This window comes from Typopeltis vanoorti, chromosome 5 (genome assembly GCF_054136105.1).
Source record: "Typopeltis vanoorti isolate ZY-2024b chromosome 5, IOZ_Tvanoo_1.0, whole genome shotgun sequence".
Classification (NCBI taxonomy): domain Eukaryota; kingdom Metazoa; phylum Arthropoda; class Arachnida; order Uropygi; family Thelyphonidae; genus Typopeltis; species Typopeltis vanoorti.
In genome coordinates, this window is record NC_143553.1 from 58,741,650 (window position 1) to 58,885,828 (window position 144,179).

The 144,179-nt window shown below is 36.0% G+C and overlaps 2 protein-coding genes across 2 annotated transcripts in view; one reads left to right on the forward strand and one right to left on the reverse strand.

The window, feature by feature from the left end:
• Positions 1–3,253, reverse strand: part of LOC150106450 (NFX1-type zinc finger-containing protein 1-like) — a 3,786-nt gene extending 533 nt beyond the window's left edge. Inside the window, exon 1 of the mRNA XM_090393004.1 lies at positions 1–3,253. This exon is cut by the window's left edge and continues 533 nt beyond it. Coding sequence (XP_090249130.1) covers positions 1–3,253 — 3,253 coding nt within the window.
• A 24,069-nt stretch (positions 3,254–27,322) lies between these two features.
• LOC150106451 (fibroblast growth factor receptor-like 1) lies at positions 27,323–91,390 on the forward strand. Its single transcript, XM_090393005.1, has 7 exons — positions 27,323–27,467; positions 59,355–59,636; positions 60,802–60,879; positions 62,641–62,928; positions 75,986–76,104; positions 79,178–79,406; positions 90,912–91,390. The coding sequence occupies exons 1-7, from the start codon at positions 27,323–27,325 to the stop codon at positions 91,388–91,390; spliced, it is 1,620 nt and encodes a 539-aa protein (XP_090249131.1).
• Positions 91,391–144,179: the final 52,789 nt, after the last annotated feature.

Below are 144,179 nucleotides of genomic sequence, written 5' to 3' on the forward strand. Positions count from 1 at the left end.
GTCCTGGTCTTCGGACAAATGAGATCAACACAATATCAGCCTCATTACCTTGGAAACCAATTACATTTGATACTTTTATGTCTTTGATATGCTTCTTTCGTAGAATATCTCTTATAATTAACTTTTCATCGGAATGAGTAGTCAAAATGATGATCTGATTGGGTTTATATCCTTGGCGTAAAAGATGACGACACAGAGACACTAGAAAGCTTGCTTCGTGGCTATCACAAGTAGTGTTTGGCCTTTCATGACAAATGAAAAAGATGTTTGTTTTTATTCCTTTCACACTTGGATAATTGAGCACTGAGAAATGATTGGTGGAAATGGGAGGCAAACTGCATACTCCAAAAAGATTTGCAATGGCTGGCCGCATTCTGCGTTGTGTGTATAAAATACTGAATGGAGCTCCATTTTTCAGCAACTTAGTAAATAAGTTGCTTTCTACATTAAGTTCCCGTAACATATCGTCTACTGCATGCTTTGGTGTGAACTGTTTGTGGTCTCCGATTAATATCAAATGGCAAATAGATGAAGGAAGGGCTGCAACAAGATAGCTTTCAGGAACGTCACTTGCTTCTTCTACCACTGCAATCAAAGGTTTTAGTTTCTCTATAAGAAAACGGTTATTGGCTGATGCTCCCATAGTTAAGCCTACTATTTTACAGGATTTCGCTATCTTTACTTGAAATTCAAATCTCCACTTGGTGAGATTTTCTTTCTGAGTAATGTATTCGCCTTTCACTTTTGCAATATGAGATTTGATTTCTTCATCCAGTTTTGACGACCACCACAGAAAATGATTCCATCGTGAAACGAGATCCATTTGCCATAAACTGCTGTGAGAAATTTTAAGATCCGATTCAAACTGTATCTGGTTATATTTAACTGTAAAGAAACTCGCTAAATCCGAATTTAGGGATCTAAGTTCATCACTAAAATTTGTGGAAATACAGTTGTCAGTTGAGCTACTTGCTTGATGTTCTGCGTGGTTCGACTTTATATCCTCCTCTTCTTCAGTTTCTTTCCCATTGACATCGACTGTTTGATTATTCTTTGTGGCTTCACTTTCATTCCTTTGAAAAATTTGGCATACTTCCTCTGAAACTTTATCTTTAACTTTTTTGAATCTTCTTTCAAAAAGATACTTCACGTCAGGAATGTCTTCATAGCGATGTAACAACTGGGGAGTTAGACATAACCATGCTTCTAAAGTCTTTCGACAAAAATATTCGGATGGTAAACCAAGCCCAAGGAGAATATCATTCTTGAAACTACAATCTATTTCTGCGATTACTTCAGCAAAGCTGAGAGGGTCAGATACTATGAGCTCCGTGGAAGATGTCAATTTGTTAAGTTTTTCTAGAAGAGATTTGTCAATAGTCGGAATATCACCAACCTTTCCTTTCATTATTTTGGAGACAACCTGCAAGACAGGCTGGACGGGCCAGTAGTCACGAACTTCTAGAAATGGAATATTTTCTATGGAGGAAACCATATTATTTAAGTCATAAGGATTCATTACTTCGCTTCTACACCTGCCACCAATTCTCACCATCTGTTGAGTACAACCTAGCAGTCCTTCTAAGAAGTGATCCAAAACGTGATTGCTCCTGCAAATAACAAGAATAGGAAAAGAAGTCCTTGATGAAAACATTCTCATTGCCATTGGTATTATTTGGTTTGTATTTGTTACTAAAAGTTTGACAATCAACTGACCCAGAAAGGTTTTTCCTGTACCTGGAAGACCAGAGATTAATGCAACACTTTTTGTTAGCGCAGTTCGTAGAGCTTTTAACTGCCATTCATCTACATTGAGTGTAGTTGCCAATGGCCATGATGTTTCATCCAATATACGACATCTTCTTACCCTGCTCACTTCCAGTGATGAAGCTTCAGTAGAATGCATGAGACTTCTAAAATTCCGACTCGCTTGTGCAAAAGCATCAGGCGACGTCATGTACGTAGCTCTCAAAAATCTCGACACAATACAACAGCCAATCTCGAAGGAATACGTCGTAGATCTTGAAAGGTATGGAGGATAACGATCCAGACTGTTGAAAAAAACAATCATATCCGCTAAAGTATAATTACGGCTATCTGTTGTTTTCAGCACAAGCAAAGAATGCGGAGTAAGTGGGAAGCGCAATTCTGTCTCCATTACAGTGAAATTATAGCCCAAGAAAGTCCATTCATCTTTAGAATCTGTTACCGTCTTCACTTGAATATTACAACATCTACCAATCTGTTTGGAAGGAACTCGATCGACAATAAAACCTACTAGGAAGGTGCAAAACTCATCGAAGGTCACCAGAACAATACGCCCTTTTCGAAGGTTTTTACTGATTTCCCAATTCACATCATTAGCTAATGTAACTCGGAGAAGATACAAAATATCTTGACCTGAGTATTCACGAGATACAAGAGCAACATCACTGTAAAAGCGAGATGATCTCACCTTCTGTGTTTCACGATCTCGGGCCTTTAATCTCCTAAATTCCAGGACAGCGTCTCTTATCGGACGCATCATCTCTTCCCTTAAAATATGGCATTGTACATCTAAGTATTGGTGGGAAGTCTTGAAATATGGTATTCTCAGTTTTGGAGATGAACCCCTCAGTAAGGTCATATCTTGACCTGTTGGATACACAGAAATTTCAGCTCTTGGCTTCATTCGTGGGAATGCAGGTCGAATACTGGATTGATGACAATTGTCTATCATTTCCCGGACGAGTTTGTTCAGTGTTCTTGCTTCTGCCAAATGATTCATGGGTTTCATGATTTTCTTTATCACATTTAACAGCTCTAAGGATAAAAGAGGAAGTGAAGCGTGCTCGTGGATTATAATCAGGCATTTTATTAACTCAAGGGCCTTACAACAGTACTTCTGACAAAGTTTCATATATTGAGGAATAGTTTCATTGAGGAAAATGAAAGACGAACTCAATATCTCTATTATGCTATTCAATTCTCTTTTTTTATTCGTCTCACAGGCTAAAGCGAGTAAAACTACGAGTGTATGGACGTCATCTTCTGGAAGGGTTGCACGATTTAAGAATCTCATAAAACTTATTTGTCTGATCGTTAACTCCTGGACTATTTTGTCAGCGCTTTCATCAGTTAGACCAGAAAGGAACTCACTCGTTAACTCAGTATCTTTCTCTATGTATTGAGAATCGCTGTAGAAAGAACTACAACTTGCACTTGCATCGCAAATAGCCCTAAAGGATTTATCTTCTTTCTGCCCTTCACCCATTGAAACGAGGTAGTTTGACCTGCACAAAAGAAAAATAAACTTTTATGAAATATACACAAACTGTATAGATAAAATTTAACCTCAAACGTAGAAGATAATTAGAAATTAGCTCTAAATCGCATAAAGTTCGAAATTCATGATGATTGATGGCAACAACATTAAAATGCGACTGGGCCACAATGCTTGAAAAAAAACAACTTTGGAAACTAACAAGATCCCAAACTAACTCTAGGTGGTTATATTCTCAATTTTTTTCACAATTTGAATCATCTTTATACATAGTGTATCGAGTAACCTTAAGACTTTCTTTCTCTTAGACATGCATCTACTGAACCTTGAGAAATTTTCAAATTTATTTCACTTTAACAATCAAGATTGACCCTCCTGAATCTACTCTAGGTTTCTTAAAGAACATAGAGGTATTAATATTTGGAATCTACGATGAACGCACATGTTTATAAGTGTAATCAGATTCATAAAATTAAGCCCTCTAAAGCCTTATGTAAAAATTACAAAGCACTCAGTCTCCGCCCTTCAGTTAAAGTTTGAGCGAACTTCAGTATTAATGAATCAAAGCTTTCAGGAGAGGGGGATTATGGCAGACAAGTGCCACCATCTTTGTACTCCTAAATCCTAACCGGTATACGTCTGGAAGTTCTACAGTCGATTTGTTTAGTTGATTGGTTAAAAACCCAAAATGTTTAGGAGGAAAACTATCACTATCAAAGATAGACTATTTCAAACCAGAACGTTCTGGTTAGCTACAAGAGAATCGAAACAGAATCTTTCTTATGGCGGCCGAGAGAAAGCAAACGTTAATTTCGCAGGTTTATACAGACAGATTAATTTATGTAAATAGATATTACTATTGGATTCATAACCATATAATTAGAAAGTTCGAAAAGAAAGAATAGTGTGACGAATCTCAGTTTATCACAAAGTAAATTTCTCTATGATGAGGCGTGTGAATGACTCAGGTACACCTATGACTAAAAGCAATGAGAGAGGGTGTTTCAAGTTTTACTTAAATTACTATAACACTTAGTGCTGAACAATTCAAAAATATAATTCGACTGGTTTTAAATTAACTCGTACCAAGTTTTCATTAAAATCTATTTGGTCAAAGAAAAACAGGATACATACACGAAAGAACAAAATGAATGCATTTCGCAAAACGAACCTACACACAGCATTAAACGAACATCTCCTGTAGAATCACGTGAATGGATTAAATATAAGCCTATCGTCTTTTTCATAGTCAGATGGGAAACCACGTAAAAGGTAGTAATGGAAACACTTTCAGGAACAATGCGACACGGACCCTTGGGTTGGAAAAGATGGTTCAAATCTTACCAGGAAGCGAGGATTAAAAAACCTGAAGCAAGATATTCTCATACGTAGCCAGAAATATGCCGTTGGGAAGTCATAATGCATTACGTAGCAGGCTATTCAACCTAACGTACGGAAGATTTTTTTTGTTATCGATTTATATAACAATTAAAGAGCTGTTTCACTACTAAAAAATCCATCTAGTTGATTTGATTTCAAATGGTTCCAACTTCCAAGCTGTCGCACTTTCTCCGCCAATAATTGAGGGTTTGAGTTATTTCCATACATATTTCCTTTCACCTTCCTGTCAGTAGAAACACCAAGATCATCCACAGTATTCGCATCCATAAGGTAAAATAATTTTCTTTAAAGAACATTTGAGATTCGTTTTTGTCGTTTCAGCCAAACGTTCAGTTGAGTTGCCAACTCAACAATTTTTTCCCGACAAACTTGCATAAAACATGCAAAGTTTTTACATCGAACTTGAAGCATTTTGAAACTTCTAATTCGATGTGGCAACCTTTCCATAATTGCCTCTCTTGAAGGCTTGCCGGTTTCCACCCAGGAATTAAAAAAAAGTAATATCCCGACGTACAACCCCCCGTTTCTAATAATCAGACAAGACAGTGATTCTCTCATATGCCAAGAATGCCAGGGGAGAAAAACGGATCAATGGAGCACATGGAGGGAGCTTTCAGCACCCACCACTTGTCGACAAAAGGTTTCAGAAGTAGTCATAACAACCCCCCCCCCCCTCAACTCCTCTTCTGACAGACGGAATTCGTAATGAGAGTCTGTTTCACCCGGCTTCTCCGAACCAAGTAAAGTGTCTTCCCTCCCTCACCTCCACTCTTCACAACCAACAGCTTTTGTTGTAGGGAAAGCGCGCGCTGGAGAATACCACGCGTTACACGCAGTCTCACGAGATTTCTAAACAGCTCGGATTCCGAATGCCTCAAAAGCCGGAAATCCTCTTAAGGGGAATAAGCTGCTTTAAAGACATAATTAAATCTCAAACTGTCTCTGACAGCTGACACTTTCCTAGCGAAAAGCAGAGATGGCGCCACATATACAAAGAACTCGCTAAGATTTGCAGGTTTCTTAACTACATATTTTTCTTTGATTAAAAAGTAATATCACCTTTGTTTCGCTCTGTTCCTCCCTCCCACCATCATCCTCCCCTAGTAGCATGTTGAAATGAATTTGTGTTTAATGAATGCCTGTCCTACGGGAAGCACTTGACATTGCCAATTACAGTATTTTTTTTTATGTATATAACGGTACATAGTCTTAAAGGGTACTCACTGAAATTCCTCGTGGCTAATGAGATAAAGCTGTCTGGAATGAAACCAGTTTATCTTCATTTTCTACGGTAGCTATCCTAACAGTGTGGTATCACATCTAAGAAACAATCAACTACCCAAGACATTTTAATTTATTTCAAGTGAAATTTGGTCCCAAAGTACCAGTTGAAGGAGCAAAATAAAAAAACTAAGCATTTTTCCAGGTGTTATTAAAGACAAATCCCTTCTCAACACAGCTAGACTACAAATTCTTATAGCGAAGAAAATATTAAAATGCATAAAAATGTAATTTTTGTGAATTGCTAAAGGCGAAGAAAGGCTATTTTTCTTGGCCACGTGGAAGGTTGCATCATAAGAAAAACAAATGGAACAACAATACCAACCGAAGAAAAGACGTCATCTTGGAATATCAAAATAGATTATCGTTAAAATTTAGCTAAGATAGTCAAGAGAATGATTTATTACCGATATTTTTACACTTAAACCAAATACGGCAGGGATTCTACAAAATGATATTTCCATATCAGTAAACTTCGATATTGATAATTAAAATTTCAGAAACATCCAATGACTAAAAATTTAATTATCTCCTAAATGCTACAAGTTTGCGCATTGTTGTGAGTGGATTATTTATTATTTTTTAAAATTTTACATAATTCTGTGTAAAAGCCACTCAAGCATCCGATAAGTGATCTCCCACCTAAAGATAACAATCATCCAAGTCCACAGCGGGAGTCGAACCTAGACCTACTGGTTGAAGAGAAAAGGTGCTACCGATCTGCCAACCAAACTGGCATCTGTTCTGGTATGAAGTAGTTCCGTTTGCTTCATTCTGATTTTAATTATTTATCAAGTTCGGAAGATAAAATAAAGGAATTCATATAAGAATGGTGTCGGGAAAAATAACAAGTACTTTGTTCTTACATCTATAGCGTCTCCGGTTACTTTTTTCCTTACTGTCTGGTATATTCCTAAATTCTAACTTGTACGAGATTGACATGTGCCTTGGACAGCAGATAAAGATACTCTTAAATACATTTAATATATTAAACCCCTTAAGTTGGACAAATGTTTACCCTTATTGGGTTAGTTGTACTGTACAGGTATACTACATTTATCATTGAAATTATTCATTTCTATCGTAGAATTAATAAACATTCTAATTAACGCAATTATTTTTAAGCATTGAATAAACCTTTCAATTATTTTAATATCATGAGAAATTAGTCTTCGGACTATATCGAGAAAAGTATTACAAATATCACAATTTTTCGAAGAGAAAAAAACAGTGTATGCTGCACATTTTTAAATACACACGTTTGAAGTGAAGATATCCATTTAAGTGATAAATCTTACGATTTGGGGAAGTTTCTCTTTATGATACAGGATTGTTCAACACTTTCATGATCTATTAAAAAAGTTATATTCGTACGCAACATAACTGAAATAAATTAAGTATACTTTTAAATCTGGGCTTTAAAAAAATCTAACATTTTTAGCTCCAAAAGAAGAAAGATAATGTTCAATCCGGATTTCAAACTTTTCTAAGTATGGTGCATTCTTAATTTTGCTTAAATCTGAAAGAATCCCTTAGCCCAACCACGGTACTGATGTACTACAGGTTTATAATCTTTCGTGGGTGGGAGTTGCATAAAATATTTCAAGATAACTTAATGTTTAATTAAATATCTATCTTACACCTACACTACTTATCACGGGATATCACTCATTAAGAAATGAGTGATATCCCGTGTGTACAACTTCAGATTTAAGACTGCATCTTTTTCTCCTCTACACAAAAAAGATTTATTTCCTTATTTTTGCACATTCATATTGATGAAGAGATTCGTCAACGCTAAGTTTTATATCAGTTTTTCTTTTAAAAGAACTCCTTCCTTGTCAGTCAAGAAAACTTGAAAACATCTTCTCGAAATTTGTATTTATGAGTCGCACAACACCTGGAGGAGGTTCGTATACAGATTTTTCCACCCATCATCTCACTGAAGCGAGCAAAAGAGACGAGTATCTGTATCCATCTCTATGAAAATGACCGTGCCGTCAGAGACGTACATTTCTTTTCGACATCTGTAGATGTATTTTTTTCTCCCTCTTTCGTGCTATTCAAATAAATTAAACTCCAAACCCGTTCTCGCCTCTAACAAAGCGTCAACACGCGCTTATAAAGTTATCCTCCTGAGGAAATAGGGGAAAAAAAGAATTTTTTTCTTAGCTTTCACGTCTCAAGAGACTGCACATGTCTTGTCCAAATGGTTCCCACTTCCTCTTGATGTTGAAAAACCCGCTCCCGGGGGTGGTGTTTTCATGCAGTGATGACTTGCAAGAAAGCGGCCTGTTTAGTAACTGGAAAATAGAAGAATCGTCTTCTCCCTATAATGCGTATGCCATGTTTGCGTTTTTCATCAGCATATGGAAATAGAATTCCGACTCAATTTTCATAAGACCATCTCGGACTGACGGATGAGAAAAAGGGGAAAAGAGGGGAAAAAAGCAACGGTTTTTAACAGCACACGAGTTAGTTCCTCTCTCAGAAATAGGGTTGAGAAACATAGAAAAGTAGGTAAGGAAGTGATGGAAAAAAGAAGGATTTACTTCTTTGTTGAGTTCCGATTTATCGGCTTTTTTTTTCAAAGCTTAAGGCGGTTTTGCCGGGTGCATTAGGTCTTTCCACCATCCCCATCTCCCCTCTCCTGATCAGCCTGCGGAAAATAAGGCGCATAATGCTGGTGTCGTGTTTTGGTTCCATTCGACATCTCTCAGCAGCTCAGCCTCTCAGTAGTTCGTATTGTTAGCATCACGTACACCACTTCTCCCTCCCTTATAATGAGGGACGGGAAGGCAAGGAAATGTGTAGGGGAGAAAGACGCTACTGCTGCTGTATTAGTGATGTTGAAGATGTCCTTTCTGTGCTCATTACAAAAGTCACTGAAGTTCAGACACGTAATTAAATTTCTCCCTTGCTTTTAAGTAGATTATCCAATAGTTAAACTTCCTCAAGAGGTATCCTGAAGCTAAGGGGGAAGAACAAATGGGCAACATTGATCGACCGCAGACCGACAATACAAGAAATTATGTAATGATGAATAGAAGAGCATCAAGAAGCGAATGCGTGCATAAGGGAATCAAAGTTTATTTGAAACGTTCAAAAAATTGAATTCTCATGTTTGATAAAATAAATTTCTTATCGTATTTAATAAATTTAAAACAAAACTTAAATCTAAAATTTAACACTGGTATGTCTTAGATGTTTTTATGGTCTTCAATTAAGTTACTGCAACAGTATACTATTATAACAGACTCGGTAATTTGTTGTGCCCAATTGTAGAACATTCGCTGTTGTAATCAATATTAGAAAATATTTACGATTTATATTTCAGCATGTTTAGATCATACCAATATCTAGCAAGACGAAACAAAAAACTATTCAAACTAGCATTACTAACTGGAGAGAAGTAACATTAAGAATCTTCAAGTGCATTTTAAAAATAAAATTTACAGACATTTTAATAATTAAGTTGCCAGAAATATAAGATATTTCTCTTCATTAATTATAATGGAAAAAACTTACTATTATTTGATGTGCAAGACTTGAAGATTATAAGAAATATCGCATCTTCAGTCTTTTCCCTGTGGTATTCAGATTAAAAAAAATAATCTATGTGAGACATTCTCATTTTGGCTACAATAGAAAAATTGAATTTTTAAACCTTAAGACAAATTCTTTTTTATTGAAGATTAAAAAAACTATTTTCGAAGTACTCTGTCTATATACATGTGTGATAAACCATTTAATATGTCAAGATATTCACAAAGTAAGCAAATATGAATTCATTTAATGAACAAGCATTATTTGAGTACTGGGAATTAGATAAAATTTGCTAATGCCGTTTAAATAAATACCCCCCCCCCCCACACACACACACAGAGACTGCAAATGCATGGACTACCTCTTTCTACCAAAATAAATGAATATTTGTGGTACGTTGGAAATCGAAAGCAGACATTTTGGAAGCATAGCACGTATCTTACTGCTGATGCTATCGAATCCTCTTGTATTTCTTTTGGTAACAAAACAGACAAGCTACTGCTGTCATATAAGCTGAATCTGTTTTTGCAATGAAAACGTGTGGTTATTTCGTATTACTCAAATGAAACCATTTTATACGATATCAATTACATGTGATTTGTGAGGGTAGAAAAGTTGTACTTTAAATTTTAAAAATAGAATAACTGTTACAAAAACTTCAGTAACAACAGTGTTTTTTTTTACCGACACCATTTTCGTAAGCAATTTTTATTCTGTAGCAACTTTATTTGCTTATTCAGGAAGTAAATTATATTTAATTATATTGTTTTAATTCTTTATCCCAGCAACAGGAAATTAAGTTTGTGGGCGAAGTATCTTCATTCATGTTACTTCTATATAGCCAACTTCAGAGAGATGAAGTATTTTAATACTATGGAGATACACTTTCTTTTTCCTAATACTATCAAATCCCTTTCCTGCATTCTTATACTACTCTAGGCCTAGAATGCCTATCTTCTTCTCTTCTATTGAGGTCGAAACTGGTCTGAGTAGTGATCCTTTCCATCTGAGGTTAATGACGTGAAGTTAACAGCATTTATGTACAAGTAGCCTAGTTGTGAATATACTTCACGCGTAAACTTTTCTGAAGTATTAAACAAGAATAATTTGTCTGGCATAGTTTAATTGTATTTTTATGTCTGTGCATTGGGCTCAGTACGTCCACCGTTGTACCCGTTTGCTTGCTTTGTGAAAGCAAAGTGAAAAAACTAACTTCACCTTTGATTAAGAAAAAGATAAAAAACATTTCTCTTTTAAAGATTGAGATTCTTGGTTTGGATCTCTTCCCAAGCAAGTGACGCAGTTGATCGTTGATATATGTAAGCTAACCTCTGACTGTCTGCTCTTTTGCAATACCACGACTGATTAAATATCTTCAATGTTGCGATTAGCATTATTTACTTTAACAAAACTTTCTACCTTAAAAAGCACCTGCGAATCATATAAAGAAAACGTCTGTCCTTCCAAGCATTTCAAATAAGTAAGCTTTTATCTTTCAACCTCCATGTCTGCTTCCTCGATGAGAATCTCAACCAAGAATTATTTTAACACAAACTGCGATATTAACATGGTTAATGTACTTTTCCACAAGTCTGAGCATGTCAAGTGCTTCCTCTTTTTGCATCCTTCTAAAAGAGCACTCCAGGGAAGCGACTTAAAAAAAAAAGTTGTTCAGCCTCAGCTACATAAAAGTAATGAAAAAAAAAGGGGGGGTTAACTTGTTCTTTATGTTCCTTCCTTCCTTTGCGCACACCACACTAAGATTTTCCGCAAGGATTTCTCGTGGAAGACAAAATCTTGTCACGAGCCACAGGACGTCAAGCGTTTTTCAAAGAGAGACGAGCCTTTGCACGCCTGCTTCCTGTGCCCACTTGTTGTTTTGGTATTAAAAAAAAAGGTCGTATAGTCGCTCCGCTGCCAAAGTGAAAAGCCCGTCTTGACATCCTCCTTTATTAATTCGCCAAGAGGAACGCTAATCTTATAATGTAAATGTCAGAGGACAAGCAAAACAATCGTCTTCGTTTAATTTTTCGCCAAATCGGAAGTTAGCCAGTGATTCGCAGGGCTTTGTTTGGCCACGTGAAGGAACGCTGAAAAATTTAATTATCGGAGCAGAGAGAGAGAGACGCTGCTTGCGTAGATAACCCTTAATTGTGCGTGGGATTGTGAACGTTTGTCTGTCAAACGGGAGTCAACAGCAACCGTACAAAGATGTTCCGTGCATTTTAAAACTGGTACGACAGTGGCGTATTAGAAATAATTAAAACAAATGCTAATGAGATACAAATTGAAAGCATCCTATGTTGAGAATGCGGACGTCATTGTTAAAATGTGACGTCATCGAATGCTAAATGCAACATACTAGTCAAATTTAACTACTATCGTTCTACTTTGTTGAGTGAACGTTTGTCTTCGAACATTAGTTATCATATTTAACAGTAAGTTACATTCTAAAGGATGAATCTCAGGCGAAGAACTATTTGTAATAACAGTCCTAAAGATTTCAGGCATCTCCCCCCCCCTCTGACGTGTTAAGCTCAATGGGCTATCACAACCAAGTAATTTGACTTAGTAGAGAATTAATATTCTGATAGGGAGTATATTCTCCTGCCAGTTTCTCCAGTTAATAAAACAAAAATATTATTTTGCCTCCATTTGAGACTGGATAACTCGCAGTTGTAAAAGCTGTTATAGAATTGATTCAATCCAGGATCATTATTGCAGATTATATCGTCTGCAATAATGATTTACTATAGTAGAGTAATTTACATTTAGATACTTATATACTTTATATGAAATAAATATTTGGTTATAATACACTCAACTTGCAGTTCCTAAAATTTAAATTGACGGAAATCTCAACTTAATGGTCAATAGGCCAAAGTTATGCTTGGGCACGCGCGTCTGAATCACGTGGTGTGGAATTAGGATGATGTTCGAACAATACAAAAAGATAATTTAAAAACTAGCATAAAACCAAGTTGTTACTTATCTCGATGAAAAAAAAATCAAGTTGATGGAGATCAATAACTCAAAAACTCCTGAAAAAAAAAAACAAAAACAATTTGTTTTTTTCTTTTAAAAAGGTTAGCGAAAGCCAAGTTATCTGTGAAATATCTGCAGAATACTTTTGATTCATTTAGTCAAGTTCCTGTTTTTTTTATTTCCAGTTCCATCAGATCAATAACTCAGAAACGGATGTGTTCTCCTAAAGACAAAGAACATATAAAGCATGTCGTGACCGAACTGAAGTTGGAAGATATCCACGCTTGCTGAGACAGGTCTAATAAAATGGACCTCACAAGACAAAGTTGAGAAATTTACACCTACGGCAGCTAAAATTATGGTTCCAATAGAGAGTGAATCACAAAAACTGTGGATGAAAAAACTAGTTGAATTACTACGATTCCTAATATTCCTGATTCACGGAGGACTGGTGCTTTGATATATTTAAGAAAACGCAAGTACGGGAGAGTTTTTCTGGCATAATTACAAAACAAAACATCTAATAATTCAAACTATCACAAAACCGAAAGTTAAATACATACCGACTTAAATAGTAATCTTTCGGTTTCTTCCCTTTAAGTATATTCTTTAGTGAAGGCAACCGCTCAAGATTAAGTTAGCGTTCAGGTTCAAATTACCTCGCCATCCTCTAGAACTGGTCAAAGGAAAAGTATAAAATAAGTGGAAGCTTACAGTTCCATACTTAAGAGTTCGCGGAGGTGTTTTGCAATATTATGGGGGGGGGGATTACTATTTTCTAATGTTTTCTAACGTGTTATGGGTATTGATATGTTGTGTATAATCTCCAAAATGTCTTCTGTTCTATATAAAAGGTCGCTGAAAGAGCACAGAGTTCGGATGCCATATCCCATCTTTTATATATTGGGTCCATTGTGTGGAGTGAATGCTACATTCAGCTCAAAAGCTTTAGGAATCATTTATCTTTTATTTTTTTTAGATGTGTTATAGGTTTTATTGAGAGAATTAACAGAAGAGAGAGAGAAAAATGAAAAAGACCGTTTCTAACCAGGAGTTCATATCTCGATTTACAAAAAAGTAATACAGGGTAGCCCATAAGTCACGAAGGCGTTCAAAATATGAATAACTCAAAAAAAAAAACTTTTTTCCCTTATATTGTATTTCATTATAAGGGGGAAAAATTAAAATATAAAAAGACCAAATAAGAATGGTCCAGAATACCTGGTCCAAGCCAGAGTATTTTTTCAAGATCAGTAGATCCAGATTTAATTTTTCCCATCAGCTAAAGGACAATGGAAATGCAGTAAAGATCAAAATATGGAAATATCGCACGATGGATTATTTGAAATGACCGATAAATCGATTAAAAACTATAAGAACAGTGCAGTGTATTTCATATTTCAACTTCAATAATTCGAAGTTGAAAATTAAATCATCGAGAATGTTCCTTATTTTCGTTGCGCTATAAAAAGCTTAAATACCCAATTATGGAAATTGTATTTGATAATTATATCGCATTTTATTTCGCTCGATCGTTGTCTTAAAGTTAAAAATCTCTTCCTTAACGTTAAACGTGGATCAAATTAAAACGCCACTAGTATATAAATCCGAGTTTTATGAACCTACTAAATCATTTCGTGAAATCTCAAGGACATTATTTTATCATGACACGTAATGATTAATTAATGACCAGTAATAAATTATAGCACGGTCTATTTTAACAAGTTAATTTTTTGGTAAACTAATTTTTAGAGAGAACTTGGAACAAAGGAATATCAAAATTACCATCAATTAACATTAAGGCATTAAACATTTTCAGTTTTAAATATCGATAATTAGAAATGGTGTATAAAGAAAAGTTATTTTCTTTAAATTTCTTAAAGAAAATAATATTACAATTTTAATTTATACATATATAAAAAAGGAAATAAAGTAATTTAATAAGTTCGTAAATGCACTATATGAATTTTCATGTTATTTTAAGACTTAGTAGAAACTTTATTATAGCCAAATCGTAAGAGATACTCATAACAAGGATTAATTATTGAAGAGTGAAAATAGGGATTTAAGAGATTACTTTTTCTCACAATTTATTTTTATAAAAATTATTTCTGTGGATAACAGAGATAAATTATGTTCTCATGCAGCTAGGAAGGTCTGATAATAATCTGATAATAACTAGGAAAATTACAACCCCAACACTTTACTCCAGAGGTGTGATGCCTGGCCACATTGCCATCCATCTCCAATTGTCATCCATCCAAGACGGGTTGAGTCTCCTTATTGGGGGATGTTAGGCAATTAAAGCAACCAACTTCCCATATTTGTGCCTGTAGATCTGCATTTTCACAGATCACGTTTGCCTGTTTTGAGGGACGAAAAAACCCGAGTTTCCGGGAGGGGGGGGCCCTCTAAATCTGTATCAAACCAGCTCACTTACAATTTGATTGAAAGCACCTGAAGCTTTCTCAGGTCAGGCGAGATTCGAACCTGCGTCTTTGAACTAATGGTCTCCTCCATACCAACTGAGCTGCGGAGGCTCGGACACATTACAAAAAAGGGAACATATTCGTATCTGTAGATGGGATTAGTTGGCCGAATGGATAGCATTTCAGCTCTCCTTCCAATAACCCGCATGTTCGAATCACACGCTGATGGCAATGGATGATTGTGAATGTCTTTAGGTGATCGATGAATTTCATTTTTCGGTATGAAACCACCGTCAGAAGAAAAAAAAAACGGTATCCAGTGTCTGAAGAGGAATTTGCAAATTTTCTGGTCTGAGTTAAAAATCGCAGAAGATCCTTTCCCCCACCGCCTACTACGACGAAGATTAGTGGATTTGTTACAACGGGAGAAGTCTTCAACCAACATCGCTAATATAAATAGGGAGGTAAACGGATGCTTCCGAGTAAGATCAAGAAAGAAAAAGTACCCTAGATTAAAAATAAATAAGAAGGAATATCCTTCTGTGCCTACATACTTAGAAGTTAAGACCCGCATAATCCAATAAGAAGAGAAATTCAAGGGAATTTTCGCAGATTTTCAAAGTATCATCCAGTCATAAGGGAATGGGTAGTTGATCACAGAATCATCTACTTGTTCCTTAGTCAAAGATAGTCAGGAGAATGAAAGAAACAAAAGCCATCGTCTTGGATTCTCGTGGATATGAAAAAATTCCAAATTAGCTGGAAAGATATGAAGCTCCTTCGAAATCATCACGCTTTGATCCAGCCTCCGGATTTTGGAGAGATTAGAAGAATGTTTGCTGACTCTTAGAGGAGAAGCTCATCGTTGCCTAATAACGAAAGAATTAGGAAATGAATGTAGCCATTCTATGGCATTTGTTATGCCATTGTTTCATGCGATTATGTATAACAGTCAAATGTTCGAATTTATAACACTTTAATCGCTGTTTAATCTGCTGAATTATGAATTTTTTTTAAAATTCCCACTAATCGTGGTGTAGGGAAAGATAGACGGATTGGGGAAGACGGATGGCTCAGGTGAGATAAGTTTGTAACATTTTGCTAAGATCTTATAGAATAGTGGGCCAAGCATGGAAAAGACTTGACCAAGTTGATGCCCCATCTCACGCAGAGCTGGTACTTAATTCCATAATCGCATTTTTAATGAGGAGAAACTTATCACAATTTGTTTCATTTCTTAGAAATATACATGCGGGGGGGCTGGAAAGTTCTGATGAATAAATAGAACAAAAATGATATTAAAGCGACTGATAACCCCAAGAAAGAACATACTAGTAGCAGAGTTATGAAGGTAACTTATATTATATTCTTTCTTGCATATCATTCAATATTTTTGTTCTAGTTTACCAGAACTTTCCAGACTCCCCTCGGCGGTATGTTATTTACTGTAGGTTGATTTTTCAAAAATCGAATAAAAATCTATTTTTTTTTGTCTTTCGATAAGAACAAAAGACAACTTAATTCCTCGAATGTTATTTCATTCCTTGATGGGAGTAAGTAGATGGCACCACTTTCCTTCACTTATTGTAAATCAGTAGGCAGCTAATCTGCTTGGGAAAGGAGTGTCCTGGGTTCGATTCCCATCGCCGACGTGAGGCGCTTAAGGATCTTTCTCAGACATAGCCAAGTTAGCCGGTCTTCGGCGTGGACAGTTGGGTTTTTTTTTATCCCGCAAACAGGCCCCGTGAACGCACATAGATTTCAGTCAGGAATACGACCCAGCCAGATGCCGGTCCAGAGCCTAGATAAATGTGGGGGGAGGAAATGGTGAACTACTCCGTAAAAATCTCACCAAGAGCACTTTGTGGGCAATGCCTACAAGGTCACCAGGGCCGGAATAACGACTAAGAATTTGGGAGCAGGCAACTAATCAATACTTTTCATTAGCGATCAGACAGCCTCAGCCTTTACACGCAATGCTAGACAAGGAAATGTTCCAAATCACAACTAGTATTATTTAATATCAATTTTGCGGAGTCGCAGGGCTAAAACCTCTCGTTTCTTGAGGATCCCGTACTAGCAAAGATCGACTGACTGAAATCGGCAAAAAAAAGACAAATCGCGTTTATAAGTCTTCCCCTGGAAACAGACGACATTACGGAAGTTTCGGGACAAAACAGACCTTGACTAATCGAAATCTGTCCTATTTTTTTTTACCTTTGCAGAATTCCAAAAGATGTTAGTTGCATGCAAGTATTTGCCGTAAATACACACTTCCGTAAACCACCTTCCTTTAAGGGATTTCACTATTGTCCTTTATTATTTAATATCAATATAAAATTCCTTCCAGTTTTTTTTTTTTTTTTTTTTTTTTGTTTCTTTTGGGTTTTTCTACATCGTCATTCTTCCGAATGCACTTGCATTTTACAAGATTGTCTTTTCTTTATTCTGTCATTTATGAAGAAAATGTTCATTTATCTTTGCTTTTAGTTTGTCATGTGTCTTGCATATTTTAAGTGCCATCAAGTTTTTATGGATTCCTTGAATGAAGGAAGCTCAAATTCCTTAAATTATTTCAAATTTCTTAAAATTTGAAATAATTTAAGGAATTTGAGCTTCCTTCATTGAAGGAATCCATAAATATTTGAAATTCTTAAATTTCTTAAAAGAACTGGGCGATGGACTGAGTCCTTGACTCTTTATCCCGTCATCTGAATGAAGAAAATCTGTGTAGATGGAGTGTTATTGAACTAAAAAGCTCTAGTCATGGTTGGGTAACGGCAATAGCCGAGCCTCAGTTAAAACTTCATTGGCTTCAGCATTGCCATTTGTTTCCCTGGAAGTCCTAAAAAGGACTTTTTTCACGAAGTTGCATCTAAATATTTGAAATGAATCGTCACAAATCAGTTAAAAAGATCACATTCAAAAAACTAGATGGTATTAAACAGATTTTAAGTTATTATTGTAATTATAAAAAAAATAGTATTTTTAATTTTCTTAAGTGATGTGATATTTTAAGGTTCGTTCGTTATGTATATTTAGTTTTATTTTTAGAGTTAAGATTTTTGTTATTCTGCTGCAGCTTGTTTCTAAAAGCATGTCCGCTAAGCGATGCGTGATGATGTGGATCGACTGTCCTAATTTTCCAAACTGCACTGAAATAAGTTATTACCTACAGTTGCTCGAAAGAAAAATATTTTTACTGAGTTTTGACAAAGTAAATTGTTGTAGCGATGCTAGAACTTCTAGCCGCCAACAAATAAGATTAAAAAAAAATCTGGATGTAACACTTACGATCTCGAAGCAAAGCCCATCTTCAGAATTGCTCTATTAAAAGAGCATTTGCGTAAAGGGACAAATCAACTATGAACACGATTTTAACGGTGACGGTTTGCAAGAGCGATAGTTTTAAGGATGCAGCTGTTGTGGATAAGAGACAGTCGGAAATAAAACGTAAAAAGGGAATTTAAGTGCAGTAGCGTGTAGTTTTTTTAGTGTCCCAAAAAACGAGCATTTCCTAAATCATCAGTACTATTGAGGATGCATTAAACACGCCAGACTTAAACATTTCGAAACAGACTTCGATCTGAATTCTCATTATTTTGAGACATTCGTGGTTCAAACTGACTAATATTTTGTTTTCGTACTTTTGTAATGTTCTTAAATGAACGTTTCAGTTTTAGCGAAATGCTTGTTCTTTCGACAATGTCGATAAATGAAAAGAAGACTTCCCTATTCATTGTCAAGCTGCATGACAACAGCAACAATAGTGCTAATGAGATTTTAAAATCAAAGTTCTTTGGTTGTTTGGAATTACCAATGAAGTAGATGTTTCTACACTTAGATGTGTTCTTTAGAAGGCTTTTTCTTGAAGAATGCAAAAACCTAAGGATCGTGGACTTACTTCGCCTAATTTTCCCTTTAAAAAAAACTGCTCTATTATCCGATGCAGACCATCGACAACAGTTTTTTGTTATTGTAAGTAATTGATAAGCGATGATGGTGACTGAAGGATAAGGGGGAGAAGATTCTCCTTCAACACAATTAAGAAGTGCATAAATAGCAGATGGGGATAAGTGTTTTTAGTGTCCGAGCATTTCCTAAATCATCAGTACTATTGAGGATGCATTAAAACGTCAGACTTAAACATTTCGAAACAGACTTCGATCTGAATCCTCATTATTTTGAGACATTCGTGATTCAAACTGACTAATATTTTGTCAGTTTAAATGAACATTAATATTTCTTGCCGGTTGGTGTATGATACAATGTCATGTCGGAACACCAATTCCTGCTGAGGTTCTTTTGTGCCTTCATTAACAGCAAGTCGAATTGCACGGTACCTAAACAGCAACCGAGTTACACCACCGTAAAACTATTCACAATTGCGTAAATGGAACATCGATTCAGAATCCAGCACTTTAATTATTCGAATAACCGCATTTTCGGTCGGCTGTCCTGAGTGACAAACTGATGACAGGACTAACGAAGCCTCACGACTTCTCATCTCGTTTCCCCCGCTATCTCCGGAACCGCATTCCTTCGTTAGCCCCGCTCTCTTTGCGTGAAAGCTATTGGCCATTTGACCCTCCCCAGTTACCCGTCACCAACGCACTACAATAATCGTCGCACTATTGGTTTGATCGAATCCACAAGAATCGGCGAATTCATCCCGAATTGATTTTAATCTCCTCATCCGTCCGTGGGAGTGAGAGATTCCAGAGGTGGAGAGGGGGGATGGAATGACTCCCTCCCTGCATTCCCTTCAGCCCTTTCTACCACAAGGACAGAGCGCGAGACAATTTTATCAGTTACCAAATCTCGTCCGGAGGAGGAAGAAGATGCGCGCGTTCAATGTCCTCCTCGTGCCAATCACGTTCTTATAAAACGTCGCTAGCCGAGCGTGTAATAGAACCCAGCATTACGCCTTCCCCGTTTCTCCGGCCCGTGGCACTGTCATTCCGTCACTAAACACGCTCTTGAAGGAGATCCCCCCCCCCACCTCTCAAGCGCGCTTCTGCTTCGACTCCCTCCCTCGCTACACCGGCCATCCTTTTATCAATTAATCGGAGCCGTCACCACGTGTCTCGGCTCGGTACAGATGTTTGTTTTACCATGACGGGCGACGTCCCTAACGTCGGGTCTGGCGGAGTTTCATCGACGTGAGGTGTTTAATCTCCCCGTTCCTCTGTGACCATGGAGACGACCACGGTCTCAGAGGTAAGACAGTTGTGGTCATGTTTCTGATTAGTTCGTTTTTTTCTGGAGTCTGTTTCCGTTTCGTGTGCCTTCCCTAGTGGGGATTAGGGGGGGACGAGTGGACATCACGGAATGGAAACTAGTCCAACAAACTTTACAGGAAATGTGTCTAGTGTGGGTGACCTTCCGACGGTCAAGTCGCGTTTTATCTTCCCATTTAGATCCTGCCATTAGTATAAGTGAATTTAATCAGGCGTCAAGTCCCCTTTTATGGGAGGAACCGAAATGGGGAGTGGGAGGGAATCCACGAATAGAACGTGATCGCACACATTTTCAGTGGATGTTTTGCAGACAAAGGCCTTTCTTGTGCTCTTAGCGAAAATGCATTTCAAATACCCTCTTCTTCCCCCCCCCCCGCTGCCTCAAAATCAACAGCATCTGTTTCGGAATCGCGTACAAAAGATTAAGTTGTGAAAAGAAAGGTGACGTTAGGATGAGCGCGCTCGCTAATAAAACAAGCCTACTTTTATCTTGACGAGATTAAAAACAGGAGGAAGACATTTGCCGGGCACAAACAGTTGTCAACATTAGGACAGTGGGGCGCATTCAGAGAACGGTCTTAGGCGGTTAATCCACACAAAAAGAATTAAAGTCCACCTCATCTCTACCCTGGGGAAGTTCGTTGTTTGAAGAGTTTGCAGTAACACGATCCCTTTAGTGTGTTACGCTTTGCCAGTTCTATTTGGCTTAAGGGGAAATGGTCGGATTAGATTTTCACTCGAGCGCATTTTAGACCATTTGCTAAGTGGCAATGCGAGGCCAACAACTAACAAATGTTTAGTTATCGTCCGACTGGAGTTGTCTCCAAATGTTAGGAATGATTTTACGATCAGGGGAAGTTTCTCCCAGTGGAAAGTTGCAAAGATGAAACTTAACAAGATACACATTAGCCATTGTGAAATCAGTCCTAATTTCCCAAGTAATTTATCTGAATGATAATGGAACTATGCTGCTTGTGCAGGATCGATACATGTAATAAATACTATAAAAGGGAACACACGAAAACAGATTATGCATAGTGATTACGTCTTATTAACTTTTGTCCACACAGACACAAAGAAAAAAAAATTGAGATAGGCCATAGTTATTTTAACGAAGTAATAAATACTCCAAGTCCTACTAAACAAACATACATTATTAAATAGAAAATCGATGTTGGTCACATGCATCTGACGTAATTCAGCTTAAAATGAAGATAGAACAGTCATGGCCGGAAGTGCATTATTAACAATATAAAGGTTCGTGTAAATTCTGCCTAATCGGCGTTGTCTAATAAATTTAGCAATCCAAACTGATAAAAGACTTGAGAAAATCTTCGGTTTTGAATATGCGAAAAAAAAAAAGTGAAAATGCGTCTGAAGGGAGGTGTCTGAAGTCATTCATAAGAATGACTGTCACTGAATGATGCGATGTAATATTCACTGAGTGAGAGCATTTCAACAGTTTGAGGTTTGGATAATGCACGAGAGGCGATAATAAAAGGATGATAATTACCTACTTTAAATGTACTCGGTTTGATGAAAACTTAAAATAGTTACACAGGTAAAAAAACAAAAGTCAGTTCCCCAAAATTCAACTTTCGAAGTGTAACCAAAGGATTATAAATACATTAGTTTGATTATTCCTCTAACTGCATTGTTAATCTCCATGATGAAAGAGATGAATATTGATAGTTCAGTCGATTGTAGCAACAGTAGGATATCGATAATCTTTATGGTTTATCTTAAAAGCGATTATCAAAACGTATTTCTCTGTTTATCAGATATCATTTGACTCTCAGAAATACTGCGATTGATTGTTAAATTGAAAAAAAAAAATCGATAAACGTTGCTCAAAATAGTTACGTAAAATCATGTTATCCAAAACGTATGGAATATAGGGTGGAGGATAAATAAACCTGAAGAGCCAGACCGCTAATTAGGATAAGTATAGACTTTTTCCCTTGATGAAAGTTAAACGATGTGGAAAATATGGAAGAGATAGAGGCAAAAAGAAAATAAGCATCGATTACGTTTTCATAAATAAACATATCTAAAAATTACCATAAGATCGAGAATATATCTTTACTAGGTCACAAAACTAAAAGTGGTTAAGACCATTAACGATACTTAGATTTATATTCGCTTCAAGTTAATGAGAAAGAAAAATACTTTCAGTAAAAGTTAAAACACTAAAAAAATAAGCAAAAATGAAACATTTCATTTAAAAACAGTTAATTTTTCCAGGTCTGATTTTTGAGCTCAATAAAAAGCTTTAGTAATTTAAATTCCAAATTGAGCTATAGTCTGCTGGTTTCATAAGTCCATGGGGACGTCTTGCAAGCCGGTGATGACAACTTCTAGACTAATGAGAATCGATACTGGCTTCAGGACCTTGCTAAAATTTTTCCAACTCAATTTCAACATGTTTACGCAAAATTTGTGGTTCTCTAGAAATGAGCACAAACCAATTGTTCAACCTGGTTCCTGAGTAACATTTGTTTGGTTGGAGGTTTCACGTCTTACCAAATACGTCACAAAAGAGACAGAAGCTTTAGATAAATCAAGAACTACACATATTGTGAGGAAATCCGCAGAATCCTGCAAGATATTAACGACTCGCATCGTCCGTTTCATAATTTACTCAGTAGATTTTAGGGAAGGATAAACAAACCATAAATCCTAGAAATTACTAAAATTAAAGCATCTGTGCACTGTAGGTAGAAAAATAACAATAAACCCCTTCATACACTCCAGATATGGAGCAACAACGTGCAATACTCAGTTCTTTAGCATTTGTAAATTGGTCTGCAAATTTTATAGTAATGGTTTGGACCATACTGCTCAAATTAGTGCTGATGTATCTCGCTTGCATCCAATCACAAAACACGTGATTTATAAAAGAACATTCCTACGGATTATACAGCAACCATTCGAAATCAAAACAACCTCCTGTTTCTATGGAAACATGGAAAAACATCAGAATGAAAGTGTAAAGATAACTAGAAAGTTATTTTTCATTTCAGATACGTTTAAATGCGGTCTTAGTTTTATGCATAAGTGATTAAGTTCATATAAAAAGAAAAAAAACACCATTATATATTTTCAACTTAAACATTTAAGCCATAGAACAAATGCTAGATTCTACATATTCTAACCCGGCAATGTCGCTTCTTTCTGTTCAAATATAAAGTAAAAATTCAAACATCTGCAAACAGCACCCGTCTAACAGTATCGTTAGATCTGTCACTTCAAATTATGTTTCTAGAAACGCTATTAAGAATTAGTTTCTTTGAACTGCTTTGAAGTTAAATTGCAAAAGTCATGCACATTAAAAGTCCATTTGGTCAATAACTGGAATTAAAGAACGCATCACGACTTTGCAGATGAAAGCAGTAAAGAAATTGTTTACAAAACATGAAGAAAACAGAACTAGCAAAGATTCCTCTTTTTCTAAATCATTCCGCTCTTAAAACAGTATGTTTGCATTGCGCCTGAATACATAAAGATCTCATAGGAAGTATCAAATGTTTGATCTATACTTATCAAGTCGAAAAAGATTCTGAAAAGGTTTTTCCACTTAATGAGACCAGGAAAACTTCAAATCACTCAAAGATTGGATAATGATCTTTATTTTGTGTGCGTGATACGTCAACCTAACGAATGCTTAGAAATAACTTTAAAATCAATATTTAAGTAAAGTCCATAAGATAGAATAGTTTAGTTTTTATTTACGAAGAATTTTACTGATTTGCTTGAACTCTGTTGCTTTGATGTCGGATGTTTATCGGGAAAAATATTACATACATTTATTCCAGTCCGATAATTAGCAAACTTGGTATCACATTTCAAAAGGTATCACATTTCAAAGACTAATTTATTGCCTCCAGATTTTCGTAATAAATCAAACACTTAAATTATCACTATTCAACGCGAATTCTTCAAAGGAAGAGGTTCAGAAACAGTATCTACTAAATGCTGTTTCTTTGAAACGTAAACAGTGGGGAAAAGTATATAAAAGGGAGAGAAATATCTTTCGTGCGTGCGTGCATACGCGCAAATATCTTTAGAAGTCAACTTCAAGTCGATTTTGGATTGGCTAATCAAAACTTAAATCATTCTCAGACATATTTCAACCAAAATGATGCTCTACAGTATTCTCCAGTGTTCGACAGTTAGAAGTGCTTTTCCTTAAGATAATATACACCGTTCTAAAAGAGAAAGCCTTTGGTGAGATTTCTTTACGACTTTATTTCATTCTAGTTCTCTCTTTGATAGTTCGTGTATGATTGTCTTTAGAATAAAAATACTTTGTAATAATCTCTTCGTTTTCACACTCGGCTGCAAAGATTATTATTTGACACCTCCAGGGAGTCAAAAGACTCGTCAAAGGCGAGCACCTACACTCCAATTGTCTCCACCACTAACTACAACGAACCCGCAACTACCATCATCATCTACACCAACGCCATCTACTGCTCACTATCACCACTAGTATTTTCACATGCAATCACAAACATCGATGCCCACGGCGGGACTGGAATCCTCAGCCTTCTGGTTGGAGAGCGGATACGCTAACCACTCGGCCGGCTAAAAAAATAAATAAAAATATATTCTTCAATATGGTGTCCGAACCGTTCCATAGCAGAGACATCTAGAGGCAAAGAATAGCATTAATTTTCAACTGACTTCAGTTAAATATTTTAAAAGTTAATCGAATTCTATTTTTCTCAAAACATTCTTAATACATGTAGAAAATCGAGTAATTCATTCCTGTTTGTGTCGCATTTTTCCCTCAGATTCACTTTTCAATGAATCTTGATTTAGTCCATCCTTAGGTAGACTTTCATTAGGTGTATGTTCAAGGATTTTTTCACATAATCGCAGAATAGATTCAAAATAAAGATTTTTTTTTCATCTGCAATTGGAAAAAAAAGTCTTTAATATCTAAGAAAATTTCAAGTAATCGAAAACAGCAGTACAAATGTATTTGCGATACCATTTGATTGCATTTCAAAAGAAATTTATATGGATTTTTACTTTCGTTTGTTTTTCTTTAAGAAATCGTCGAGTCTTCAGTCAGAATGTCTTTTTAGCGCACTTAAAAAAAAACTTCGTACTCGACATCCTAATCCAGCAATGACATGAAAATCCATCCCGGCCAGGAAATAGGATTTAACAGAAATCTGGGACTTTTCTTCCATTAAGGAAGCTATACTGTTGGCGTAACCAGTGGAAATGAAAACTGAGAACTCCCGGATGTAAGGTTCGAGTGATAATTGTTAACGCTGTGAATAGGAACTCATGACGTCATTAAGCAACTTTTTTGCCGTTAACAAAGTATTAACGTAACAAATGGCGATTTTTTTTTCAAGGATTGGTATGAGGGGAGAGGAGTGATCTAGCACTAGACCCAACATTCAGAACTATTTTTTTTTTAATTTTCTATAGAGGATGTATTAGTGATATTTCAGATGTTCGGCAGTTATATCACAAGGTTGCTTTATAGAGAGAGATGCTGTCTTTTCAGAGACTAGATTTGTCATCTTCGGAACGATAGGAAGATTTCTTTTAAAGAAGGCAGGAAATAAGAAAAGAGTAGAGATACCACATCGAGAACCTCTGTCGGTTTCTGTAAACTCCACTTCGGAATGAAACGCACATTTATACTTGAAATAAGTTTTGTTTCAGTATCAAGAACCCATTCGAATATTGAACCAGGAAAGACGGCTGCGCCATCTATTAACAGAAACGGAAAATATAAACAAAAAAGCTTTGAGTACACAAATTAAGAATTTTATTGCACCTTGGTTAAATTAAAGGGCAAATTATAGATGTGTTTAAAGGATGCTGGAACATCGTAAATAGTTAATTGGAACTAACAATAAAGCACGTAATTGTTATCACAGAAAAATGGATGGCCGAATATAAGGGGTTTCTTCCTTTAACGGAAGATCCTCTATAGGATTAGATTAGATCATGTAAAAAAAAGCAACTCAAGCTATGATAAAGTACTGTATGTCTATAAGTTGCATATATTCTCAGACAGGCTACTTTATCTCATGGGAGGGGACCTTGCTGCATGAAACCAGCTAGATCACTTTCAACTGAAAAGTCTTTAGAGGTTCTTCTCGCTCAAGAGGAATTCAAATCGCAGATCTTTTCGACTACGTTACTAAGGTACTAATGCATAGAGAAGTCACTGGTTTAATTTAAAAGTTGTAATAATGAAATATGTATTCCAAAATGATCACAAATAAGGTAACAGAGTAAGAATGATAACAGATAGAAAATTGCACAACCATTTAACCTCGTGAAATATATTTCAATCTGAAAGTGCCGATAAAGTTGAAGTCGTGTTCTTTTCCCTGATCTAGCTACTTGCAATTGCACAAATATTTCCATCTGATATTTTAAATTACAGTATACAGCTAATTTAATATCTGAAGGAAAGAGAAAATGCGGGCATTTAGATCTGTAAATACTAAAACGTAACAAACTATGGAATTATCACAAAATGAATGGGTTTGTGTATGTGAATAATTAATTTTTTTGGGTAATGGTGATCCATTGTTTCACAGAAATGTAGATCCATATAACTTAACTGCTGAGAGAAAAATGCATCTAAAATTTTATTATTAACCTAAAATTTAGAATTGTCAATTTTGGGATAAGATCATTCGCTGAAAGAGGGTAGCAACTATTATTTTAATATTCTTTTCGAGCTGCGATGAATTTCAAATATCCCCTAGTATTGCAATAAGCCTAAAACCGTCTCCTGGAAAGATCACTTTGCTGCAGTACATCTATGTATGCCAAAAAACTACATTCAAAGGAGTGCAAGACGTCCAATCTTTGGGATCTTGATTTATTTATCAGCTTTTAACTATTCAAATCTAAGATGTGGAACGTCGCTTCATGTTACTAAAAAGAGAGTAAGTCGCACGGAGACAGTCCCCACGAGCCTATCCGTCTGCTCTCCCTAATATCGTTCTCACAAGTTACGTAACGACAAAGGAGCAGCAGCAGTAACCAAGCAGTCACCCTCGGTCCGATCACGAGCGCGGCAGGTCTGCTTTTCTTCATCTCCGTATCAGAAGTTCTCGTTCGCCTTCCTTCCATCACCGCAGACGTCCGCTTACGATCTCCTTTGAAGAAAGAAAGACTTTCTAAGAAATCAGATGACTGCCTTCGAAGTGGTGCAACCAACGCCATCTGGTGCCTTCTCATTTACTACCGAATCATGTGATCACCTGAGTCAGAAGGTATCGGTGATACCAGTGGAGTCGACGGTGAAACGAAGGTTTCCTACGGACCTGTCAAGAGGTGAAAACATGTTGCGGACAGGGATGATGACCAAGCACGTACGGGGTGTCATACAGACTTAAGAAAGCTGTGTTAAGAAGACAGTGTGGGACCGGTCGATGTATTGAAAGGCCAGGAAAAACTTGCGCGATGCGAGCTACGGATGATATCAGCTGAAACGGTAAGTTGTTTGCCTTGAGAAACGCGGGAATGTTGATCACGTGTTTCGGTAATCTTTGCTCACGTGCCAGTTAACCTATTCGGCAGGTAATAGCACTTACCGAACAGAAAGATATTTGGCAGACGACTTAATTATTTTTTTATTAATTCTTATGTCAGATTAAACAGAAATCTGCATATAGCCTTACGATTTTCCCTATAAAGTAGATTTTATGAACAAATTGAATTAATACGCATGTCATAACATTTTTATATACGCTGCTATTATTCTACACTAATAAATGCAACTGGCTTACTCTTAATTTAGAGAAAATATTTAGCAATTATAAGTTATTCATTGAGTACATAACTCATTTCTAATCCAATGGGAAACGAGCAACAGTTCGTGGTTTCATCACGTGTGTGTCGCGAGCTCACGCAGCCATTGTTGTTCAGCTCGATGTTTGGAATTCAACAATTGGCAATGTTTGTTGGCTTAGTTTCGATGAGTTAGCCATTAAGCTAGATGAATATGGAAATTCTCACGTATCTCCATTAATATTAACTAGCTGATTCGCCAAAGTACATAAATTAGAATGTACGTATAAAAGAACGTTCTTTATTCTAGCTTAATAAGAAGTTTACTTAGAAATGCGTCGCATGTACTGCATTACACACACGCAAATAAATTTATTTGTTCAATCTTCCATCAAAACACAACAAATATTTCTATCACGTTCGTGGTAAGATAGACAAAAGATCCTAACATATTTACTGGTAATCATTAAAAATGAAGAAATGCCGCATTTATTTTGGAGAAAAACATCATAGTTTAGTTTATATAATTGCAGAAATCGGAGTAATATATTTAAGAAGAAAGACCATTTGACAATGCCTTGCATATACTGAATTCCGAACTATTCCAGTGAAAATTACTTCGATACTCGCGCCGTCTGGTGTATGTTCGTAATATCCTATATACTAGAAGATTTTTTTTTTCTTTTTATTAAACCTTGATACTATTCTTTCCGGCTTTTTCTCCCCCATTTTCTCATAGTCAGAAATTACAAAGCTGCACATTACTAATATTTTCATTCGTACCATAAAATGTGTAAACCACTGTTCTACTCCTACACGGTTAAAGTATTGGTTGTTCTAAACTATTGAAGATATTTCTACTCCTCTGACATTTGTCTCATGAATATCGCCTAACCTGTGATGCTGTCGGCATTTGAAAATATAAATCTCGTTCCCAATGTATTATTTATAGTTTAGTTTGGACCTAGCCATCCACGTTTTTAAAAAGATATAAAAGAAAAAGTTAGCACTTTTCACTTTTACTGCTACCCGGATATTAAAGAATAAAAAAGAGCAAGTCTGGAGAGCCAGACATGTAAAAGTTCGAAACGTTACACAAGACTGCTGAAAATCTGAAATAAAAAGTTAAAACCAATATCAGCTATAGTGACAATTCTATTGATAATGCTATGAATGATCACTTATTTTTCTGCAACATTTCTTTTTCTTGGTCGAAGTTTTGAATGTGCAAAATGCGAAATCCAATAAACGTTGGTTATCAATAATATGGTTTTACAAACTTCCCCTAAACATTGTATTATATAACTTTAGCAATGTACTATACTTCTCTACTCATTTCAGACACTAAGACCAAGTTTTCCAAATTAAATACGCACTTCCAAACTCCAATCCCAATTTTTTTTTCTTTGATTTCCTGATCTTACTTGTTCCTCTCGCGACTTGAGAAATCTTTAGTTGGCATCCTCAATGAAAAATTGATAACTCTCCTGAGAGTTTTCATTGACATCGAAGGCGGAGTTAATAACTGAGAGGTCAGTAATATCTCTAGCGGCACATTCGTTCAACTTTTTTTTTTTTTTTTTTACAAATTTCTCTCATTATTTCCTTTGGTCACTCACTTTAAAAAAAGTAAATGTGGAAAGCAATTTCGATGACCGTCATCTAACTCAGATTGCAAAAAAGAGACAAAAGGACCTTCGAAGTTGGTCATGAATCATCCCGTAGATTTCTATAGACGTTCCGATTGATATCAAAGTGCATGTAATGGAAAACGAAAACTTCAACTAGCTGCATCTAAAAGAAAAACCAGTGAATTGATACAAGCATGAGGTACGAACAACAAGGCTAAGACACTATCGCAGATTTCTGATTTTAACACAAAATCAGATAGTCTTGATCATTTGTTATGGTTGGACTGAGCTGTTTTAGCCATAGCAAGAGTGAACATTGGACTGATAAGTTAACGTGCTAGACCAGTTGTGATCGTATTTCATCTAAACTGTCATACGATGATAATGTTTTTCTATGATAGTTGCAATGTAAGCACGATATTATGACCCTTCATTTCTCCACTTAAGGTTGATTTTAAATTTAAATCTAGTTGATTCTAGTGACTTAACAGTCAAAAGAAATGAAAACTAATAAATTCAGTGAATAAGTCCGCAGATTCTTTTCCCTTTTGAATAAAACACTTATATAGCATTCCTGGATATTTCGCAACTTATGTCCTAAATGAAATTTATATTTCGTTCACTAGATGGCAGGCATGCGACTTGTAGAATAAAATCTTCTATAATTTCCAGCAATTAAAGCAAACTAAATCGTTTGAATGATTGAAAAGGGTGATCATAAGTTGCAATCCTTTAAAAGTCACTTAATATTGCAACAGTTTATGTACACCAAGAAAGGTTATCTTGGAGTGAATTAGCCACTCGGGAACTTTCATGATCCCCCTCTAAGCGGATCTCATTTCTTCAACCGAGCACGTGCAACGACAGGGTTGGAGCCCATTCAAAAAGCAATGAAGATCAAACCCCTTTCAGATATGCAGAAAAAGAAATTTTTTAAAGATAGAACGACCTTTTATCGCAGCTAATCTCATTCAGTATAGAACACCAACGTCCCAAAAAAGTTATTAGCGACTTCCTCTTTACCCACTCATCACCATTTTTGTCGTTCTATTCGTCCTTTACGGATTTGTGGCCGTCATTTGCTTCTTAAGTAAATGAAGGAGGGAAGTGTAACCTAATATCCGTCAGTTTCTTGGCGTCCTATCTAGCTTGCTAGCGTCGCTTTCCTTAAGATTATGTGTAACCAGAGCAGGGTCTTCTCTTGAATGTGTCATTTATTCGGATAATATTCATTGATTAAAGTTATTGGAGCTAACTTGATGGTGTCGACTCCTAGAATGTGTTATGGCTCCATATTTTATAGATGAAATTTTCCCCTAAATCGACTAGATCTTATTTCTTGATCTTTACTTCAAGGAGAGGAATTTTTTCTGCTATCTAATCGTCTCTCGCTTCAGGTAAAAGGGTTGTCTGCATTCTTGTTACTACCTGTGCCTGAAAGCGACGCGAAGTTTTTTTTTTTTTTTTTTTTTTTTTTTTTTTTTTTTTTTTTTTAACTGCAGGTAAGAGTTGAATAGGAAGCCAGAGAACTGTCACTCAACGTAGCCTAAATAACCAATGAATAGTGTAATTAACTCAAAAAAAAGAAATTATCTGAGAAGTCATCTCGATCTTACCCTCATCGCCAACAAATAAGGGTTCTTGGAAACTGAGATTTGTTTGGTTTCACACAAACACGAAATTCTGCGAGTCTCCTATTCTGCTGATTACATTTCAGCAAACGTCGAGTTCAAATAATGGAATGATGCTGGTAGCTCCGTAAAAAAGGATAATCTTTCTCATTTCATCCCCTATAGAAAAATTTCAAAGTTCAAGTGAATGGATAAACAACTGAGATTGTACTCGAGGGGACTTAAGTTCCCCCCCCCTTTATTGTGTACGATTTTTTAATTGAATTTGACATCCACTCCCATTTACTTCAGTTTGAATGGTTATGCAATCCCTTATTACCTTAATATATTAGATATTCAAATCATTTTTCAGGAGTGAGTGGTAAAATTAAAACCTTGTCAAAGTAGTCGCCGATGAACAAAAGATATTCGGTATTTTCAATTACTTGAGTTAATGTATCCTTTATTTAAAAGGACTCGTTGATATGATACACTACGAACTTCTGCGGAAGTTATGCATTCACTAGATAATTAGGTCAAATAATATTTTAAACAATTATGGACTTGCGAAAGAAATTGAATTAACTATATTTTCAGGGGGAATTCTCACCATGGACCCTACTTTGACGTTAAATTATCTTCTCCAGTTACTCATATTGCTCTTCAGGATAGCTACCTTGAACAGCTTAGGTAAGTATCTCAAGAAAGATCTCAGTAAAAGAATTTGAGTTAAGAACCATTTAATATTAGCCCTCCTGTTATTTATAAATATAATTGTAGAAATAGAATATATGGAAAAGATATTAACTTATCGTATGTGATGCACAGAAAAATAACTAGATTTTTGATTTAAACTTTTCAGTTGTTTGAATAAAAATCTCTGGAAAAAATATTCGAAGTATTAAAAACAAGATATCTTATAAGTGAAATTCAAATGAAACTATGAAAATATGTTATTTAATTTGATCGAAAAAAGTTAGATTAGTACTGAATCGGAATTTCAAATAATTACTGAATTTATATGATACTCCACACTAAATTCAGTTTCTCTTATGAATACTCTAGAGACAGAATGTCCTAGATAAAGTTTCCATTGAATTTAGTGAAATAAAACATTCAGTGTAACAATTAGTTTTGAAATAAACGAGAACATCGCGGTCTCTTGCAACAATGCAGTAACATTCTTAGTACGCTATTGTTGCATAGCTATGTTTATTTCACTAGAATGATCCAATTGTTAACTTGTTAGATAACAATGAACTTTTGGAATAAAAATTTGTTTAAAAAAAAGTATATGGACGCGAAACCTGCAAGGTCAAAAATGACTAAATTATGACTATCTTTATATTGGCAGATTTTACAAACACACTTCTACCAAACCAAGTTTATATAACATCGTAAAGTACTAACTTCTCCCACTGAGAAAGTTTTAAAGAAATCAACGATGCCATGTAATACTCAAGTAAGGATGATCTAAAGTAAAATAAAACAGTTAAAATCTGTTCCCTATTTAAGCCCATTTTCTGCAGCTGGGCCCAGATCACCTTCTGCGGATGAGACCGCTTTTATAGTCGCAATTACAACCCCAAGTTTCTGGTGCTATTCATTAAAAAAGCGGCAGCATCGACGAACTCGCACAGGAAGGGAGAGTGTGTGACGTGCCAATGCTGCACAAATTCCTTCACCAGTTCACAGTGAAGTTAACGAACAGGGATAAAACTTGGTTTTTCACTCTCTCGCCTTCACTTCATCCCCTCCCTGTTAGTTAAGCAGAGAGGCAAGAAGGTGTTTAGAAGTGGAAAACAGCTTTGGCGAAAGTCCAGGTTCTTGAAATTATGTCAAGAAGAGTTTCGATAAATTTTATTTTTGCTTTTTTTTTGACAAGAGAACCGAACGAATATCGCCTTTGCACGAGGAATGTAGCTACTACGCGAGTAAAAAAAAAAAAGAAAGAAACTTATTCATAAATGCATGCAGCAACGAACTTCTGTGTAGTCGTAGTCATGGCAACAAGCTCGCAAAATTTAAGTCCATTGTTATAATTATGAAATTTAGTCGCTACTGTACTATGAATCAGACTCCGAGTTGACTTTTCTTGCTAAAATATTGAATTCATAATGTCTAAATCTTGACCGAATCTTGCAAATTAATTAATTGAAGTTTATTTTGTACTTCCCTTAGGAAGTAAGTACCCTATACGTTGAAAAACACCGAGTTAAGATAAATTTACCGTTAATTAGAAAAACGAGATACATTATATTTACATCGCTCAAAATCATACCGCTTCCAGATCGCACTATTCCCTATGGTGAATAGCAGGCATTTTGTTACCTAAATCGATATATTGACTGGTGTTTGAGTATAATCGACCCACACTTTGACCCGGTTAACTTTAATCACCCTAAATGGTATACACATTTGTCATTTCCTTTCACGTATAAAGGCATATATTTCTGCTTGCCTTGCAATATTTCTCCTGTTTAGCTTTTTCTCAGATTCTTTCTGACCACTGGTTGCATTGTTCCATTGAGCTGACGGTCAGTGACATTTTTCTGCAAATCATGCAGTGGCGGTCAATGCTGAGTAAGGGTTTCTGATTCAGCTGGCCAAAACGATCGTTATGGCAAATTCTGTTTTGTATTAATGCAAGTTTTTCTAGTTAATTTTAACAATGACTATTTGCAATAATGAATACAATAAAATGATAAATGTTTATTCTGCATTTTAAACAATTCAGTTTTCAACAATGAATTACTGATTATTGCAAAAGTGACAGAAAAAAATTGGATTTCAACAATTGCCAATTGGCTAAAAAATCTAATTACATAACAATTATTTTTCGTGATAATTTGATCGAAACGTACATTCAACGAATAAATAAATAAATGGTACTTATTACGTAACTTAGAAATGAATGAATCGACTGCAGAAAAAGTATACTGTAATTCTAAAATAATCTCTGCACAAGTCTTGGCGACTTTTTAGTCCTAACAAAGGATCACGAAACAGTAAGGGTTCTTTACGACTTTCATGAAACCGTACAATCAGATTAGTAACTAGGCTAAAGAAAACTATGGACAATGGTCCAATATAGCTTAACGGTGGCGTTGGCCTTTCGATAGAAGTATTAAGACGGTTTGAAACATTTAATAATCCTCTTTATCAAAAACACTCCTCGACAAAACAAAAGAAGTTGAGAAAAGTTCGTTTAAGTCCGTGGCACTCTGCCTATTCCATTACAACCACCAAGAGGAATTGTACTTTTTTTTGCCCGAATATCTTAATCCTCCATTTTTTTTTACTTCCCTTTATTGTTCATTGGAAGCTCAAACTCAATAAGCAGGCAGTTCTTTTGCCCTAAGACTAACATAAATGGTAAGGGTAAATGCTCAGAATCAAGCATAAAGCTGACAGGCTTTGTTGCTATAGGAACCACTCAGACACGCTTATCTAAAGTGTGCGGGAATCACGTCGAATAGCTTATCTCTTTCGGCCTCTAATTAGGCTTCGTTAATACGATCACAAACCATCGTTATAAAAACCTAAACTGGTTTCCATTTCTCGGTAATCACAAAGGTCATGTGACCTTCCGTTTGGTTCGACCAATTAATTTATGCACCCTCGAAATAATTTTTATTCCTTGATCCGATTTTTCTTTTGAAAACTTGCATCAACTTAACAAGCGTTTTCCAGCCAATTATTCGATTTTAATCATTCGTTAGTATTAACGAATTTCTTGATAAGTTAAAACAGCTTCTCTGACTCATCAAAAATCGATACCTTTCTTCTGCGTCAGAATTCTACATTGCACTACAGGATACATTCTAGACGGTGCTTTGTCCTATTCTTACATGAAGTACTTTTGAAGTCCATTTAACTAATTCAAGTACTCAGACACTCAGTACCTGTGCGATTCATATTTGAGACAAACAATGCACCTCGCATTTAAACGCATCTTATGTCCGAAATATGAATCTCACAGGTTGATTCCAGAACATTAAATCAATACTAAAATGAACAATTAAATATAATTTAAAACCGAAGTACTGAGATGCTACAGATGACAACAAGTATTACAATAATTAGCGCCGGTTGTATTGAAAGACATTTATTATTGAACCAAAAGTACAATTATAAGTACTTTTCACAGGTGATAGTAGAACTTGATACGATGATTTTCCCCCTTATTAATGTGACATTTATAATACGAAAATATAGCAACAGTGAGTGATTGAGAATACCTGTAGAACAATATCACATTTAATATAGTCGATTGGATTAAACGTAAGGCAACTAGATCTATGCATTTTCTTTAAACTGAGTTGTAGAGATCTAATATGCAACATGATATCCGAGATCATCCGATTCCGGCTTGGTTTGAATTCAGAGCACGAGTCGAGTTCCAGCGCGAGTGCCGCTCCAGAGTTCATACCGTGCATGAGTGACCAGTTGGATGATGTAATAGTTCCGTCTTTAACGACAACTGGAGTCAGAATAAGTAAACACTTTTCGGTTCTTGTTCGCGAAATAAGATTTAAATGAAGAATCTGACTTATTACTCAGATTCTGTATTATGCATAACAATGCATAACATCTAATTATGCATAACAATGCGAGGTAAGAGGTAACGTTTCTACGTTAGATAACTAATCTTATGGGAAGAGTATGGATGTCAGATAACCCCTCAATACTCTGATCTGTTCATTAATTGAAAGAACCAGTTCGTGGGAAATTCTTCACTGATATTGAAGAGGTTTCCGCTAAAGCAACTCAACCTATCGTATTGATAAAGTAGAACGAAGATACTAAATAAATGTTGATTAACAGATCAATTAGTCATATCGCTACGGATAACTATGCCAGCAAACCAAACATTCGTATATTTCAGAAAATTCAGGATAATTAAGGATTGTTTTGTAAATGGCGATCTAGTAGCGTCTCTTAACTACGTACACCCAAACCAGCATTGAAATTAAATGCACGTGAATTCTGTCAACCATTTCATCAGCCAAAAGATCACAAATTGACGTCCAATTCTTAGCCTTTCAACACGCTCGTAAATGCAAAGTAATTACAAGGAAACGACCAAAACAAATCAAAATCCGTAATTTGGAATATGAACCATCAGAATGCGAATCTTAAATGCACTTAACAAATGCCATTATACGGAAAATAATCTTGCTAAACCCAACTAAAGCTCTCAATTGTGTACCTTTTATCGCGTAAGTGTGTAATCCGCCGTTCCAGTAGCTAAACTTAAACTCATATTTGTTGGTGCTCATAAATATCGGCTTGCTTCTTTAGAAAACTCGATTCGCCTGAACGGTTTCCTAATTTCTAGCCTATTATCTTAACAGAGGGATTAAGGCGTTTACTAGAAATCCATGACGACAACGCTCCTTTACCTTATTCCCGGAAAAGCCTTGCTAAATGCACCTTTTAATGCCCTGTCGTCACGATAGAAGCTGTCTGCTGAAACAACTAGAATGATTTGCTGCAACGATGTGTATTCAGACCTGCACGCCCCTTGAATGATTTGCTAGAAGACAAGGAGGGTTGGATGTTAATGGGGGTAAGTTGTGGACCTGCATATTCCCACGTGTCCAAAACGGACCACTGTTTAAGGAAGCATTTCCTAAGTAAATGGATCGTGTGCTTCTATATAATCTACGTCGTTGTGTTTGCTACTTAATGTTTAAACCATTCCCTCTATCCTATCTAATAGACCAAATATTGGTCTACAGTGTGTATATTTTGAAGCACCGCTGTATACCAAAGAGATAACGGACGGCCAATTGAAAATGGTCCCCAAACTACCCACAGGTTCAACCTAATATTCGTATATCTTAGATATGAAAGCTGCATTATTCAAGATTATTTAATGTAGGTTTGCTTTAGTTTAGCTACAGCGACATCTAGTGGAGAAATTAAAGTTGAAAATCTGCATCGTCCAGCTAATTCCGTATCATTTTTTTAATATTGTTTCAGTCGATTTACTAGTAGCCTGATTATAAAAATCACAGGTTAATAAATCTTCGAAGAGTCATTTTTGGTTTCATTAGAATGAGACAAGTCAGTCTATCCCTTGATAACTGTTCCTAGGCTAGTTAGGTAGAAACTGCAATGTCTATGAGACTAATACTTCCCGTTAATCTCGTTATACAGAATATGAATCCAGATATTTCCACCCAGATGATTGTCTGGACTATTTCCTGGCGAAACTACCATAATCAGATGAATAAATTCACTTTAAAAAAAAAAAAAACTAAATTTTGTATAGAATGTTCTATAGAATTTTTTTGCTCCTTTAAATGATCGTATCAAAATAAGATAATCTATAAAACTACCATATAAAATACATCGTATTTTATATGGTAGTTCTACTGAGAATAATTAAAATCTCAATATCAAAAACTCGTCAACCCTTCCCCTCCCATAGAAACTCATTGAAACTAGTTCCAGTTTGCCGACAATTTCAAACGATAGAAAACCTTGTAATTTGCCGGCGAAATTTATGTTTAATTAGTCGTAGTTACAAGTCTGCTCGGTATCTCGCTGCCCAGATATCTACTTTCTTAATTAAGATATTTAGATTATATCTGATTCACTTGAAGCTCTGAGGCTGGAGATTTTGCTGGAATTTAAATTGCGTCTCCGCACCAAGAACAATGCTATTGGTGGAAAGCGTTTTAGCTTACTGGGCTTAATCACAAATAATTGGCTTGTAGATAGCTCCAACTGTAGATTTGTTCCGAAAGATAATTAGCAATTCCCTCCATTTTCCCCATGTGCAGTCTTCTCCTGGTGAGTTGCTATGTCAATCCTCCAGTACCAGGTAGGGAAATTAATAGAGGTTAAGGGAGGGGGGGGGAGTATGGAGGGAGTACGAGAAACTATTCTAGAATGGTTGGCAATCATTTCGTTTAGTAATTAACCCGTCTTATTATCTAAGATGAAATCCTAGTTCAAGTTTTAATGTATTCTTCTACCTTTTAAACAGATGTCTTACAGTTAGGGTTACGCTTAAGTGAGAGACTTAAGACTTTTACCGAAGTCTAAGATGCAGATAGGTTTCTAATAAGTAAGGGACAATCAGGGATATTGGTTTTCCACTTCGATTTATAAGGATAAAAGCCTCTTATTAAAATGTTCGAATTCGAATTTCAGTGAAGAAAACTGTCATAATAGGCTGTAATTGATTAAAGGCAGAACGAAGGAAGATGGAAAATGTAAATAAATCCCTAATGAATTGCTTACGAAAGGTTACGAAGTTCATTTAGTGTTTAAATACCGGAAATAGCTTTAGCATTGGACTTGGAAATCAATAGAAACGTACATAAAGAATTTTTTTTATTATTACGTAATACCTCCAGGGAGTCCAAAGGCTCATCGAGGGAGGGCACCTACTTTACATCTGTCTCACCCTCAATCCACCAACTACAGCGAATCATCTACACCAACGCCATCTACTGGTCACCAATACCAGTAGTATTTTCACCGACAATCAGAAACGTCCATGCCCATGGTGGGATTCGAAACCGCAGCCTTTTGGCTGGATAGCGGATACGCTAACAGGCAAAAAAAAAATGCAAAACTAAAACAAAGAAAATCAGTTGAATATTTTTTTTCGTTGTGTTTCGTTTCCAAACATTTTATTTTGAGGTATTTTATCCTTACGTTTTCCGTTCCACAGAAGCTTTTTTTTACTCATATTTCGTTTATTACGGCTATTGAAGCTTTTCCAGTGTTGGGAAAAAAAACTCCTGAGAGAATTCTTGTGACAAGTAAGACAAACTTAGAATATTAATGAAAAGATATTCACCACAATAGATCGGGTTATTGAGCTGAATTTGAGTTGAATCCTTCCCCGCCTTTAATTTTATACTGATTTCCAAGATCTCGTCTGGAAAACCTCGATTGGAAGCTTCAAACTCTGCACTAATATTGCCAACACTTCAGCTATAAAGCAAAGAATAACAAATAGAAAAGAAAGAATATTCATTATTTTTGTTTCTGAGAAAACTTTTTTTTCTCTTGAGATTGAAAAGAACAGGAAATATTGTACACTTCAGGGAAACCTCCAGCTGATCCCTCCCTTTTTCCCTGTGCATGTTTCTATCACGCTCCAATTCACAAGAAATATTACAGCCTCGCGCATCATGACTGCCTTGACGTAAAAACTTTCAGTGATAACTTTTTCTCCGTTCTGTATCGTTTTCTTGTTCCGAGACATAAAACTTATTGCAAAAGATCCAAAGCTAGGTAATTCTTGAAAAACAGTAAACAGATGTTCCATCTCCTTACAGCGTTGCAATCGAGATAAATTCGCTTATCGTAAAAAGATCAAGTGCTTAATATAAGACAGGTCTACAAATTGAGTCACTGTTATTATTGAACTTATAGAAATCGCCACTTGCAGGTTGTTACATGGAAAACAATACAAAAATCATGAAAGCCAAGATTTCCTTTATAATATGAATATCGGCGCTCCTAGATTCTAGATTCTTCTTTTATCAAATATGGACTTCCCCACCCCTCTCGTATCCTCTTTTTGTCAATGTTTGACAAAAAAGGAGAATGTGTGGAAAGGGTTTTCTAATATCCAATCGCACATTACAGGTGTTTCTTTTAGGAATGTTTTTCTTTTTAAAGTCCGGTTTTATCTGCAAGCGATTCAAACAAGGTGTCTAAAATGTTAAGGCTATGATTAGTAAGGCTCAATCCTGTTTTGTGTGCAAGGAAAGTATAAACTATTTGAAGCAGTTTATCAACGTAACGTAATGAAATTCCGTTAGGATGACAGAGCAGGAATAGTTCACTATGCATGAAAAATTCACGATGTCTGTCCTAGAAAGCCATTTTAAAAAAGATGCAGTAACGTTATCTTATCGGGTTCAAGCTTTGGAGTAGAATAGGAAAGATGAGGGTCTACTTCTGCCTATTCGGCGCTGAAATACTTTTAAGATGTAATTTGACTACCGAAGTACCAAAGCAGTTATTTGATTGCTTTTGGACGTGGTCACTGCACTTTTCTTAACATGCGTCAGATGTGACAAGTACTAAATATTTCAGAAATTTTTCTATTAACTCCTAATGCCACAGTCAACCAGATTGCATTCGGAGCAATGTTTGGGGAAATCATTGAAGTGGGAAGGAAACGACACGTTATCCACTAAACTGGTCTCTTGGGGAGCAACATTCGAGACTAAGGATATATCACCATTGAGGTTACGTAAAAGTTTTAGGTCAGTCGTGTATGAAAAAGCAGACACGGATTGCCTGAATGATTTCAAGTTCGGTGTATGGACTGATATGGTTGATGTCTGTAAATAAATAAGCACGTCTAGCGGATTACTTCGGAAGTAAAATCTTCGGTCGGTGACCAGGTGGCACTTTTTCGAGGATGACGTCGAACACCGTACGACTTTTTTCTAGGCGACCCCAGGAAGACGAAAAATTGGCGTATGAACGTGTTACAAGTTCTGGTATTTTAAGTTTTATCAAAGTGGTAGATTTAACTGCCTCTCTGTGTGAATTCAAAGTCGTGCACGCCTACGTATTTATGCAGGTCCATTCAAGCTTGAAATATTCTTTCGCTCGCTCCACTCTCCACCCAAAGGAAAAGTAATCTGTATGATATGAAGTAGGATTGCAGTAATGAAAGTTTTGTGTTGGTTTCCCTACAAAGGCGTCATTTCAAACGGCAATCATTTGTTCGAGTCAATGCCAATAACGTTCTGACATTAACTATCTCCCGAATATCAGTGATAAATCTGATGGCAAAAAATAAAGACCGGGAGATGACCATTTGCGCTGGTAAAACGCTTAAGATGACACGGAGATTCAATCGTTTCCCTCAGTATGACGTGAATACCCTCGCTTTATCCTTTTGACACAAATGGCAATCCATTAAATCCAACGAATTGAAACGAATTACTCGTAAGTGCCGTTGTCATGGCAACTCCCCCAAGAGCAACGCACGCTCTTGTGCGCCAGCGTGGCACGTGGGTCTTCACGCACAAGAAAGATGAAAAAACGCACACACACACACACACACGTATGGATTTTAACGATGGTGGCGCTCTAGTCTGCTCTTAGCGTACTTCGGTAAATCAGCAGGATATACCTATTGGAATGTAATCGGTTTGTTTCTCATAGAAACGGCGCGCGCGTGTGTTGCATGTGAATCCACTTTCCTTTTGGCGCAACAATAAGTGTTTTTAGTCTTTTGTCGTTGGATTTAAGTCTAAATAGCAATTTTAGAGAAATAAATGAGCTTTATTTATAACGTCAATGCGATGGTCTTGAAGATCGACTGTGGAAAAATAACTATTTTGGGGACGATGCTCTGCACCACCGCCTTTCTGATAGGAATGCAGGGGTCGAAAACACCGCGAGGAGGAGTGGAATTAGGTTCGGTGGCAGGAACGTTAGGCAGTAGGAATGAAAAAAAAAGGGGAGGAGAAAATAAAGAAAAAAAAGTAATGTTCTCTGGTCTCCCTCATTCACTGGCCCATTCTTCAGGCTCGTGTTCTATGATTGAGAAAAATGAAGTGAGCCCGCAGTCAGGAAAAGATCTCTTTCACTGATAACTGCCAACTTTATTGACGGGAAACTCTTAGGAGTTCTATTCTTCTTACTTAGTTTTCACTTTTCCAGCTGTGGAACTCCAATACTACGGTGTACTGTGTTTTTTTTTTTTCAAGTCTCATTCTCTTCAGATTGTCTTAGTTACGTAAAAGTCTTTTCATTTCCTGAAGACATTTCAGAAATGTCGATATCAATATCTTCTAGAATGTCAGAATGGACTTCCAAATCTTAGATGCATCTTAGGATTTTTTTATTTTATTTCGTGCACTTTTCTATTCTAAAGTCGACATGATTAGCTGTCATTGTGCGGAAACTTGATTGCCTTATCAGACCAAACCACATTCTCGACAGCATTTAATTTCCACTTATTTGAAAAATAATCGATAAAGCAACCCATAAATATGGAGTTGGAAAAATAGGCCAAAAGTAATGCATTTAATTTATAAAATATTACGAAATAAATCAACCACAAGAGGACGCCCACTACAATATGAATACAACAATCGAAATTACTTGCAAAAAGTAAAATAAAATCTTTTAGTTCAATTGTTGTAATTTATACATATAAAGGTATCTGATGTTGCTAGGTAGTTGTCTATTGCATTTTCTATCTGACTAGTTCCCATGATTCCTGAAAAGGGGGAAAAGGGAAGGGAATTGAAAAAACAAATTGCGGACGTAACAACTGAGGCCAGTTTGCCTGTTTTGTGGTATATAAGAAACCTTACTCTACGAGACCGTTTAACTAGCCTTAAACTGAAAAGACCTTAAAAAAAGGTCCATCGTGTCGCACACAGGATTCAAACCAAAGTCTTTTGAAAGGAAAAGGCATCGTCAATTCCAAGTGAGCAACAAACTGCTACATTTAAGACGAAGGCAGCTTTCCTGCTAACCGTTTATGATTTGTGTTAAAATACACTAGTTTCATTGCTTGATCAATAATCAGGGTTGGGTTTTAAGATCGTATTTCCTTCTTAAATAATAGTTTATCTGAAAGGGTGATTTAATATTTACTTGCAACAATAGGTTCTGCTTGCATACTAAAGTGGTAGACTTCGTAGTAATTGGCAAAGTCTTAAGATGCATGTCATTACTTTCTAAAGTGGTAGAATCCAACATTTCAAAAATACTATTGAATTAGGGAAGAAAAAAGGGATATCTAACGCGTTGCGTACCATCCAGAAGACTAATGGTATAATGAAAGCACGAGTGCCCAAATACTATTGAAGTATATAATCATTTGAACAGCAAGTTACCTGATGTATGCAGTTTTAGATTTTAGTGTCGGTTATAATTATTCGTCAATACTACGATAATATGTAAATATGGCATTTTTTACAATCTTGTTTCACTGCTAGCTAAATACATTTGCACCAGTTAGTATAAAACACCCAAAATAAAAATATTTTCCTACCTACTAAGACCTTAGTTCTATTAAAATAAATTCACTGCAAGATTATGATCAATACTCATTCATGCATCAGCAGAATATTCATAAACTTCAATTATGCAAAACTTCTCTAGTCGACATCGTTACTGAAATGAAAAACGGATGCTGTAATTACCCGACTTGGCTTTTGGAAGATTTTTTTTCCGAAATGTTAATGCCAATTAGAATAAAGTGTTCGTATAATAGCCCGAAGGATTTAAGCTGACTTGAAAGTATCCATCGGAAAGAAAATTCAAAGTGAACGAAGAATTAAAAATAGCTTCTGAAATTTCACATGGGAATGTTGAAAAGAATACTTATGGACCTTGTCAAGACGTTTCTTATTAACTTTGCATAAAATTAATATCAAATAAGAATTCTACAAGGTTAATGTCCCCTGCCTTTTCTTGCAAACATTCAGAGAATAAGAATCCCTAAATAAAGAAAACATTGCATAATTTCCAAATTACAAATATTTGTGAATAGATATTGTAGAATCCCACTTTGTCGAATTCTTAACAGATCTCATAAATCACCCAAGTAAAATAATTAAAACTTCGACCGTCAGATTGCAGCAAACGAAAATTGCTTCAGAGTTTGAAACTATTCTCTAAACAGATACAAACAGAAAGCTATATCACTGCAATGTTTACAACAGCAGTAAAACTCCAGTCATCGAAAGTGTCGTCTTTAATACCCGTATATTGTATAGCGAGTTTCACTTCCTATTTTAAATCGACGGCCAGGCTAGTGGACCTATGTCAGGACCTTCGTCTGTCTTCATTACACTTTCCATTGTGTCATTACTTCATGTGCTGATTTCGGAAACGATATCTCTATCTCTCTCTCCGAACCCCCTCACGAGGCGTAGGTAATTTGGTCGAAAGCATTCTTGTTCTTTCTCTAGACCATTTTCTTGGTCACTTTAAGTGCTTCTTTTCTTTAAAAGGTACTTTACTGGCAAGGCCTCTTAATTACAGGCAACGTCTAACAAACGTTTCACTTTCTCTAGAAATGGCTCACGGAATGGATAAAGAAAAGAAGTTCAAACTTGTCACCGTTACTACAGCAACCAGTTACTATAATTACGTACACGTATAAAAGAAGATGTCATTAAATAAGATGACGTTTACTCATCAACGCTTCATGTCTGGAAAGAATTTTCTTTCAAGTTTTGTTGCCGATTCAAAATTCAGTGATGAATTAGACGAATTTTCTTGTTTAAATAAACACGTCACTATTCTCTTTCTAAATAGATGCCCTAATATATTCACAAATACATACGATTCTGAGAATGGCACGTGTTTTGAGATGCCATTGTTATTGCTCCTATTGTTGACTATTTCTTGTAGTGCATTGTGAATTCAACTGTTGAAATATTAATGAATTTGTATCTGCAAACTGAAAGTCAACTTATATAGGAACACATTATGACTAAGGAACGTATGCTTCGGAAGGGAGATCCGTTCTTTTTAATGAATGTTTAGTTTTCTTCTGATCGTAAACCAATTTTCTCTACACTAGGAAGGTACGTAACTAATGTAAACATTTTTGAAAAGAATTTGACATCTTAATCCAATATGCAAGTAGGTGACATCTTTAAAGAGTTAACTTCGATAATGAAAGCAAATAGTAAATATTTGTTTTGTTTACTTATTACAAGTGAGAAATATTAAACATCCTAAGGCGTGATGTCAAGTTATCTGATCGGAGGGGTGCAGGTAAAATATTTAATAAAGAAAATGCGCGTTTGAAACCTATAACTGAAAAATATTTTCCAAGTTCATCAATAAAGTGGGAACTGAAGATAACATTCACAATTTCGGGGCATCTAAAACCTTAAAATTCTAAAAAAATGTTCTTGTTGCTTTAAAAAATGCAAGAAATATAAAAATCTGAAGGGAAAAGTATACCTTACTCCATTATGAGCAACTGAAATTTCAATTTCCAAGTATTTCGATGCGAGTACCGTTCGTCATCCTGACAGCGCGTAAAAATGATTACGCTGCATATTTATACATAAAGCAAATTTGATTAACTGCAACACGCACACCACCTGGCAGCCAAAATCAAGTTATGGATATCTTTTGCGAATGCGCTAGATATTCAATTAGTTATTAATGGTAAATTATCCTTTTACAGAAGTCTAGATTTCGAAAAAAAATTTAAATATATCACAGTAACCCAGTGAATTATTGTCTATTTGCTTATTTACTGGTTCTATTTTATTTTGTATAGTAACTGTAGTAGATTTCATATACACTGAAAGCACCAGTTTAAAGATATCCACCTAATCACGTGGACATTCCTACTGAGATTCGATGATCACTATTTCTCCTTATTCTCTTGGTATATCCAATACTATTACACGTGACTGTTTTAGCTAGACGTTACCGAGAGACCTGGCTCTTATGGCTTCTACTATTACTGTATTTTCAGTTTAATGTCAAGAGATCATGATCTTTGCCCATTATCTCACACACTTGAACGCAGATTCTCCCTTAGGCAATTGCAGTATATTTGTCTAGTAGTTGTCAAGTCCTTTTTTTTTTTAAAAAAAGGAAACTATGCTTTTAAATATACTAAGGAGATAAGCATATGGTTGACATATGCTTATTTTTGTTTACATTGTTTACAAACAGTAGAAGTCTTATGAATTGTTTACTCCTAATTTGTGGAGGCTAGTCAGAATGTTTGTGTAATTTTCCAGATATTCAATGCGATGTGTCCACATTTCCGTCATATTTCCTGAATGCTACTTGATGGTTTTAGATTACGAGATATCCTTAGGCATAAATGTGAAAATCCATTTTTTAAACAAAGATTTGAAATTGTAATTATAAACAGACCATTCTAAAGAACATCTAGGAGTTAAAAAAATCCGAATTATATTGTTTAACAATTTTAGTAGCGGAAGAAGAAAGCGAACATCCGGTTAGTTAAATTGCTATTATTAGGGGCCTAATTCTACTCCAGAACTTTTAAAAGGTCGATGATCTACTATTACTCTAATAAAATCATTAGAAGTTTCTCCCGGTCTTCTCTCTGCTCGATATTGATGCATTCCGACAGGTGTGGAGCATTAACGAAAAACGACTTCATGGGATAATTAAGAAATTAAAACTTAAGTTGCAGGCCAAGTAAAATGATTTTTTCGCCATTTCGACGTAAAGCTTGTTCGGTAAAATAGCATTGGATTACTTAAACATTAGCAGACCAAGATAATGACAGTTCATTGCTCATTAAGGCCTGTACTAACGCATCTAGAGAGGCGAAGGTAAAAAAAAAAAAAAAGACCAATCGTCTCATTGAAACGAGGAGATCAAAGTTCCTTAAAGTAGTGTCGATTATAAAGAATACTTCAACATATTAAAGAAACGCATCTAAACTATCTGAATGAGTGCTTGAAAACTATTTACCAGCAGTTAGAGCAGCTATTATCCGTCTGTGTACCCTCATTAATGTGTATTCCGGAAAAGTTTATAATGACAAACTCTAAGAGTAATGGAGCCGTCTAAATGTTCATTTACCAAACTCTGCGGTTGCCTAGGTTACCGAATGTACTTGCGACTCCCTTCCGCAGAACCATAAGGCTTTTCTTTTACCTTCCCCTCTTGCAGATTTAAGAGCGGCAATCATTCTGCCCTGTTTAATTATTCACTATGTCATTATTTCAGTTTCTTGTACAAACATCGTGTCTTATCTTGTGCAATGCCATTACTGAAATGTTTTTCTTCTCCATGATTTTTTAACAGCGATTATCTTGAGCAAAAGGAGCATGCTTAAGGCTATTACATCTTCGAAGCAACTTGTATGAAAACAGTGGCAGTAACTGGGAAAACCTTGAAAACAAATTTGTTTTTATGTTCGTTGTCTATTGAATGAAATATCTTCCGTTTTCTGTGCCATTTCATATCGAAGAACTCGCGATCTCGAGAGAACGAGGAAGGATTAATTATTCGATGAAAGACTTGCTGAAAATGTTTATTTAAGAGACTAAATTTAAAAAATCCGACCTTACAATTACATTTAGAACTTGACTAAAGAATTTAAATCTTAAGTGCTTAGCATAAATCAAGGAATCAGTGAGACAACTATTAGAAGGTATTCCGTTTATTTTTTAACTTCTGGACCAGGGTTAGTTTCAAGTTATTTCAAATGAAAAAAAAAATAAAGATTACTGTTATACGAACATTATAACGGAAATATTTGCCTTAATGATTTTTTTTTTTAATTTCACATATTTTAAACTTGGGTGAAAACCTGCAATTTTAATAATTTCGTTTGAAGTGTGAAATTAACAAGTTTTGAATCAAGCGCGCAACAGATTGGTCCCCAGATGGCAGCACAGCACAGACCTAATACTTCTATTACCGCCTATTCTTGTAAAATCTAGAATCGCCGAAGAACTTAACAGTATTATCTCAACTGGCACACGTTACTATTCGATTTGTGCAGTCTTTCGTGTGTATAACTCATCTAACCTCCGACAAACGAAAGCAATTCTCTCCATCTTCCCCATAGTTTCAAATGGATCACTTTCATTTGTTTACTGCCACACTCAAAAGCTTAGATGAAGTGCTCATTGCAATAGACTCGAAAACTGCCGTGACAGAAGTGTTACAATAGTTCTATTATTAAGAACAACTTAAGAGCACTCTTAATATATGTCCTATGTAATTATAAAAAGGTATTGCTTTTCTGCAGCTTTAAGTCAGTTAAACTAAGTGTTCATTCCAAATTCTGTAATCCGCTTCATAAACTATCGCTGCATTTCTGCAGTTGATATTTAAAATAAAATGTTTTCGTGGAGCCCCTGTAAAGGATGCCGCTATGTATTACACCAATGCATGCAAGAAAAGCACATCTAACGATTAGTTTATTTAACTTGGTGATGCCAAACATTGTTTCGCTATTTGCTTCCAGGTCGGCACAGATGGCAAATTTTACGCCATCATATAGTTTGATATCTCAAAATTCAGAAGTATATTGAATTTTAGCGCCACTCTCTTTTGGTATTATCATAATTCAGCAATAATCGTAAAGATAATATTTTTATGTGTTTAAGGTTTTTCTATACTGTTCCTATTTTATTTAAAATTTCTCATCAAGTTGAGATGAGTTGTTGGATGAAAAGCGGGAAAGATATTTGAAAGAGTATGTCAACGACCAGCTATTTGTATTATAATAAGAGCAGTTGATTTCGTCACAAGTTATCTCGACTATCTCATAATACAGAGCTTTTCTTTATTATCCTATAAATGCACATCACAAATGCGACCTGTATTATAAAATAAAGGCAAGTGTGTGTAGCAAAAGGCAACTTATTTCGTTATACAAGTACCAAGTCGTGAAGACTTGTTGCTTGCATTACAGCACGTAGTAGATTACAGTGTAGACGAAAGAATTTGTCAAATATACTAAGAACGTAGTGCAACAATTCCAAAGTATTTTACATTCTTGTATCCAAGAATGTTGTTATTCGCTCCTTTACCATTTTGAAACTCTTCAGTCATTCAAAGGCTATAAGACTGAATTTTGTTCTCACCATCATTTTAACTTCTATTGAGAAGTGCAAACCGACAAGACATTACTCATCCTTTGAAAGTTTTTCTGACTTATTTATACACAAAGCAATCAAGCACTCATGCCTAAAAGTTAGTTCGCTATTCGACTATCTCCCTTTCTTCTCCCCTTCCTCCTCCAAAAAAAAAAAAGGCTCATTTTTCCACAGAAAAGTGAAAAGTTTGTCTCACTAGTCGTGGCATAAAACCATTTCTTCTGCATCTGTAATGACCTTCAGGTTTAATCCACGTATTACGATTGCGAGATGAGACATTTGGAAGGATGCCAAGCAACGCATGAATGATGCTTGTTTGACGTCTACTTATGCTAGTGACGGCCTCGCCGAGTATTTAGAGAAACAGTAGAACAAAAAAAGGTACACACGTGTGTCGACTGCTTCCTAAAAATATCGATACCCAACATGCATTATGTAAGAACCACAAAGTCAAAATACTTTCTCCTCTCCGTGGCAGCTGATGCTGATTATATGAGAAATATTCCGGTGGAATATCAGAATTAGGACGTCCTAGGTCATGTTACTTTCGCAGATGTGAAACGTACTGAAACGTCATCATAGGTGTTATCTAAGTACCTGACAGCAGAGCGCGAACACACATTTCTCTTGAAAACCATTAAATTCGTAGCAAATGGGTTATTGGTCTTCTACAAACTTAATGATTTATAGGATGTTAAACTATATTTAGTATCTAACATGTAGTTTAATACTTTAGCATTTATTCAGTATTTAGTAGACCGTTTGTTACAACAGATCTAGTATAAATTCTGAATAGGATGATATTTAAAAAAACGTTTTTCAGCTATTGTTCTGAATCATTAATAAATGAACGGTACTTGCAAGCAGGTGGCGAGTGGCTATTGTGTTTCAAGTAGAAAGCGAAAATTTATTCTAGTTGCAACAAATGAACAGTAAGTGATGTTTGATCACTTAGGCCGAAAGACAAACTTATCATGGAAAAGTAAAAAATAATAAGGGGAGAAAACATTTTTCCGCCAAGGATTTTAATTTATGGTTAGAAATTTCTGTAAATTAACCCTTCAAAATGTTCCCGAATTTTACATGATAATCTCCTACAGAAATTTTAATTATAGTCTTTCATGTGTTTCATTCTCTCTACACGTGCCTCTTGAAAAAGGCATAAAAAGCTACTTACGTGTGGGGTCGAATAAAAAAAAAAATTATAATCCAAAGTATAGAAGGGATGAATTGGAAATTAAAATGACACTTTACTTCTTAATGTGAGTCAAATGGCTTGTCATAGATAAGTAATTTGTATTTATATGAAGTATTAATGCGCTAATAGGCGATTAATCTGGATCTCAATTTTTCTACGAGAATATAATTCTGAGAATTATATTCTCGTAGCGGTTTCCAAAAATCTATCACATATAACATTAGTTAAGTCAACAAGCCCATACAAAAGTGACTATTCAAGACGGGATTCAAACTCAAGGGTACCGTAGTTACTGAGTGAGCTACAGAGGCTTTTCCCGTTTAAATTATAAACCCATCAAAATTTAGAAGATACACGAAATAGAACTAAAGCGGGGTGTGAAATCTTAACTTCTACTTTACGTGTATAGCGACGACCTTTCCTTTCGCTTTGATTGAATATCATTGAATCATGTAGCAATTTATTTTATATTACAGAAAAGAAAGGGAACTGCGAATAAAACAAACCGTTAAATTTCAGAAGCCTGTTAGATTGATTTATGCGACAGATTATGAAGTGCATGTTTTTCTGTGCGTTCTTAGGCTAATATCTTATTGTGGAATGAGAAAATTACCATCTCACAGATTTCATTACTTGAAACCAAACTAAAGCTATTTTTTCCTGTTCGCTTTTCCCCCTATCGATGGATTTATAGAGACGTTCAAAACTCTTATGTATAAGTAATCCGGTTAGAACAGAATTTTTCATGAGATTAGAAGGAATTATATTCCAGCCAGAAGAAAAGTGGGCGTTGTTTAGGAACCAAAATGATTTCTTGGATACATTAGTTGAAAATACGTGCGACATTTGTAAAAGCCTAAAGTGAGCTTCTATAATTGCAGTTGGGCGCAGGAATAAAAAGGGACTTCTTTCAAATGAATATTTAGACAGTCTGTATAAGGATAACAAGGTTCATTCTTTCTTTGCGAAAACAGAAACTGACTTGACAAAGGTCAGCCAATATTCGGACATTGTGTCCGACAATTGAGCTAAAAATCAAGGTTTTGGTAAACAGTGGTAAACATGAATCTCATAAGGAGAATAACTTAAGATTTGAATTATATTCTAAGAAAATATCAGTAACGAAAGGAGTGTATACTGGGAAATCTGAAATGGGATCTGTGTTGTCTACCTCAGATTTTGGTTTCACAGATTCGGGAGTTATACTAGGGGAGCATTTGTCCTAGTTTAACTCTCGAGCAGGTCATCTGTGTATCTGAGATCTGTAAGTGGGGAAGGATGGAGCACACCTTACACAAGTACGGTTGTTAGTTGGCCGAGCTCTGGATAATAAAATCATTAAACACCAACTGCAACTATATTTTAATGGCACCTGATGAGATAAACTATGTTTGAAATATTCGCGATCTCAGCTAAAAATTCTTAAATAACATTCCACAAAATCTACCCAGTCAATTGCATGCGTACGGACTGACGACTTGTAGAAGGTGCCTAAAGAAAACTTTTCTGTAATTGTTATAACGCAGTGACAATTTTAATTAAATATCTTTAACCGATGCTGCGTTAAACGATCTCTTTATTTGTAGATGAAGAATTTCATTGTTGACGTAAGATATGCTTCTCATTCAAATATCAAACCGCCTGTTGAGCACATGACGGCTACGAACTGAGAAAAGAAAATAATTAAGAAATTTGTGTAAAATCCCACATTAAAGAGGGTAAACGATCTTATTCATCATATAAAAAAGCACAAGGAAGTAATTAATCTTTTGTTAATTAAGTTAACGAATACAAAAGCAAATTAAGTGAAAAGAACGAATGAAGAAAATTTATTTCAAATTCCTTCAACTCTTGATCACAGCCGTAATTTGTACAAGAATTGTTTGCCGCTAATTAATCAGAATTTAGTTGTTAGCATCTCCGCCGTACATTCAACATAGCTTAAGCGAGTATTCGCATTACTTTTAATAAAAATTTTAAAGGTCCGCTACGTAATTCGTTCTTCGAAAAATATTTTTTTCAAGTATTATTTACACACTCTTTGTTCCGGATACACTTGGACAAAGATATCGGCCGACTATAAAATCAGAACGTGATCTTCGTAAAAGATTCGAAGAAAATATCGTCTTCACTCTAGGGAACCCACACTGGGTCTCAAAGTACACATGAAAAATGGAATATTTTGAATCATTCCTGAAAGTTTTCATATTTTTTGAGAAAAAAATATGAAGAACATTCCGATAAAAACAAGTCCCCAAAAAAGACAAACCTTTTGGCTACTTATTCATATAGACTTCTGCAAAGAAGATTTTATCAGCGTAGTAGAAACTAAGCAACTTAATCTATAAATTGTTTAAAAATGTCATGGTGTTGACTGTTAGATTATCAAGTTTTATTATGGAGATCAGCTATAATCATTTTTTTTTTCATCTCCATCATTGTGCATATAAACATTTACTATTACTTCATATCATATATCGCGATAAAATGTGTTAGAATATTTTCCCCGTTTGTTTTTTTCAATCGAATGGCTACTTTAGGTTTATAACAATGTTACCAATTGTTCTAACAATTGAACAACACGCGCTATCATCTGCTAAAAAAGACGCTACTCCAACACGATTTTTCATTGTTTCTCTCTTCTGGCAATTTACCTTCTTTTCAACTAGCGTTTATATTATCAAAAATCTACTTTTTCTCTCTCTGAATAAACATACCTAAAATAGGCTGTCAGAAATTATTTCTTCCCTACTGATGATATACATGAGTACTAGAATGAAGACTGCTTTAATGAGAAACACTCTTTAGCAGGTTAATGTAGTTTATAAGCAAATTAAGAGGACAATGAACAGCGCAGGTAGGAATTTCCCTTAATTGAACTCTTATAAATTAGCGGGCTTTTTATACTCCCGAAAAAAAAAAATTGGGTCATGCATCAATTTCGCCCAGCCACGAAGTAAAAAGAAAAAAAAAGCAGAAGGAGAATTACCAGAAACAAGATCCTAATGGCTATTTTGCAAGGATGATTACATTATAATTACATCGAGTTTTCTTTCTTTCTTGGCGTTATTGGACTTGCCGTGCCAAAAATTGCTTACATTCGATCATCTCACAACTCGAAAGCTTAAAAAAAGACTTTTTTGGTGGGGGGGGGGGGTTTAACCTATTCTGTCAACTATTAGTGCATAAATTGAGTTAACTACAAAATATTTCTTAAGTGGATTAAAGTTACTGTGAAACACGTGACTACTTAGCTAACTTTCTAGAACAAAGAAGAGGTAACAATAGCATTACAATTTACGTGAATGGAGGCTTAATTTAGAAGCTAAGAATAAATCCACTCACTTCATAAAAGATGTTTATTCTTCAACTGACCGATTTTTTTTTTTTTTTTTTTTACATCTGAGGCAATACTGCGCCGTAGGTCAGTCTGTTTCAGAAGTATATTCATTTCATACTGTTGCGGAGGGCCAGGGAGAAAACCCTCATTCGTCTGTATTAAGATGCCGTAACCCTTACTAAGGGTACTCTACCCGTCCTATGAAATGGAAGAGGTGAAAATGGAAACTTAGTAAAAGTCATTATTTGAGATGACTCAATGTTTTTCAGAATTAAAAAAAATATAAAAAGCATGTTATTCGTTATTGAAAACGAATGAGACATTTGTGTTTGGCATGTGTATTGAAAATAATTTTGTCTGAACTAATGTCATTAAAATGGTTCTATAAACGAAAATTAAAGCAAATCTGAAATCCATTCAAGCCATAGCTCCGTTATCCAAGCGGCTTGAATTTTTTGTACTATATATTCAATATATCATGGTTGATCCGATCTAATTCCTCAAGGTTCGTCTCAGTATAAATTCATGGGTCAATAATAACGAACGACATTTTGTCAAATAGGTTGTCCCAAATAGAAACGTATTCAAGTTACTCATCAAGGCATTTCTTTTTCAATCATTTTCGCTCTCAGTTTACTGTGAAAATTGAAAACATTTGAAAAACAAAAATAAAATGTGTACTGAAAAACTTTGAAGGTAGTGGCTTATTTCTAACAAATGAACCCTTGGAAGAGAACTCAATATACTTTCTAGGCAAAGAAGAAATAAATCGTCGAAACAAAGTCACTTAATATACAAATGGACTTGTAGTCGATAGCGACAGACAAATTCATTGCTATTAACCTATTTGAAGTGGTCGCTGTTGTCCTGAAGTTATCTCCAACAGACAGAAAACAGTACATACGCGGCTGGAAGGGTTGGTTATTGTCATATTTGCATTGCATTAAGAGCGGCCATGACGATGTAAATGTCTCATGAATGTTAATTTAAAATAAGAACAAGAGGCTACAAAGCCGGTCTTGGTGGCGCCTTTGGTTAGTTTGTGTTGAACTAGAGATGGACTTATGCTCATTGTAGCATGTCCAGGAAGTTTTGTTTGGAGTTTAGACGAATTAACTAAGGCTATGATACTTGTATAGTGTGTTAATTGTCCAGGAAGTAGTTCTCAGAATATAAATCTAGATCGTCAGTTAACATGTTTTAACAATGCTTTTGTTGATGTCTACATATGCGTTAAATAACGCAATGTTGAAATTATCACGGAATTGTTGGAGGTCGAGAAAATGTCATTGTTTAAATGATTACGTAATTTTTTTGATAATGCAACCGCTAAAGTTTCTAAAAGCAATTGTTATATAAACAAATAATAAAATTACTGCATGTAATTTCGAAAAGCAAACAATATTGCGTTAAATCACTCAGCTGTAAAATGAATAGAACCTATATACAGATAATTCATATACTTCCATGTTTTCTGATTAATATTTTTATTATCTGTTGGGGGTTTAAAAACGCGTAAGTTGTAGCGGAGAACAAGACAGGAAGATCCAGTTACACTGGCTGAGGTAGCTGCCATAAAGCATGGCACCGAACTATACAGCATCCCTGTGACGTCTGCTGCGGTTTTGCTCAAGTTGAAATATCTACACGAGAACACACCAGGGCTCCGGGGAGACACGAGAAAGCTAATGTTTCTCCGTTTGCGGAATACGGATGGAAAAGACGAGTCGGTTTCGTGTTCTGACAGATCACGCGTCTCAAATGATCCATAAATATCGCACCAAACGACCTCTGGGAGGGAGAGATATTCAATATAGGAGTTGCAAAACTGGTCTATGTAAACAGGCATGTCTTTCGATAATACCTTCTCGTTCTTTCTCTCTCTCCGGAAATAGAAACCCCACGTTCGTTCATGCGATATGGTTGGCTACACTCGGAATGGACGGAAATTCGGAATGGGGTGGGATAGCAAGGGAGGGGGCGATTGCGATTGATGACAAACATCCGTTGACATCCGACTTCGGGAAGGAAATCTACCAGTCGGCATCAGATCGATCACAGAAGGGTCATCAGGGTTAATATCTACCGCTTTGTTGTGGCGGGAGCTACATGACTGGCTGTAATAAGCTCCAGATGACAAAATGTGATAGCAGCTTTTGTTGGCTCTCCCCCTGTAAGAACGAGTCGTTCGTTTTCGTCCCTTCCCTCCCTCTTTTCTTCCTCCCCATATGAGAGAAAGTTGATTCCGAGCTTGAAGCGAAATGTCAGAAATGCCGTACGTTTGCAGGGACCTTTATGGACACGTGCGTCTATTGGCTTTTGCTTAGAAGTGACCCGAGGAATGAAGAATTTTTTCCTTCTTTTTGTTTTTACCAAAGAAACTTTGAAGATGCTTGGGGTTTAATAATGAGGAGATATTCTAATCTACACTTATTGCAATTGAAAGTAAATTGGCAAACATGAAAACGAATTCGAAAAACGGAATCATGATATAGAATTTGTCATGTTGAATTAGAGGATTTCTAAAGCTAAGAAAGGTACGTACAATAAAAAAAATTGTAGATGCATTCCCAATAAAGATATATTATCCAAGGGCCGTTAAGTTTGCGAAGGTAAGAGAATTTGCTCGAGATTACATTCATCGTAATCAAATGAAATCGTAGGCGCCCAAGAATAACTTCACTGCGTGTTCACCGAATTAGCGAAAATCAATTTGATATTAACGAGTTTTAAAAAAATTGAAATTGATATTTTCCCCCACAAAGTCAAATATCAAAATCTGTTCATAAGACGAAGTTAACGTGCACTGTTCATTGGAGAAAGCGTTTATTTAAGCGTTTGCTTAAACCAAAAATCAAGAGGGTGTCCATTTATGATTTCGTGAATACCAACTTGCAATACTTCAAACTCAAGAGTATTTTCTTTCATTCACTTTACATTCAAGAGAATCTTGTCCCACTAATACGATATTTTTGCATCTGTGGCGATACATCCCCTTAATTCGAGAGTTTCGAAAGTTGGTGGGGAAAAAAAAATAAAACGTGGTTTCTTGTTTCTATTCAACTCGCGTAAAGTGATACCGAACCTTAATGGTCGGATGTCATTTTCACCGCCAGCGTTTTGGTCCGAACGATGCCGATCGCATCTAGAAAAGCAATTAATTCCTTTCGTATGTGCTCGGAACGTCATTACACTCAAAGGGAGTGACAGATGCGTTTCAGTAGCTTCGTCCACATTGCCGTTCAAATGTGCCGAAGATCCGCCTGGGTCAAAAATGCATCTGAACGAAGCCGCCGAAACTATTGAGTGTATACATAAAAAAAAAATCTCCGAGTTTAAGCTTTTTATGGGATGAGGGTTCCACTAAGTGGGAGTGAACCCCAGAGATCATACATTTTACTACCTCCTCGGCACTTTCTTTTTCCCCGTCTGTGAAGGCCGAACGTACCGTACACTCGACCTCAGAAATCCGGCTTTACGCACGCTGCGGTCCCCGTGCACTCAAAACTGAACACACGCGGGAGGGGAATTTTAAGCGTACGTCGATGCGGCGTGTCGACACGGACGTGAATATTTGATGAAGTCATTGTCTGTTGACATATCGCCGTTTGGAATCTGCGCTCTCCTCCAAAGGCGCGCGCGCTCTCAAACAGCCTTATTGACGCCGGCAAAACAGACCGCCAGAAAGCGAGCCTCATGGGGGAATAACGACGCAGTTCAAACGGTTTGTAGTAACACCTCCGTAATGTATCTCTCTCCGTTTCAAAAGGCTTCGCATTAATAGGTTGGTTAATGAACGCAAACGACTCGCCGCCAGAGGGAGTTTGCAGCTTCACGTGAACCTCTACGGAAAATTCGGAGATTGCTAGAGGCTGTTCGGAGGGAAGTTTATGTGGGTGAAAGGAAGAGTTATGACATCCTTCAAGGTGAGTTTCGGGGTGGGGGGGGGGGAGTTGCGGCAACCCAACGGTAGAACGAAGCAATTGTCACGAGACCGTAAGTGCCTTAACGTCTTCTTAAGGTGCTCAAGATTTTGCCGTGACGTCATAGATCTTAATACAAATCCTTCGATGAATAAAAGCATTCTAATTCCATCAAACAGGGCTTAACTAGTAATAGTTAAAAAGCATCATCGCAGCACTCACTTATTAGTAAGCGTACACTTCCACAATATCTCGCACCTGAACAGAACTGTTTGAAAACAGGGGATGAACTCAAACACCAACTTTCTTTCATCAATCAAATTTTAGTGGTTGATTTATTAGTCTACGCGTTATTTGAGTTCGTATGTAGGAGCAAAGCTAATTTGCTTGGATGTGATACTTAATTGTTTCTATTAAAAAGAGCTGTTTTTTTAGCATTTGACATATTTCGAGATTTTTGATCGGTAAAACAGATCTAAGGGTGGCAGAAAAAACAGCATCCTAAACATTCCTATCTATCATTCTCATCCGTCTAGGACGGGTTGAGTCCCCCTCCTAATGAGGGATTACAGGCGTATTAATGCAGCCGGTTCGCCACTCCTCTACTTATCTACTGTGTGGATAAGTAGAGGAGTGGATGCAGTCATGAACATCCCCTAATGGCGATATTCATGACTGTAGCCGTGTGTTCACGGGGCCTGTTTGCGGGATGAAAACCCCCAGATAAACTGGGGGTAAAACCCTACTGTCCACGCCCAAGACCGGCTAACTTGACTATGGCTGAGGAAAATCCTTAAGCTCCTCACGTCGTCGACGGGAGTCGAACCTAGGACACTCCTTTCCCAGGCATATGGTTGCGAAGCGCACAGCCACTGGGCTAACCGCGCGGGCCCTAAACATTCATAGCGAGAAAATCTACCTAAAAAAAAAGAAAATAGTGAAAATTATAGATTTCTCTTGAGAAATTTCAGATGGTTTGTAAAGAAATGACCTCTGAGAAAGTGATGGTAAAGAATGAAAAAAAAAAAGCTTGGTTTTATTTACTTCCAGTGTAAATAAAACAAAACTGACCAAGAATCCTGAAGACGGTGATAAGTTCTAAAAAAATAAGGCATTACAAGTTAAGAAGCCAGAACGGAAAGAGAAGACCGATTTGAAACTTGTCTTCCATCCCCTGTATTGGCTTCAACTGACAGATTCCTCCCCCCCCATTCTGACAAATAAAAAGGAAAACATCCAGATTTCTAAGAACGTAAATAAACTTGTTTGCAAATTTTGACTTGCATGACTTAATTCACATTAACTACCACCTCTTCACCAAGTAACGCTCGCGGTCCAACATAATCAACTCTAATCTCAGCACCCCGCTTGAAGAGAACCCTCTGCTAGTTCCCGCTGAATTACTCATTTGCCAAGAACATAGGAGGAAAGCCTAGTCGCTTCTATCGCACCGTATCTCACGTTTATTGGCGACCGTAACTCGAGAAACTGAGGTGAGTGTGTCGCGTTGCCTAGGCAACGGAACCTGTTTAAGGAAATGGTTACGTGGCTGTGGTCAGCGAAGGTGCAGGTGGAAGAAAAGGTCCGAGCGACTGCAATGGGCGACAGAACAAATAGCCGCTGCAGGCCCATTAAACAGAATTAGCTCCCTCGGGGTCCCAGTGATGGGATTAACTGTCTCGAACCCTCATTACATCCTAATGGCGATCACAGATAGGAGAAAAGTCCTGAGAGAATGTCCTGGTTGGCCGTACAAGAGAGCGAACGGCCTCCCGCTGTTGATCTCTGCAAGTGACTTAGCGCTAATCCTATCTCATATCTTCCGTCTCGGAGGAGGGAAAACGTGGGGATGAAGGGGAGGATACAGAGATCATGTGAGCTACGATGAGCAGTCACAAATAAGGACTTATTTACCGATGTGTATGGTTCGAGCAGATTAAGTGGCGACACAAGTTCTGAACTTTGACATTGAGCAGTCGATATTCTCCGCAAAGTATAAATCGTAACTTTGATTTATTTCTCGCTCAACACAAATCCATCTAGATTTTTGGGATTGTTGAAATCAATATTGACAAAGCCGGCTTATAAATTCCTATAAAAATTAGTTGTAATAATTGTGGCATTAAGAGCACAAAATATTTTCTTTGCAGGTCCGCCTCGCCTGCTTCCTCAGGCCTACGACATTCATCGCGTGGTCTCTGAAGGAACAAACGTCCAACTTCCATGTCCAGTGCAGGCTGATCCAGACAGTGTGTTCTACGAATGGTACAGAGGAAGGCAGTCCTTGGTGTTTGCTGAACAGCGATTCCGAATAGCAACTAGCGGAGCTTTAAGAATCAAAGCTACGGCACCGGAAGATACGGGATTTTACGTGTGCAGGGCAGTGAATGGGTTTGGCAGAGTTGATGTCAATGTGACACTCATTGTTCTAGGTAAGTTGCCAAAACAAATGCAAAATGTGCCATTTCTGTTTTATTTCGTTTGCCTAACCATCGATAAAGTCGATCGATCATGGTATTTTCATCTATTTCCATGGTAATAACTTATTTTTAGTTTCTTAGCTCCGAGCTTATGGGCCATTTATTATCTCCAAAGAATTATGTGCGCACAAGAGTATAGAATTGTTGACAAAAATAGACCAGTTTATCGGTATACCGGATATTAGAGAAAGCTGTCTTTTTTAGTAAAGGATTTACCAAAAATGTCAGATCTACTTTGAGGATTACAGTTTGAAATATATCTATACTTTGAAAAGTTAAAACTGTGCGATATCATATTTTAATGATGTGAAGTTTTTATATGTCTAGAAATAATAGTGTAACTTATATTTTACTTTTTATAAAAAATTATCTAAATATTATATAAAAATGTTTTCTAAAATACTCAAAATTTATTTCATAAGATTAAATGAAGAAATGATGCCGATAACTTAATGGTACGAGGAACGAAATTTGAATTGGTTCTTTTTAGGACTTCCAGGTAAAAAATGGCAATGTGGTAGCCAATGAAGTTTTAACTGAGGCTCGGTTATTGCCGTTACCCAACCATGACTAGAGCTTTTAGCTCAATAACACCCCAGCCACACAGATTTTCTTCATTCAGATGACGGGATAAAGAGTCAAGGACTCAGTCCATCTCCCAGTTCTTTTAAGAACTTTAATGATACGATATTATGGATTAATTTTCGGTATGAGCAGTAATTCTTTCACATCATTATGTATGCGATTATCATGTTCAGATTATATGATAATCTGTTTAGTTAAACTGTTCTATTTAATATTATATATTTAAATGTCATATTATTAGTTATTCACGACAAGAATATTACTTCTGATGTTATTTAGCTCTCAGAGTGAAGCGTCTATTTACGCAGGTATTTCTACAAGTTAACCGAAATTACCTGTATCAAAAATAAATTTTTGAATTACGAAAAATACGCTCTCCTATCATTATCCTAAAATACCCTTTTACAACTCCGGAAACAAGTTTTCCCGCTGCATTTCTTTAATTACTTAGAAGCGCTACGGTATTTTCACTGTAACCAACGTTAATCCTCCTTTAAACTTTTCCTAACTACTTGCTTTCTCTTTCTGACAGCCAACGACGAAGACAGCCCCTTAGGGCCCGAGTTTCACGAGCAGCGTGCCAACCCCCGACATCGAGAAAGCAACGGAGGTGAGTTATACTTCGCACTAATTTCTTCTCTCGATTTTAAAGAGTGTAAATAACTTTATGGAGACAAAGATCTAGCTAAGAGAGTAACAGATGGCTTAAATTTCTTCATATGTCTTAAAAATGACATCTTCCTCTCTTATGACAGTCATTTATTTAAAATAAAAATGTGTACGCACTTTCTTTTCATGGAAGTGTGCCTGGCAGCAATATTAACCTTGGATACTTTGATAAACCTAATAGCAGTTATTTGAACATCACTTGTGATACATCAGGGACCATCTTTTTAATTGTTTCATGGTAAATTGAACGCATTCAAAGATCGAGTTTCTATGTCACTTCTTGACATGTTGACAGATTTATAGTTGCCATGGGCATAATTAGTTTCAATAATTTGACTCCGTGCCTTCTCAAAGTTGGATTCAAAAATAGCTGTTTTTTTCGTGTTATTTGATGCAGTGTTTATAGTTAGGTCCTGCAGGTTTCCTTATATTTCATGGCTTGACGAGTTATCCTGGTTTTTTAAGATCTTGTGCCCATTGATGTTGGTGGCAGTGTTGTGCTATGGTCTTCAGCGTGGGTAAAAACACCTCCACTAATGAATGGTAATGCTAAACTAAGTTAGTGATGGTGAACCTGTGGAATGTGAGAAGATATTTGCTCCGAAAATGACCGAAATACGTCAAGATCCTAAATTTGTGAGGTGATAAGCTCATTTGTTGTGAAAAAGGATATATTACATCCCGTGATCTATATTTGTACGCAAGATAGCAAAGCACCTAATACTCTCAAGTGTCAATACTTTAACTAAAAACAGGGAACATTAAGTTCATTTGCATGACTGCAACTTGCTTAAGTTTATCTATGTAGATGAATTAAAGGCAAGTTTAGAATTTACATGGAAACAATATGAAAAATTAACTTTTGACAGAAAATTCTGACAATTGGATGTCGAATACATATCGGATTACATCAAATCGTGAAGAAAAACCATATTTCTAATAAAGTACAAACAAGATTCTTCGATTTCCTATTTACTGAAAAAGTCCCCTAAAATCTGTTTTTGAACTGCATTAAACAAATCGCACAGTTTTGGAAAGTGTTTCTTCCTTTACACTATTACACTCAACTTAAATATAAAATTTAATATTAAAAATATTAAAAACAGTAATTGAGTGATCAACTGAATAGTCTTTCTATCGTACAGGCCAAGGTTTGAATTCGTTATTGGCACGAGTGCTTGTGAATGTCTTTAAGGCTGGAGATGAATTTCGTCTCCCATTGGCGAGCCTTGAGGTGGCTTGAAAAGATTCCGTGTTTGATCAAAGAGCAGAGATCCTGCATTATATCACTCTGCTACTCATCGTACAATGCTAATTTGTTTTATGTTTGCAACTTTTGTGGATGAAATTGTCAACAATGTTAAGCATAATCGCTACGTTACAAAATCAGCGTGAAGCCTGCCGTCTTTGACTTCAACCCTTCTTAGCAGAATCATCGAATTCAAGACATTCAAAAAAAAAGCCCCATGTACAGACAAGGCAACCGTTTCACTTAGATTAGAATTCCATAGATCTTTATTACGCATGTGCATTCACTTTGTTACTTATTTGATTCTGGTAAATGCGTAAAAGGTTGGTCAGTATTCTGTGATACTTGCTATTTTAAAGTCACTTCATTTTTATTAGCATTTATGAACAATTTTGCACGCCGTCGCTCTCGTATTAAGCATTGAAAGTAACAATAGCACTTTCTTTTGTGCAGATAGACCAAGATTCGTCCACGTGACCAAACTCCATCGAAACGGCACGCATCGCCCAGTGGGAGGATCGATTCGTCTCAAGTGCATGGCAACAGGAAATCCCGAACCACAAATATTTTGGCTAAGGAACGGTCACCTCCTAACCGAACGAAGTCTTCCCTCAGGTGCCAAGAGAGGTCGCTGGTGGCTTCAACTGCGTAACTTGCAAGTTTCAGACAGTGGAAATTATTCGTGTCTGGTACACAATGTTCACGGCTCCACTAATGCCACCTTCCCACTGCACGTAGAAGGTAAGTCGGTGAAATTCGACATTGGACCAAAACGGTGGTGATGGCGAAGATAAACGAGCCTAATCATTGTCAGAGATACCACATATCCATAAATTCTCTTGCACACACACATTAAAATATTCGAGACGTACGACCTATTTCATACGACAGTGGGAGGATCGACAAAAGACGCCATTCAAGTATCGGCACCTTCCTACCTCCCCCCACCCACCCGCACTTTTCCCCCTCACTAATCGCTCGGCAACACATACCCTCCAAGATATTAAACTCATCTTAATTAAAACGCATTCTTATTTATGGAGCATTATATTATAATGAGAGAGAAATATATCACAAGTTCACGGTACTCGGCGCCCACGCCGCCGTATCGTATACGGAGAACGTTAAAAATGGCATGTTGTCATTGTTGAACAGCGATAGAAATTAAGAACTGCAACTCTTCTATCTTATCTACCAACACACAAAAGTGGACTAAACTGGGCTTAAAACCAATGTAGATCCATCATCCAAGAAACACTACCCAACGTTATAAAGAAATCCCAAAGGAAAATTCATAATGCCCAAAGATTTATAAAACGCCAGGCTGCTTCCCGTTGGCAGGCCTTTCTTATTAATACGGCATCTAATGATTAATCGGAGACTTACGGTAGAGTTGCCCTCACCACAGACGACAGTGAAGAGAATTACGACTATCTCTGAGAAAAGTTTATTAACTTCCAAATCTTAATTACGAAGACGCTACGGAATTTCTAACCCCCCCCCATCCCTTCCTTCTCCCACCCCCCAACTCTTTCACGTATCAGCGAGATTTAACCGATGGCTTAAGGCCGCAGTTTGTTTTTAATTTTTGCTAATTTGCTATGTTGTTCAGGTTAACGCTGAGATCCACCTAACAATGATATTGGCAAGGCGTTCTCGTGCCTTGTGACGAATATTGAAACGATGTTTTACTGGAAGACGTTTTAATGTCAAAGTTGCATTCTGAAGTGTAATATTTAAATGTCGTATTAACCGCTTGCTGGGAAAAATACACTGAAGTTTGATCCAATAATAGTTTCAAGTTTCACTAATTAAGACGAAGTTGTTTGAAATTCAAAGTAAATTTTTTTCTCTAATAAAACATAGTAAAAGAAAAATAAATGCTTAAAATAATAAATGTTTAATTTTGTAAAAATTAAACAAATTCCATAAAATTCAATTCCAACATCACATTATAAATATTAATACTTAAGTTTATTTTTGCATAATTTTAATAGTGAATTTAATCATTTTCCTTAATCGATTTTCAAAGTTTGATTAAATATCCAAACAAAATGTTTCTAAAGTACGAATTCTTTACTATTACACTAACAAACCTGAATAGCAATTTTCACGATTTTTTTTTATTACCTAAAAAGTCACCAAATACGACGCACTCCACTCACGACACTTCCACAGTGATGTTTTTCTGCTCCGATCACTTCTGTATGACTTCCTCAAAATGCCCTCTTTTGACAATAATATGCACCATATTAGGATTAATATAAATTAATAGAAAATATGAATTTTTGTTCTTGAATGACATCCAAATAGAAATACAACTAAGATTAAAAGTTGATCTTTCTTTTAATTAAAATGAGCACTGTTATTTGAAACGAAGTATGAGTAGCAACATTACAAAAAAATATTTTTAACGTATAGTGTTATCCTACTATCTTTAACGTGTCGTCCCAATCATGTAAGTCAACAAATATTTTTGAGAATGCAGACTTATCTACAAGATGAGTCTCGGTAGGGTTCAACTGATTTTATTGAACAATGAAGTGTCATGTATAAGACATGTTCTAACACGCTTCCAATTACTCCAGAAATATGTGTTTATTCTTGACTTGGCCTACTGTAGCCATCCGTGAAGAGGAGAATGCAAGTGGTACAAGGTTGTAAGATCGCTAATCAGAAATAAAATTAACATTTCATTTTGTATGGAGTTGTAGAAAGATATTTGCGGGCGAAACATACGAAAGTCAGTCAATGAGACTCGAGTCATGTTACCAGAGTTTTTCTCTTTTTTCTGGTTCAAAAAGTTTAAATGAGGTCAGATGATAATGATGATAATGATTCCCTTTCTGAAATGTGTTCTTAAAATACAAATGAGTTGTCCTCGTGTGTCCATAATGATGAAGATTGGGTGCATCTGTTGCACATCAATCATGGGGGGGGGGGGGTACCATGATGTACTCTTTGGAATTCCCACTGGTCTACTGTTCCTCCTGTAGGCAACATGTATTCTATGGCCAATTGCGGATTCTGTTGGATGAAAAACGTGAGTTTTTCTGGAGTAAAAAATCCTTTACCACAGTATAAGCAGAGATAACTCACTTCAGTTGCAAAGTCCCTGTAAAGTTCCGTCATTCGAGACGAGATTTGAACCAAGGACTTTGGACGAAAGGAGAAATGTCAGGTTATCTCCAAAGATTTCATTTAGAGGGTAATACTAAATGGCTGCTTGTTACGTTTCTTGTCTTGCTACTTTATGTTCACAGGAAATTAGGTTTTAAGCTCCATTGTTACCAACTTATAACCATCCATTGACCATGAAAATTATTTTTTGCTCTTTTCATTCTTTGTGAATAAGTAGACCACTTAGTTTATGAACGAAGTTGCTGTTGTTGTAGGATTCACATTACATGCATTCTCCTCTACTAATAACCAAAAGGCTATGATGCATCCAGAACAGCTTACTTATTCCTGTGGTCTGTGTACATTCGTACAGTATCTAAGAAGTAGCAAGGGATCAGCATATTATCAAGAACATTAAAAGCGACATTAGTCTTTAGTTCAGTTTTAACCTGACAGTGATTTCTTAACCAAAAATGAAAATAAAACATTATGTGGATAAGTCACTTGTCAGCAAGGTGCATCTTCAACATCTTCAATTATCCAAAGCGAGAGAGAGAGAGAGAGATCCACCAGAAAAGCTTCGAACGTCAGTGAGTCTGTCCTCTCTCATTAAGACATTCAGTGCGACAAGCAGTGAATGCCTTAATGAGACATCATCACGCTAAATTGAAACCTGCATCTGTGAAAAGATGTCTGTTCAGCATATTTCTACTAGTGCGGCACATCTTACATGTTAAAATCGAATCAGATTGTCATCTCTATGTGTTACAATATTTCCGGTCATGCTGCCATCTTGTAACTGAAGTGGCTGTCGCAATTCGACAATGTTATGCCATCTGATGGTCATATGAAAAACTAGACAATGCAAACACTCACTTCATTTATTAATTCTACCCACCCGTAAAGATAAATTTCGACGTGCCATTCTCTGTTATTTTATAATTTTAGATATCCTCGTACAAGTGGTGAATTGAAATATTTCCAATAAATTATAAATATTATGTATTAAAAGTATTATGACCTACTGTCTAAATTAGATACAAAAACATCTCCTGGCCCTGATGGCATTCCTCCAATTCTCCTGAAGCAGAATTGGACTTTTTGCACCAGAACTGATTCCTATCCTATGCCGTCTGTACATACTCTCTTCCTCCGTTTCTGCACCAGAACTGATTCCTATCCTATGCCGTCTGTACATACTCTCTTCCTCCGCTGCTATCTATCCTAAAACCTAGAAATTGACTTATATTCAACCCTGTCCTGAAAAGGGCGACAAATCACCGCCATCTAACTACCGCCCTATCTCACTCACTTCAGTCCTATCTAAAGTGATGGAGAAAACCATCAATTCTCAACTTCTACACTACCTTGAAGGCACCCAGCTATTAAGCGACCACCAATACGAATTCCGTCAATGCCGATCAAATCAACAGAAGATCTACTATCACCTATCTCTGTAAAAATGCCATGGATAAATTTGGTGAATGCGAAGTGGTTGCACTTGATATCTCTAAAGTTTTTGACCGAGTCGGGCACAAAGGCTTACTGAGCAAACTCCTATCATTTAGATTGTCTCAGGACTTCTGCAGTTGGATTGCCAGCTTTCTGTCTGGACTCACACTATGTGTGATGGAAGACGGTTCCTTATCCTCTTACCATCAAACTAATGCTGGAATTTCACCAGGTTCTATTCTCTCACCAATCCTCTTCCTCGTGTATCAATGACGTACTTCAGTCGACCTCCAACCCAATCCACAGTTTTGCAGATGACAGCACATTGAACTCCTCCCTTTCATTTGATAAACCTTACTCTACACAACTCACTTCAACCTACAGAACATCAACCACTACTCCCCTCAGTTATGACCTCCAAGCTATCTCTAATGGGGCTCAGATAACCTCGTCAATGTCAATTTCTTTCACACAAACGTTTGGTAGCTGCAACTTGTGTATTCTATAAATATTTCCATGGCAAATGTTCATTTGAAATAGCATCAGTAATTCTTCCACTCAGTACTAAGACCTTTGGAACACGTACAGCTGCTGCCCAAGATCCTGCTATTGCTGTACTGTGGAACAGTCCTCCCCTGATGTATTTCCCAAGGAATACAATATACAGGCTTTTAAATCAAATGTAAACAAGTTTATCCTTTCCCAACCCACTACCCATATACGGTATTAACGCATTATCAGCCAACCCTCGTGTATGGGCGCAACATAATAAAAATAAAAAAAAAGAGCATAAACAACTTTCAACGTTATGGTATGGATGTTGAGTTTGAAACTTTCCGGTTTACGCAAGTATTTTTAAAGTTATAATGCTGTGACAGTAATTTAAAGAAACAATGTTTTTTTTATTATTTCGCAGTTAGTTTATTTCATTCCATGATCATCACTTGATAAAGTTATCTTAGCTGTTTGATCGATTGAACTAATTCCTCTTAAATAAAATAAGTTGCTACGTTACAACATTAGCATTTCTAGGATTTATTTTTATTAACATATCGGGGACCATTGCAGTAGATTGATCCAGAGCGTAATTAAGGAATCAACTGGCCAGATACTAAAAAAGCTTAAAACTTAATCTTAAAACCATGCCAAAGATTTTTAGTTTTGAGGAAAAGGGCAAGTAGACCAATTGTGCAAGATGAAGAAGAGATGGTCACGTGAATAATGTATATTACTCTTCAGAAGACCCCAGTTAAGCTCTGTTTGGTTTTTATCTTGCCTCCCGCTCTGTGTTCTCCTCTTATCAGATCCTGCTTAAATGTACTGAATACTCTCGTGCACAGAGGCCCATAAATTCCAGGCTGATCCCAGTGTGTCATAAAAATAAAGAGTTCCGCGCCATATCTGATGTCCCTTTCTTAGTTGGTTCTCTAAACGCTCCTCCAACAGGAAGAGGATTCTCCATTAGGGACAGAAACGGAGGGCCGTCGTCTATCTGTGATCGCAGTGTCGCTTGGAGATCTGTCGATTATTTAAATCTCCGATCAGGTTGCCTTTTATCTAATTGTGTGTCGCGTTTCTAGTAGTTTATGCGTCGATAGTCGTCGTGCAGGCGGCATCGTCTACCGAGGCGATGGTCTTACGATCGAGTACTGGTAATGACGGAGTTTAAGTCGTTTTATGCTTTTTTATAGCAATGCTGATAAATGAGGTGTGAGATGCGATTGATTTAGAGGCACGAGTTGCAAACATATCCGCTCTTTAGCTTAATTTCTTTCTATCTTTCATCTGTTTTTTTTTGTAATACCAGCGAAAATTTTATAATTGTAAATAGCTAATGATTTGAGTTGCCTTGCAAGTGAGGATAACAAACCACTAATGTTAAAGAAACAAAACATAAGGGCCCATCCAAAAGTTCTCACCCTCTCTTAAGCAGTTCGCTTGCTGTGAATATACACTGGTTTCAGCAATCTTTCCACCCTCTTCAAGTTGCAAAACTCCTTTCTTTGAGATGACATTCAGTTCACGTGATACATCTTCTTAAGATGGAATAGATGGCAACAAACGTCGTCCCTTTGTGGAAATTCCTCGGCAATCTCCAGAGAAATCTCTCTCCTGATTTTTAGGAACAAAAAATAGTCGAAAAGAGCCTTGACCCCTCTGAGAAATTTGAAAACAATTTCAAATTGTTGCAAGTGACTCCGTCTGATTTTTTTTTGCGGGGGGGGGAACTCATATAATGAATCAAATCAATACATAGTTCCAGTCCTTTGTTTCTTCTCTGATTGGTGTATTCGAATTTTAATCTCCTGTCAGCCACCCTATAATGTCTTCTAGGTCATTCGTAACCTACGAAACACATTATTATCTAACATGAACGATATGAATCATCGAAAGTTACTTTAAACATTTCGGTAGGTCTCTATTGCTATTTTGCAAGTTTCGCACGAAATTCGCTGCACACGCATTTCCTATTTAAAGTGGATTTATTGATAGAAGTATCACAGACTGTAACAGGTGAGCAATAGAAGCATAGATTGTATATCAAACGGCTTTAGTTGCATAATCCTATCTTGAAAAATTTCTGAATTATAGATTTGATATATCAAATTCGTATATATGAGCTGTGATTCGAAGAAGGTTCGAATAACAGCTCATATTCAAGAAGAATTCGGGGTTTTTTTCTGAAAAAAAAAAGAAGAGAGTGATAAAGAGTATTTCAAGATTGCGACCTGAATTGGTTCGAAAAAAGTGCCATGCTTGGTCTCTAAGTCAACTTTTCAGATAGATTATCTTACTCTTAGTCCATCTATAGTACCACTATACTCTAGGTTTAACTTTTTGGGCACTTGAGAATTCACATAAATAATCCAAAAGCAGTACTCTGTTTACTTCTCTACTTTTCTAATACTGGAAACTAAAAATTCACAACTTTCCTCTAAGAAGGTGCATTAATAGAGATCTCACAGTGAACAATTTGGACAATGATGATAGAAATCTGTACTTGATTTCTAATAAAAAAAATCTGGCCCCAAATCCTTATTAATAGAGAAATCCAGCTCTAACTCCGATAAGCTCTTCCGCCTGCTCGAAATAAAGTTTGCCTCACTAATGAAAACAGTCTGCATGAACAGGATAACAAGCGGATACGAGACATCCTTTCTTCCTCGAGAAGAACGATTATGCTGTGAGCATTCAGTGAAGAAACTTATACATGTTGCCATGGCATCAGCACAGGTTGTAGCAAAGAAGCAGCACACAAAGAAGTCGGTACAGAAAGCGGAAGACCTCTAACCACACGTGCCATCACATCACGACTACCTACAAGATCAAGAATCTATCAGAACAGAGAGAAGCAGAGGAGGAAAAGAAGAATGGAGGGGAAGCAGCCAGTAACAAAGTTAATTTTAAACCATCTTGCAGTTTAAGATGCGTATGATGCTCGGAGGAGCTATCTAATTTGTAACAATCTTAATTAGCTGCTATTATCAGTTTAAAGTCCTGATTCATCGTGATAAACAACCCGTCAATTGATTTAACTTAGTTGTAATCAAAGTACGCGAATAGATGCTGACGCCATCTGGTTGCCAGTCTAAAACGTTCTGATAACAATTGGTGTATACAGCTGTGAAGAGACGCAACTATTCTATGTCAACAATCCTTGTCTGGGTTTTTCATCTATGTTTGAGTTTTTTGATGGTCTAAAAGTTGGCTGAAAAGTTTTCTCAATACCTGCTGTGTCTGTCACGGAGTGTGACTATTGATTTGTCGGATGGAGCTTCTGGTCCTACATCAGCTGTTACCCTTATTGATCCACCTTCTTCTCTTTCCTCTCTCTCTCTCTCTCTCTCTCTCTCTCTCTCTCTCTCTCTCTCTTTCCACCCGTCTTCCTTAGAGTACGAAGAAAAGTGAAGTTCCAAGTAATAACCACTTGCTATCAACTTCAAAAAGTTTCAGTGTCGATTATCTTTGACATGGAGCTGCATAAATAATGACTGCATCCGATTTATGAAATACACATAGAAAAGTTGAACTAATGCACACACACTATAAATATGGGCGTTATATCAGTACTTCGTAATAAAAATACAGAGGAAAGGCAGACACTCACTAAAGAAGAGAGGGAAAAAACTGATATTAAGAAGTTTCTCGGAGAACAACTTACCAACACGAACACGCACATAAGTAGCATGAAGATTGCCACCAATCTATCTAAGAGTTGGTGGATGCAATTCGCTCTGCCACAACTACACATTACCCGTTACTCCAGACGAATGGAAGAACATCTTTGCATCCATCACTGATCCCACTTGTTCTTGTTTTGCGTCTACTTTCTTGCACTATTTCGAAAGTGCTTTTTCTCTACCAGGTCAATGACCAGGATTCGGTAACGGGTAATATTGTGACCCTACAGATGACGTTATAATTCTAGGCCTTTTGAACTGCTACAAATACAGAATTATCCATCCCAAAAAATAATGGCTATAACTAATCATAGGCCCATTATCGGGTTCGTTGAAGATTATGGACTTATAATTGTAATTTAAAAGATGTTCAAACAACAAATTAGTGTTGTAAAGGATGTTCAGAAACGTTGCTGCAGTTTTCTAATTAATTTTTATGAATTTTTTCCTTATTCTTTCAGACAACTCTTAGATATCACTATACTTCCAGGATTCTTCAATTTATGAGATTCTGTTCTGTTTTATCAATTGTATTCTGGCGATTAATGCAGCATACAGCTCAATTTGTTCATATTAACCACGTATTTCTAAACAGATTTATAACAGACCATTCCACTATTATGGGGACTGACTAACTCAGTATTAGGCTTAAAAATTCCTGAATCTTCTAAACAATGTTTTCATTGCAAGTTTTATTCATATTGTCTTTAACTATTCATCAAAGTTTTTCATATTGTTGTTCACAGAGACCAAGAAATCGGTATTGTTGTCAATTCCTCGTATTTATGTATGCGTATTTCATATAAACCCTCGTGATCAAAAGGATTCTTCTTAAAATAAATCACATGAGTGTGCCACTTAGAGAAGAAAAGTAATATTACCGAGATCCAAACTGCATCCATTCAAATGTGAAACCGAAGGAGAGAAACCTGCTAGCATCGAGTGGAATTCACTTATAACGCCTGAGCGGTCATCGCTAGCTGTCCGTTATACCAAAGTTTAACCACGCATGTATGATCACTTCCCACAACGCCGCTAAAGTTTCTGCTCTACAGATTCAGGCTCTGTCTGAGCACACAGCCAGTGCTGACGTCAGCATGATGGCCGACTGCCAGTGGGATTTCATCTGTTACGCATAATTTGACTTTTACGGTCAGCGTGATTTTTTTTTCGTGTTTGTTTTCATGACAAATTTGAAGAAGCTTTTTTTTTCTAGATAAGCTATCTAAAAAACTATATGATATGACAGTCCAACATGAAGAGTACGAGATATTAATTTAATAATAAGCACAGAATTTTAATTAAAATGATGTTCATATTCAGCATAACAAATGTTATACCTCAATCCTCTTCATCTTCTATTCTGTTAACTGCTTAATCTTTATAATCTCTATTATGATAAAAATCTGTAAGCTTTTGTTTTCATTTTCAATTTAAAATTAGAAATATTTTTCTTTTTATGGTGTAAGATATTTCCATAAAATAGTTTCTTGTAAAATGTTAACTGTCTTTCTTTACACATGAATTTACAGTTATCTTTTAAGTTTCCAATTATTTTAATACAAATTATCACAATACACCCAACACGACCAGGCGTAGAGCTAATTACGTTGCCATTGTCGCTGTGCCTAAAAAATACATAAAAAACTGGCTTTCACTCACTCTTGATCAGACCCACACAAAAGGTAAGGGAGATGCCTCAAGGCCTCCAGGAAGCATTTCTGTCTTCTCTTTTCATTAACTTCGTACAAGTTACTACACCATCATTCACGCATGAGCAACATTCTAACTTCGTCTGACGAATGCTGACAGTTTAAGCAGAAAGGACCTCCGTCATTTCAACCATGGCTGCCATGTCTACTTCATCGTATTAATTAAAAACCGTCACGAAGCTTTCTCTTTACTGAACAGTCAGTCCAGTGAACTCACTTAGCGAAACTTGTTACCAATTCCCACTGGCGGTGTGGTTCACTCCTTTTAAGATTGAAAAAATAAACTCAATAATAAACAGAATTGCTTAATTAAAAACCTTCTAAGTCGTAAATAAATACTAAGTTATTTTACTAAATAATTTTATTTAATTAAAAAAATAATAACAAATAAATTGTGTATAATACCATTTACAATTATAAATTAATGGTAATTATTAATAATAATTAATAAAAGCAATTTTCAACTTTTAATGATTAATTTGCGAGTTTTATAAATGAAGTTGTCTATTTAATAAAAATATTAATTTAATAAGTGAAATTAAATATTGAATATAAAAGTTTGCATAAAAGATTATTGCTGAAACAGTTAATAATCTAACTTTAACCTAGGTTTCTTATAAAATGTTTAATCTATTCAAATTATATTTTAATGCATTAAAATAATCTTAATATATTTAAAATATTTTAGTGTATTAAAATCTTATTATTATTATTATTGTGCTATCTTCTATCGAAGGTCAGCGACCATCTTGGCGAGCAAACTGCGCTCTTGTGCTAATCTGAGCAGTTGTGCACTGCTCATTCCTGTCCACGTCTTGATGTTGTCAAACCATGATATTCTTTTTCTTCCTCTAGTTCCTTTGCCATCAATTCTTCCTACCAAAATAGTTTGTAGAAGTTGGCATTTGCTGTTTCTCATGATGTGGCCAAGATATGATGTTTTTCGTTTCTTGATTATTTGTACAAGATGTTTAGCTTTGCCAATGGATTTTAAGACATCTTCATTGGAAATTTTTTCTGTCCATGATATCTTTAGCATTCTTTTGTATAGCCACATCTCAAAGGCTTCGATTTTCTTGATGGTTGTCGCCTTCAATGTCCATGTTTCAACTCCATAGAGCAGAATAGATCACACGTAGCATTTCAGCATTCGGCATCTGACTTCCATGTTTAGGTCTTTATTGCAGAATAGTGTTCTCATTTTCATGAAGGACTGCCGTGCAACTTCAATCCTTGTCTTTATATCTATTTCTGGATCCCACCGTTCATTAAGCCAGCAACTAAGATATTTATATCTTGACACGTGATCAATATTTTTCCCATTGAGTGTCAGTTTCATTGATGAGGCTGGATGTTTGCTGATGATCATATATTTTGTCTTGTTGATGTTTATATTTATTCCCATTCTTTGGCTTTCTATGTATACTCTGTCAATGAGTTTTTGGAGATCCATAATATTATCTGCAATTAGCACGGTGTCATCTGCATATCGTAGGTTGTTAACAATCTTTCCATTTATTGTGATTCCCTCTGGACATTCTTCCAATGCTTTTTTAAAGATTACCTCTGCATATATGTTGAACAGGAGTGGTGAGAGCACACATCCTTGTCTCACTCCTCTTTTGATGTTAATATCACTGGTGGTAATGTTGTCTAATTGAACGGTAGCTGACTGATTCCAATACAGATTTGTTATTAGTCTTATGTCTTGTTCGTCTAGCCTTATTTGTTGAAGGACTTCTATTAAGTTAGTGTGTCTGACTTTGTCGAATGCTTTTTCAAAATCTATGAAACACATAAAGACAGATTTCTGTTTTTCTATGCATTTTTGTATCAATATTTGGGTACAGAAAAGGGCCTCTCTAGTACCAAAACCATTCCGAAAGCCGAACTGTGTTTCACTTAGAGTTTCTTCACTTTTTCTATAAATGCGATTCTGAATTACTTTCAAAAATATTTTTAATGTTTGGCTCATTAGACTAATAAGTCGGAAGTCGCCATAGGAATTCGTTTTGGGTTTCTTTGGGACAGTGATAAATGTAGATTTGAGCCAATCTGATGGAAATTCATCACTTTCATATTTTATTAAATAGTTTTTCAAGACGTTTGATGTTATCTGGTTCTATTAATTTTAAAAATTCTGTTTGCACACCATCTGGTCCACTGGCTTCTCCTGTTTTACTTGTTCGTATAGCATTCTCTATTTCGCATTTCATGATTGCTGATCCTTGAATGTTATATTTTATATTTATAGGCTTCTGTCTAGTATCATTGAAAAGTTCTGTTACATATTTTATCCAAATCTGTGCTTTATTCTCTTCTTCTAGAACTATTTTTCCATTTTCGTCTCTTAGAGACACTATTTGCTTTTTCCTCAGTTTTCCGGAAATTTCTTTGATTTTCTTATACATATTGAAATGATCATGTTTCTTCTGAAGCAGTTCAATTTCAGTACATAAATTTTTCATCCAATTTTCCTTGGCTTCTTTTATTTTTTTCTTGATGATGTTATGTGTTTCTGTATACCTGGCTAGGTCTTTGTTTTTGTACATTCTTCTTGTATCAATAAGAGAAAGAATCTCATCTGTCATCCATTCCTGTTGTTTTATATTATTCACATAACCTACTTCTTCAATACTTGTTGTTACGATGGCATTCATTAAGCTATTCCAAAGAGATTCCACACTTTTATTTTCTTCTATGTTAATCTGTTGTAATCGCAGGTTAAGCTGTGTCTTGGCACTTTTATTTTATGTTCGGGTCTTTCAGTTTTTCTACATCAATTTTCTTTTTCTTCTTTTGTGATTTTTTAGCTGATTTTAATCTAAGACATACTTCTGCAACTATGGGATTGCGGTCTGATGAGATATCTGCTCCAGGATGTCTTTGCACTCTTTATACTGCTGTGGAATCTTTTATCAGTATATAATCAATTTGATTTCTGACAATGTTATGTTGGTTATCTTGAGGCGATTTCCAAGTGTACAGTCTTCTGAGTGGAAGTTTAAAATGTATTAAAGTGTATTAAAATAACCTTAATATATACTTAAATTGCTGAAACAGTTAATAACCTAACTTTAATCTAGGTTTCTTATAAAATGTTTAATCTATTCAAATTATAGTTTTAGTGCATTAAAATAATCTTAATATATTTAAAATATTTTAGTGTATTAAAATAACCTTAATATATTTAAAATATTTTTATTAAAAATAAAAATTATTCTTCATTATAATTAACATTATTAGTAATACAAAATTATTATTTATAAATACTTATATTTTATTTAGTTTATATTATTTTTATATGAATATTTTTATTTATTTTAAACCCAGAAGGAGTCACTAGGAAGCCAGAATTACGAGGGTCTCATCCCATTAACACTACTGTGCCGTATGGAACAACAGCGACGTTTCAATGTCGTGTGAAAAGTGATATTCCTCCTCACGTTAAGGTAAATATGATAAAGAAAAAATTTCGCTATAAATGATATTTCATTTATAGTATGATTTGGTGACGTTTCATCTTTTTCGTCCGAGATACATATTATTTATATAGACTAAATTATTAAGTGTAAAAAAGTGTAAATTATTAAGTATAAAAAGACGTTAGGGATTTATTATTATGAGAAATGAATTAAAAAGCTTTTGAAATAATTTTACTAATATTCTATTTTAATTAATGTTATTTATATTATTATATTTTTTAAAAAAATTTAATTTATGTTTTTAAAAAAAATAGTTAATGAATTTTTGATTATTTTTTAAAAATTGTAAATTATTTTCTTAAATCTAATTTTAAATAGAATATACCTTATATAAAAAGTTGAAGAAGAACTATAACTAAACAGAGGGTTCGGAAAAGACGTGATTAATCGACCGTGAGATGCGGTGATTAATACCCTTGGAGGATAATGGATGGCATTGCTGTAGCCAATGAAGTTCTAACTGAGACTCGGCTATTGCTGTTACCCTCCTGCCATGATCAGAGCCTTAATAGCTCAATAACACCTTATCCCTACACTGTCCTCTACAGATAATGGGGAAGATAAAAAGCATTCTGGCTTCGCCCCTTTAAGCCAGTCCTTATAAGGACTAATATAACTAGACAAGCATTCTCCGCGAAGTTGCTGTAGCACTTTGAAATGTTGGTTATATTTGTTGTAATGTTCGTTGTATATCTTACATTAAAAAAAATATATTTTTTTTATTTATTTTAAATTAAATTCTGATAAATCATTATATTTTTATTTTAATGTTAATATTCTAAAAATATATTTATGTTAATCTTAATATTAAATTTTAATTATTTTTGTCCTTGCGGTTACCTAGTGGCTTTGCGCTTTGCAACCATATGCCTGGGGAAGGAATGTCCCAGGTTTGATTCCCGTCGAAGACGTGAGGAACTTGAGGATCTTCCTAGGCCAGAGCCAAGTTAGCCAGTCTTGGGCGCGGGCTGTAGGGATTTTTTCCGCCAGTTTATCTGGCGTTTTTCATCCCGCAAGTAGGCAAACCGGCCCCGTGAACATACGCTCCTATAGCCAAAATATATCCCCACCCCCTAGCGGCAGACTAGGCGACAGGTCGGTTGGGAGTGGTACTAACAAGTAGTCGCATCTAAGTAACACGCGGACCTTGCATAGGAAGCGGGAATAACGGGCAGTGAAAGATTAAATTTTAATTATTTTTGATTAAATTGTAATTATCATATTTGTTACATTGTAATTGTGGTATGTCATACTATTTTAAAAAGTTTATTTTATTTTTAAATTAGGCATTTAACTTTCTCAGTCTCCGTTTTTTCCACCCGCATTTTTATTAGATTATTATTATTATTATTATTATTATTATTATTATTATTATTATTATTATTATTATTATTATTATTATCGACTATATACAAGAAGTTGAAAAGTCTATAACATAACAGTATGGTATGTTGGCAAGTGATTAAGGAGGAAAAAAAATGAAACTTGTTAGTTGGTGAACAGTAGAAGGTCGCAAACCTTCAGGGAAAATAGTGTAAAGAAGGCCATTCCAAAGAACGGGGGAGGGGAGAAGCAGAAGAATGAGAAGTGTTCAGTAGCTTTGCAATTGAATTGAGTAGAGATGCCTGTCATCAGGTGCACATGTTGTTTCTACATGTTTTGAGGAAAGTGGAGGAATGATGGTGGACAGTTTCTTGGAACAACGTCCATGAAAATAGCCATAGAAATGACAGAAAGCAGAAACAGAAATTCTATGGATAGGTGACCTTTGGAAGTCCTTGACAGAAGAAAAATAAGTTACCGAATTTGATATCTTCTGGATAGCAAGCAACCAATAAGGGAAGTTTTGGTGGCCCCAAAAATATGTATTGGGCGAAAAACTTACCTAGGTTGTTCTTTCTCCTTTGAAGATCGCAAGGAGATCAGTACTTAAGACATTAGTTATGGAAAAGCATGACGCCGATCATTTGAGCACTACAGTGTTTGTCAAATGTAGACCAGGAAACGGGGTGCGCTGTCATCAGCAAGAATGACAAAATCAAAGAGCTTAATGATATCGAAGAGAATATCTTGTTTAAGTAAATCCATAGGGTCCTCTGAAGGTATGCTGTTAGAACTATTAGTGCTTTTATTATGGCTTATATTTATAAACAGTATTAAATCTCACGAAGTGACCAACCGTTGCAAACATAGTAATAAATAAACAAACATCTTAACCGAATATTTATTGTGTGAATATGGTGGAGTGTAATATTAAAAATTAAATATAATTAAAAAATATAAAGCTTTTTTAAGCACGTCTTGTAATTTTTATTATTAATTAATTACGCAGCTGTGTGGGGGGATGAAATTCAGAGGGATATGAAGTACGAAAAGATGAACCTTTTGAATGCAGCTTGAATTTGAGGATAAACGCCGATCTTCTGCCAATCAAAACGTCTTCGATTCCCCTTAAGGACAATTTCTTCTTGGTCCTCTTCGAGGTACATCTCACAGAGCATCTTACCATTCTACTCGTATATGAAAATAATAATCGACTCGTCCAGGATATTCTTTATACTTAATACATTGATTATTGCTATGGCTTCGCTGATATACTATTTGCATTCTTCAACTGTTGCTAACAGTCTAGTGAGGTAGGATGAATAACAAACGAATAATTTCTATACTTAGTTTGGAATCATCATAACATAAGTTCTTTAGCATGGAAAACGACAGCATTTGTACTGAATGAATAATAAGATCCAAATGTATTTTCACTTGAAGATGCTATCTTTCTAGACTGGACTGCAACACCTTTTCTTTTTATATTGAGTTACGATAGAGTAGTGCAGGATCAATTAAGCCCAGTTGACCTTTCTTCTTTTGTTCCTTTACAGAAAAACATACACTGAAAATCACTAGCTTTATAAAAATTCTGAGGTATGCTAAATTAATAATTGAGCACTTGAAATAAACCTCATATTAACTTTCATAAGCATGCATTTAAAATCCCGTGTATAAACATGGGATTTTACATTTTTTAATAACCTCTTTGCAGTGGCTCAAGAAAGTAACCACAGAAGACGCCAGTGAAAACTTCATCTCCATACAAGGAGAGAACTTTCTGGTACTCAAGTCCACTCAAGTGAACGAGAGGTCAGATGGTTCGTTCCTCAACAAACTAGAGATCCCCGAAGTCCGAGACGAAGATTCGGGAAAGTACATATGTCTAGGAGCAAACACAATGGGTTATAGTTTCAGGAGTGCCTTCCTCACCGTCCTGCCCCGTAAGTATTTTTAAAATATCCTTAAGAATACAGTTTTATCATTATCTTAGAAATAATGATATCTTATTCTGGAATGTCCTTTAAATGAGGGAGGTCTTCTAAGTACAAGTGATTCTATAAATGCAAGAAAAAGAAGAATAATACTATTATGCATCTCTCTCTCTCTCTCTCTCTCTCTCTCTCTCTCTCTCTCTCGAGACAGTCTTGTATAATATATCATTTACCAAAACTAATGAAAATGATAATATAATGTTTTGATAAAGAGTAAAAACTGAGGGCATACCTCTAAGATACTTATGAAATAATGGTGAGCAAATTGCCTTGATAAAAGAACCGGTCTAAGAAACGACAGTAGTCAGAGAGAAAGAACAAGAAAATGAAAGAATCAGACAGGTTAAAGAATAAATGATTATCATTAGTAATTACATTTCATGCGTTGTTCCATTATGTAAATGACTTGAAAGAAACTTCTATTATCAAATTCACTCTCAAGCACCGAAAATGGATCTCTCAAGATAAAAATACCGAATCTTAAATTGAAGTTTTTTTTTTCATCTTAGAGAAGTAGATAATTTAAAATCGTAGTTTTATTTTATTTTTATTTTTTTTTACATAACCTCTTTAGTAGAAGGAATTAAAGGGAACTGAATAAGTTGTCATGATTATGCATATTATTAAAGCATTTAAATGAAACCAATTACGATTTTTTTTTAATTCTCATTAATCTAGTATGAACATATGCGCTTTCTTTTAAAACAGTACTTTTTTGGTTGTTTAAAATTAGGGATGATATCTGCAATTAAAGCAAGGTTTTATGAGTTTTATTTTCTGTATAATACACAGTTTAGTTTCGCATTTTCAGCGTGCTCAGGTGTTCTTCCTACTGTTTTTAACAGTAGGAAGAACATCATCACCCATAATGTGCTTCTTTAAATAATCATTGGATGGTACTTTTACATATTTTAATTATTTAGTGTTATTAATTATTTAGCATCTTTAAATGCTCTTAAACTAAACTCTTTATTTTCCCAGTGAGATATGATTACGTAAAATCTGCAGATACAAATGTCGATTCTTCATAGTACATTATTTGTTAAGTTTAACAGATTTTTCAGATGGCGCTGCGTAAGCTAATTGGATACAATTAGCTTACGCAGCGCCATTGATTGTATTACTAGAGAACTATGGCAAATGAATTTAGGAAAATATGTAATCTAAAAATATTATAGAGTAACTAAAAAATCTATAACAAAATGCCTTTTGTAAGGAATAGCTATGAATCTCAGAAAAAAAAAAAGTATTATTGTGTAAAATTGATCAATTTTATTGACAAATTTTACACAAATACACTTTTCTAAACTAGAATAAATAAAGCATGAACATTTTTAAAACTGTACTGAATCGGTCTTAATTTCAATTAACAGAATTCTACAAATTTCAGTAATGATTCGAAAAACAGAATCAAACCCACACCTATATTATGGAAGTTTTGTAAGTGTTTCTCCATAAATTAAAGTCTTCAGACAGAAATGAGCATCTTCGTATGACATATTTTCGTTGAAATCACCTGGATTCTATTCCCATTACGATACATGAGCAACCTCTGTACAAGTTTTTCAATTATAGTGAGCTTCGGTCTTATACGAAGCCGGAGCCAGTAGAGTTTTTCCGTAGGCTGTCCGGGTTTCCCATGCACGCAAGCGCGCGCGCGCACACACACACACCCAGTTTAAGATATAACAATTGACAGTTGCTTTATAGAGTATTCTAAACAACCAGCTGACCAAATTTTGTGACACAAACCTGGAGGCTCTTATATGATATATGGTACTTTATCACTTAATGCGGGGTCTAAAATGGGAAAGAAAATAGTTACTTAATGTAAAGATGAAAGCCGTTAAGATATATTGTTACGAAGATTAAATGATATTACTCTAATTTTTGATTTGATTGAATTGGAATCATTGCCGAGCAGATCCTGTTTTGAAATCAACATCACCGTTTGGTCAAAGGTCATTTAGAAATTCTCGATAAATGTATATATATCATGTGGTCTTTTGCAGAACGGAAAATACTGTATTTACATCATTTTAATAAGACATCGGCATAATATATACATTTTTATTACGGAGAACACGCGTGAACTGGATTTCGGTTGTGGTAATAGTCATCGTTTATAACCTGCAATGAAATCTTAATGGTCACCCAAACAGATAACGAAGGCTTCTGTTTGGGAGAATGTACTGGGGTAGTTGGACCATGAAAAAAGTATTTAATCCACCACGTGAAATATGATAGGAAACATCAAAGAACATTACAAAAGTCGGTAATATATTCTGTAATAGTCGTGTTCTCTAATACCAACGCTTCTCCAAACACTACATGGGAAGAGCTTACCGAGAATCACTATAAGGATAAAGATCTGTGAAACGTAATCTTTTAAGAGAATAAAAGGATTTTTCGTTTAAAGTACTAATAGGCTGGGCTGGTCAGCACTGTCCTCAGAACTCTGAACATAATCCCAAAACATCATCCCAACACTTTCCTTAACATAACAGACCTCATTATCACTGATATATTGATCTATTAAAATCCAAAGGAATTAACTGCCCATTACGAAAACTCCTTGTCATTGCGGGCAACACTAATCTATCTTGAACAAAAGCCGTGAGAAATGTTAATGTCTACCTAAGTTCCCGGATACTTAATAGTGGCCATCATGTAAGATCAACTAATCCGTTCTCCAGCTAGAGAAGTTGAACAGTTCTTCTAAGGAACGTTCAAAATGGGTTACGGGGGTTCCGCACGTATTTCCGACGGTACGGTGCTTACACCATGCGATTTCCATTGTTAGTTTCTCAAATAGATAATATCCATTTCCTTCATGACCAGATTATTCAAATAAAGCCATCCTCTTGCCACTCTCTTGCTTTGAGTTCTCGCTTAGGATATCTGTTTATTTACTTCTACGCTATTAAAGAGATTGTCGTCATGGTAATAGCCAAGCATGTGCGAAGTACTCAGATCAAACTCTTTGGGTTTCTTTGTCCTTCTTGGTGATTAAATCAATCATTGTTACTTCTTTCATAAAGTTCAATCCCGTTGTCTATTTTATGCATACTTAGATTCTAAGATGTTTATCTCACCCTTCTTCCCCGTCTTTCTTAGCTCCCTTCTCATTATTTTAAACATTTTGGAATTTTCTAGTTTTTGATGATATGCATAGGTCATTGCCAGTAGAAATTATAGAAGGTGTAGCTGATGTAGCGCCATCTAGCTGCCTACAATAAAATTAAAAATGAAAACTAATGGAATAAAATGGAGCTATTTCAAGGATGATTAATGAAAGCCACTGTCATAAACACCTCTTACTTTACTAATCAATTATAATATCATTAACTAGTAAAGTAGAAATCCTGTGTGCGTATAATTATATATGGAAAATTGTAGATCGTAATCTAACAGGTTGAATTTTTTTTCTTTACCCTGAGTACCTAATACATCTGAGTTCATGGAACCTCCCTTCAGTCTGATGATTGCTGTTTTAGTATGCCCGAATATAACAGTATAAATGATGTGACTAATGACTACTTATGACTGTGTCAATCAACTGCACAGCAACTGAGAGAACAGATGTAACATTTATACTTAGCATAAAAATAATACTGTACTTACAATCTGTACTTACAATTTACCGTTACAAATACTTATTTAGCGCCATAAAAATGTAACATGTTCATTGAAACTAAAAATCATTTGTTTTAAACATGAACAATATTTAATTAACATTATATAATCTCAAAAGAAATTACAGGTCTGACATTTCTATGAGTCCTTGAATAACTAGTACTGTATAAACTTATTACCTTCTTTCAATTGTAAGCGCTGGAAAACTCAAAATGAAATCCATGAGTCGTGTGTGTGTGTGTGTATCTATCGAATAAACAAGGCATTCAAGAGAAAAGTCAGTATTTCAAGTGTGTATTACTTCTTTCGATAATGGATAACATGCTTAAGGACAGTAAGTCGACTCAAACTCGAGCAAAAGTGCATGAAGCAGTTTAGTTATTTTCTGCAGATATTAAGATAATTCTATTCACCTTTTCATTGCAAAATGTACAAGAAAAGATCGATCTGTTCTGATGTGAATAAGACAGCAAGCAAATCTAAAAATGAAAGAACATATCCCAGACGAAATTTTACAAAGATATTAAGAAAGAATAAAGAAATAACTTACAATTAATTCTTCCCGTTAACAATAAAGATTTATTCTAGATTTTATTTCTTTTTATTTATTATTTATTTATTTTATTCTATAGAGTTTTATTCTACAAGTCTCGAGCTACCGTATCCACCGCTGTTGCCATAGCAACTTTATTTATATACGGGGGGGAGGGCTGAAAAGTTCTGATAAACACTTAAAACAAAAATGATATTAAACCAACTAATATAATCACAAGAAAGAAAGAGAACATATCTAAGAACCGTTTAATCCCCATGTTTCATCAAATTGCAAGAATTTGTTCTTCTTCTTTCATGATATATAAGAAGACATGTCAGAGGTTTTGAAGAAATTCGAAGACATAGAGGTGCGGGCCGTCATCAAGTTTTTCTTGCTGCAAAGGGGACTGTGTTCCAGCATATCCAGCAGTTTCCAAGTTTTCAGATGTGTGGCAAAGTTTAAAACTGGGCATCTTGAGACAACAGATGCCCCTCAGTTAGGAAGATCATCCACAGCGATCACACCTGAACACATCCATGCAGTGTATGTCATGATCTTTGATGATAGACGAATACCAGCAAAAAAAACACTGCAAAAACGGTGGGGATATCCAGGAAACGAGTTGGTGTCAATACTCACCAACATCTCGACATGCACAAGCTCTCAGCTAAGTGGGTCCACAAATATTTGAATGCCGACAAAAAGAGAGAACGTGTGCTGCCATCTCAAGGGATTTTGGGTAATTTTGAGAAATCAGGCGCAATTGTTTGGCTTATATTGCGACTGTTGATGAAACATGGCTTCATCACTATGACCCAAAGACCAAATAAACGTCATTCGAGTGAATACACAAAGGTTTTCCAAAGAATTTAGAATTTCCGAACCCAAAAGTCAACAGGGAAGGTTCTTGCCATTGTCTTTTGGGATATGGATGGTGTAATCCTTATCAAATATCTCAAAAAAAAAAGGCGAAACTGTTACAGCAGCAGTTTATTCAACAACTCTGAAGGAGGTACTGAAGGAAAAACGCTGCTGGAAACTGCAGCATTTTGCACCCATCACGCAATACAGAACTTCGGCTTTTAAAGTGAGCCTCACCCACCTTATTCGCCAGACCTGCCCCATCTAAACTATTTCCTATTCCTAAATTTAAGAAACACTCGAAAGGAACAAAATTTACTACAGATGATAAAGTCATATCTGCAGCTGATGACTGGTTTGTGTAACAAGGGATTTCAACTCAGAGGATTTCAAATGATGCATCAGCGTATAACATTATAACAAGTATAACGTGTAAATTAGTTCCTTCTTGGTGATTATCACAACTTTTCAGCATACTCTCGTAAAGAGGAAAGAGTATTATTTGGAAACGAAAAATTCGTTTTATATTTATATGAATCCATATCCCTAAATTTTGATTTCTTACAATATTCTTATATAATATTTTGTATTTTAAAATTAATATGGAAATAAATAATTATATTTGAATTTTAACAAAATTTAAAAATTAATTTTGATAATTATACTAAAACACCAGTTTATTTTATTGATAAATAATTATGGCTACTCTTATGACCTGCGTGAATTGTATTGGAGGGTGAGACTTGCCTAAAGTCCTTTTCAGGACTTCCAAGGTAACAAATGGCAATGCTGTAGCCAATGAAGTTTTAACTGCGGCTCGGCTATTGCCGTTACCCAGCCATGACTAGAGCTTTTAGCTCAATAACACTCCATCCATACAGATTTACTTCATTGAGATGACGGGATAAAGAGTCAAGGACTCATTCCATCGCCCAGTTCTTTTAAGAACTGAATTGTATTGGTAAAGGTAATTGGACGGAGAGTTAATCGACCGTGAAATGCGGTGATTAATACCCTTCAAGGGTAATAGTTGGTAATGCCAATGAAGTTCTAACAGAAGCTTGGCTATTGCTGTTACTCTCCTGCCATGATCAGAGCTTTAATAGCTCAATAACACATTATCTCTACACTGTCCTCTACAGATAACGGGGAAGATGAAAAGCATTCTTGCTTCGCCCCTTTAAGCCAGTCCTTATTATAAGGACTATAAGTGAATTGTATTCGTAAATGAATATTTATTCATTTACTTGAATGAATACTTTTATTGATCTCTAAAACTTCTAGGAAGAGGGTGCAATGTATTTATTATGCATTGATCTCTAAGGATGACCGCTGGGAAGAGTATGGTGCAATGTACTTCCCAACACTGACTCTCGTCTCCTTTTAATTGTTAAAAAAAGTAAAGGAATTTCATCCTGCTAGAATATTTTTTAAAAAAAAATGTACAATGAGCACTGTAATTCAGTACAGTAAAACCCCGAAATTACGCTGTAGGTGGGACCAACAAAAAAGCGCATAATTCAAATTCGCGTAACTCGGGGTATAATTTTGCATGTAATTTATATATACAAACATACAATTGGGACCAAAGGTTTACAAAAAACCTCTATTTTTTAAGAAATATAATCATAATTATGGTTTTTCGTACATAAAAAAAGAAAGTTATGTCGATGGTTTCATAAAATCTAAAAGATTCGTCTGACGGCATAATGTCTTTTTCTTGTCACGCAAAATTTCTTCATAGCAAGCTAATCATTTTTTTATTCGTTGCCTTGTGGCTACAATTCGTTCCTCGTTAGAATCTATGTCCTCCAAAATCTGTAAACCTTTCTTTTATGATTGTTCTTACTGTGGATTCCTGTAGATCGAACTTCTTTGCTAGCTCACAAATTTTCATTCCGCCTTCAAAATCCTTAATAATGCTGAGTTTTGTTTCCAAAGTCAATGTTTTTCTTTTCTTGCTAACAGTAGAAGAATCGGACTTGCTTCTTTTGGATGACATTATTATTTTTTATGTGATAAAATTTTTATCAACAACATAACATTAAACAATCGCAACGTTTTTAGACTATAAAAATTGTGTATGAATGGAGACCGCGCGAAACACGCCAGTGCTTGTTCACAGCATGCGCGACACTGGTGAATGCAGCCAGCGCCTGAAAGATACGACTAGTGGTGACACGGGACAGGAATACGTACATATAAGAAACCGCGTAACTCCGGATTCGTGTAAGTCGAGGTAGCGTAAGTCGGGGTATGACTGTATTTTAATTTATCATACCTAAGTTAATATATTTACTAATTCAGGAAAAGGTCAGTATAAAAAATAACAAAAAAGTAGCAGTATCTCATGATTTCTATAAAATTTCATTCACTGTGAACGATACATTACTAATCATTTACCTATGTATTATACAGGGCGTCCCAAAATTCACGCAAGATTTAAATTTAGTGCCATTTGTGCCTTACCGCACAAATGTTGCCAACGAGAAAAAAAAAGACAGCATGACAACTGACAGTTCAGGGTTATTAAAAATGACCACACACAGCGAAGAGAGTTCGTTGAATGGATTATGGAACAACAACAAGCGGATGCTTATTTTTCGAACAAAATCATCTTCAGCGATGAGGCTCATTTTCATCTTGATGGATTCGTTAATCGACAAAATTGTCGCCTTTGGGATTCAGAAAATCTACGAGTGATTGTTGAGAAACAAATGCATCCACAACGTGTCACTATTTGGTGCGGATTTTGGGCTGGAGGCATCATCATCGGTCCATTCTTCTTCGAAAATGCGGCTGGTAAGGCAATAACAGTTAATGGTGCTCGCTATCGTGACATGATAATCCAGTTTTTTGTGCCTAAATTGCAAGATATGGATGTGGACGGCATGTGGTTTCAACAAGACTGTGCCACATGTCATACAGCCCGAGAAACAATTCAATTACTGCATGAGTCATTTCCTGGTCGTGTAATTTCCCGTTTTGGTGATCAGAATTGGCCGTCCAGATCATGTGACTTGATGCCATTAGACTTTTTTCTTTGGGGTTGTTTGAAGTCTAAGGTTTATCTAAGGCCAACAAGCCCAAGACCACCCACGCCTTGAAGGAGGAAATTGAGCGCTGTATCAACGAAATTCAGCCACATTTATGCAAAACGGCCATGGAAAATTTCGACAAAAGAGTGCGTATGTGCCAGCAAAGCCGTGGAGGCCATTTACCCGATATGCTATTCCATGCATAACTCTATACTGTATACTTTATGAATTAATAAGAAATTACAATTTTTAATTAAAAACCAGTGTTTTCTATCAAAATTACTTCTTGCGTGAATTTTGGGACACCCTGTATTTAACACTGAAAGAAGTATGAATAGAATATCTTTGAATAGGAGAAATTAATATTCGGCTGTTGTTTTTTTTTAATTCAATGACAACTGAAACATTCGTGTTTTTGTTGCAATGATTTCTTGTTGATTTAAAACAGAAGATTCAAATATTTATTCACCACATTAAATAACTGCAAAAGATGCATCACTGTTTAAAAGCAAGCAATGTTCCATATATGAATCAGTGCACAAACAATATGACTTGACCATGACAAAGTGCTGGCCTCCGCTAAAAAGGATGACTTTAACGGATGTTTTGAACAAGCAAGGAAATTGAAAAGATTCTCAATAAATTTCAGTATCACAGAGGCCAATGTATCATCAGAACTTACAAAAAAAAAAAAATGAAAGAGAAGAAAAAATATATGAAGAACCCTACTTTTTTTTTTTTTTTTTTAAATTTTGGAGATATTTAAAGCTAGGGAGAGTTTAACTCAGTGAAAGAACATTATGTGTTTATTATTTATTTATTACGTTGCTACTATCTAATCAATGGATTGCCTGTTCAAATCAGGCAGCGGCGTGAATGTTTGTGAATTTCTTGAGGTGGGAGATAGCACTGCGTTACACGCGAGACCATCTCTCTTCATATTGGAGATATGAAATGTCTTGGAAAATTTTGGGTTCTACGTTAAAAATGTTATATAATCCTGACCTTGCTTCAGAGGACACACATGGCCCCTTTTCAAGTTGCTTCAGACTTGCGATAAGCAGGATTGTCAGTCACTAATAAAAATTAAACAATTCATATAAAATATAAATTTTTTAATTGGGTTTGTAAATAAAGACTTTCACATAAGCATGTGGGCACAACTCTTTTGTTACATGTTAATGGCCCACCTATCAGATATAAGGAGAGTAGGTTGGCTGGTCTTATAACAGCAATATTCTGAATGCCGAATGCCCTTGGTTAAGCTTGATTCAACTGAATAAACAAAATATAGTATTATTTTGTACACGATACCCTTTATCTCTAAAATGCAGCTTGTATTTTAAAGATAAAAATTAATCCTTCTCTCTCTCTCTCTCACACACACACACACAAAGTAAAATAAACATTGCAGCTAGTGTGTAGCTTATTTTTATATATCATCGCATTCTTTTAGTGCAAAAAAAGAGACTATTATGGATTATTTAAAAGTTGCCTATGAAATATTATTCATATTATTCTTACTTCTTATTTAAAGCTTCAAATAATAACGCTAATAATAGTTCCGTTATATTAATGATTCTCTTTTGTATCCCTCTTCAGAGACATCACTAAGGAGAATATATGGAATTATTATAAATAAACATATAGAAAGACATTTCCCGTGTGGTTGCCGGGCTAAGAATAGTTCCATGCATGTCGTAAGGGGCGACTAAAATGGGACGGGTTTCGAGAATTTCGCTCTCTTAGGTTTCTTCCGGAATTTTGCGCCTGGTGAGAGGGGACTTAGATTTCGGGGGAGTTGCCCTGAGAGAGCATTTTGAGTCTCTGGGGAGGGTAGCCTGTGAGGGGGCCCTGTCGGTGGATGCTTTTCCCTGCAATGTGAGAGGTTCTGGTGAGTGGTGGGGGGGGGGCCCATCACCGAGTGGAACCAAAGCTGAGTTGGACGGTCTTTCGGCCACCCTAGGGTGGTTTGGGGGATTGTGCTAATTTTTAGAGGGGGGCTTTACTTATACACCAGCCCATGTATGTCGTGCGAGGCGACTAAAATGGGTACCCAAGGAGGGTAACGGATGGCAACATCTGTAGCCAATGAAGTTCTAACTGAGGCTCCGCTATTGCTGTTACCCTCTTGCCATGATCAGAGCTTATATAGCTCAATAATAATACCCCATTCATAGATTTTCTCAATCAGATGACGGAATAAAAAGTCAAGGACTCAGTCCATCTACCCCCCCCCAAAAAAAAAAATTACTACGATACATTCTATCCTTCACCAGCCTCTCCAATGATTTTAAAAAAATTACCGCATTAGGCTGAGATAGTCTGAAATAAAAATTGACATAATTATGATTTACAGTTATTCAAAATAATATTGGATACTTAATTTGAATAATTGAAATTGGCATACGAGTTATTAATAATTTGTTTTGAAACAAATTAATGAAATAAAGAGCCAAAAGGCTATTCGGCACGAAACTCTTGTAGTTTCTCTATTCGGTAATTTCTATTTGAAATAATAATGTTGGATTCAATATCCACTTAATTTGAATAATTGTGCATCGCCGAAGTGAAGCCTTTTGGCTCTCTTTTTTCAATATTATTTTCAATATTTTCTTTTTTTTAACATAAAAAAGCTACCACATTTTAAAACCCATTAAGGAGAATGTGGAGACTTAAGTTTTATTCTGGGCATACAAAATAATAATAAACATACTTTGTTTTAGATTCTATAATGTAAAGGGGAACAGACCAGCTAAAAATCTAAGGTGAAAATACAGATAATATATACCTACGTTTATGACAAACTGAAAAAAGTGTACGTATTTTTCGAATGTATCTCGAAACATGGTACTAAAGTTAAATGGTTTTAAGATATGTTCTTTCTTGTGGTTATATCAATTGCTTTAATATCATTGGCATATTACTATATTACATATTACTTGGCATATTACTATGCAGCTTAGGCACTTATCTAGACATTGATAAAGTGGGATGCATATCACACATATTCAAAATTTTCTTATATTTGCAAACTTCTTTTCCATCATGGAAAAGAAATTGTACACTTCCAAAAAAAAAAAAAAAAAAAACGAAGAAAGAAGGGAAAACACACCATCTCAGCTAGATACTAAAGCAATACCGAGAAAAAGAAATTCTCTTCATGTGTCAGTAGACAGCATCGATCTACAACGTAGAAAGGAGGCCAGTTTATCTTAATTCCTTACCCAAGTTATTCTCCGTCGTTTTTAAACAAATACACTTTATAGGACTACGTAGCTGAGTGTCATTTCTCTTCGTATAAATTCTATTTTGACAATATCTTAAAATAAGTGTTTTAATGAACGTGATAATAAAATGTCTTTTTTTTTTTTTCTTTTACAGAGGAGAGGACTCCCGTACCAGAATTGCCGGAAACCTTCCACCACACCCCTTCCATGTCTGTGAAACCCCTTTTAATTGCCATTCCCATCTCGCTCGGAGTCGCCATTGCCATACTCATTGTGGTTATTGTTCACTGTCGACGGAAATCGCGGGGCCCCTCACATCCTGCCAAAACAGCTGCTAAGACAATAGTGAAATCCCACTTTCCAATAGGAGTGAACTCTGCAGAAGGAAAAAGCTCCCGAAGCGGTGGCCACACTTCTGATGGAACATGGTCGCGTGAACCCAGTACCGTGGCTATAGATGCGGGGCAGCCAGACTATTTTTCAGAGTGCGGGTCGTCATTTGTCTTCTGGACAGAAGCGCTTCCTCCGTTCTATCCGGAAGTAGTTTATAAAAACGGTTCTGTGGTGTCCAGAGTATATTCTCCTCACGAAGCGCTGGAAAGAGAATACACTCGCTATTTGGACAGTGTGTGAATCATTGCGTCTGTCACAGGAGAAAAACAGCGAAAGATTCCTCGTAAGTCGTCATCTGAAGACCGATTTATCTTACCCCGCGTTGTTGTCACCCTGATAATATATTTTAACAACACTTTGGTCTCCGTTTCGTCATCTATTAAATCCACCAGGAGGACTGGCTTTCATGCGTTGATGCATACATTATTTTGTTATAAATGTTCTTCCATAATGTTCGCCTTTCTTGTGTGAAACAAATAACGACAACCTTTTTCTTTACTCTTTTTTTCCGAAATTTATAAACATTTACATGACTAGTTCTACTTTCCCCCGCTTGGTGTCGCTGTACATAAGAATAATTTGCTGTCGGGAAGAGACTTTTGTGTCCGTTTTTTGAACGAGAAATGAATCACTATCTATTTTTCCGATGTCTGAGACACTTTTTAGTAATTGGTATGTGCACGGACAACCATAATCTCGTACCAGCAACCCAAATCTCTTTACTAAGCATTTGATTATGAAAGTGGTTTCTATTTTAAGTGTCTGATTCAGAACGATATTCTTTTGATAGGCTCGGTGTCACTTAATTAACCACAAATCGCTCTTGTAAACTGCCATTTAAAGAAACCGAGGTATATCAAAGTAACAAAAGTGGTCATCTGCAGCTGAAAATCCTATTTTTCCATCCGAGATTTTCCTCACATGACAGCCTTTAAAGATAATGAAGTTCTAGAGTTTTTTTTTTTTTTGGTTTTTTTTTATTAATTGAATGTTTATTTCGTAATCCATCCACATGACACGTCCTAGATAGAGATAGTGTCGCCCTCTAGGCGAATGACATTTGTACGTATTTCAATGTAAAAAATATATTTTATTATGTTCTTTATCGCCTATTCAAGTTGACGTTGGAATCATTTTGGAATCATTCAGATATTTTCATCATGGAATTTAATAAGAAGTAATAAATATATAGTTCCAGTGAATAACAATTCAAAACGATAATAAAATATTCACTAATGTTTTGTAGTAACTGGAAATTCGTCAATAATTACATAAGCACACCACGATTAGATGGCTAATCACCGATTATAAAATGACGTGTGCATTGCTATAAATAATAATAATAATAATAATAATAATACCTGAGTTTTCAGAAAAGGTTAAAACAGTTACAGAAGAAGCGCTTAGTACGCATATATGAACTTCCTAAACATATACTTCAGGCGAAAATAACAGAGTTCAACTTCTCGCAATTCTACAAGCAGACTCCAGTTAAAAATGGAATAAGAATAGTAAATTATATCAAAGTAATTCGACTATCTTCCAACAACATAATCGGAAAAGTGAATTGCTCAGCAGTTGGTTTGGAAAAAAAAGATGGGTATCCGAATATAAGCAAAGGCATTTGAAAAGTGTTGTTACCTAACCTTTTATTATTATTTATTTTTTTTTTGGAATTATCTTTCACCTTTCTTCTATGGAATAATAAGGCCATGAAAGCCTTTTCATTGAAAGCCCACACAATCTTCTACAGAGACACTGTTTTAAGTAAAGGTCTCACTCTAAAAATTAGGCGATCCCCCAGACCACTCGAAATGAGTGACCGAAAGATCGTTCAACTCAGCGTTGGTTCTACCCAGTGACAGGCTCACCCTACCACTGAGCAGAACAACTCATATTCCAGGGAAAAGTACCCACCGAAATGGTCCCTCACGAACCACGCCGGAAAGCACCCACCCCGGAGACTCAAAATGCTCTCTCTCACAAGGCAAACCCACCGAAATCCGAACTCCCCTCAGCGGTGATTTTTAAGTAAAGCCCTTTCTAAAAATTAAGACGATCCCCTGGACCACTCCCTACGAGCGGCCGAAAGACCGTCCAACTCAGCTTTGGTTTCACTCAGTGACGCCCCCCCCCACCACCACCACTGAGCAGAACCGCTCATATTCCAGGGAAAAGCATCCACTGACAAGGCCCCCCCCCTCACGGGCTACGTCGGAGAACACCCTCCCCAGAGACTCAAAATGCTCTCTCTCAAGGCAAACCCCCCGGACATCTAAGCCTACCTCACCAGGAGCAAAATTCCGGAAGAAACCTAACAGAGCGGAACTCTGCGTCCCATTTTAGTCGCCTCTTACGACATTTATACGTAAGTAAAGCCGTGTATAAAAATTAGAACGATCCCTAGACCACTCAATAGTGGCCGAAAGATCGTCCAACTCAGCGTTGGTTCCACTCAGTGACGCCCCCCCCCCCACCACCACCACCACCACCGAGCACAACCGCTCATATTCCATTCCAGGGAAAAGCATCCACCAACATGGCCACGCCGGAGAATACCCTCCCAAAAGAGACTCAAAATGCTCTCTCAGGGAAACCCCCCCCCATCTCACCTGGAGCAAAATTTCGGAAGAAACCTGAGAGAGCGAACTCTCGAAACTCGGCGTCCATTTTAGTCGCCTTTTACGACATGCATAGATTACGTTAGGACTATTCTTATCCCGGCCACCAGGGAGATTATTAAGTAAAGCCACCCTCTAAAAATTAGGACGATCCCTAGACCACTCCATAGTGGCCGAAAGACCGTCCAACTCAGCTTTGGTTCTACTCAGTGACGGGCTCACCCCACCACTGAGCACAACTGCTCATATTCCAAGGAAAAGCATTCACCGACAAAGCCCTCACTGGAGACTCAAATTGCTCCCTCAAGGCAAAAACCCCTAGGAGAGCGAAACTCAGCGTCCAATTAGTCGCCTTTTACGACACGCATGGATTTACGTTAGATTCTTATCCCAGCCACCAGGGAGATGCATGTAACAGGCAGTCATGTCATTAATCACCATTAAACCACATACAATCCTTATATAAGGACTGGCTTAAAGGGGCGAAGCAAGAATGCTTTTAATCTTCCCCGTCATCTGTAGAGGACAGTGTAGGGATAAGGTGTTATTGAGCTATTAAAGCTCTGATAATGGCAGGAGGGTAAAAGCAATAGCCGAGCCTCAGTTAGAACTTCTTTGGCTACAGCATTGCTAATCATCCCATTTCATGGTCGATTCCTCCCGAACAACCTACCTGTTATGAGATGTAAAAGAAATATAATAGTGATGTTAATAAATAAAAGGTGTACTAATAAAAACTTATTCTTTAGAAAATAATTTAAAATAAAAATGAAAAGAAATTTTTTAATTTATAATGTATATATATATCCATTTTTTTCTTAATCTACTTATTAATTTTTAATTCAAATGTGCTTAAATACAGAAATCACAGTTTTGGTGTTGTTCTAAATCGATTATACGACGCTCTTGTAGCACGGTGAGAATTATATTTTAGGGTTATTGAACAGCAATCAAATCGCATATAATATAATATTCATATAACATAACAACCACATGTATTCTATAAAAATTATATGATAGATTTTCAACTGAATTTTTCGTCTTAAAAGGTCTTGGGTGCAGTTTGGATTAGATATTATTCATTTTTACCTCTTGTAAAAAATAAATAAAAATTAATTTCCATACGATAGATGTATACAGTTGCAAAGTTATTAATCTACCCGTAAGAAAATAGATTAACCTTATTGTATTTATTTCTTACTGTCTTTAACAAATGTTAATTTATTTTCTAATAAACTGAAATTTAGAGAGACTTTCATATTTTTTTAAATATGTTTTTCAGATGCCATTTTATAATATAAGTATAATCACAAATTATTATATCATTATAAATTTCGGAGTAGGCGATGGTTATCCAAGCTTTAGAAATCCAACCATACCTGATTTTCAAACCAAGTTCAGTTTATAAACGATATCTATTTGCGTTTCTTTCAATATATGTCTACATCGCTATTTAAGTTTATTTTTCTACATATGTGTTAAATTCTATATATGTTAATATGTCCATGCATGTTTAAGTTTTATTTCTATTTATGCTTGTATATTTCCATTTCTGTTTGAACAGTTTGGATATAAGCTGACGAAGTTGTTTAAAAACTTAACTTCGTGTTATAAATGTAGCAGAAGGCCAAATACTTTTCATAAATTGATTCTAATAGAAAAGTACACATATTTCTGTTTTTCTACTTTCGCAAAATAGATAAAGAAATATGTAGATAAATATTATAAATAAATAAATGTATAAATATATAAAGATACTGTTAAGACTCATAATGATCTGTAAACACAAAAAATAAATATAATTAATAAAAATAAATAAAGTAAACCACTATGACGATCGATTTATGTATATAAATCATTAATTATGCTCTCATCAACATCATTTAGACCAAATGGAACGTGGAACTTGAAGTTTTAAGACTATTTTATCGAATAGTTTTACTACTCCAAGACTAAATGGGGCAAATATTTTCCCCTGAAAATATTTATACATTTTTTGTATATACTGCATAAATCGTCAATTGGAATCTGGAGAGGTTATATTCGTCATACCTAGTTATAAAGAGAAAATTGCTAAAATAGTTCCAAAGTTTTGTTAACTAGTATGGCCAATTGTAACAAACTCTACATATTCTTTTTATCAGAGATTTGTATAAAGCACACATATCAAGCTACAGTCCTACATGTTTGCTGTAAAATCATGGACAATCATTAGATGGCAGTTTCTCCAGTGTCACAGTTGCTATTGGTAAAATATTTAGAGTAAGTTGTTTGGATTGCTCTGAAATTACAAAAAATATGACTGGTTGCTGTTAGTATACTGTTTAGTGTGAAGTGTATATCGATAGCCAATGGACAATGACGTCATAATGGTATAAAAAAAGTGGAATATTATACAGTCTTGTTGCTGTTAACGTTTTGATGAGATTGTGTAGTGAAAGATAAAAAAAAAAAACATTATTCTACATGAGTTATGTATTTGTATCCTGCCCATCAACAGACAATGCCAAAAAAAGTATAGTCTTGTTATTATTTAACTTGTGTTGTGTTGTTGCTATACTGAATGAACACTGTTCGGCTTTGCTTAAACAAACCTTATTGTGAAATTAAATCTATTTTCTGTTTGTTAAATGACTTGTTCTTGTTTTGTGTTTTATAACCACACACACACACACACACACACACACACACTGAGAGAGAAAAGAGAGACTGAAGATCCTCTCCTATGAATATCAACTCTGATGACGCCCCACTGTTGTTACTGAGGCTCAAATTCTCTTGCTAGCAATCAAAAATTCCATTTATATCCAGCTTTTTAAAAATTCAGTAGGTACAAAAGGGTCATGAAACAGTAATTATAATTTATTTAAAACAGTTTTTTGCCTATCCAAGATGGGAGTATACAATGCATTAGTTAATGAAAACCCATTCGGGTTTTCTGAAAATATATTTTTTTTAACTTCGTGGTGGGAATTCAAAGGCAATTACAAAATCCCTTTCGTGCACATAGTCATTTCTTCAGTCTTTATTTGTGCCTAGCTACTGAAGACTATGTGAGGTTTGAAAGCAACAGAGTAAAGAAGATATTCTACAATTACTGTATGTTTTAATCTGTTTTGGAAAAAGCACATAATCGCAACACGTAATCATTTAGTAAATTACTTTGCATTCTTTTATTGGACTTTGACCTTTTCACATATATGAAATTTTAGTGTGACTTAAAAAATATAATTAGGCTGTCATATGCATGGAAAATTCATTCTAGTTAAGTAGAAAAGACTGAGGGAAAAAACAACAATTTTTTTTCAGGTATGAAGTTGCAAAGCTTTCACATTGGAATAGCTTGACGTTGCATTCAGAGAAAAATAATAAAATAATTCCAGTTTGTCTAACCATTAGCCCCCTTGCAATTTTAATATAAGTTTACTATCTTTTGTGGATAGAATCACATTAAAAAAATATAAAATAGAGTAAGAAATATCAAGCAGTATGAAGAAAGCTGCTATCCGTGGACATCTGCTAGCAAAATATCACCCATTTCTGCACCTCTGAAAATGCTCAAGGATACAATACAAGGATACGCGCACCGTTGTATTTACACGATCGGCAGTATCATGTGAATCACTCCTATGCTTGAGAAATATCAGTTGCTTACCTGAGGTTTAATATAGGGCAACTGCTAAAAACGAAAATAAATTATATCCGTAACTTAGTAACGACGATGTCCTTTGCTTGGAAGAGTCTTAGTTCGAATCCCGTATGACTCAAAAAAAACCTTTGCAGGGACTCTTCAGGTGGAGGCAAGTTAGTCGGTCACATACAGAAGTGGCCAAATGTTTCCTCCGGAAGTTCAGGTTTTCATCTTGGGTTCTAGCCAGGGAACACACTTGATAGAGAAAAACCATGCTCTATCAAGTACCGTCATAACATAGTATTAATTAGGTTTATATAAAGCTAAGTTTTTATACTTGGTTATTGACAATTTATAACGTACTGAGGAAAAAATTATAAAGAGAAATTAACGATTCTCTTACACATAGCTGAGAAATATCAGTTATATATTTGATGACATGCTCGTATGTATATGTATTTTATGACTGTAAAATCCTCTTGTGTGTTCACGGGCCGGTTTGCCTGTTCTGAGGGACGAAAAAACCCAAGTTCACGTGGGAAAAAACCCTCTACCTCCGTAGGAGACCGACTAACAAACCTTTTAGTCGAAAGAGACCAGATAAAGGTTCCTCACATCATCGAACCCATGTCTTTCCTCCCAAAGGGCTTCGTCTATACAGACTGAGCTACAGAGGCTCATTATTTCATCGAACTAAATGAATCAATAAACTGAATATATTGAATGTCTTTTCACTTTATAGCTAACAATGATATTTATATTTAACATATTATTTACTTGATAATAACAGATATAGTAAAACTCCTTTTTTTACACTTTCCAGGGGACTGGTGGAAAAACCTGTAAATAGCTGGAAATGTAAAAAACATTAAAAAAAAGGCTAAAAGATGACTTACTGCTAGTATGTGACTCTACATACTAGATTTCAAAATTTAATAATTGAAAATAAATTAATTTACAATTACGTACATTTATCAATTTAAAAAAAAAATAAATTGCTGATTGTTTTTGCTTTTTCCGCACTCTTATAAGTTCCACCTGCCTCTCCACAGTGTATAAGACATTAAATGCCCCATGGTCTCCTGATGCACTTGCAATATATCGCCTCAAAACAGAGATAGCTTCCATTGCTTCTTCTTTACTAGTAGGGAGACGGTAGGTTCTTGATCACAGTCTTCTTCACCAAGGTGATTGGAAAGGATGTCTTCTGTACTTGGTACCATTGATGCGATCACACCAGCATCATCATCAACATAGTCTTGAAAGCAGGAAGACTCATCCGTCACATCCCAGTTGTTGGGCGCTGACATATCTTCTTCTTCCTCCTGTAGTTGTTCTTCCTCTTCCACAAACGCAACTCCTGCCTTCCGGAAACAGTTCGATATGGTTTCAGGAGTAACATGAAAACATGCATTGGCCACATAATGCATGGCATCAAGTTGATATGGCCATTTGTTTTGGGTCCATAACATTATCATGCATAAACATAGCTTTTTCAACAAGCATTTTTCTATATTTCTATTTAAATATACATGGATGATGCCCAGATCTAATGGATGAAGCTCACTTGTACAATTAGGGGGTAAGGACCTGTTTTTCACTATTGTGTTCAAAGTGGACACGAAGATTCCAAGATCTTTTGCTAATTACACAAGTGTGTTCCGGAATGCCAATCTACACTTCGCAGAATTGCCATCCTTTCTTCTACCGAAATACATTTTCTGTCTTTTTTCCACCGAAAATTCCACCACCGCAACTATAACGTAGCAGAAATTCTTTAATAGATATATATTTTCTATTGCATAGGGGTGAATGAAGAAGAGGTGTGAATGTGAAAACACATCACAACACACAACAGCTTCCATGAGAATTTACATATACTCTCTTTATATTAGTAATTTAAAGGTGTATCTGGTAATTTTATATTAGCTTAGAAAGATTAGATTAAATTGATATTTACTTTGAAATTTCATTTAGTATAAATATTGCAAATAGATTATATATATATAATTTTATTCTAGGGAAAAAATATAAATTTATCTATTTTGATTAGGTAATTTAAATGAAGAAAAAAACTATAAATCTTACGCTATATATAAATTCTAATTTCAGAGTAAAAAATGACTCAACTTGTATGGGAGTACTCAGTTATCACAATTTTTAGTGTCCTCAAAATTACGGTATCAAGATGCATCGCATTCAATAATATTTTCATTTAAAAAAAAAAAACAAATAATCCTGCTTTGCTGAAACACACATTCTGTTTGAGTGAAATTGAGTCTCTCAACGCTTATAGCAGTCGCCTATGTTATCTCGCATGTGGAATAAATTTCACATTCATTCCACATGAGAGATTGTGATTTCCCTCTAGTGATTTCTTATTCTCGTTCAGAACATTCAGAGCCCCTCCGAAGCGCCACGGAGGTTCGCACACCATTTAGGACAAGAGGAACATTTAGAACGGACTTTCAACTCAAAGTGATTTTAAGCTGTCTCATACATTGGAGGAAATTTTTTCCTAGAAAATTCGGGATTTTCCTCCCGTAAAACCTGACAAACAAATAAGATAACACAAACACACACACACGTGTGTGTGTGTGTGTGTGTGTGTGTGTGTGTGTGTGTGTGTGTGTGTGTGTGTGTGTGTGTGTGTGTGTGTGTGTGTGTGTGTGTGTGTGTGTGTGTGTGTGTTTTACAGGGTGGTTCAAAATTCTACGTACAAATTTTGGGTGGACTCTCAGGGTGGTTCCAACACGACACGGATCCAGCCCATTTTGGCATTTCTGTGCGCAGTATTTGGACAGATCCTTTGGGACTTGATGGATTGGGCGTGGTGGACCCGTCGCATGGCCTCCACGCTCACCTGATTTGTCGATGCTTTCAAACGTCATTAAATTATATGAAATCAAACATATTTTGTTTCATTGGATCTCAAGAACTCGTGTGGCCTATTTTTTTATAGTTTTAACACACATCGAGTACCTTGTCATGAATAGTGTTTGACGAGATTTTTACTTAAAACAAAGAAAGATTGGAATTAATCAGCAGATAGCTTATGTAATTTTGTTTGAAAAAAAGTTTACTAGTAAGCGATTGCATTTGGAAAAATATTTAAAATAACAAAAAACTGAAAAATCCCTAATTTCCTATTTATAGTACAGGAAAAGAACACTCATCTCTTCTGTAAAAGGGAAAAAATTAAGCTGTGTGATACCGTGGCTTGTAATGGAATAAAAAGTGATATGAATAGATCTCTACAATGACTAGATGCAATAACCAGATCCATTCTGATACATAACACAAAACTTCTACAAAAATTGTGGATGTATCGTTCAAGAATGAATAGACTAAACTAATCAACAACTAGTTTATCATCAATCTTCAAGGGCCATTTTTATTCAAAAAGGGAGTAGGTAGAGCTCCTTTTATTCTGATTAAAAGTTTGAGGAATTGTGGGCAACTGAACTTTCCCATTATTCGTTATTGAGAGCAGAACTCATGTCTATCAATAATTTAAGATCACGAGATGCAATACAGCTGCCACCATTTCATGAATATTAAATCTAACACCCACATCCTTCAGCACTGCTGGATTTTAATTGCACATTCTTTAAAATAATGACTGTAAGCATAAGCACATTAAACAGAAATGATTCAGGAAAAGCTTGGCAAAAAAAATGGACTGGGTACATTAACTTTCCAACCAAGTAGCTTCAAGAATTTATATTGAGATATAATAGACAAACCAATAATGTTGTCGGACAATGCACGTCAACGCGATACGAAAGTATACATAATCACATTAAAAACAAATACTGTATTTAATTTACTTTATCAAATATTGATAAATGATTGAATATTTTAGGAGGAAAGTATAAAGAGAAAAAAAAAAGATCTGTTTGAAATAGGATATCCTTGGTTTCTTAAGAATGGGATTACTGGTCGTTGTCCCTATCTTACCTTTTTTCAGTCATCTCCTTCATTAAGTTAAACTGTCTTTTTTTAATATTTTATTCAGTGAAAAGTGGAAGAAAGGAGAATAGATGTCTTTCTCAAATATGTTGTGCATAAGCACCTATTTGAAAAGGAACAGAGACGTAAGGTGGGGGATAACAATTATTACAGGTGGAAAACTTGCCTGTTACCTTTACAGCACTGACCAAGAAACTCAGCTGAAATTTTAGTTAGAAATACTAAATATCATGTAGGTTATCCCACTCTAACTGTTTATACCATTAAATATCAATTACATTCATGACCAATCAGTATGCACTCTATTCCTCAGCTCTGGCATCTATTGGAAATACTTTTTTTGTATATTGGTTGCAATTTATTATTATATTACACCTCCACGGAGTCCAAAGACTCATCGAGGGAGGGCACCAACTCTAAAACTGTCTGTCTCCACCAGTGGGAGTGGGATAACCTACCTTCGTCATCTACACAACCGCCATCTACCTCCAACCAACACCACTACTATTTTCACAGACAATCACAAACATCCATGCCCATGGCGGGATTCTTCGAATTCACAGCCTTTTAGCTGGAGCGCGAATACGCTAACCACTCGGCCAACCAGGCCGGCAATGGATAACAATTTATACAAGTAAGAAATTCCTTTCTTCTGCACATTTTTTTTTTTACTTTAAGCAGTTGGCGAAGTTTATATAATTCATTTTCAAGCATTATAATGAAAAGGAATCTTTCTATCCTTATTACATATTTTTTCATTCTTATGACATTTTAATTCATCAATAGTAAAACGTAGATCTTTCTGAAGTGCATATTTTTACCATAAATTATTGTTTATTCGATTTTGATTTGCTTTAATCATTTTGATAAAGTTCTCACTTCCATTTAGTAAGTAATCGTAAAATATTTGAAGCATTTTATATATTTTTCACATTATTATAAATGAACACAATCTAAATCTTAAAAAATAATTACAAACCACGTATCTCATATTATGACTATCAAGGAAGTAAATCCAGATTCACAACGTAAATGAACTATTGGTTAAGTTCTGTTTGTGTTTCAGCTAGTCATGCGATTGTTATTACCTAGATTTAATTTTTTTCGATTGTCAGGATTTGTTAATTTCATATTCTTGTGTTCAAGTGAGTTGATTTCAATTTGCCTTACTTTCTGTTAAAATCTCTTAGTTTCATTTTTAACACAGCGAATAAATTTTCGATTTTTATAATCCGAAGAATGCATTTTTAAAATCCAATTTAGTACGTGAATATTTAAATATGCATGCGTACTGCTGAAATAATTACAGATTGCTAACAAACTGTGTGTGTGTGTGAAGAAGAAGATTCCATGCATTTTTGCAATATCTTCAGATTCTCTTGCGCAAACCTCCCCCCCCCCCAAAAAAAAGGGTTGTTGTTATTATAGCAGTGTGGCAAGCTATTAAAGTGAATGGGATACGATGCTCTATAAAAGAAAAAGATGCTCAATATTTTACATTACAGAATATAAAGCGATTGTGTATGTACGGCTTCTTTCTGTGCATGTAGCTCACGAGGAATACAAACACGCATAAAATAAGGGTCATAAATCAAATTTACAAAATGTCTGCCATGTTTAAAAGACGTTATTTCCTATCATGAAATTTAGATTAGATTCTGAAGTCATGGGACATTAACCTAGAATAATCCATAGACTACCGAAAACTTCGTGCCGATCAAACTGTTTCGTGGCACAACGAATCAGAATTGCAAAAGATACGCACTTCTTCCCAGGAAGGGGGGGGGGAAGGCTCACACATGCGCAGATGTGCATATATTCGGAGAGAGAGAGAGAGAGAGAGAAAGAAAGAGAGAGAGAGAGAGATCTAAAACTAACCAAATACGAACATCTGTAACGCAATCGAAATGATTCCATGATTTATTGAAACCTTGTTTTCTCTCTGCTCGAGCACTACGACTACCAAATACGATTAACCGCAGCGCGGCACGTGCTTTCTCTCCAGCTTACTCCTACCTATCCATCCACCCACCTACTCGTCTGCTCATATATAATTCATATGAGTTCCGGAGTAGAGAGAGAGAGAGAGAGAGAGAGAGAGAACAAGTAAGCCTTCACTTCAAGGGGTAGGTAACCTCATGAACTACCCCAAACTGTGTGACTGGTGATACACCGTGCATGAACAAACAACTCTCGGACTGGTGGAAGGTACCTTCGTAATCCGTTTATTTGCTTATTTCTGTGTTAATCCGAATAACAAAACTAAGAGAAAGTAGGGGATGTGTGTGTGGGGGGGGTAACTTATCCTTAACGTGAGTTTCAGGAAAATCTCTTTCGACACACCTGGAATTGGGAAACAGGCGAACACCTGCATCGCGTTGTTGGAATTATTTACATTGGTCGCCATCCTTCATATAAACTTCCACTCATATCTAAAAAAAATGTCAAGTACGTATTATACAATATAAGAGTATCTTTTTTTAAAAAAATGGTAACTACTAGCAGAAAAATGAACATTTGATTGTTACATCTACTCTTGTTTCCATAGCAACGGAAACTGTAAATTGCCAAGAGCAGAAATTTTAGTCTTTTATGATGCGCCCGGAAAAATATTACAATCATTTCATCTTCTAGCTGAAATTACCCGGATCTGTTCAAAAGTTTAGGGATCGCGCGCACGCTTCATTTATAAATATTACATCCAAACAAGAAATATATCATTATAAGAACTGAACCAAACTTTCTTGATTAGTGAAATAACATTATCAGTTCTTGCCATCAAATGAATAAGGCAAAGACATTTTACTCGACAAAAACAATTCAGTAACATCGCCATTCAGCGACTTAAAAATCCACTAATTTCATCTAAAACAAGACAAGAAACTGTAAATGTGAACATGCTAACATGATATGCAAATATGGAAAGGCTTCAGTAATGATACGAAACAAGCACTAGTAGGGAATAGGATATATAAACTTGCCAAGCTCAACTACCAAAAAGTAAATGAGTTTGATATGTTTGAATGCGAACAGGTTACACTCCAATGACTTCTCAGTTATGGGTGTAAGTGTTCGACAGATTTGAGTCTTTCAACTTCGAAAAATCACTGTATGACTCTTAATGTATAAATCTAAGAATAAAAGGCCATTCAGTGTCGTGCCAACTGCCGGTACAATATGTATCCTTCAAGAAAGAGATCCCAAAATCATACCCGTTCCAGGATCTCCACGAAAGTTGAGATTGTTCAGAAATATTCCAGAATAACTTAAGTCTATAAGAAGAGCATAAAGTCTGATTAGTAATGTGTTCTCCATTGGGGTGTCTGTTTTCCTGGAAGAGGAAGGGGATTAAAACATGAGTTTCCGAGAGAGAGAGAGAGAGAGAGAGAGAGAGAGAGAATCCTAACCTGCATGATATTGACTAACTCATCATCTGCTTAAAGGTCCTTATAAATACCCCTTATATCCTAAAGGGAAAGTGTACAATGCAGAAGCGAGTACACGTAGTATATGCAAGGCATATTAGTTTCGTGTAAGATGTCTGTTTTCTGCTTCAGTTGTAATAGAGTCGAAGGAAACTGTCGAAATTATGGATGCAAGCTCAGATGAACAGGGACACGTCAGCAACATAGTCGCCAAGATGACGCGACGTTTTGCCTTTCAAGTCTTAAGTTTTCAGATTTAGCCTACGACACGAAGTGAGCCTTTATAGCTTTTCAGCTAAAGGTGAGAATTTGTATCATACGAATGTAGTAAGTTTTGCACTCGAGTGTCTCCTTCTGCAAAAGACAAAGTGTCAGGGGAACACAGTTAAAGACATAATATTCTGACCTTAAGGACTCGATAAGACAATCAAAACATTTAGCTGTGTTGAGCTGCTCGGAATAAATTGCATCTAGAGAATAGAAACTGATACATGTTTGTTATGAAGCCGCTATAAATGCGATATATTTACGTGAATGGTTTAATTTCTGTGGTTTAGCAGTTCTGTAGATAGTTTCCCGTATTGAGATCACATATTTTAAGAAATTTGTAGGATTATATTTTATTTCAACTCGTTAATTATCTTAAAATGTGGTCTCAATACCGGAAACTAGATATCTACAGCGATATATTTACGCCAAAGAGAAACTTAGTGTAATACTCCGCTTTTTTAATACCAATTGGATTCTGTCTTTTTTTACTACTTCGTTTAGTAAAAGATTTTTCAGAGCACATAGTGAGTTTTGAAACTGCACAATGTAATTTGTGAGTTCCCTATCCACCCACGGATAACCCTCAATCAGTGCTGAAAGATCTCACAGTGATGTAATAGAATGTTAGTTTGATTGTTTCTGATCATCCATTTCCCTTATATATGACTATACCGTTTATTTTTCTTTCTCATTTCGCCACAAAGCAATTTATGTTTTGTATTGTTCTATCAAACGAATTTGGTTAATTAATGTCATTGTTTAGCAATAATGCACCAAAAATGTTTAAAAAAGTGAACAAAATTAAAAATCAATGCCTTACTTCTGAAGTGTACTGCTATTTTATCTAGTCATTTGTATATCAGACATGAAGAGAAATAAATTGAAAATTACTATCGAATCATTACTAATGGCCAAAATAAAACATATCTGTACTTTTGCTAGAAGTTTAAAAATACAAACAGCAAAGTAAATGATAAATTCGAGAGATTTCTTACGCATACAAATATGTGGAAACGAAAGCGACACCTGACGGACGTTGAGATAGACAATTCAACGAAGCGCTATTACAAATCGAAGTCGTATTTGATGCATTACTATCAAATCACCCAGTGGAAACCTCCAACGAGTCTGTATGGGTGTACAACTTGGCAGAGACAACAGGATTAACTGAGGAGGGACGGTGGGGGGGATAGTAAGTGTGGGAAAACGCATACAGTCGCTCAGATGCTCTTAATGTGGGTTATAAATTATTCTCGCCCTCTCGCAGTACGCAGATTAACAGACTCGGGGTCGAAATAATCCTCTCAGACAACCTCAGTGAGAGTCAAGTGTAATGATCTCTGAACTTAATGTACATCTCTAGATCGTCCTACGCAGGAAGGGGGCGTTGCGATCGCCTTTATTCCCAACGAACCTAAGGATGCGTAGTTACATATTAAAAGGAAATCAGGGAGTTGTCGTTTGAGCGTGTTTATGGACTCTCGAGAGAGAGAAAGGTAATGGCCAGGATACGTTACCAATCATTCTCTCTCTCTCTCTCTCTCTCTCTCTCTCTCTCTCTCTCTCTCTCTCTCTCTCTGTGTGTGTGTGTGTGTCGCAACTGGAATGTTTAACGGTCTGAACAGATTACGGAAAGACGGTAGCTTAACAGACGCGTAATCACATTTCCCTAAACACCGAACAAGGACGTGATACCTGGACTTACTGAGCGAGAGTTAAGGTATCGTCACGGCATTGCGAACAGCGATTGATTCCCCCTTATCGGACTTTGAAGGTTGACGTAGTGTTACAAATAGCGTTACCCAAGGCCACGGAAAGAGATTTTCCTCTTTACGCAACCTTAAATATCTGTCTGTCTCTTTTTGGCATCTCTCTCTCTCATACACACACACACACTTCCCATTTTCTGAAGTCTCATTGAACAAAATCCTACAGTGATTTGAATATTAAGTAGCAAAAGAAAAATTTACCAATTTTGCCTCAAAATATATAAAAGTTTTCATCTTTTACGAAAAATTTTGACAAATTCGTTATTCCAATTAATGAAACATAAGTGACTTTGGATAAATAAGTATCGTTCACAAATACTTCAACACGACTTGAATAATTATAATTTATCCAAATATTTTAAGGATAGAATACTCCAACATAATTGTTCAAGTAAATAATAGTGTCTTCATTTCGCAATTAGAAGCCCCCCCCCCCAAAAAAAAAGTGAAATGGTTGACCAAGGCAATTGAACAAATGTAACACTTCACCAGAAACATGAATCCTGTCGTTTTTGTGTGAGGAGGAGAAAATATCGTCTTCTGCTAAAGTAGAAAGAAACCGGATAAGCAAACATTGTGAGATGAAATTGATTAAAACAGAAAAAAAAAAAAAAAAAGATTGCTAATACAAAGCGAACGATCTAAACTTCTCAAATGACATTTATCCAGATTAAATATCAGAAAAGACTATGGGATCATATTTCTTTCTAAGCATGCTCCGAATATAAAACTGAAAACACCATAAATTAAATTATAGTACTTTTAGTATTTTTTAATCATATGATACAGCCGGAGTTTTGTGTTATTTTATAACAAAAAAAAAGAAACACAAAACTCAGTATCACAATTAAAAGCACATTTGTTCCAGACATTGTTCGAGAATACTTTCGGCTGCACAGAAGCAGTCTACAGAGTTTAAGACAAATAAGGAGATACAGTTGGGCAAAGATAGCTTTCTAAATTGAATAGTATTGTTCGGTTAATAGTTGGTAAAGTAACTAATAATGCATTATTGCTATGTCCACTTTTCAATTAAAGTTTTGGGACTTTATATATGAAAACGCTATATTTTCTCTTCTGTTTCTTTCTTTTAGACTTAATACGCAATTTAATTAGAGATAATTGCAGATATTTTGGATATCGGAACTGAACAGTTGATAATTTTTAATAAATATATTTTATTATATAAACAGAGATAAGGAAGACAATTTTCAAAGCGCAATATATAATTTAAACATTATAGTAGAACAGTTTGGAATGAAAATATCCGTATATAAAACTAAACAATGGCATTTTGTGAACACACCCTAATATAACAGATAAATACTTTATAAATACATCCAAGAAATTATCTTATGATGTGAAATATCATATGAAGGAGAAAAACACAAAATTAAAAACTTCAAAATGTTTACAAATTATAGGCCTGGTAAATAGAACATTCAATCCAAATGTACAAAAAGAAACACACATGAAAATATACAATACTTTAGAGCAGTGTCCACATTATTATATGGCAATGTACAATTAATAAAATATAAACCGACTAGAAAGAGAAGGCCGGGTAGACCTCAAAAGAGGATATTAGATGGATAATGAGACTGGAACAGACCAATATGGTCTATATCGAGCCTTGATAAGACCCCATCTTGACTACTGTGCTCAGATCTGGACGCCAGGGTTTCTTCTTGATGGGAAGGAAGCAGAGAGGATCGAGAGGCGAGTGACCAAGATGGTAGCTGGTCTATGGAATGAACCTTACGAGAATAGGTTGAAGGTCTGTGGGTTACAGACCTTCAACCTATTCTCGTAAGGTTCTTAGTTAGCACCCTTGCTAACCACAAGAGTGTAGTTAGCAAGGGTGTTAGGCTTAGGTTTTTTACTTGGAGAGTGGTGAATGAGTGGAATAAGCTGCCAGTGTTTGTTTTGGGTGCCATGACTGTAAACGAGTTCAAAGCAAAGTATGCTAGATGCTGTGCTAAGTGCGAATGATGAATAGTTCTTGACATGATGTTTAGGGCCTCCCTCGATGAACGTAAGGACTAATTGGAGTTGCCCGTAATAATAATAATAATAATAATAATAATAATAATACCCTTAATTAGCGTTACGATGATGATATATTTTAGTTTGTTTCATTTTAATATCTTAATATATTCATTTTAAAACATTAATTTTTCATTCATAATCTTGTTATTCTAACTATGAACTCTTTCAAAGAAATGCCTTGATATTTCAGGTTTTTGTATTTCTATATTTTCACTTATGCCTAAATCCAGCTACATGAATAGAGATTCACTTTTCTACATTTATGCAAATCCTGCCCACACTCCTAATGTTCTAGTTTTACAACACTTCGTATTTGTAGGACTGACATAATTTTTATATCAATTTTATAGGAATAATATTTTACATGTAAAGAAATCTGAAGTATTTCAGTGAATTATTACATATGATCGATATTTGTTTCCGTAGTACTCTGAATACCAGAACAAAGACATTCATAATTTCTATTCTACTTGCTGACTAGAGGAGCTTTCTAGTATTTTTTTAGCCGGTTCCTTCCAGAGACAGGAAACTTTGATCTTTGGCACAATAAATTAGGGTTTTTTTTTTTTTTTCATTCAGGAAATTAGGGCTTTTAACTCCATAACTTAAGAAAAACGACCGTAGAACTCACACTATTTTAGATAATATTATGTAGTAGTAAGTTAAACGACCACCAGATGGCGATAATTGTCCGCCATACTCTGCTCCCAAGATGTTTATGAAATCATTGATAGTCTTGGACCAGATATAGTGATGCCTTACCGATCTTCAGAAAGTTAGAGCTCATAGGTCTCTCTTACACCCTTTAGGGACTAAAAAGCGTTTGAGGATTTATTAATATAGTCATTTGCTTTATCCCATTAGCAGCATTATATGTAAACAAACTAACTTTACTGTAGTGGTTCGTTTACATATTTTCAACTTTCTTTCCTGACAGTATTATATTGTTATTCTTCTGTAATAGACATGTTTGAACTCTACCTTTAATAGATTATAAGCATCACCAGTTGTGTGTTCTTAATAATCTTTTCGGCTCCTGCAGACTTTCCAAAGACAGCAAGAGTAAATTATGTTTCATTTAGAAAACGTATAGCTAAGACGGGAAGTGAATAACTTAGCCTATCGGTGTTGTATTGATGGTGGTGTAGACGACTTGCCTTCTTTCTTGGCCGGAGTTTTTCACCTGCAGCTGTCGACATTATTATTATTCATGACCTCCTTTCAAAGCATCGGACGGAGCAGATGTAATCCTCGTGAACCGTAAATGTGGCAAGCGAACCGATTCACCGATAACCTCTACGAGCAGCCACCGAGTCGTGTTGATAGGGCGGTAATCATCCGCCGCAGTAGAATCTAATGATACAGTCGTGTTCTCCGTAACAAAGTCTCGCGTAGGTTAAAGTTTCCCCCAGTGTAGTGTGCGAAGATATTCAGAGGATTGAATGACATGACTGACTGGACGTATGAAGAGAGGAGATAAGCTCAGTTGCAGAGGTAACGACCACTGCTGAAAGGCTGGCGTTTCTCCTGAAGCCTCTGGGACCACTTGAGACGGAGAGAGCGAAAGAGAGAGAGAGGAGAGAGAGAGAGAGAGATGCGGCAGGCTTCTTGAAGTGTGCTTTTCCCGAGGCTTCATAATTATGGACAGCTCATCACAAAAGAGTAGATAGGCAGAACGTTAATAATTTACAGATATTTATAGTTGTCTGCAGTCGACGTGCCGCTATGGCGTTTCTGGCGGTGCTCTTGTTGCAACAGTTCCCCTAGGGATGATCTGAATGCGGCAAACTGGCGGAAGTGGTGCTGACAGAAGGTATAATAATCTTTACTGAGTAAATTTGGGACTAATTGCATCCACTGTTACTTGATATCGTTTTCAATGAGGTCCTGTGCACTTTGATTTTGACTAAAGAATTGAAAATAGCATCCGCTCTTAGTTACATAATTAATAGTACGATATTAAAGCCGTTATTTACTTTATTTTTCGATGTCTTATGTACAGGAACTGGTGTACTTCATCAGATTCAGGTTTTGGCTTTATTTTTATAACTAAATGCATTTTTATGAACATATTAAAATAAAAAAGAAATAGAACTAAATAATAAATAATTATTCCATTCTCTTTTTCTTTCTTTTAGCAAATAAATGACTTTATTTCTTTATATAATCAAGACACTAGTTATTAAAAATGTTAGGTATATACATATAACAATAGTATAATGATATAAGCATCGGGATTGGATAGAGGTAATTATGGCTACAGCATTACCATCCATTACCATCTGTAGTCCTAAGCTTCACCCATCTAGCCAAACAAAGATGAGAATCGAGTGAGCCTGTAGAATCTAATTATTACATTAGTACTCTTCAGAAGAGAGCTGTAAAAATTTAAATTTAAATTTAAATTTGAAATTTAATTGCCTCTCTTTTCATAACGTTCAGTATTTCCTACAGAATACAATGCTTAAAGAGACTTCAGAGGTCAAAAATTACCGATTACCTATCAACATTAGTTCAAATAATAGGAAAATGAATCAGAGGTCAAAGAAAAGTGATTGATATTTGATGCGTACAATTTATTTAGTCAAAAAATTCAACAATTACTGAGGACATTGAATTAATTGTAACCAATGTGTTTAATACATTGCTTTAATATATTTTATTAATTATATTATATTAATTGCTTTTATATGTTGTCAGTGTCATGAGAAGGGCGATGTATGACGAAGAAAATTATCTAAGAGTTGTTCGGCGGTCAACACCTTTGTTTTTTCCATCTCTGTACTTAAGGTTTCGCCACGTTAGATTAACTGAACTATTTTCTTATCACCAAAGAGTGGGAAAAAATAATGAAAGCCTTTCCATTGTATGATGACGATAGAGCTATCTTTGATACCATCAGAAAACGCATATTTTCCCAAAGTTGAACAGTGGTGATAGGAAGGGAATAGGGTGAAGAAAGTAAAACGAAGGAAAGGATCGATTGAGCTGTAATATAACGGCGGTCGGCACTTGACAAGGTTGGCTGCATCCATCGTGCAGTACTGAAGGCTTAAAAGATCAATCCAGTTAGGGGCGAAGTGCTGGCAACTGTAAGAGATAAAATGTAGCGAAGTCCCAAAACGTAAATATAAGTCACCCTTAAGATTTATTAAGGAATTATCGAAGTGAAATCAATGAGACGTTCACGTCAAGTTCTGATAAGTCCTTCCATTCCGGTCATTTTCCACACACGAGCTCTATAGAAGACCTATTTTCTTCAGCAATTACTGTTCGGGTCCCAAATAAACTCAAAATATATGAAAGACCATTCCGGACTGAACTTAATCCGATGGGCTGCTTAGTTTGATGGCCACTTTAATCACAAGTATACAGCTAGCGTCTGTCACGTGGTTGGACGTCAAGCCATCCACCTAGTTTCACAGACATACATTTACAAAGCCCGAAAGATATTTAGTTAATCCACTCACGTATAGGCTTGATACTTTAATCTCATTATTGTGAAGCCAGTCTCATAAAATATATAATTTTCGATTTTTCGATACTTTTCAAGAGTGAGATTTTAAAAAAAAAAGTTGGTTATTGCGAATGAGATAAAAAAATTTTTTTTCTAGATTTGAACATGCTGACAGAAAATATTCCGCCATTTTTTTGTGTTTGGAAGAAGAGAGAGCATTATTTGCATATAAAAACTAGAGAAGAGGGCACTACTGATGCTCAGTAATATCGTTAGATATATTTTGATTATGCATAATTAAATTTCACACGAAGTAAGTTTCGTTACTCTGGCAAACTAATGCTAATCAACTGCAATATCGTTTGTTTAGCCAAACAAATCAGAAGTTGTCTATGCGACAATTTTAGTTATTTGAAAATAATGCTTAAAATGAAGCGGACGAAATAGTTGAAGCACTGAGTAATCGCTTTGCAAATGTGTGCGTATCATTCATCTGGAGATATTACAGTGACAGATGTGACAAGCACTGATGAAGAAACAGGTAGATGAGGTAGAGGTGCATAGGATAAAAATGTGAATAAAGCTGTAAGATTAGATGGATAAACCAGCCTCGCATATTAAGAAAATATGCTATGGAATTTGTAGTACGTTTGACCAGGCTCAGCTCCGAAGAGAGTGAAAAGAGGTGAAAAAAAGTCCATTGTATAATCAGCCTTTTAAGAGTGGTGATCAACATGTTGGGAAAGTTGTAAATTGACAAAAGTCGGAAATGTGTGGATAAGTATAGGATTCTGTACAAGAGAAATATGTTTTTTGTGAACGTCGGGTCAGGTCTCATCTCAATAATTTACTTTTTATAATAAAGTTACAGATGCGTTGAAGAGGAATGACCAAACGAAGATACTGCTGGAAAGTCCAAATGTATAATTGCACGGAACTCTGTAATATAAAGTGAAGCAAATGGCATCGGGTGATGTAGACGAGACGTTGGCTAATAGATAATCATCCGAAATGTGTTTATGAAGGAGTAGAGTCCAGAAGAAGGCACATCACTTGCGGTGTAGCACAGCGCTCTGTACTCAGGCCACCTTGTACATTAATGATATATGGAAGGATGGAAATTATTCAGTTATTTGCTGATGATGTAAAACTGGGCAGAGTAATAGTTAAGGATGATGTAGAGATCTTGCAAGACGATTTATACAGTATATATATATATATATATATATATATATATATATATATATATATATATATATATCGACACTATGGGCAAAAAAGGAATGGCCATCAGCTTAATATGGTAAAGTGCTGTGTTATGCATTTTGTATAAAAAGATTGCAGACGCGTACTACATTGATGGAACTGGGCTGCAAGAAATTAATGAGGCTATGATTGGGGGGGGGGGGGAGTTGAACTCTGAGTTAACGATCAAAGGTCATATTGCAAAAGTGGCTAAAAGAGCTCATAAGATTACTTGGTTATTGAAGAAGATAAGTAGGTTATTATATCTCTTTTAAGTATTTGACGCAACCGCATCTCGGTATGCTCAATATGTGGATAGGCTGAAAATTTGTGGGTTACAGAAGTAAAGATATACATTTTATTGTCGGATTTCGTTTTGTTAAACAGACCTATCAATAAGTTTGAACATATTTTTTTTATTTATTTTATTTTACTGATTGCTATGTAAATGTAATATGCTATTACTAACAATAACAATATTTCCAGTAGTTAGAGGTCCTCGCTGATTGGGCTTCGTACTTTAATTTTAGAATAACATAGTTGATCTTATGCCTAAATGTATATTCCAGTGTTTAATTGTGTGTCCTGTTGTTCAGGACAAAAAAAAAACGAACTTCTGAGAGGAAAACCCGGAAACCTTTGTATTGAACCTGCTAACAAAAGTTCTTCACGTCCGCCCCAGATGAGATTCAAAAAACCCTTTCTGGTTGGGCTTTCCAACCAGAAAGCTTAGTTAAAATCAATTCAGTACGAGACTCATGCAATATTAGTAGTAAGTGATATTTTCTACTAACAAACTACATGATTTTAGGATGTCGTTCCATTGGCTGCGTGAGGATGATGTTATACTTTTCTCGACACAGAAAATGTTAGGACAAAAATAAAAAAGAAAAGAAAAGAAAAAGAAAAAAAGGGAAGTTTGGCGCAAAAAAAGTCAATAATCTTGCTATTCTTCACCCTACAGGGTTCGTTACCTGGAAAAGAAATTATTCTGATCAGCTAGAAAATCATTCATATTAAGAGAGAGAGAGAGGGAGAGCAGAAAGTGGGAAAGGGAGAGAGAAAGAAAAAAGAAGATAGAGATAGATAAAATGAAAGAAAGAAAGAAGAAAGAGAGAGAATGAAAGAAAAAAGAAAGAGATAGAGAATAAAAGAGAGAGAGAGAGAGCAGAAGGTGGAAAAGGGAGAGAGAAAGAAAAAAGAAGATAGAGATAGATAGAATGAAGGAAAGAAAGAAGAAAGAGAGAGAATGAAAGAAAAAAGAAAGAAATAGAGAATGAAAGAGAGAGAGAGAGAGAGAGAGAGAAGATGAGAAAGAAAGAAAAAGACATGACCTATGAGGCTTCTCAAAGATCCTTTCCAGAGTTTATTATTTGCTACACAGCATAAATCCATTTTATCGAGTTCATCCTTTGTATATATAAAACGTAGGGTTGGTGACCTGAACGATGACTGCAAATTGCGAAACCTAAGTCGCAAGACAATCTACTTTATTCGATGGCCGATATAAAAGCAATATCGAGGAACTCAATAGTGAGCTTCAACTGAAGATCAAATTAAATAATCAAAGGAAACCCAGTGGTAAATTTTGTGACTTACTCAACGCATGCATTCTTGTAAAATCATTTGTTGTTTTCCCTTTACATTGGACTGGAAACAAACAAAGAAAGCAAAATATCCTATTTCCCTCAGAAACAAAGAAGAGAAAATTCTACTAGAGACAAGCTGCAAACGAACAACAAGGACTTAAAAGCTTAAAAGAACACGAGTGAAAGAGAATCTCTTGCTTGCTGGTTAATATTCTTTCCACTGATGACAGAGCCGAACGGGTAATAAACCTGCATTGAACGTCAAGTCAGACAGATGCTGCAACAAGTCACAAAAACAAATATCTAAACAACTTTCTCGCTGTCTTAGGCTTTTTCGTTCACACTGTAGAAAACAGATATACACGCTTCTGTTATTAAGGTTTCGAAAGATTGGTTACAGACTATAGAATAGATTCAGAAACTGTTGCGTGTAACCATGGTAACCGCAGCAGCTGAGCTCAGTGGTATGACAGATATTTGCTAGCGACAGCAGTGCATTGATAGCAATGTATGAAAGCCTTGGGGCTTCTTGAAGAGTTCATTCGTATAAATAGCTAGACAGACAAGTAAAGAGTCACTGCAGACACTATTACTAGATATAAAAAGATGTTCCCTTTACCAATACATCTCGTAGCCATTTGCGTTCTGTCTCTCTCTCTCTCTCTCTCTACTCTCTAAACATTACACATGAAAACTGTCGATGACAGCAAGACATGTTCATATACTCTTGTAAGACGTCTATTGCATGCTTTAGCTAAAAGTTTTATTGAACATGGATTTATTTATTTTTTACGTTAAAGTTTTGTCGATGTTGCCGTGTTGTTGACTTAAATCTATATCTGTGTCATTATTTTTTATTATTAATATTATTTTGGAATTTTTTCTAAAACAAACTTCTTGATAGACTAGATGATTTCTGTTGGTCTATACGTTACCAAAAATAACTTGAATTATTTTAAGCCACAAGCCTTTTATGGCTTGTTTTAGAATATTTTTATTAAATTTTACTTTGATTTACTTACATACTTACTGTCATCTTCTGTCGGGGAGGGGTTAAGTCTTCAGTGTTTCCACAACAATCTCCAGGAGTCTCGTTTTCTTGCATGTCTGGTGAGCTGTCTATATGTTTGTAATCCGGAGTTGACCTTTATAGATATTATCCATTTAGTTCTTGGTCTTCCTTCTTTTTCTTTTTTCTTCTAATCTCACATACAGAATGAGCTTGGGTAGCCTTTTTGATCGCATTCTCTCGATATGCCCGTACCATTGAAGTTCTCTTCTTTTGACTTTTCCTTTAACGAGTCAGCATATTTTAGATCTTGTCTTACAGTTTCATTTATTTTATTTTCTGTCCATTTTGTTTTATTTATTTTTCTGAGACATTTCATCTCGAAAGCCTCCAGTTTTCGTATCTCTGTCTTCTTGAGTGTCCAGGTTTCTGAAGCATATAGCACAGTGGGTATTATAATTGCATTATATAATTTTATTTTTAGAGGTTTGGAGATTTTATTATTTTTCCAGATTTTTCCTAGCTTATTAAATGATGACCATGCAGTCGATATTCTATGTTTAATAGTAGGCATAATATCTAAGTGTTCTGTTATTACTGTTCCTAACTAGTTGAATTGTTTTACTTATTCAATTGTTGATCCATTCAAGGAAAAGTATATTTTTTCTTCGTTTTTTCCAATTATCAAGTTTTTGTTTTGTCTGTATTTATGGTCATGCTCTATTCTTTCGCTGTATTGTTTAGTTTGGTTATTAGGTTCGCCATCTTTTCTTTTGTGTCCGCTATTATTACAATGTCATCTGCATATTTTATGTTATTAAGATTATAACCATTTTGGTTGACCCCTTTTTCTCCTTCCAAGGTTTGGTTAACCATATCCTCTAGGTAGATGTTAAAAAGGTATGGGGAGATGGGACATCCTTGGGCTACTCCTTTACTGACGTTTATTTTATCTGTTGTTATACAGTTGAATTTAATTATTGCTTCCTTGAGGCTATAATATTTTTCTAAGAAATCTAGGGTATCTTCATCGATTTGTTTCTAGTTTGCTTTACTTCTCTTTAATTACTTTTTTATGTACCGTTTATTCAGTTTATTGTGCATAGTTGCTTTATAACAGGGGTCGGGAACCGGCGGCTCAGGAGCCGCATGCGGCTCTTGGCTGAACAAAGTGCGGCTCTTTTATATTGAATTAAAAGATACATAATTAATACAAACAATTAAATATTGTTTTTTTGATACGCCTGTTTGTGGCGCTAGATACTATGCATGTGACGTGTGTTACGCATTAAATTTTATGACACGAACAACTGACAACTACGTTACATTTGAAATACCACTAAATGTTAACCCTGCCTAAGGTAACTAGCGCCACGGCGAAAAGTTGAACTAATTGATCAGCTGTCCTGTCAAACACCACGGTTTCTAGCTACATACGGATTTTAACTGTCAAAATAAATATTCTGTTAGTTAACTTATTTATTGTGGTACTAAACTGGTGTTTAATTTAGTGTCACGTAATGTTATGCACAAATTAATTTTTATTATGTTGAATTTGTATTTTTACTTGCAGGTAAATTTGTGATAATAACCCTCCTAATATGAGTTCAAGAAAAAGGAAAATAATCGAAGAAAACAGAGGATTCAATAAAATGTGGATTGAGAAATTTGCATTTATAGAAGAAAATGGAAATCTGGAATGTTTAATTTGCCATCTACGACTTCAAAATAACAATTCAAGTAATGTCGAACGACATTTCCGAGGAAAACATTTAGACTTCAGTAAAAAATATCCTGAGAGTGATAATCGAAAAAAAAAGCTATTGAAGAATTACAAAAGAAACATTGCTTCAGGAAAGAAATTTGTCAACTTGGAGAAATCTTCGTCGAATACTACTGAAGCAACTTTTTGTTATCCCTTGAAATAGCAAAAGGGGAAAACCTTTTACCGATGGTGAATTTCTAAAAAATTGCATGGATAATATCTCTGAAATTCTATTTAAAGATATGAAAAATAAGGACAAGATACGTAAAAAAAATTAAAGATTTATCTCTTTCGGCTAGAACTGTCAAAGAACTGGTTATAACAATTTCTGAAGAAGTTTCAAATATGTAAATTATGGATATTAATTCTGCCGATTTTATATCTATTGCTGTTGATGAATCAAATGATATTTCCGATATGGCATAATGCAGCGTGATGGTTAAATATATCACATCTTCCAGTATTCGAGAACTTCTTGACCTGCTAATACTTAAAGGACACACTACAGGTCGAGATATTTCAGAAAACCTTCTAACAAGTTTGCAGAATAAAAATATGAATATTAATAATATAATATGCATTGCGACCGCTGGCGCGCCTTTTATGATTGCGAAAAATAAGGGGTTTGTTAAATTATTCTCCACTCATATTCCACATGGAGTTATTTCATTTCATTGCATTTTGCATCAAGAAGCTTTAGTTGCGAATTCTTCGGGATTATTACCACAACTAAAAAGAGTGACGGATGGTGTTGTGCCGATGATCAATTTCATCCGATTTCAGGCGTTGAATCACAGACTTTTTGACACATTTTTAGAGGAACTAGGTAGTCAACATAAAGATTTAGTGACATTTACATCTGTACGATGGTTATCAAGAGGAAAAGCATTAAAACGTTTTTTTCAGTGCTTAAAAGAAGTAACAGTTTTCTTAACCACTAAAAATTATAACGTAAATCATGTGGAACTTCTCAGTTATCCCGAATGGATGCAAAATTTTTATTTTTTTGCTTGATATGACAGAACATTTTAATTCAGCTAAATTTGAAGTTGCAAGGGAAGGGAAACACAGCTTCACAAATACTAAAGGAAGTTCTTACCTTTGAACAGAAACTAAGAGTGTATTTCGAAGATGCGTCTCAAGAAAAAATGTATATATTTTAAAAATCCAAAAAATTATAGATTGAATTTAAATCAAGAAAAAGTTGATTGCAAAATATTCGCTGAAATGATTACTGTAATTTTAGATTCATTTACAAGTAGATTTCAGGATTTTAAAAAAACATCAGGAGATGATGAAATTTATATTACGTCCGTTAAATTGCAATTTAAAATTAATAGATATCGAAGCTTTTTCCGGAATATCAATTGCAGAACTACAAATGGAGCTTCTGGAAATTCAGAATAAAAGCATCTGGGTACAAAAACTTCAGGAAATGGTAGCACAAATTGAAGAAAATGAGGAAACTATGGAAAAAATACCACAGGAAATTATGTTTAAATGTTGAATTTAAACATAATTTCTTTCCCAACTAATTATTCAAATTCCAGGCGACTTGATTTTGGGGTTTTGATTCTTTTCGGTCCAACGTACAATTGAGAACAATTTTTCTCTTCAATGAATTACATTAAAAATAAGTATAGAAACAAATTGACTGATGAAAGTATGAAAGCCGAATTAAAGTGCACGACATACAATCCAGATTTAAGTAAACTGGCTGAGAAGATGCAAAATCAAAAGTCTCTTTAGTGAATTTTAAATTATAACAATCAAATATCTGTTAAAATACATAATATTGTATTTTTGTTCGGACTAATTCTTTTTGCAATACAAATTTTGACTTTTTTGCAATATTGTACTTATTTAAATATGTTTTGTGATTAAAAACTTAATCAAACTTAATGCTGTTTTATTTACTGAACATATAAAAAATTTATATGCAAACATAAAAGTGGTATTTGATGTCTGGAAGTACTGAATTAAAAACAAATTTACCTAAGTTTGAACTAACTGCAACTTTGAGTCACCAGGAAAAATCGAATTGAAGTTGCGGCTCCCAAAAGTTTGTTTTAATTATTTTTTTTGGTGGAATGGCTCTTTGGTTCAAAAAGGTTCCCGACCCCTGCTTTATAGCATAGTTCTATTGCTATAAAGGCAATAGAACGGTCTATCTATCCTTAATACGCTTGGAAAGCCTACGTAAGTACATTGACGCTTTCAACGAATGTGGAAAGTCGACATTCCCTGTGGGTAAGTTGAAGTGAACGTTTTTTTGTTGTTAACCGTTCAACAGCTACATTGGGTCTTCCGCAAAGTTCACATTACCTGAGGCTATGATCATCGGCTTGGTTTTCTTTTATTCTAAAATTCCACCAGAATATTTTCTTTTCTTCATGTTTGGCGGTCGCTATACATTCTATAGATATTTCATATTTTAAGAAAAACAAGATACTTATAAAGACAGTTAAGATAAGTTGGATAAGATAACATCCTATCCTATCCCACTCCTTCAGCCATACGGCTGGTGGGGTAGCTATATGCTACCATACTAGGGCGATGATTATGAGCAAGGTGGTTTCCCCGTTGTCTTCCTTGCCGTATATTTTATGATTGTAGCCGTGTATGTGTTTACGGGACGACCGGTTTGCCTGTTTTGAGGGATGAAAAATCCGAGTTACTGGGAGAAAAATCCTACCACCTCCGTATGAGACCGGTCAACTCACCTCCGTATGAGACCGGTCAACTCACCTTTACTTGAAAGGTGACCAAATAAAGTTTCCTGACGTCACTGACGGAATCTAACTCAGGTCTTTCCGACAAAGGCTTTCTATACTGACTGAGCTACGGAGGCTCACTTATCAAGAGAACATACTAATCCATATTCATTTCCTATCTTTGGAATTTGATTGGATTTATTGGGTATCTCCGTAATACAGTCGGTAGCGACATCACTCTTTGGTTGTAAGCAGCTGAGTTCGCATCCCATTAGGAACATTTCTAAGGGCTTTTCCACTTCAAGCGAGTTAGCCGATCTGATAAGGAACTGCAAGGGCCTCTCTTCTCTATGAAATTCAATTGGATCCTCCTTCAAAACAGTAAAATCGACTGACACACCAATTTAAGCACATAAAAGACTATGTAGACAGTGTTAATATCCTTATAATTACCAAAATTAGTTTGATAAGAAGCCATTAGTTTGTCGCAACAATCACTGGATTTAATATTCAAAGGAAGATAGCATGAAATTATTACTGATGACTAATATATTACCATGTTATATAGACGCTTGAGCGGCGCCTATATCTTTTAAGTAGTCCACACTAAGGCAACTCGTGAATGCTGGGGAATGTATTCCCGCAAACTCTCGGGTCAACTTACGAAACTTTCATAGTTTCTGCATTCGATTTTGAAATAATGCTGGATTTAATATCCACTTTGCTTATGTAATTTTGTATCGTCGAACTGAAGCCTTTTGGCTCTTTATTTTAGTAATTACTAATGAAATAAAGTGCAAAGCATCAGAAAATATCGAATAGAAAACAAATTCATGTATGAATTTGTTTTCTATGATCGTTTATGAAAACCAAACATGAAAAATAAGTTATTGTCCTCTGTGTTCATTTACACCCAACACATTAACCTATCTCGGTTTCATCAAGATGATATGCAATTCCTTTTCTCATTTAAGGAGAGTGTTCGTAATTAATCATTCTTGAAAGCTAGCACAGGTAGATAGTTCACCAGATTATAACGACGAGAACCAATTCTCCAAACAGAATATCAATAAGGCCCTAAACCTGCGGAGAGGTTCAAGAAAATGCAGATAGGTGGAGCTGAGGTTACAGAGGACTCTCTCTCTCTCTGACGAAAGACGGATGATCCCTGAAGACTATTAGGTCGATGAACTTGGAAAAGTTACGAACTTCTGAGAGATATAAATGAATGCAGTAGGAAAACTCAAGCAAATGTCGTGTGAGATTTGCGCCTTAGCATTTGACTAACACTGGTTCGCATTCGTCAAGCCAATGCCTGCCAGTGTAATATTTTACAGTGGTCCGGCTTTTATTGGCAGTTTGTGCTAAATGTCCTTTGCCAGTATTGACAATATCTACGGGGAACAGACCACCGTCTTCGGTGATTTCGTAGTATCGTTGGCCCGCCGTGAACTGGCGCCAAGGGACTGGCAATTTGAGCTTGGGGATCTATAAATCAAACATATTTCTCAGACTAACTCACCAAACAACATGCTAGAAATTAAATTTACTTTAAAACGAACGGCTGAGGTTTCACGGGTTTCTACACAAACAGACATTTTATCATTGAACTTTTCTTCAGTAAACGTTATCTCATAGAATGTACGACAGATAGATTAGAAGACCGACAAACAATTAAAGTAAACTAAACAATTAAAATGTTTAGGTGAACAGAAACCGTGACAAAATCATGTGACTAGAAACGTCAAAATCAATACAAAAATAACGAGTCAAAAACCTTCATAAGAATCATGGAATTTGAAGATGAGGTACGATTTTTTTGAAGAATGTTAACTTGAATATAGAAAAATAGGCGCATGCGTGTGTGTGTGTGGCTTAACTGCAGCTGAGTTAGATTACAGTATTATGAAGTTCGTAAACATCACATTTTTTTCCCTTCTCTACCTTCCTTCCTTACCATAAAAATGAGGTCAAAGTAATTAATCAGTTGTTTTCTCATTTATATATAAAGCCCATTGTTTTTTCAACTGAATTTCACTGAAGTTGACGTTATTCGAGTAAGCTCGTTTTCGACTTATTTATTATTAATGACTTCCTGCATAACATGCATGTAGCATCAAGAATTCACTAGAAGTGTTCAAGTGTAGAGAAAAGAAGCCAGCTTGCATTTTTGAAGATGATTTATTTGTGGAAGGTATGGTTTAAGTAGAATTTTTCCCCGTTGTTCTCTTCTTCATCTTGTTATAGTGAAGTTGTAATAGATTTAATTTATTTACTGCGTAGTTGTTATTCGGCTCATATTACAACATTCTCGGCATTCAGCTGTGTTCATTTTAAAACGGTCGACATAACTGACCAAAGCAGTTAAACCACATTCTTCATCGTTTTTATTCAAGAGGCAAATATTGATTCGATTCACGGTGATATTTTATTCTATTAGCAATATTTCATTTAATATATTATAATTTTAACTTTTATTTCCTAGATTACTTTAATTACAGAGGGTTCATAATTTGTAGATATTTCTCAAAATAATGTGTAGCAAAAGGTTCTTTTATGAACACAACTTAGTAAAGAGTAAACTGGATTGTCAGCAAACTTAAATATCGAAACACATAAGTTGGATGTATTTCACTTTATACATTTTCAATGAAACGTTTAACATTTTTCCATGGTTGGAGAGATGATTAAGATTAAGTAAATAGCTATACTTTATTGATTAGATCCAAGACATTCATTAAAATGCATGCTGCTAGACATCCATCCAAACTCTAACTCTGACCTGTTCAACCAACTTCTCTCGCTCTTCCTCCTCTATTCCACCTGTCCTTGTTCTCTGAAACAATCCCCACTCCCATAGAATTCCATAAAGTGTACAATTTCCAATTGTTTAAAAAAAATGAATTAATAAATCGACAGGTTTGATTTATTAATTCATTGAAGTGAATGGTTCGCTTCGATGGGATTGAACACTAGACTAACCAACATGCAGTATAAACGTTACACTGACAAAGGACACTGTGGTGCTAATTGAGGTGACCGTTCCTCAATAGTTTCATCACTTTGGATAATACAGAATTAATAGAATACATTCCAAATTCTAATAAGACGAAGACACCAAGAGAAACAGCTGCACTCATGCGCAACAGACGTTATTCATAATAACCTGAAACTGTTGTGGTTTATTACATAGATCAGACAGAAGATGGCTGTTCGTGTGAGAAGCTGAACAGTCATAATACTCCATGGATTAAAACACAGGATCCAATATTCCATGTGCAACACACAAGAATTGTGCAGTGCTGTGGACAAATTTGCGAAACCGACGTAAGAATTAATAATTTAAGAGAATTGGATTATGATATGGATGCAGATATATGTGGAAAAGATAATGACTTTCAATAGTACAGAAATGTTTAGATTTAAGTCTTAGATCATTTATATACATGTTCATATTTCTAATTTTCAATTATTCTGCAGAAATTTGATTACAAACATTAAACGTTTTCAATTTTATACAAGAACTACATATATGTATAGTTTTCCTCAATCATGTACAGATGAAATAGTTTAATCAATCCTTAACGACAGTTGCGGGCATTGTGACCCAAATAAATTTGAAACCGATTAACTTTTGCAAATTACTTTTTCACTACGCTTGTCTATTTTGAAGTTAGATAACGCATGTGACGACAATGATTGTTTTCTTTCTTTTATTAGCTAGGAAATGCAAACATCGGCAAGACGGCAGTTACAAGTTTCTTACAAATGGTTGTTTGTTCCAAACGTATACAATTGAAATAATCCAGATTGCCTTTGAGGAGCTATTAAAATGTAGATAGAAGAAATTGAAATCATAATGTGGTCTTTAAATTGAATAAATAGAATGAAATGTAAGCACTTTTTTTTGGAGATTTGCAGTTTAGAAGAAATTCAAATTTTCTATGTTCTTTTATGGTGTAGAACTCCATAGATATGCATTCAATTGGAAAGTAGTGGAGTATAGCTACCTACTGATGTCCATAAAAAATGTCTAAGGGACTATCTACTTTACTTTTTTTTATTTAAAGCTATTTGAAAATTATTACATATAAAAATACTTATAAACAATCTCTAAATTGAATTTAAAATAACTGAAGATAAAAATTCAAACCCAAGAGTATCATAAATGGCAAGACTTGCACCCACCAGCAAGATTATGTTTATACAAAACTCTGTGAGAGAATATTTTGAGTAAAATACCTTACTAACATTCACTCGTTATCTGAAATAGCGGTTGGTTTTTGATTGAAGTTAGAATTACGGCCAAAACAATTAGGGATGGGCCAATATGTTATGTTTTATTAACTATGTGTGTTCTTGAAACTAATCTGTCTCTTTTGTGGGATGATAAAACAGAACTTCCCAGAAATATAAAAAAATAAAAACTTATACCCCCAGTACGAGACCTGATAACTCACTTTCAGTTGAAATTAAGGTTCCTCATGTCTTAGATGGCATTCATTAAATGGTCAACAGGAAGCTATCCACCAACTGCAAAAATATTTTAAAAAGGTAAGAAAAAAGATTGTAGGATCCCAATTCAAACTTGAAAAAATGGCGTGAAGCAGATTGGAAGTAATTAATTAGCGCATGATGATACAGCGGTCGTGAGTCCATATGGATAGTACGGCACCATCTTCTGAAATCAACATGAAGCTGTTGGTTATAATGTATTTTTTGTCTGTTAATTGCATGTGTTTTCTTGGCTGGTTTGCCTGTTTGAAGGAAGAAAAACCCGAGTTTCCGGGAGAAAGAGCCCTCTATCTCTGTATGAGACCATCTAACTCACCTTTAGTCGAAAGTGACCTCACGACATGAACGGGAATCGAACTCAGGTCTTTCGGACTAAAGGGCTTCATCTATACCGACTGAGCTATGAAGGTTCTAGCAGATGAGAAGATTGAAAGCGACAGAATTCATGGTGATGATCACTGATAATTACATTGTTCGTCGCAATTTGTTTAGATAGTTGTGTTCCTTTCCTATAAGCCGGCAAATACCTGCGACAAAACTATAGTCCGGAATTTAAATTGCTCGATTACGCTTCTTATATTATATATTGCAGTGGACTTCATTCTTTATTTTCATATACAGTAATAAAAATATAAATTTAGTTACTAGATGTTGAAATCATTTCTAATTAGTTACGTGGGGAAAAAAAGGTAGTTTTTAGATAATGCTATTCTAGAACACTCTGATATAGAAGTAATCAAAAGTTACTCTTGCTAAGGACATTATAATCAGTAAGGTATCCTTAAAAAGATTACTAAAATGCACGATTTGCCTTACGTCACAAACACTGTTAATTCTCACAAATTCCTGTGTGATTATTCTTATGCATTTTTTTTAAAAACAAACCCGGGCACAATGCTATGGAGAACAAGTATGATACTTTTCAAGATAATATTCGGTCTCTAGAATAAACGATAAAGAATATGTAGGCTCTATAATAACTAAAGATAATAAGATCCAAACAGAAATAAAGATGAGAATCCAAGCAGGTAATAAATCATATTTCTCACCTCAGCACCTGATCGCATCTAAAAATCTGTCATATGAATCTACAATAAATACCTACAGAATGTTAATTAGACCAGTCGTATTATATGGTGCAGAGACATGGAATATAACGAAAGCTGATGAAGATCAATTACAACGCTTCGAAAGCAAAATCTTAACAAAAAATATTTGGTCCGGTTAAAGATCCTGTGACAAATGAATGGAGAAGGCGAACGAATAAAGAACTCTATGAACTTTATAAGAAGCCACTAATAATAAATGAAATCAGAGCTAGTCGCATGAAATGGTTAGGTCGCCTGGGAAGAATGGAAGATAACAGGCTAGTGAGGAGAACTTTTTTACATCACCCAAATGGAAGACGTCTTAGAAGAAGATCCCACAGATGATCGATGGATAACATTTAAATGGACATAAAAGAGCTGAAGCTGCGAAACTGGAAGGAGTTCGCTAAGGATAGAAAAAAAATGGAGAACTGTGGTGCTTGCAGATAAGAACCTTAATGGTGTTCGTAAAGCTTAAGAAGGAGAAGAAGAAATGCAGTCTTGAAACACTTTAAATCTATTCTTTTCAAGCTTCCAACAAGGAATGATCTCACACCAGACTATGAAAACCATCTACCATCTAAAAGATATACACGACATCCATGGTATAGTAGACATCTAACTCCTAACCATTAGATTAGTTATGAACCAACCAATCTTTCAAAAGAACCAAAGTTCTCTAAGCCCAGATTTCATCTATCTGTTTTTCATTACTACCCGAAAAAAGCGGACCAATATTAATAAATAAATGAGCAACAATATAACTTAAGTTTGCTGTCTGGCTTTTATGTTTGCTGGATGTCATACCAGTGAGACGTAATGTTGTTTGCATAACCCTCGAGCTGCTTCAGTTCTAGGCGCTTCAGATTTCAGATTATTTCTATCATTCCCTAAATCATTGGGTTCCTGATTATCAAATAGCTAAGTCAGGTTACACTTTTCTGACGTTCCATTTGTCTTCGACTGCCTTATGAAGGTATGCAACCCAAAGAAGTGCATTATCTCATATATATACTTTGTCTTGAGGAAGGAATTTTATATTCCCAGTAAAGAACTGCCGAATTCTAATATCCTAAATGTGCTTTATCATCAAAATTATTTCTGACAGAATTCGCAGAGAATTAATTAACAAGCAAGAAAAGTTTCCACATTTCTTAAAAGAACTGAGCGATGGACTGAGTCCTTGACTCTTTATCCCGTCATCTGAATGAAGAGAATCTGTGTGGATGGAGTGTTATTGAGCTAAAAGCTCTACTCATGGCTGGGTAGCGGCAATAGCCGAGCCTCAGTTAAAACTTCATTGGCTACAATGATGGCAATGCTACAGCCTTGCCATCCGCTACCCTGGAAGTCCTAAAAAGGACTCTATCTCTCTCATTTATCTCTCTCATTTACCAAACGTTTCCATAGGAAGGACGCAGGACATATATGGCGCAGAGGGTGAAGCTTGACGCTTTTCATATTCCCTGTTGTCTGTTTCGGGAGCAGTGATGGGAGAGATTTGTGAGCTATTTTAGCTCGCCCTGAGTGGGCAGAAGTGGTTATTCGTCGTTGGGTGTTAGGATGGCTTTCGGTCTTTTATGTTTCCAGTAGTCATTACCGTCATAGTTTCCGGCTTGTTGTATCAGTTGGTTTGGATGGATAGATGTCTTCATAAAGAATTTTTCTGCTAGGGAGCGTAGTAGTGGAGAGATGTAAGGGATATTTATGTCCCGGTGGATCTGGGCGTTCCTGATGAACCGCGGGGCGTCCAGAATCATTCGCAGGCATTTGTTCTGTAGTCTTTGTAGCTTGAGGATGTTTGTCTTGGAGCTATGGCTCCAGGCTGGGGAGGCGTATATGACTGTGGGACGGATCACTGTCTTGTACAGTAGTATTTTATTTCTTGAGCTTAGTTTGCTGTGTCTGTTGATCAAGGGGTATAGCTGGGCGATAACTTTTGAAGCTTTGATGCATATGCTCTTGATGTGGCTGTTGAAGCATAATCGCTTATCGAGAAGTATTCCTAGGTATTTTGCTTCAATTTTCCAGGGAATTTTAGAGTTGAACAGGATGATGTCTCCTTTGGGGGATGTTCGTCTTCTTGTGAAGAGTATTGTTGTACTTTTCTGGGGGTTTAATTGTAGTCGCCAGTCTTTAAACCATTTTTCTAGATTCAGGATAGTGTCTTGTAGTTTTTTGGTGACGAGAAGTGGTTGACGAGATCTGACTAGAATAGCCGTGTCATCAGCATAAAGGGCGATGGTGGATGTGAGAGGATTTTGAGGGATGTCTGCCATATAGATGTTGAACAGGGTCGGGGCTAGCAGTGATCCTTGAGGAACTCCAGCGAGGATTTTCCGTTGGGTTGAGACTGTTGCATTGATTTTGACTTCCATCCTCCTGTTGGAGAGGTATGATTTGATCAGGTGTATCATGTTTAGTGGAAGGTTAGCGATGATAAGTTTGTAGAGGAGGCCTTGGTGCCAGATCTTATCTAAGACCTTTGAGATGTCTAGGAAGACAGCTCCAGTGTGTTGATTCCAATTGAATCCTGTGGTGATGTATTCTACCAGTCTATGGATTTGATGGGTGGTGCTGTGATTTTGACGGATGCCGGATTGTTCTTCTGGAATGATATTTAATTGGTTGACATGATCTTGGAGTCTGATGAGGGTGATTTTCTCAGCTATTTTCCCTAAATTGGATAGCAGGCTGATGGGACGGTAATTTTCAGGTAGGAGTGGGCCTTTGCCTGGTTTGTGAATTGGGATGATGTCAGCATTTTTCCATGATTTGGGGAAGTGCTGCCATTTGAGGATGGAGTTTATGATGTTTGCCAGATGTGCTATGGCTTTGCGTGGTAGTGCCTTGATGACTTGGTTAGTGATGCCATCCGGACCTGGGGCTTTTTTGATCTTGAGATGGTTGATGATGCCGATTATTTCGGTAGGTGAGGTAGGCATTATAGGACTTGGATTGACATCGGGACGATTTACTGTGAACCTGACTTTACGATGGATCTTGTATACGCGGCTGATGTTTAGGTTATCATATGCAGGACTGCATTGTTTCTCTAGGTTTCTTGCTATGGCTTCGGCTTTGTCAGCATCTGTATGCAAGGTGCTGTTCTGCTTGCAGAGGGGGGAGGGGATTTGCGCTTGATCCTGAGGTTGTTTAGGAATTTCCATATAGAATGATCTGCTGTGAAGATGGAGGTGAGCTTGTTGTCCCATTGTTGGTTCCTGTGGTTCTGAAGAGCTTCTCGGACAGATTTGTTTAATCTGTTGAGGGCTGTTTTGTCCTGGGGAGCACGAGTGTTGTGATATCTTTTTCTTTGTCTGTTTTTTTCCCTTATTAACTCCATGATTTCTTTCGGGAGACGATTTTGTTTGTGGGTAATCGTGGATACTGTGGCTGCTGTTATGGCTTTATTGATTTGATTGGTGAGGTTCTTTATTGCCGTGTCTATTTCTTCCTTGGCTTTTATATGGGGAACCGGACCAATGTGTTCTGGTACCACTTTCTTGAGTTTTACCCAGACGATGGAGGTTTAGGGGGAAGGTGACTGATCTTTGTTCCCTAAGTGAAGTAGGATTGGGTTGTGGTCTGATGATAATTCGTTCAGTGCTTGAATGCTGTGCTGGTATTTGATGTTGTGTAGAATGGCGATGTCTAGGATGTCGGCTGTGCCAGTTGGGCTGTGGTGGGTTGGTTCACTGGGTCCTGTTACGACAGCGTTGTTTAATCCTGTGTAGCTGAAGAGGATACGGACATTTTTATTTGTGGTTCTGCTGTTCCAGAAGGGATGTTTGGAGTTTAAGTCCCCAGCGACGATGATGGATTCATTTGTACCTAGTACAGCATCCAAGTCAGAAAATAGCAGGGTCTTAGTAGGGGAGTTGTAGGCGGTTTAAGTCTTCCAGTTGAATTTGTGTGGACTTCAACACCGGTGAGTTCTAGGTTGGAGGTTGGGGGGGGGTGAGTATTCCATTGTGCCTGATGCAGTTCCTGATAAATATGGCTGTACCACCACCTCTGTAGTCCAGTCGGTTGTTTCTGTATAGTGTGTAGCCTCTCAGTTTTGGATTGTCTGCAGGTCTTAAATGAGTTTCATTAATTAGGATGACGTCAGGGTTGTATCTGTGAGAGAATTCTTGAAGTTCCAGAGTCTTGTTTTTTAGGCCATTGGCGTTCCAAGCGGCGATCTGTAGTGAGTCTGGCATTAATCTAGTTTTATTCATTAACAAGCATTGATATTTGGTTTGAGTTTCTTTTAGAAATCTTTTTGTGGAGTTTGGTGAAGGGTTTGACTTACTGAAGTCTTGAAGCATGTTTGCCAATGAGGCTGTGATGACTGTTGTCATGTTTGGAAGAATTTGGTCCTGCTGGATATATTTGGATGAGAGGGCTACTTTGGCGTATGTCCTGCTTCGACGGTGGCTTTCCAGACTGTTAGTATTTTCCACTTGTGAGAGCTGGTATTTTGTTGTCTTTTGTTGCGTGTCAGGCAACTGTGTAGCAGTCAACTCAGGTGCCTGTGGGCAGGGTTCAAAGATCTGTTTCCTTTTGTTGTCTGTTTTATTCTTAGGGTAGTGACTGCGGCCTCTGTAGTTTGCCGGGTGGGGCCCCCGCAGTTCGCGCATTTGGCTGGTGAGGTCCTGGGTTTTGAGCAGGTTGCTGTGGGGTGATTTTGCCCACATTTGAGGCATTTGTAGTCTGCTCTGCAGAGTTTCTGTGCGTGTCCGTACTTCTGACATCTGTAGCACTGGCCTGACGAGGCTCTTTTTCTTAGTGGTGCTGTTGTGATTTTCAGGCCACAGATCGTTGTTAAGTTGTATATGTTCTTGTGTGTGTTAGGTATCTCAACGAGTATTAGGGGTATTGGACTCTTTTCAGCCCGTAGCATTCTGCTAACTTTGACAGGTGGGAGATCGTGGAGGCAGAGGTCTTCAGTAATTTCATCTGTGCAGATGTTTTCTGTTACTCCCCTGAGTACAACTTTTAGGTTTTTCTCCGACTTCAGTGAGTAAGTATGATATTTAATATTTGACTCGTCCATGGTTTTTGTGAGGAGTCTGTAGTCGCTTACTGTGGTAGGCTGGATTTTAACTCCGTCTTGTAGGTTTTTTGCCCAAGAATAGGCAATTTGGTGGTTTTGCATAATAGGCTTAAGGGTCGTCCAACGTTCTTTTTCCCGTAGAACAATTGGGGGAACTTTTTCGTTGTTGGGCGTGGGGAGGTCAGTGTTGGGGCATCTTCTTCCATCCCCTCGTTTATCTGAGTCTCCGCTGTTTTACGTTTTTTCCGTGCATGGGTTTCTGTATCATGTTTTGGAGTGGGAGCGGAGATTATCAGGTTCATCTTCCCTTCTTCCCCTGATGTTGAGTTGTCCCCTTCTGTGGAGTCGTCTGTCGCTGAATGTAGGTTTAGAAACCCTGGCCACTCTACCTCAAATTTCTTCAACAGTTTTTTGAGGAGGTCGAGGGCTAGCTTCTTATCCAACGATTGGATAAAGTCATCGGGACTTAAACTGGTCATGTTTGAAATATTCAAATATATGCTTATATGCTTACCTGAGCTGGAACTCAAGGATTTCCGTATAGCGTATAAACACAAAATATAACACACTAAAGGACTATCGCTAGATCGCAATCACTAATTAACAACACAATCATCAGCTACTTGATTACCTTCGCTTTCCGCTTATATCAAAAATCTGACAACTATTTAAATCACTGATCACATATACAGGGTGTTCGGGATAAATTTGACAGTTTCGTAAGGAAAAAGAAAATCTTCTTTGTATCTATTAAATTTAATGAATTGACAAAAAAACATTACAGGCAGAGTTAATTACAATACTATCAACAAGATTTACTCAAAATAACCACCATTAGCATCGATCACAGCTTCAATTCTGCTTCGGAACCTCGAACAAGCTGATGCTACAGTCTCCCTGGGAAGGGCCGCAAAAACTGTTTTAATTTTATCCATTAACTGGGCTTTTGTATTACTGGAAGTGCGATTGGTGTCTTTTACAACTGCGCCCCATACAAAATAATCCATGGGGTTAAGGTCTGGGGAGTTTGGAGGCCAAACATTTGGACTGGTGAAGTCGTAGAAATTTTCAGACAACCATTTTTGACTTTTCCCAGAGGTGTGGCAAGGGGCCGAATCCTGCTGCCATACATACGGCCTACCATTGGCTACCCTTGTTATCCAGGGCTTGACTACAGTTAGCAACTCCACGAACAAAGCCCGAATTCCAATGCCAGGGTTCTTCAACACCTGTTCCTGCAGATTTGCGAGGAATTCTGCTGTACGAACGCAATCAGATCGTCTGCTAGGGATCTTTCTTCTTGCTACATCCTCGTAGTCACCATTGCAAGTCTCTAGTTCATGCCTGATTGTTTTTACTGTATTCAGGGAGCATTGGGCAGCAGTCGTAATATCCTTATTTTGATGGCGGGCACGAATCATCATGATACAAGTTATTCTCTTCCATGATTCAGGTGGGTTCCAGCTATCCATCCTTTCTGACATCTTGTATATGAATGAAGAAGGGTCCAAACTTTTAAATGAAGAGAAGTGTGTGTTAATACATGTAACTTACGGAAAAATATAATTAATTATAAATATGTCAAATTTATCCCGAACACCCTGTATAAACACTTGGCAACCACCATTACGCACCAGCGCCCTCGAATTAATAATCAAACGTTTCCATAACATTAACATTAACATTTCTAGCTAGATGGGTGAAGCAAAATTGCTTTTCATATTCCCCTTTGTCTTGTAATGGTAGGACTTTAAATGGAGTGTTTGTGAGCTTTATGCTCGCCCATTGAGGGCAGTGAAGTTAGTTGTGTTCAGCTGAACTTAAGATAGACTTTGGTCTTTTATATTTGTTGATTTCTTCTTCACTATTTTCCGAGGCTTCCTTGATTAACGGGTTTGGGTGGTTACTTGTCTTGGTAAAGAACTTCTCAGCTAGATTTTTGAGAAGGGAAGAGATATAAGGGATATTAACTTCTCTATGGATCTGGGTGTTTCTTATGTACCAGGGGGCATCCAGAATCATCCTCAGGCTCTTATTCTGTAATCTCTGAAGTTTTAGAATGTTTGAATTTGCGGTGTGGCTCCAAGCTGGGGATGCGTAAGTGATAACCGGTCTAATTACCATCTTGTAGATTGTTAATTTTGTTTGCATATCCAGTTTACTTTTTCTGTTGATCATAGGGAAGAGCTGTGCTAAGACGTTGGATGTCTTAGAGGTAATGTAACTAATATGTTTGCTGAATAGGAGTTTACTATCAAGAATCACTCCAAGATATTTAACTTCAGTCTGCCATGGAATCTTTACTCCCAATAAATAAATATCCTCCATGGAGTGAATTTTCTTTCTAGTGAACAGTATGGCTGAGCTTTTCTGGGGGTTAACTTGGATCCTCCAGTCTGCCATCCACTTTTCTAAGGTGTGTATGCTATTTTGTAATCTTTTAGTTGCCAGTTTTGGGCTCAGTGATCTTGCCATCAGTGCAGTATCATCTGCATATAATGCAGTGAATGTTGTTCTTGGGTTCAGAGGGATGTCTGCTACATATATTGAAAACAGTAGAGGTGCCAGAAGTGATCCTTGAGGTACGCCTGCCGAGATCCTGAGTCTGGTCGAAACCGTTTCGCCTACCCTGACCTGCATGTATCTGTCTTTCAGGTAAGAATGTATTACCTTTATTAGCCTGACTGGAAAATTAAATTTTATCAGTTTGTAGAGAAGACCTTGATGCCATACTTTATCAAACGCCTTCTCTGCGTCGATGAAGATGGCAACTGTATTGAGTTTCCAGTTGAAACCTTTAGTAATGATTTCTACCAGCCGGTGCACTTGTTGGGATGTACTATGGGCCCTACGGAAGCCGAACTGTTCATTAGGCAAAATTCCTAACTTATCTGTTTCTGCTTGGAATCTTGAGAGGATCACTTTCTCTGTTATCTTTCCGAGACAGGATAATAGGCTTATGGGTCTGTAGCTTTCAGGTAGGTGAGCATTTTTTCCTGGCTTCTTCAGTGGCATGATTGTGGCTGTTTTCCATGTAGAAGGGACGTTTCCATAAAATTGGTGTCATGATTTATATATTAAATTGATTGAATATTCAAGCCTGTGTAGCTCAGTGGATGTGGCGTTTGCACACCATCGCGCTAGGCCGCACGAAGGAAGTCTTGGTTTCGAGTCTAGTCGACGACTAGAGGAAATTTTTCTAAGCCTTTTTTCGACCGGTTCCCGAGTTAGTCGATCTCTGGCACGGGCAAGCAGGTTTTTCCTCCCGGAAACTCGGGTTTTTCGTCCTGTAAATTCAAGAAAATCGACCGTAGAACCCACATTATTTCAGTCATTAAATATATTGTGTTAGGGTTAGAGACCACGAGATGGCGGCACATTTGAGCCGTCTCTCTTCACTGCGTACCGCTTAATTAGTGATAGCCTTGGGCCATCTGTCTCTGATTGGGTACCAGTGGAGATTGAACTGCCCACTCAGTCTCCAAAAGTTAGATAGGGCTAAATGGCCTCGCCTACTCCCGTATATACGGGAATAAAAAGGCGTTAGCTGATTTTTTTTTTTTTTTTTTTTTTTTTGAATATTTAAAGTGGTGTATAAATATATAGCACGCCATTTATTTAATAAGAACTAAATTATATAAGTATAAATACTAATTTAGTGTATAGTATTCTTCTGTATATACATTACATAAAACATTAAACGAAAATTTCATACACCTGTTATGAAATATTTTCATAATTAAGACGAATACATATTAAGCTTTTATTGAAAAAAAAAAGTTACTCGTTTTTTTCTTTTCTTTTTTTGTATGGCCTTCTTCAAACGTATCGGATTTATGTGCACATTTCGACAGAGAATGAATCGTTCCTTTAGCGACATAAATTCTCGAATTCAACGTCGTCTCTCAGTGACATTTGGGTGACACGATCATAGACGCCAACACACGTCAAAAGAGCTTTGCGGTTCTGTTAGACAAGACGCTATGGTTGGAGGCGAGCGATGAAACGGAAAGTTTTCACTGTAGCAAGTACTTTAAGTGAATACAGCACCTGCCGAAGTTCTTCGTAAAGTCTGACAGCCAACTGTTACTGTGTGCAGACGCCATTGAAAGACTGTACCAAGGTAACATGACACGTAACTGCTTTAATACTTGGGCTGATTTATAGCCGTGTACAAAAGAGGTCGCTTGTGGCTTAAAGGCGACGTTGCTAGGAAATAGCGGGCAGTAAGATAGGAATTGTGACTCGTGCACCTTTATTGTAAAAGCAATCAAAATATTATAGCGTAAACAAATAAAGTTGGTTTATTTGCTTCTTATCTCATTTTCTCTGTTTTCTACTTTTATTTTTATATATTTTACTTATTTTTTTTTAGAATCACGTATGAATATTTGATATGATTCATGTTATATTCAATGAAACAAATTCCGTCACGTATTTTATTTTCTTTTGTTTTATTTAGTGTGCGCGTTTATCTAAGACCTCTGTAGTAACCTCAACCTGCACCAATGGAAACACACTCAACTCGAGTACTTTTCGGAGACTTAATTTGATTGCTTAACAAGCGAGAAAACAAAGCTATTAGCTGTTTCCTCACTAGAGAGCAAACGCTAGTTGGCCAATTGGCTCAGAAAGAAAGAAGATCGGATAAGAAATAGGAAGCTTGCTACTGGCAACTTTGCAATTCTTATATTATTTGTTTCTTAACCTATTCTACGGAATGAAATTAAAGTCCATACCTCGACTGATATCCCGAAAAGATAATATAGAAACATGTTTATGTATGATTAGTTATATCAAACTACAAGTGTACAGTTTCACTCTTTGCGACTGTAGCGCCCCTAGTGTCAATTTTCAATAAGTTTCCAACTTATTCTATGTCGATCAATGGTGCTATATAAGACAGAAAAATTGCTCGAAGATGTAGTGCATGATTAATTTATTAAGAAAGAAGATCATTCGGCTAGATGGACACATATTACACGTTTCAAACAAAAATAACCTGAACAAGTAGCAAGTCATAGTCTCCTCTTCTGCTTGATAGAGCATCCATCAGTCGCTGTTAAAAAAAAAGTTCGAATCCCGTTTAAGATTCAAAGCATTTTATAAGGCTTTTCAAGTCAAGGTGAATCAGCTGGTCGCATAGAAAGATGACAGGATCTTTTTCTTCCGTAAGTTCAGGTTTTTCATTCCACAAAACAGGCAAACTAGCTAAAAGAACACACGCAATTAACAGACTATAAATACTCTACATAAAACCTTGCGATCACGTTATGAAACTGGATAACTCATCTTCAACTGAAAAATCCCTACTAAAGATTCTTTGCGTCCTGGAAGAGATTTGAACATTTTTTTTACCAAACAGTGGCATCAATTCCAATTTAACCACTGTTTGCTAAAAAAAAAAATTTTTATTATTATTATTGTTCATTCACAATGAACTCTGAAGATCACGTCGCACAGCTGTTAAACCGGCTCGTTTTCCACTTAAACAAAAATTATTTCTGAGGTCCGCATACCTTTATTAGTAATCATAAACCAATAACAATCGAAACACAGCTATTATTACAAATATTATTATTTGTGATAACTAACATAGCCTATTGCAAAAATAAGTAAAGATACGTTTAATTAACTGGCTTTGCCGATTGTATTCAAATTGGGTATTTGAAATATTTACTAAGCGTTATTCAGCCAGCTCAAATTTAGTTTCAGTCGGACCATTTTAACGACAAAATTTGTCAGCATAGGTACTCCTAAATGATGCAGAGTAATTTACTCTTATTTGATGGAATTTAATGAAATTTTGTATTTAAATCTGTGCTAAAATTTGTCATTATCTTAGTTTCGGTTTGAATGGACTCCTTTAGTGAGAAAATTTAAAAAAAAAAACAACCTCGAAGCAACGCAAGATTATATATATTAGAAATCGTTGGATCGTAGTTTCTGCTCAATCACGTTTTATCGTCTTACAATTCTCTCTCGTTAGTATTTAACTATTTGTAGGCTGATATATCATCCGATCATGAAGAAAATTTATATTATACTGCGCCACTCCAAGTTCTGAATTGCATGAGCAACTTAGATAAATCAACCTTCAACTGTACCAGGTTATCATAAGCTGATTTTAGGCCGAGGTCTATATTTTTACTACGGGGTTCCCGCTGAGATTCGAATTATTTTAATGAGTGGTGCAATGACACAATCAGGCAGATACAAGATTCAATTCAAACAAAATTATTTAATGCAGTGTCACATAAATTACATCATAACACAGTATTCCAACAGGAACATTATAATTATCTAATATAAAGCTCTCATTAAGATTCTAGTATACCACTCAGCTGAGCTTAAACTTTGTAATTAGAGATTAAATTTAACAGATCTTTTCCTTCTTGTTACAAAGGACTTCTATCATAACTTTACTCTGATCAAGGTTACATTTCAAAACATTTTAAATATCAAATCAGTTCAAGATATTCAGAAAGAATACAACTCGTGAACCATCAGACATTCATTTGTAATTCTCTAAGCTCAATCAATTTAGTTCTTGTAAGTTCGAGATTCCTAAATTACATCAAATAGGCTTCTCAATGTTCTCGTTCAGTCAATGTACACTTAATTCAATAATATAGCATTTGTCACTTGAAGAGGGAAAAGTCTTAGCACATCACACATCAAATCTTGACTCGCTGAATACAGCAACTAGGAATAAATTACTTTCTGCGGAATTAATTTTCGGTACTTCTCACTAAGTATAGTAAGGTAATCTTACCAGAATATAGCTTTATCACATCATAAGGAGAAAGAACAATAATTTTAAAGTCCTTGCAGACTTTTACTTTGTAGTAACACAAACTTAAAAGAATTTTCCATTTCCGCGACTGATTTATAGACTCGGGAGAATATAATCTTTATGCACTTATTTTAAATTATCTACCTATTTCTTCTTTTTCTTATACATATTATCCTATTTCCTGTACTATTCCACTGCTAAGCGTTAGGAAGTTTTGGTATAAATTCAACTCAGAAAAAGGTAAGTTAAAATATTAAGCGAATCCCGGTTCTTTCAATTCCGTTTTCGGCACGTCAAAATTCTCCTCCAGTCTTCATTCTCTATACTCTCCCGTTCTCTATACTCCCTCACTCGTTTTTTTTTAACTTCTGTTTTCGTATCCACTCCTTCCTTTTTCCCGCCAGTAACTGGTTCTCACCGGTTAGGCTCACATCAAACTTGTTTTTCCCTTGGTATATATAGTTCGCCCACCGATTAGAGATCCCTCGACAGTTTTGCGCATGTCACAAAAAGGAGAATCCATTCCGATAATAGGGAAATCAATCCGTCTTCTGGGATGAGTTTGTTTATTATTACAGGTCGGAAAATTTAGCTTTTCTTTTACGAACATTGTAGTTTTTAAAGTGTAACTATTTTGCTTGTATAACAGTTGGAAAAATGTACGTAGAGTGTTAACAAAATTAAAAAAGGTATAGCATAAAACAAAAATTTAACTAAGTTTATTTTTAAGAAAGTTTTCTATAAAATAAAAATAATTATACTGAAAAACAGAATTTTTTTCAAATGAACTTAGATATTCTAAACTTACAGTTGAGAGAACTGAGACACTTTAATGTCCTAAACCGATTAATTATTATGACTTGTTGAGACTCTTTTAACAAACCCATGCAAAAAAAAACTGTTGGAAAAAAATACCATTATCAAATCCTTTTAATCTTCATAGTCATCTGAATCGGTGTCCGAATCGCCATCACTTTCACTTAAACTGATCACCAAAGGTTAGCATAATTCTTCGATAATTCCGTCTCTGTCCCAATACGTATTTTCCAATGAGGTGACATGAGAGCAATATTTTCCCCAGTTTTGAACTGTAATACTTTCATTCGCCTGTTCTGAAAGCTTAAAAAGTTTCGACATGTCAATATCTCCAGTTACGTTGCGATGGCGAATGAAACTTTTCACTTCTGCCTAAACATACTCAATAGCATTAATATCGCAATGATATGGCGGTGGCCTCAAAGCTAGAAATCCATGCTCTTTGAGCATCGTGTAGAATTTAAATAGTTTACTTGTGGGCAAGTTTCTTTTGACCAAATTAAGCAATTCAATTTTTCGCATATCTGGGGAATGAGAAATGTTATTTGCAGAGAGCCACTCCATAAGAACTTGCTTCTTATTAGACCAATTTGGAACTTTGTTTAATGACATGAAGAGTTATCAATTATAACAACAGCATTTTTAGGAAGGTTTGGAATCAGTTTTCCTTCTGCCCACTTTTCGAAGATCGTAGAATTCATTCACCCATTTCCAGTAGTTGAATTGGCTTTGTAGAGTAGGTTCGAATTCGGTAAAAAACCCATTTCTCCACCGGCACACAAAATTATTATGCGCCGCAAGGCATTTCCGGTTTGTAGCACTCCACATTCTTCTTTAGACTGCCAACATTTTCCATAAGTTAAATTACTATCAATTCAAGATTCATCTAGATACACAATCGGTCTTTTCTCCTCCCTGAAACGTCTTATTGCTCTCAAATACTGCGTTCTAGATAAAAGAATGTCACTTCGCTCCATGATAAGTTTCCTTTTATTCTGGGACTTTTTAAAACAAAATCCGATTTCATGAAGTATTTTCCTTAAAGTTTCTCTTTTCCAAGGAAAATTAATTTTTTCTTTAAGCACAGGAATCAATTTCGAAACAGTTGGCACTCTTTTCTCGACCACATAAAATTCGCGAATAGTTCTTCATATAACGTCAAAATCATTCAAAGCTACGGTTTCGATGGTTTTTCTTTCTCAGGCGCTTTTTTTTTTTTTAGGAGATTTAAATTTTGGCTTACCTCCACCTTTTGATTCCCTACGAATTCTTTTAACAGTCGACCCCGATACGCCCGCAATTGCAATTGCACGTCAGAAGGAGACGGCCTTCTGACGATTCTTTTTCGTAGAATGTCAGCACATTATTCAATATGCTTTTGCAAGAGCTACTGAAACGTTTAACAACAGAACTTGTTGACTGTACTGGATCCATCATACAAATTAATAATAATATTAATATTAATATTATTAATATTATTATTAATGCAAAAAAGCGACAACAAAAATCAAGCTACTACTAGTACAATGACAGACAAGAAAGCACGTGATTTCGCATGTACAATTCGTACATCCTTCATTTCTTTCTTCCCTTTAGCATGAATCGACTATTCTTGGCAAAATGCCAAGGAGAGACCTACAAACGGTGGGCATATCATAATAGTTCACGCTCCAACACGGCTAGGAGAAATTTTCTTGTTTTCTCACAACAACCAACCAAATGATACCACAAAGAATCTTTTGGATATATTAAAATTACATACATTACAGTTTCTCATATTATTATTAATAAAGGAATAAAGCAAATAAAATAAATGACACTTTAATATAGAGCCTTTTCATGTATATAATATATTTTAAAATTACATAAATAAAATTAACTAACAAAACACAAAAGGAATTACATGAATAATATTTTATAAGCAAGAAGATATAAGCAATGAAGTATTATTATTTATAAATATCTTCATTCACAATTTAACAAAATGACACCTATCTACAGTAGTAAGGACGTATAGATTCCATTTCTTAATAATTCGATCGTTTTATGATTTTAGAATTTCTTTTACTGCTGTCTTCTTTATTTACAATGAAAATTCATGCACTCGCAGTAAAATAGCTACGTCTCACTTGCTTTGATCAGTTTAAAGTTATTGCAAAACTATAAATGTTCTCATGAATATGTAGTATATTCCAATAACATTTTTAGGACAATGATGTATGGGAACGTAGCGGAGTCCTTTAGGACTCCGCTACATTACATACAGTATACAGTTTTATCCATCTCACGCTATGTAATTTCCTGGATAGCAATCGATTTTTAAAAAATGAACACATCAAAATGTACAGTTTGTTTATTTAAATTACATGTCTTCCTAAATAGAATAATAGCATAAGCTATAAAGCATAAAAATGTTTTTAAATTATTCGGAAATAAAAAGAATACAAATTTTTTAAGAAAATTTTGGAAACACACCTTTTAATTTAATGTAAAATTATTTTACATTAAATAATTACAGTAGAATGACCCGTCCAATAAAAAGGAAGAAAGTCCTTTTTAGGACTTCCAGGGTAACAAATGGCAATGCTGTAACCAATGAAGTTTTAACTGAGGCTCGGCTATTGCCGTTACCCAGCCATGACTAGAGCTTTTTAGCTCAATAACACTCAATCCACACAGATCTTCTTCATTCAGATGACGGGATAAAGAGTCAAGGACTCAGTCCATCGCCCAGTTCTTATAAGAACTATAAGAACCCGTCCAATAAGCCTGCTTTCCAACCTGGGAAAGATTGCTGAAAAAATTATCCTTTCAAGACTACAAGAAAAATCAGACCAAATAGGAATAATTCCAAACGAACAATTCGGCTTCCACCGTATGCACAGCACAGTGCAACAAATACACCGACTAGTGGAGCATATCACTCAAGGATACAACTGGAACCTTCACACAGCTGCAGATTTTCTGGATATTGCCAAGGCCTTTGATAAGGTATGGCATCAAGGATTGCTCTATAAACTCATTCAGGTCAACATTCCAACAAACCTTACCCGTCTAATAAAATCATACCTCACTGACAGATCCATGCAGATAAAAATAAATGGCACCATCTCAACTAGGCTCAAAATCCTGGCAGGAGTACCACAGGGATCTCTTTTGGCTCCTTTACTTTTCACAATCTACGTGGCTGACATTCCACAGAACCTGAGGACTACCATCACAGTCCTATATGCTGACGACACAGCCATAATGACAAGATCTCTCGGCCCACACCTGGCGATCAGTCGTCTCCAGGATACTATCACAAAGCTAGAGAAATGGTTCTCCGACTGGAGGATACAAGTAAACCCCGTCCAAAGCTCAGCTATACTGTTCACCAGACGCAAAGCCTTCATCCAAGATGATATTGAACTTCTCGGAAAAAAGATACCATGGCAGACAGAAGCCAAATACCTTGGAGTACAGCTAGACAAAAAGCTAAATTTCAACAGCCATATCAAGCTCATAGGCACACAAAGACATCCAAAACCACAGCCCAACTCTATCCCCTGATCAATCGCAATAGCAAATTGGATAAACGCAACAAGCTGTTATTATATAAGATGGTAATTCGACCAGTAATCACATATGCATCCCCGGCATGGAGTCACACATCTAAATCTAAAATCCAGAAACTACATAGGATACAAAACAAATGCCTGCGGATGATCTTAGACGCCCCATGGTTCGTCAGAAACACGCAGATCCACAGAGAAACCGGAACCCCTGACATCCGTTCTCTCCTTCATGACCATGCGGAAAAGTTCTTCAGCAAGGCACATTCTCATCCCAATCCACTAATCAGACAAGCTTCCAGTTATAGTGAACAAGACTATCAAAAACACAAAAGACCCAAGGCAATCCTGCTTTCAGCAGAACAGAGCTAACTCCATAGTTCACAAAGTGCGAGCATAAGTCTCACAACCTCCCCCATCAAGCTTCTCAACACAGATAAAGGGGAAAATAAAAAGCATTTTATGCTTCACCCAGCAACCCAGTAACGTTGTTGTTGTTGCTGACCACCACATAGAGAGAGTTAATCGACCGTGAGATGCGGTGATTAATACCCTTGGAGGGTAATGAATGGCAATGTTGTAGTCAGTGAAGTCCTAACTGATGCTCGGCTGTTGCTGTTACCCTCCTGCCATGATCAGAGCTTTAATAGCTCAATAACACCTTATCCTTACACTGTCCTCTACAGATAACGGGGAAGATGAAAAGCATTCTTGTTTCACCCCTTTAAGCCAGTCCTTATAAGGACCACCACATAGAGGCTGCATTTATGTATCTTTGGTGTCGAGAGTCCTTTTTAGGACTTCCAGGGTAACGGATGGCAATGCTTAGCTAGTGAAGTTTTAACTGAGGCTTGGCTATTGCCGTTACCCATCCATGACTAGAGATTTTAGCTCAATTACACCCCATTCACACAGATTTTCTTCATTCAGTTGACGGGATAAAGAGTCAAGGACTCAGTCCATTCGCCCAGTTCTTTTAACACGTTCATTGCCAATCACGCGATATCGTGCGATGCGAGTTCTCACCAAACGGCCGATCACGTGTTATCGCGTGGACGTCGTTAACTAAATAAAAAAAAAGTTGGCCACCACACGAAATTCCAATTTTCAGCTTGGCAATGAACGATATCACGCGATGCGAGTTCTCACCATACGGCCGATCACGCGTTATCGCGTGGACGTCGTTAACTAAATAAAAAAATAAAAAAAAGTTGGCCACCACACGAAATTCCAATTTTCAGCTTGGCAATGAAAGTGTTAAGAACCACCACATCGAATTGGTGGCGGTGATTAATACCCTTGGAGGGTAATGGATGGCAATGCTGTAGCCAATGAAGTTCTAACTGAGGTTCGGCTATTGCTGTTACCCTCTGCCATGATCAGAGCTTTAATAGCTCAATAACACCTTATCCCTACACTGTTCTCTACAGATAACGTGGAGGATGAAAAGCATTGTTGCTTCGCCCCTTTAAGCCAGTCCTTATAAGAACCACCACATCAAAACGAAGAAGAGTCCTTTTTAGGACTTCCATGGTAACGAATGGCAATGCTGTAGCCAATGAAGTTTTAACTAAGGCTCGGCTGTTGCCGTTACCCAGCCATGACTAGAGCTTTTAGCTCAATAACACTCCATCCACAAAGATTTTCTTCATTCAGAAGACGGGATAAAGAGTCAAGGACTCAGGCCATCTCCCAGTTCTTTT

What these genes read in the sequence shown, in the direction of transcription:
- LOC150106451 (XM_090393005.1), top strand. Translation starts at nt 27,323, where the DNA reads ATGACTGCCTTCGAAGTGGTGCAACCAACGCCATCTGGTGCCTTCTCA. An exon ending in TCCTACGGACCTGTCAAGAG is followed by an intron (nt 27,468 to 59,354) that starts GTGAAAACATGT and finishes TTTTCTTTGCAG; the next exon opens with GTCCGCCTCGCCTGCTTCCT. An exon ending in TGTGACACTCATTGTTCTAG is followed by an intron (nt 59,637 to 60,801) that starts GTAAGTTGCCAA and finishes TCTTTCTGACAG; the next exon opens with CCAACGACGAAGACAGCCCC.